This window comes from Puma concolor, chromosome A1 (genome assembly GCF_028749965.1).
Source record: "Puma concolor isolate L17-30 chromosome A1, mPumCon1.1.hap2, whole genome shotgun sequence".
Lineage (NCBI taxonomy): Eukaryota > Metazoa > Chordata > Mammalia > Carnivora > Felidae > Puma > Puma concolor.
The window spans coordinates 43,640,286-43,767,138 of record NC_141667.1 but is presented as its reverse complement, the minus strand read 5'-3'; the positions used below and the strand labels follow the sequence as shown (position 1 = coordinate 43,767,138).

Below are 126,853 nucleotides of genomic sequence, written 5' to 3'. Positions count from 1 at the left end.
CCTCCCGCCCACCACCAGGCAGAGTCCGGTGCAGAGTGGAGGCCTCTGGGCATCTAGGAATAGAGAGGTGGGAGGGAGGCAGGGGCAAGAAACCCTCATCATGTTTCTTTGCGCTGAACCGGTATGCGGGTCCTGTCAGCACTAGGATAACAGGCAGACCCCTTACCCCGTGGACAAGGCCCCGTGGACCCCACAAAAGCCTCAAGCTTCATCACCCCTCCTTCCTCACCACCCTGCCGCCTCCACTCTCCAGGCTAAGACCCTTCGGATGCTGGCAGCCCGTAGCTATCCAGCCCTCTCCTCCAGGCTTTGCCCAGGATTTCACCTGCCTGGAACCCTCTCCTGCCCAACCCTGGCTAGCCAGTCCCCCAAATCCCAGCCAACCGAGCACTCTGTGCACGAGGATGCCCGATCTGCTGCACCGGGCTCCAGGGCATCCCCTCGGGTGTTTCTGGGAGCAGAGCCCTGGGTCCTTGTGGACCTCCTCTGGGATTGGCCCCAAATTCAGAATCTAATCTAGATCTGCAGGGGAAGGAAATGAATCTCCTCGGTTGGAGATGGGATGCCACCTTTTCAGACTGGTTTTCTCTTATCCTTTTCTTTTCTTTATTATTTTGAGAGAGAGTCAGGGAGAGAGAGAGTACATGCACAAGTTGGGGAGGGGCAGAGAGAGAGGGAGGGAGAGAGAGAGACTCCCAAGCTGGCTCTGCAGGGCTGAGCCCGATGCAGGGCTGGAACCCACAAACTGCGAGATCATGACCTGACTTGAGCCAAAGTCAGATGCTCAACCCACTGAGCCACCCGGGCGCCCCTCTTATTCCTTTTCTGACTCAGCCATCTATGGAGTCAAGTGGGCTGCCCTCCTGTGGAGAAAAGGGGGTCATTTGCTGAGCAGTTCATTTCTAGCTCTCAGCCCTTTAGTGGTTCCCTGCGCTCCACTGAGAAACCATTTCTGGAGCACAGTTTAAAAAAATTTTTTTTTCAACGTTTTTTATTTATTTTTGGGACAGAGAGAGACAGAGCATGAACGGGGGAGGGGCAGAGAGAGAGGGAGACACAGAATTGGAAGCAGGCTCCAGGCTCCGAGCCATCAGCCCAGAGCCTGACGCGGGGCTCGAACTCACGGACCGCGAGATCGCGACCTGGCTGAAGTCGGACGCTCAACCGACTGCGCCACCCAGGCGCCCCTGGAGCACAGTTTGAAGAGCAAGACTTTCCTGTTGCTTTCTGTATAGACAGAATATCCATCTCAAGTAGCACCAGCTCAGCCAGGAGCTGGGTGTGCACAGCTCACCGGGTGCCCCCTGGCCACCCTGACGCCCTTGCCCTCTGGTGTGATGGGTCAGTAAGGGCCATTAGAGAAAGCAGCCTTGTAGAAATAACTATGGACAGTCTTCAAGGGTTAAGCCGCATAAATATTCAGCGTGGCTTTGTTTATGGTACTAAAAATCTAACACAATGCACATATTCAACCATCAAATACAGTATGGTACATTCACAAACTGAACCCAATAAGGAGGAATTTTTAATGACACCAGAAGATCGTCATAATTTATCACTAAGAGAAAAAAACAGCAGATTATGAAACATTAATGTGGGAAGAGGGAAACCAGCCTCTGGGCAGATATGTAAAAGCAGCGGGGGAGGGGGGGCACCTGGGTGGCTCAGTTGGGTGAGCATCCGACTCTTGATTTTGGCTCAGGTCACAATCTCAGGGTTTGTGAGTTCGAGCTCTGCATTGGGCTCTGCACTGGCAGTGTGGAGCCTCCTTGGGATTCTCTGTCTCCCACTCTCTCTGCCCCTCCTCCACTCGCTCATTCTCTCTCAAAAATAAGTAAGTAAACATTAAAAAAGAAGAAGAAGGGGCGCCTGGGTGGCGTAGTCGGTTAAGCGTCCGACTTCAGCCAGGTCACGATCTCGCGGTCCGGGAGTTCGAGCCCCGCGTCGGGCTCTGGGCTGATGGCTCAGAGCCTGGAGCCGGTTTCCGATTCTGTGTCTCCCTCTCTCTCTGCCCCTCCCCCGTTCATGCTCTGTCTCTCTCTGTCCCAAAAATAAATAAACGTTGAAAAAAAATTAAAAAAAAAAAAAAAAAAAAAAAAGAAGAAGAAGTAGGGTTGTAGGGTAGGAGTATAGACTTGGAACCTAGAAAGCCTGGGTCCAAGGGCAGACTTGGCCACACTAGAGCCAGGAGACAATGGACAAGTCTCCAAACCTAAACGCTAGACTTGCATCATCTATCAAATAGGAAGGACTCTGGTCCTGTGACGTCTCAGGCACTTAGCACAGTGAGACTAGCACAGATCAAGCATCCAATAAACATTGCAGCTTTTGATTGTATACACCAACATGTGGGCAGTACTTGCTGTGTGGAGTGATTTCAATTGTCTTAGGATTGGCTGGTTTGTATTTTTAAAACTTTCTGAAACAAATGTGAATTCCTTGTATTAATTTCAAACATAGAAACAAGCACGACCCGCACAAGGAAGCAGCTGGTTTCCCACCAGCGTGTTGCTGAGGACATCACTCCCGACGATGCACCGATGAGATTTTTCTGGGAGAAACTGATCTGCTTTTGGTGTCAGGTTTCCCTGAACACCCCGGCTGCCTGGAGGCTTCGAGCCACAGCGGGGTGCCTAACCTCAATGTCCAGTGAGGGGGGATCATTGAAATCCACTGTGACCCAGCGATACAGTGTGTGGAGGACAATGTGTGAAGGAGTCCCACCAAAGAGTTAGAAGTGTGACCCCAGTGACCAGACCAAGAGGACACATGCTTCAGATTCTGTTTACTTCCCTGGTGCTTGCAATTCTTTCAAACAATCTCGTATCACAATAAAAAATGGAAATGACATGATCGGCTACAGTAGAGAAACGCTTAATAACACGTAAAAATGTGGACAACTTGTTACGGTTAGGAAGAGGTTTGAGAAACAGAATGTCAGTGTTTTCTCATTTCTACAAAAACAACTTTACACGTCCGACAGAAGGGCAAAGTCCTGAAACGTGAACTGTGGTTTTCCCCAGTGGTGGGACACATTTTCATTTTCTCATTTGTCTGTATGTTTTCAATTTTCCACAATTGACATCTATAACTTTAGTGATTTAAAAAAAAAAAAGGGGGTACATTCTTAAAAGGAAAGATTTGGCCCAAGATTTGGCCCGAATTTGTAGCCTTTGTCTTGCCTCCACTTTCTCCCCTCCCCCACAGGCCTGTTTTCTCACCTGATTTTAATTGGCGCCATCATGCTGCCCTTTCCGTGTCCCTGAAAGAGGCCCGAAATCCTTGTGGGAGCAAGGCGAGGCAGAAGCCAGGGCCCAGGTCCAGCCCGCTGCTCCCCATCAGTGGTCCCCCAGCACCCCACGCCGCCTCCTGGAGTACTGTTCTAATTAGCGGGGACGCTAAGCAGACCCAAAGGCGGAACTATAAACACCAGAGGCAAAGACCCATAAACAGCTGGGTAACTGACTCCAGCTTGTGCAGATGGGCCTGGCCCTCCTTCACACTAACGGCTGGGTGGGGGCTGGGCTAGCCATTGAGGACTTGCCTCCGCCTCCCCTCCTTAGACCACAAGCTGCTATGAGCCAGGCAGTTAGAATATTGGTGCGTCAGTCTTAGGTGAACTTATATCCACATGGGCAGGGGGTTTGAGGACCAAGGATCTTCAAGGTCCCCTGAGCCCCATTACCTGCCCCGGGGCCTCAACTTACCTATCTGTAAAATGGGGAAGAGAGGAACTAAGAGACTAAATGGGCCTTCTTAGCTCTACCACATCATGCCTAAATGTATATACTGGAACTAAATGCCTATGATATACCTAACTGTAATATAATAAAAATATATACCATGTGATAATATAAACATATGCTACAATAAAATTATCTGCACTGTAACCTAAACATCATATTATATATTATTGCATCATACTCTTCAATCTTGTATTTGTTTTTTTTTAATGACCATCTATGGATATCTGTGATCAGAGAGTATAGAGAGGCAAGCCAGGAAGACTTCCTGTATGAAGAGAGATTTAAGGGCTGTGGATTTGACAGGCAGGAAAAACAAGCCTCCAAAAAAGTCATAATGGAGGGGAAGGGAGAGTCTTGAAAGAGAAGAGATTTACGTACTTTTGCCACATCATCTGGGGCAGGGATGGATCCATGCCTATCTCCTACCCTAGAAGCACACAGCCTGGGGCTGTAGAGAGCAGGAAGAAAATACGCTGGATGGAAATGACCAAGATTTGCTGGTTGTGAGAAATAAGCCCACCGCCCCAATCAATGGGGGGACACGGAGCCTCGGAGCACAGTGAAGCGAGGCTTTAATGAATGTTCCTCTAAGAGCGGGTGTCTGACGAAGAAGCACACTCGGCAGTTACAGCAGGCAATTTATCTCCTAGCGTGCAAGTCCCTCCCCTGATTCCTCATTGGCTGGGCACTACAGAGGTTACAGCCTTACCGGAAGTGGCTTATGCCCATGTAAGGCAACAAGTAGTCTGATTGGAACAAATGAACATTCCTTGAGGTGATGCGAAGACTTCAGTTCTTTGGTGCATGCTCATTGCAAAGCCTGCAAAAAATAACCCCTCGAAATGGAGAAGGGAAGAAGAACCAGGAAATGAAGTGCCTAAGGCTTTGGGACTCCATTGTGTGTGTGTGTGTGTGTGTGATCAGCTGCGGGCGGGGGCAGGGGGGCATTCATGCATATTTCCAATAGGTTGTAAACCTATTGGTAATCAGCACAGTTTTTATTTGGTATTTCTGAAAATGAATCATCTCACTTCTCACACCGGCCTCTGATGACACAACAGAACCCCAGGGGAACTTGGTAGAGCACAGATTCCTGGCCTCTTCCCAGAGCTCCTGAATCAGAATCTGGAGCAGCAGGGCCAGGTGTTTGAATTTCAGGAACCGCTCGGTTGATGCTGAGGCAGGAAGTGTCCCTGTCTGGCACAGGTGGATGTTTGGGAACCCACGGTCCAGAGTTCCTACTGGCTGGGGACCGAATGTGGGGTAGAGGTAGATTCTACCCTGCTCCGTGCCTGAGGTTACACAATAGAGCCCCGTGGGCTTCAGGCTGTGGGGCCTCACAGACCAACAACTCCAGCTGTGTGATCCTGGCAGAGCTACTTAACCTTCCTGAACCTCAGATTCCTCATGTATATAATGGGGATGATGCTAACACTTACCTCCGAGGGCTGCTGCGAGGGTTAAAAGAGGTAGTCCTTAACAAGCAGAGGGCCTGCCTGACACACTGAGAAATGCTTTGTAGTATTCACATAATTTATTGATGTTATTATTTATAATATTATTACCCCACCTCCGTTAACCACCAGCCCAGCCTTCGGTGGAGACATTCCCACACTCTAGCTGTGAGAAGCTGGGGTGAGACTGCCCCTAGGTGGACACAGTCTAGACTGCACCGGATAAACCACCCACTAGAGGGTGAGTCAAACTACAAACTCCATTTCTCCCCCCTTATCTGTAAGTACTTCGGCGTGAACTTCTTGAGAAAAATTACAGACTCTTAACAATAATTAAAATTAGGAAATTTAATACTGATACAATACTACTATCCAATCCACACAGTTCATGTTCACGTTTTGCCACTTGTCCCTACAGGGTCCTTTATAGCTAATTGTTTCCTGGTCTGGGGCCCCTCCAGGGTCACCCATGACATGCGATTGCCAGGTGTCTTTAGTTTCCTTTCATTCTGAACCATTTCTCAGCCTTTATCTTTCACGACCATGACATTTTTAGAGGTCAGGCCAGTTATTTCGCAAATCGTCTCTCAACAGAGATGTATCTGCTGGCTAGATCCGTGTTATGCTTTTGTCAGAAATCTCACAGGTGTTCAGCTGCCTCCGTCTCATACCGTGTCGGGTTGTCCAGGACTGCTGATGTGGGCTCTAACCCCCCCATATGTTAGCATGTGGGCGCTGGGCTCCGAGGGCCAGAGACTGTCGGCAAGTCTCACAGCTGGTCAGGATCCTCCGCTCAGGATCTTGACAGGTGCTCAGGATAGCTGTGGCAAAGCGAGAACTTCCCCCCACTGCCTGGGGCTCTGATGGGGGCCGAACGGCGAACTGCTGGGTCAAGGCCAGCTGTGTGGCCTTCATGGCATCATCCTTACAAGCCCCCTTTCTATGAACCCATTTTCATTCCAAAAATGATACACAAATATCCTGTCTTTATATCTTTATTTATTTTGAGAGAGCAAAAGAGCATGTGCACACGGAAAGGGAAGAGAGAGGGAGACAGAGAGAATCCCAAGCAGGCTCCAGGCCCAGGAAAAATATACACTATGTAGCATTCTTTCCAAAAATGGTCACACTATAGGCCAGTCTCATAGAAATTTTCCTGGCAGGACTTGAAGACGGAGCTAATTATTTTCAACTGCATCATCACGTTCCAGCCTGTGGCGACACTGGGCTACTTAGCTGATCCCCTGTGGATGGACACCTAGGTTGTTTCCAGTATTTTACGATTATGAAACACACTGCTCTATGCACATGACCCAGGGCTTCACTGAGGGAAATGCCTACTTTGGGGAGCCTAGACTGTATCAGATTCCCTGGACTCCTCCTCAATTAGGGGAGGAGAGTCTAATATGCCTTTATTCACCCAACCTATTGGAAATGCAGAATCTTGAGGGGTGCCTGGGTGGCTCCATTGGCTGAGTGTCCAACTCATGATTTCGGCTCAGGTCATGATCCCAGGGTCATGGGATCGAGCCCTGCATTGGGCTCCGTGCTGAGCATGGAGCCTGCCTAAGATTCTCTCTCTCTCTCTCTCTCTCTCTCTCTCTCTCTCTCCCTCTGCCCCTCTCCCCATTTTTAGTATATGTGCTGCCGAAGCGAGCACTCTGCCCCTCTCCCCAACTCATGCTCTCTCTCCATATATATAAAATGAAAAAAATAAATAATAAAGAAATGCAGCATCTTGGGACCTCTGAGGGCAGCTGGGTTGGATTTTCACAATGTGCTTCAAGGAGTTTTAGGGTTCCAAGATAGTATGGGGGACAGAGAGGAGGAATTAGCTGGTGAGAGTCTGGACCCTGACCCCATTCCAACCGGAGCACCCCTGCCTTTACCTGGTTTCCAATTTTCTCTTTTAAAAATTAGTATTAGCTATTTTAAAATTCAAAAACCTCTGATGCAGCCTGACCCCCTTAACTGGCACAGGACTCCTTTCTGTAGCATACCTTCTGGAACTGCTCCCATTAGTGCGGCCTCCAGCCACAAACTGTTGGTGACACCACACGACCTGTACCGAGCTCCCAGCTGACAAACTTCAAGGGTCCCTGCAGGTGCTGCCCTCGTGCCCGGAGGCTGGCATTTTGTTATGTTCCCAGCTGTGCCCTCGTTCGCCCCTCGACAGCCGTCCACGTTCCGGTGGACCTTCTCTGGCTCGCACTCAGTGGCCTGGTTCAGTGTTCCCGAATCTTCCTGTGTATCAGGGGGTTAAAATGCACTTCACTGGGTCCCACTCCCAAAGGTTCTGAAAGAGTGGATTTTGGGGTGCCCGGGAATGTACATTGTTTTAAAGCTTCGCAGGGGGATCTGAGGGAGCAGGTCCAGAGCCCTGTGTTGTAGACGGTGGGCCGGGGCCTCTGTCAAGCTTGGCCCTCAATCAGGCTGGGAGGGCTAGACAGTCATGTGTTTTAACCACAGTTTGGTTGCTCAGACAGTGGGACTCTCCAAATTAATTAGAATCCACAGGACTCATCGATCAAAGACAGGGTTTCCCAAAACGGGGTGCCTCAGGGTGCTGGAGGTTACAATGCAGATGGCTGGGCCCCACTCCACATCTGCCAGAGATGTGCCACTTCTCGGGAAGTGTGGCCTGGGGATCTGCATTTTAAGCCGGTTCTCCAGGAACAGCCAGTGAGCCCAACTTCCTCCATATCCCTCAGAGACGAGGGAGACAGCATCAAAGAGTAAAATGCCTTCTCCCCCCGTCACCATCCACAGGGTGGCCACACTGGCTGTGGTGCAGACCCCCTGGATCTCCACCCCTCCCCTGCAGGCCTTTCAAAAAGTTCAGAGAGACAAGACAGACATGACCAGTGCATACAAATAGAACCCCACTTTATTAGCAGTTAGTTCGAGATTGTACATTAATGGAGGAAGGTTCCCACTTTTAACACAACCCAAAACGGCTGGTTCGAGAGCCCTGATCGGGTGAGCTGGGTAGCATCCCCTCTCCCCCCTCTCCCCACCCCACACAAGGGAAGGAAACCTCTGTCTGCTCCCCTAGTGTGCCCCCCACCCTCTCCAGTCAGCCCTCTCCTCTCCCCAGGAAATGACATGAATTTCATGCACAAATTACAAAAGGAGCCCTCTTGCTTATAATAAAAGCTAGCACAGTCATAGAAAACCCTCTCCTCCTTCATTCTCCTCAAGGGCCAGAGAGAGGAAGGAAAGAGGGAGGGATGAACTCATTAGGATAAAACACAGCCAGAGTCTCCCCAGGCCCTTGACGATGACCCTTCACAAAGCCCGTCCCCTGTGGGAACTAAAAACATCTCTGGCTGTCGGAGCTGGCAAGGGCAAGCCCTGGGGGGGGGGGGGGGGCAGCCAACCCGGGGCTGCAAACCAGGCACCCAGCATTGCCTTGAGGGCGGGGGCCTGGGCCCTCCACCCTCACTTCCCCTAGAGCAGACCCGCTTCCTTCTTTGACATTTGAAAACCCCTGCTTTAGCCCCATCTGCTCATGCTACGAGTGGAGACATTGAGGCCCTGGGAGGAAAACTGTCACGCAGCTACTAAATGTACCCAGTTGGGACGAAATTTCACATCTCCTGCCTCCAGCCCAGTGCTCTTCTCCTCACACCACAGCTTGGGGGAGGCAGTTCCCCAGCTAGGCCCTTCCCTGGTGCATCCCGGGGGCCTGGCTCTGCTCCAGTGCACACAGACCATGGGCCTCTGGGAAGTAAAAACCAGGAGGCCACAAAACAGAGAAAGAGGGAGACAGAGAGAGAGAGAGAGAGACTCTATTTGGTGCCGTGTGGTCCATCGCCAGGATCAGAGCGGGCAGCACAGGGTTTTCTGAGCCAGAGGCATCTCCTTCCCAGAGGGCCCAGCCTCCTCCCCCTAGGGGGCACAGCTGCAATGGCCACCCCCTTGCCCTCCCCTGAGCTCCTGGAACCCCATCCAGCCCTTCTGCCGGTTTGGCACTTGGTACAGGTGACGGCAGAGGGGCATCTCAGGCCGGGATGAAGTTGTCGAGTCAGCACAAAAGGCAAAAATCCATGCGGCCTGAATTCCCCTTGACAAGACAGGGGCTGGAGGAACATATTCTATGACACCATGAAGAAATGATCAGACAGACCCAGCATGTGGGACTCGGACAGGACAGCAGGCCTGCTCTCCTCAGAAATAACGTCATTTAAAAAAAATCAAAGTGAGCGGAGAGAGGATTTTTCAGCATTTCAAGAGACTGAGCGACAACCACAGTTATAAGGTACCATATATGCACCTTGACAGGATCCTGATTCCCAAACCAGGTATGAGTTACCTGGGGGACAAGTGAATATAGACTGAACAGAGGATGTTCTTAGGAAATCACTGCGGTCTTGGTGTGCTACAGGCCAATTATGGAGGACAACGTCCTAACTCTTAGGGGACCCAGGCAGAAGCGTTTTGGTAAAGTCTCATGATATTTGCAGCAACTTACTTTTAAACTAATTCAGAAAAAAAATATACACACACAGAGAGAGAGAGAGAGAGAGAGAGAGAGAAAACAAATGTGACAACGTGTTCATTTGAAATCTAGATGGAGGGTACTGGGTGTTCAAAATAAAAGAATTGGTAAAACATGTTTTCACTTGCTCCTTTACCAACGAACCCATGGGGGACCCCTCCCCACTGAGACCACCAATCTCTGGGGGGTCAGCCTAGTTTTCCTCCACTGGAAACAGACCACTGCTCCCTCATCTGGGCCCCGGAGGTGCTGGCCCTCCGACGCACAGGCTTGGAAGAGGCCCATCTTTAAACTTCAGGCTCACCCTCCGAGCACAAGACGCCTGCACTATGGGCGGCTCTAGAACCCCAGGTGACTCGGGCAGCTGCAGGTGACCATGACACCTGTGCCCTCCCCCAGCAAAGGCTTGTGGAAAAGATGGCAGAATGGATGGTGGAGTCAGCTACATGACTTAAGCTATTTCTCTTTCTCCCTCTCTCTCTCTCTCTCTTTTATTTTTTGGCCAAACACAGTGAATTAGCGAACATTAAAGATGCTGCGATGCTGTACCCATTTGCACCTCTCGTGTGGAGGATCTGTGTGCTCAGTAGCTGAGAGCCCCTAGAGGGATTTATCTGCCCCCCTCCCCAATATCCACAGGTCCTGGCAGTGGGTCCACAAGAAAGATTCATCAGTGGGAAAGGAAGTCGCAGTGACCAGACAGACCTAGAACATGGGGCAGGTCAAGTCCCTAGCCTCCCAGAAGGGCCTGGACAAAATGCTCCAATATTTCCTCTGCTCCCACAGGGTCCCACAGGGTCTCAAAACTGCCCGCTCCTTCCTGGAGCCAGAGGCGGAGAGAAATGGAGCTGCCTGCCCTCCAGGCCTTCTGAGCTCCCGGAGGTGGGAGCAGGCATCCAGACACAGAGGGTACATTTCAACAGGTGGGAGCTGCGAGCTCTTCACAGGCCACGGAGCTCGAAGGTGGGGGACGACGCTGGGGTCTGCACTACGGAAGACCCCGTCCTGCGAGTCTGGGCCGTGGCACCAGCAAGCGTTCACGGGCGTACAAGCAGGCACACCACCCTGTCCTCAGACACTCTGTTCTTCATCCCCGGCGGGGTCGACACTGCCCGGGGTTCCCAGGCTCAAAGGCCCCGAGGAGAAGCATGATGGGAAGGCTTCTCTCGCAGGACAGTGGACCCACACGCAGCTGTTCTGCTGAGTATCCACCCAGGGAAGAACTTGAAAAGAGGGGACGGGTTCAGAGCTCAGCCAGACCTGGCCCCCCCGCACACTGGGGAAGGACCTCTTAGGGAGAGCAAGGCAGGACTGCAAATGCAGATCAGGAACTGAGAAGGCTCAAAGGCACCCTGGCTGGGAAGGAGTGGTTTGTCCCCTATCCTGGAATGACCACGGGTGTGACTGAGGGAGGGACAGGAACCTGGCACAGAGTAGGGTCCCAAGGATGGGCTCAGAGGCAGTGTGGCATTGGAAGAAGAGCACTGGACCCAGAATCAGGAGCCTCAGATTCAGTTCTCAGCTCCGCGTGCACCCAGTTCTGAGACATCGGCCAAGGAGGCCGCCTCCCCTTTCTGGACCTGTTTCCATACCCGTCAAAGGACCCTTCCAGCCCCAAGATGCTAGAGTCTTCCGAACAGGACGAGGCTCTCCAGAAAGGGATTCCTGGAGGTGGGCTGGAAGCTAACCTGGCAGTGGGAGGGGCTGGGGACAGGCGCCCAGCCTTCGTCACTTCACATTGTTAAAGAAGGGGGTAGGAGCAGACCCTAACCAGAAAACAGCCCCGAGATCCCATGGTCTGTGGCGGGGGAGGGGGGCCTGGAGACAGTTCAGTGGGTCCCAGCGGGCAGTCCGGCTCCCAGGGCAGCTCCCAACCTAGCACCATATGATGGGGAGGGGACAGGCTGGCCTTCGGCCCCCCCAGCCTCCCGACCCAGCCCTGCTGTTGCCTTTGGCCAGAATTCCTCCAGGGTCACTGCGCTTCACGAAGCCAGGTTTCCTGGAGGGAGTAGGTCTCTCCTGTTCATCTCACCACCTCGGTTCACCCGCGGTAGCCCCAGGACAACTGCGACACTTGGGGAAGGAACAGAGACCTCTCCAAGGGACACCTCCAAACTGTCTCCTGGAGGCCCGGACATATGAAGACACACGCCCTCCTCCATCCTACCATCCCATTCTCTAGCACTGAGATGTGACACTGGGGCTTGCCACCATTTTGTATGACTGAATTAAAAATAAACCCAACCAAAAAAAATAGAATATATATATATACACATTATATATATATATATATATATATAACACAGTGCGACCCCAGCACCCAGGGTATAAACTCTGGCACCAAGAAAAAAACAAAATATTAAAATACTTTAGCTTCTTAGTATTTGGGAGGGGGTTAAGGGGGTCTCTAGGAGCCCTTGGCCACAGGTAGCTGGGGCAAAGCCATGGACAGCAGTCTCACCCACTCTGCCCAGTGTCTGCCAGGGGCCAAGGTTGGGTGGGCGTGGGGACAGCATATGTACATTGGGACATGTATACTGGCAGACTCCTGAACCGCCTCAGTCTTTTACCACAGGAAACACCACGCGTCATATCCCAGGGTGAGGAACAGGGGTAGGGAGGCCTGGGTCTCTGGGTCCAAATGGCATGGCGGTGCCCCGGGGTCCTGAAGAAGGCCCCAAGGACTGGGTGGATACTGTAGGAATCAGCGATCCTTTACCCAAAAGGGAAGGTGAGATGTGAAAGTATTAACCAGAATGTGTGAGGAGGTCCAGAGTTCTCTTGAGGTGGCCACCCCCACATCCAGCCTAGTGACTCTGGGTCCCCCGCTGACCCCTCTGAAGCGCCTGGCTCAAAACAGTCAGGGAAGCATCCAGTCTCTCTCCCTGGTTTGGCAAAAGGCCCAGCTGGGCTCTTCTCCCTATTGTCTGGAGGACGGGGAAAATAGGGCAGCTAATACTGAGGGGATACCCTGCCCGGGGCAGGGAGTGATGGGATGACGGGGAGGGTGTGGTTGGTAGAACACAGTGAGGGACAGAAAAGAGTCTCACGGACTCCCTCCTACCAGGAAGTGGCCTCCCCCCAACAGGAAGTGGCCTCCCCATGGAAGGCTGTGAACGGAACGGACCCCTGGTGGCTAAGGAGGTCCTGTAGGCCACAGACCCGGCACTGGATGCTCTCAAGTGCCTGCGGACCTGCCTGGTCTCTTCTCCTGGCCCTGCCTGGGCCTCAGCTGAGTATTGCTCATAAGTGCTTGGCCAGCCCAGGCCCAGCTCCCCACTCTGCAGGTCAGTCTGGCTCAGCATGCGGCAGGCCGTCCAGGCCATCGCAAACGTTCAGTGTGGCTGAGGTGGCCGTGGCTACCTGGTGTTCTGGAGGTCCTCCCGCAGCCAGGTGGGCAGTGTCTGGCCCATCTTGTACAGCAGCTTAGAAAGCTCGATGTTGTGGTCCCGATAATAGTCTTTCAGGAAGGCGCGGGACTGGAACGGGAAGGAGAGTTCAGATCTCAGTGACGCGCTGATTCAAGAGGGATCCCTCCCCACCACTCTGTCCGCGTCCACCCATACACCTTTCATTCACAGTCTTTCTGAAAATGGTAGCTTCCAAGAGAAAACTCCTATAGGGCAGGGCGCCAAAATACAATTACACAAGGTAAAAGTTCTCGTGATAGGGAGAAAAGAGAGAATTAATTAAAACCGGGGCAACTGAGAGTCACAGCGTGCAACCTCTCCCCTGCATCCTTTGGACACTCTCCTGCAAGAATAGGGATTCCTCTATGCCCAGGTCCGGTGTCACCCCCGTCCTCACAGGCCCAACCCCAGAGCCCCTCCCCTCCCTTACCCCTCCCCCCGCCCCATCAGCTTCCAGTGGCATCTCCGTGTTCTGAATTCCCACAGTACTTGTGTGCAGCTCCCCTGCTGCGTGAAGCACTTGCTGGCCTGCATCTTATTGGTGTGTGTGACTAGTCTCCCTCCTAGACTAGGAGTCCCTTGAAGGCAAAGCACATGTCTGAATCATCCTCAAAGCCCACAGCACTCAGCCCTTGGCAGAAGGTAATAAATACTCACTTGACTAAGCCATTCCTGACCCACCATGTCCTAGCTTCTATTTCCTCCTTTTAAGAACACCATCCAAGGGGCACCTGGGGGGCTCAGTCGGTTAAGCATCTGATTCTTCATTTTGCCTCAGGTTATGATCTCACGATTTGTGGGACTGAGCCCCGCGTCGGGCTCTAGGCTGACAGTGTGGAGCCTGCTTGGGACACTTTCTCTCCTCTCTCTCTGGCCCTCTCCCCGCTCTCTCCCTCAAAATAAATAAATAAATAAATAAATAAATAAATAAATAAATAAATAAATAAATAAATAAGAGAATACCATCCAAGAAATGCCAAGGCCATTAAGGCGCTGAGCACATGGCAGAGCGCCTGGGTGGCTCAGTCGGTTGAGCATCTGACTTTGGCTCAGGTCATGATCTCACAGTTCATGAGGTCAAGTCCTGCATTGGGCTCTGTGCTGACAGCTCAGAGCCTGGAGCCTGCTTCGGATTCTGTCACCCTCTCTCTCTCTGTCCCTCCCCCACTCACACTCTGTCTCCCTCTCTCAAAAACAAAGTAATAAACATTAAAAATTAAAAAAAGGTGCTGAGTGCATGGTAAAGGGAAGAGGGGATCCCCACCAGTCAGGGACCCCCTCCGGCTATCCAGCTGCCACAGGCAGTGCGTCCACTTACATCCAGGTCCATCTCTGGGTATTTCCGGCCTTTGCTTTTGCCCAGACACTTGGTTTTTCCTCCTTCGAGCAGCTGGCACCAAAATCCTTTCTTTGGATCAAACCTGTGGAGTTGGGGAAAGCCTATGGATGGGAGCTGGCCCAGCCCATCCCCCTCCCACCTTAAGGCAACGTTCACAGACCCCAGGAAGGGCAAAAGCCTAGACTATGAAGCCCACTACCCCAAGCACACTCTGGAACCCACAGAGAGATGTGTGGGGCTGGTGTTTGCATCCTCTGGCCCGAGTTTTGCCCTTGGGCTACACTCAACGCCCCTGCCCCTTCTTCCTAGCAGAAGGCAGCTCGCATGTTCTGAGCCTTCTCTTGTCCTGGTGGAGCAGCGTGAGTCCGTCCCTTCAGCGACCCATAACAGAATCCCAGAGGATCCTGGGAAATCTTTTCTGAGCATTCTCCTACTCAGGGCTGAGCAACTTCTTTCACCCAAGAACCCAACAGGGAAAAAAAAGCTTCGTGGGGGATTTTTGTTGTACTTAAGCATGCTCATCACTGAGAAGTTCTGGCTTTTGGACTAAATTTCAGAAATGGCAAAGCAAGACTGCCTTCAGGATTCGAAGTCATGCTGGGCCTTCGAAGGCTTTTGTGGGGGAGAGATGAGATCTGAAGCTGTCAAGGGGAGGGGAGGAGGCATGCTGGCATCGGAATTCAACCCCAGATCAGGAACCATTAGGAGCTTCTTGGGCATGAGAAGAGCCAGGAAACAGAATTCACATTTGGTGAGGGAGACAGGGATTTCTGGATGGGTCACAGGGTAGGCATAAAGGAGGAAGACGATGATGGAGAGGATTTCTGAGCATCAGTACGTGCCAGGCACTGAGCTATGAGTTCCACACACGTGCTTCGTTCCATACAGTGACCCTTGGGTGGCAGGAATTATCACCTTTGTCTCCAATTTACAGATGAGGAGAGTGAGGTTTGAAGGAGCGAAGACACTTGCCCGAGGTCATACAGCTAAAGAAGCAACAGGTCTGGGATCCTAACCCAGGCATCTCTGATGCCACAGCCCTCCCTTAGCTGCTGTTCCTGTCTGCCTTAAGGTGACCTTCTTTACCTTCAACTTCCAAGAGAGTGAGAAGGAACATTCTTACCACATGACCTTCCCAAAAAGGTAGCCAGGGAAGGTGACTTTATTCCTCCCTCTCTTGAGACCCCCCCCCCCACCTCCATCCAGCCGCATGAGTCATTGGGACATAGCACTAGGAGACACGACTCCCTAGCCCTGAGCTCCTGCAACACAGGCTGGCACCTACTCAATCTGGGGAGGGCATTCTCAGTGCACTTGTGCCAGGTTCTGAGTGAGTGGGATTATGAGCCTTCACCAATACTCATAGTTTCCTTTTCCTGAAATTATAACTAAGTCAAAATCTAATGCTAAGAAACCCTTATGGGGAACTGGGGCTGTTTAATGGTAGTCTAACTTACTTCAGTAAAAGATTCTGAAAATGTTCAGCACAGACTGAAAAGAAAACCCCAGGGTTGGGACTGACCAGAGTAGAACATATTCATCACCTCCTTTTTTTTTTTTGAGTTGATACCTTTATTAATATGACCCAAGTCATATTAATATTAGCTTTTCTGCTAGACAGCTATCAGGGATATGCATGCTTCCTAACACTTGCTAACTCTAACTAATCTGTGTCTCTTCCATAATCATTCAAGCCTTTGGCTTTTTGGTCCAGGTGTCTGCTCAGAAAGTCACCCTATCGAAAAGCCAAGGCAACACTCACGCCAAGGTTTTGTGGTAGTCAATAGTGTTGGTCACCCCAAGGAACTTTTGCACTGTGTCCATCACTTTGGCGGGTTCTGTTCGCAACAGTTTGCCATCCAAGACCAGAATCTGGAAGAAAGAGAAAAAAGAGAAGGATGATATGGGTGTGTGTTTACTCTAGTGGCAAATAGGTTCCCCATCTTCTGGTCAGCAGCCACAGTCACAAATTGGGGACTCTGCACTCTATAGCCTCTACCTTATCTTCCACTTCTGAATGGCAGGTGTCCCCACGCCTCAGTCTTCTACAGTCCAGCTCTCTGCCAGCTTCCCTGGACCAATGTCATCTTCTCCTAGAGATGAAGCTATCACCCAAGCACGGCTTGCCCCTCACAACCCTACCACGCACCTCTCTGCCTCTCTCATTCTCTTGTATAAACCCTCCAAGGGTTTCCCTAAAATGCCTGTGATCTGACCCTGCCTACCTTTCCGACCAGGTTCTCACTACGTCACCATATCCTTCCCCTCCTCCGAGGAGGGCTACCTACCCCAGGGCTTTCAGAGTCCCCTCAGGGACATAGAGCCCATTGTAATGTGACAAGGGCTCAGGGGATTCTCACACATCAGCCTTGGGATAAACAAAAATGAAACCTTGGAAGACCCCGAAGGTCTAGCTCGCCAATGAGGGCATATCTGGCCCTGAGACTGACACGAGATTTGAGGCTCTCTGCCAGCTGCTACAAGCCAGTACTGTGAGTGCCCTCCCAAGGGTCAGGGACAGGCAGCTACCTGGTTGGCGTGAAAGGCGCTGAGCCAGCGCTCAATGTGGGTGGCGTACCAGCCGGGGACCAGGCAGCGGTTCTGGAGGGCACGCAGCTTCACGGACGCGTCAGGCCCAGCCGTGATCACCTCGTGAAAGGTGTACTTCAGGGCCACTGGGTCGTCATGGGCTCGCTGGTGCTGTGTGCAAGGGGAGAGGGTCAGAATGTCACATGAAGGCCACAAAGGAAGAGGCTTTCTTGGGGCGGCAGCCGTGGAGTGGCCAGAACACTCTGGACTAGAACCAGCAGCCATGGGTTCAAGTTCTGGCTCTGCCTCTCACTGCTCTTTGACTTGGGGAAGACATGGCCCTTGGAGCCCTAGCTTTCCCATCTTTGCAAGACGGGAGTTGGACTAGATCAGAGTTTCCAAATGTTGGTCTTCTGCTCACCACCTCTCGGATTTCTGCCATATCCACAAACCGCCTGCGTGTGCCAATGTCAATATACTTTTGATTTACATCGACTCATCTTTCTTATTCACATAAATCTATTTCAATATAAAACTCTCTACTGCCTCCATAAATAGACAACCAGAATCAGTTGTCACATAAAGAAGGTAATCATTCATAAAAGCAATAAAAATAAAGCAGCGTTCTCAAATGCCAGCCAGATACAAATGTCTGCTACAGGCCCTGAGCCCGAAGCTTGTGCTCTCTTTGTTGAAAACAGAGCTTAGCAGTGTGAGAAAGGACTGAAGAGACATTTACCCCAAACTGAGAGTGTCCCCTTTATAGAAATCAGACGGTTTTAGGAACTGAATATGTGTGTCCCCTCCCCCGAATTCATATGTTGAAGCTCTACCCCGTAAATGTTAGTATTTGGAGGTGGGAACTTTGGGAGGTAATTAGGGTTAGATGAGGTCATGAGAGTGGGGCCACCATGATGGGATTAGTGCCCTTATAAGAAGTCACACCAAAGAGCACTCCCTCCGTCCTTCTCTCTCTCTCTCTCTCTCTCTCTCTCCCTCCCTCTCTCTCTCTCCCTCCCTCCCTCCCTCTCCTCCCACCCCTGGCTCTCCTCCCACCCCTCCTGGCTCCATGGACACAGCAAAGCCCCAGAGAGGAAGTGGCTGGCCATTTGAAGAACCCAGACAGACAGGCTCAGAGGGTGGCAGGGAAGTTCCCAAAGTGGCCAGGCCTGAGGAGGCCATCCAGGACCAGCTGGTGGACCAGCTACCCACCCCCCGTACCCTGGCACTGGATCACAATCCCAGGAAGATTAGCAGGCAGGGGAGGAAACCCTCAAAAGGCTCAGGTCTAAGCTTTCCTGTCAGCCTAGTGGAATGGTACTCGAAAAAATTAAGTTAGGTCATCGAAGCTAAAGAAAGTTCTAGTTCTTACATAGTCAAGTAGGAGGTAGGAGTCATACCCTCTCTGGCACAGACAACAGTCCGGGTGAATTCCTTACCTGATCCGGTGTTTGCAGCTTCTGCCATGAATGGGGAGTCCTATGCCTTATCCTTCTCTGAATACCCGCCCCCCCCACCAGTGCCCAGTGAGGAGGCCAGTTAGTATGGTCACTGCTCAGCAAACCTCCATTTCATTAGGGTGGAACCAGCCTCCACGTCTTATTGGTCAGAATCAGAGGCAGGAGCCGCGATGAAGCTGGGAGGGTGGCCAGGTCACTGCCGGCTGGGATGCGTCGTGGATTTCTGCCTGTCTCCTCTACTAGGCTGGAGGCACTGTGGAGGAGGGGCTCCATTCTTACCCACCACCCCGTTCCTAGCTTGGGCCTGACACATAGTAGGTGCTTACTAAATGTCTGTTGAATGAGTGAGCGAGTAGCTGCGTGGTGGACAGAGCCCCGTGCCCCCACCCAGGGCTCCGCCCCAGCCCCAGCTCACCTGGTACCAGGAATAGGCCCGGTCTGCTGGGTTGATGAGGATGGTCAGGACCTTGGCCTTGGGCAACAGAGCGGCTGCCCGCCGGGGCGCCACTTCCGAATCAAAGTAGTTGGCGCTTTTCTCAAAGTAGAAGTCGGAGGTGGTGTTGGAGGGGATGGGGAAGAACTCCATGTACCTGCAGGAAGCCCAGACAGAAGAGCTCACAGGCAAGACTCATGAGGGGGGCATGAGAGAGTGAGGTGAGGGTCACTGGGGGTAGAACTTCGAAAAGCAAGCAGAGCACAGTGATCCCACGGACTCGCTTCTGGTAGGGATTCTGCACACACGGCCACTCGGCAGTCTCCCGTTTTCGAATCCACTCCTTTCCAGGGGGGACCTTGGAGTCAGGAGGATATGAAGACTTACGGAAGTGATATGGCTTGTAAGGCATGGGATGGGGGTCGCGTCTTTGAACCTAAACAAGATGCTCCCAGTTAAACTGACAGGGCCTTAACTCCCATTGCCTCGAGGGGGAGAGCTGGGACACCTCCAACCCCAGAAAGGGCCAGCATGGACTGGAGGAGCACCCTTAGCTGCCCCCAGAGTACAGGGTTTCTTTCCTGACCTAGAACGGCACTTTCTAGGCTGTCACTGTGGACCAGGAGACAAAGAAAGGGGGAGTGTGTCACCTCCTGCCAGCCACACCCTTCCCCGGCCTCACATAGGTCAGCCTCATGGCTTTCCAGATAAACCTCCCGTATCTCACCCAGAGTAACGTCCACGCCAGTCCTTTGGGACCAGCTCTGAGTTGAGGACATCTTGGAAAACTCAACCAACACTCCAGACCCTACCAGGGGCATCTACTCAGGCAAAATAGACGTACAAACACAGGGGTGCCTGGGTGGCTCAGTTGGTTAAGCATCTAACTCTTGATTTGAGCTCAGGTCATGATCTCGTGGTGAGAGCCAGCCCCACGTTGGGCTCTGTGCTGACAGCAGGGAGACTGCTTGGGATTCTCTCTCTCCCTCTCTCTCTGCCCTCCCCTCACCCCCGCTCGAGCACACTCTTAGTCTCTAAATAAATAAACAAACAAATAAATAAACATAAAAAAAAAAAGAAGTACAACTTCAGGGGTTCATGGGAGCCAAAGCCCAAAGACCCACCTTAGGTGAGATTGTAGGATCCCTCCTGTATCCTGTGAGACAGGGTTTCTCCAGGGAGGTCCCAGGGACGCCTTTATCAGAACCTCCTGGGAGCCTGTGAGATTCCTGCACCCCACCCCATACCTACCGACAAAATCAAAATCCTGGGAATGGGGCCGAGGAATAGCTAGCTCCCTCCTATTTCTGAATTTCCTTATTTATTTATTTATTTTTCTTGTTTGTTTTTTTTTTTTTTTTAATTCCAGTTCATTAATATGCAGTGTTATATTAGTTTCAGGTGCATCTCTGAATTTTCTTTATGAAACAGCATCTGTACACCCACCATTGTCTGTAACACCGAAATTGAGAAAGCTCTGAAAACAGAGCCTTCCCACCCCCCGCCGACATTTGTAGCAAAGCCATTTGGCAGCAAAACCTGACTTATTAGTAAATATTCACAGAGTTTGCTAATAGACACATTAACTGATGTATGTGCTGTTGGGGTGCTTGCTAATGGGGTGCCATCCTAGACCTGCTGAAAGCGTTGCTGAATATATGGTGTCGCACCATATTACCTCCCTAAAATCCGAAGAAAGGTGATTTCCAGGGGCTACAATGGGTTTTAGACAAGAGACAGTAGACACATTAGAGATTAGAGGTAGGCACGTAGGTAGGTAGAGAGAGAGAGATGATAGACAAAAGAAAGAGAGAAAAATACAAAAAAACCCATCCCAAACAATGCCCATAATCTCTCCGCCCAGGTAAACCACTGATGTTAGCATAATAAACAAGAGTAATGATACACACGTAGGGTAAGAAAAGGCAAATAGTGGAGAAAGATACACAGTGAAAGACTCAGAGTGTAAGACTCTCCTCACGTAGGCTCCACACCCCGCGGTAACCTTGGGTGACGGGTTCTGGAGGGAAGCTGCAGTTTCAACCACCACCTCTCCAGGCAACCCCCCAAGGGCTAGCAAGCCCCTTTGAAGGGCTCACAAGAACACCGCCCGGCTCCACTGTCAAAACACAGTTGAGAAGGGCCAGCTCTCAGGTCAGAACACTTGGATTTTAGCCCCTGCTCTGTCCTCAACTCTTGGGACCTTGGACAAGTCCCTATCATCCAATGGGACGCAGGATGTTTGTCGGCAAGCAAGGGCGGGGTTGGCGCGGACTTCCAGCAGTCTCTGACCCCAGGCGATAATGTAAAGGGGCAAAGGGCTTCCTCATCAAACGTCCCAGCTGGTGACAAGGCGCCAACATCATGATCCAAGGGTCACTGAGCTTTGTCCCTGTTTACAGGAACTTTGGCTGTGGGTAAGTGCCAGCTGCTTCCTGCTGTGACCAGAGCAGACCTCCTCCCGGGTAGTCTCCGTGACTGCCTGCCCATCCAGCTCTGGAGAGAAAGGGCCACTCACCAGTCGATGCCTTTGTGATAGTTGTGGCCATTAAAAAACTGGATCTCCTCAAAGGTTTCTGAGCTGGGGTAGTTGCTGCTGAGGTCTGGGTGCATGCCCAGGAACAGGTAGAGGGCTGTGGTGCCTGCAGGGATAGAAGGCAGCTGAGACCAGGGCCCAGCCCCAAACACAAGGAAGGAGCCTGGGATCCTAGGTTCTGAATCCAGCTCTCCGTGCCTCACTGGGAGATCCCGGGAAAGTCCCTTTCCTTCTCTGGGGCTTAGTTTCTTCATCTATATGATCAAAGGATTTTATGAAACCCCGGATGGCAAATACAAGGCATGCATGTGGGTATCCCAACTCCTGCATCCACTGTAGACATCAGTAATCCATCACGGCCTTCTAAACACTAAACAGGAACTTGGCCTCAGAATCCTTCCAACCCCTGTACTCCAGCAGCCATGCCCAATCCATTAGTGTCTTCCCATAATCCCAGAACTAGATGGTTTCCAGTTCTGGGCTCTATCCTCTGACACTCGGGAGGAGCTCAGAGTAAAGGGAGCTCCAGACCCTGCAATGTGTTGATGTGAAGAAGTTCTTGAAGGGCTAAGAAATTTGGCTCAAATGCCGTTTCTTCTGGGTGCCCTTCCCTCACTCATACTCTCTTGCCCACTTGACTGTAGAGGACCTACTCCCTCCTTCAGAGAGCTCATTCCTTTCCTGTGTGTGAGTCTATATGGTTTATACGCTAGGAGGAGACATCTTGAAAGAGAAGGAGACTATAGGGTTTCGTTTAGTTAAGAGTAGAAGCTTCGGGGGTCATAGAGGTAAGGATTCAAGACTTGAATCTGTCATTTCCTAACTGAATGTGTCAGGGGAGGGGGGGGTCACTTAGCTTCCCTGAGTCTCAGGTGTTTTGATCTATAACATGGGAGGGCCTATTCATGCCGCAGAGTGTGTTTGTTGGCAAAGACTTAGCAACCATACAGTGCTTCTCCGTCTTGCGCCTCTGGCAGACATGACTAATTGATTCCAGTCCTCTTTGTACTGAACCAGTTTTTCCTGCCATCGCTCAAATTTGCAGAACGGCTGATCTGGGCTTCTCTGCCTAGACTCAGAGACTCCGAGGAAGGTGCAGAGAGAGCTCCCTGAGGCGGTGGTTCAGGACAGGTAGGAAAATTCTACGCCTATCCTCCACCCCCTCCCCACTTCCATACTGACAGGCAGTTCGTGTTCACCCCAACTTCACTCCCACTTCCTGGGAGAGAGGGGGAAGATGGCTTGGGAGTGGACTCAGGGCACGGCGGTCCCCCAAATTCTGTGGCTGAGATAGCAGGCAGTGGGGGACACCGGCCAAGAGGAGAGAAACTTGCCTGTTTTCTGGGGGCCAATGATGAGGAGCTTTGGGAAGCGGTCACATGTCTTCTCCTTGGACCAGATGTCTTTGTGGCGTTTATCCTCACAGGGGTCCTAAAACAACAGTGGAGGGAATGTTAGGGGGGCCCCAAACCCAATGAATGGACTCTCCTTGCACATGGATATGTGGCTGTTACAGTGCTGCCAGGTAGAGTAACTACGCGTGTCCTTGTCACATCCCCAGCTCAGGACACTGAGCTGCGAGCAGGCAGGGACCACTTCTGGTTAGCCCTAGTTCAGCCCAGTGCAGGGCACGTAGCAGGAGCTCATGAGCACTTATTGAATTTAACTGGATGAGCTGTGTCTGAACCAGGGGTCAGCAAACCTTTTCTACAGAGTTTAGTAAATCTATTGGTAAGTGGTTAGTAACTATTTTAACCTTGAGTACTATCTGGTCTCTGTCACAACTACTCAATTCTGTTGCTGCAGCATGAAAGCAGCCATAGGCAGTACTTACGAGAATGGGTGTAGATGGATTTCAATAAAACTTTATTTACAAAAACAGACTTCAGGCCAGATTTGGCCCATGAGTCATGGTTTGTTGACCTCTGGTCTGAACCATGAGACCACCATCAATTCCAGCTTAGCTTCTGTGTCTGGATTTTCACAACCCCCAGCGGCCTACGTCCCCAAGAGGTGCCCCCCCAAAACCTTCCCATCAGTCCCCTTTCCTGTGGTACAGAGCCTATGAGCATGAGAAGGGGCATAAAGGACTATCTAAGAGTCTAAGCAGGACACGGGGCACCTGCTTGGCTCATTTGATAGAGCAGGTGACTCTTGATCTCAGGGTTTTGAGTTCAAGCCCCATACTGGGTGTGGAGATTACTTAAAAGTAAAATGTTAAAAAAAAAAAAGGCTAACTAGGTCAGGCAGTTGCTTTGACCCCCACTTGATCTACACTGTGTTCCTTTACAGTTTTGTAACGCTTTTTCAGAAGGTGTGCATGAGTGTGCATGCACGTGGGTCTGTGTGCGAGATGTGTACACGCGTGTGCGTGAGAGCAAGCAAGCGTGCCCGTGCTGGTGAGCAAGTGTGCGCCTGAGTTGGCACTTGAGAGAGAGTATGAGGGTGTGGGGGCCAAGCCCGTGTCTGGAGTGCGTGCCTGTGAGTGGCGGGCATTCCGTCTCTGCGACAGGACACCTGGGCCACCACCCCGCCCACCTGCCAGAGCGGGTCCTTCTCCTCGGAGAAGATCTGGAAGTACTTCTGTGCCAGCTGCACGGGGGGCAGCGTCTGCAGCCGGAGGTTGGTCCAGGAGTGCAGGAAGCGCACCAGGTGCTTGAAGGTGTACAGGCCCAGGCGGTCATTCCCATAGTTGGACAGGTGCGTCATGAAAATGCTGATCTGCTCCAGGGGAGGGGAGGCGGGAGGCGGGGCTGGTCAGCACCTGAGGCACCTCCACCCCACTTCTGACTCTTCCCGTCTTGCTGCGGCTCAGAGACCGAAGCTGCGACCAGCCCGAGGTGTACTGGCGCCATTAAGAAACTCGCGGTGTGACCTTGGCTGAGGCACAACCAGGTGAATCCAGGTCTGACTGACCACCAACTTCTATAACCCTGAAACGGGAAGCTGACCTACTGCGCAGTCACTGGGTGTTCTTTTATATTTTTTTGTGGAGTGTTCATGGAAAACAAGGAGTACTCGGTTACCCCGTAAAGCCGAATACAACTACCACTTAACATCTACTGAACAGTATTAAAGCACGGATGGTTATTTCCATTTTATAGGTAAGGAAAGAGAGGGCCAGAAAGTTCAGGTGAACAGTTCAAAATATATGTATCAATTTTACATATGTATTTTACATGTGTATTACACACATACGTAGTTTGTAGATTCATGATTGACTGTGTATATTAATATATAACATTCGTGTATTTATACATACAAAGACTGGAAGGAGAACGTAGACAAAAATTCTAACACTATTGCCTCGAAGTACAAGATTATGAAAGGGAAAAAAAAAAAAAAAAAGACAACTCGGATTGCCTTCCCAAGGTCATGCAGCAGAGCAGGGACAGAGCCAGGGTCGCAGAGTGGGTTTCCCGACTCCTGACCCTCATACCTGCTTCCACCCCCTCCTCTCAAGGCCCAGGAAAGCCAGCCTCGGTGGCAGACACGCCATCCGGCAGCTGCTCCCCTCACCACCAGCCAAGGGCTACGGAGCACTCACAGGATTGAGGAGCACGGTGAGAAAGAGCTCGCCCCCGTTGATGATCTTGTCCAGCTCGCTGGAGCCACCAGGGTACTCATTGTAGAAGATGGTGTGCGTGAAGAGGCCGCAGGTCTGCCGCGGGAGGACCTGGGATGGGGAAGGGGAGAGCTATGGCATCTCCAGGCACGGATGGCGGAACGGCCAGGTGTCTCCTCAGAAAAGGCAGCGTCTTGTGTGGCCACACAGCCCCCACTCTTGGGGGTCTTCTCCCCCAAAGGCCACGGGCCTGTGCCATTTTACACACTTCATGCTATTCTCCGTTAACAAAATGAGCAGACCCAAAAGTAACGGAGACAGGCGAGTGAGAACGTCTGTCCAGAGAGGGTCCCCTTCCGGTCACACCTGCAACCCCCCTCAAGAGCACTAGAACCTGCCTGGGAGTGTGCCCTGCCCCGCACTGGTTTCACTGCTGAGTCTCTGTCTCCTCTCATGAAACTGGACTCCAAGGGAGGAGGAAACTCGCCTGTCAGGTGGTCACCACCTCATCCCCAGAGAAAATATGAATGCCTGGTATCCAGAGGTCAGTGAATGGATGGATGGATGGATGGATGGATGGATGGATAGATGGATAAACGGACGGACAGATGGAAGCATGAATCTGGCCTTCCCACATATGCCCCATCTGGACTGTTGACAATTCAGCTTTCCAGCGTCTAGGGCCAAAAACCCCGGAGTCATCCTTGACGCATCTCTCCCTCCCACATCTTACATCCAACCCATTAGCAGATCCTGTTGGCTCTGACTTTCCAAATAAGTCCAGAATCTGATTGCATCCTGACTTTGCACCCTGGTCCGAGCCACCACTATCTCATCTGGAAGACTGCAGTGGTCCCCAAGTGTCTCCCTGCTTTCCACTTTGTCCCCTGAAGTCTCTGCAACTCACAGGGACCAGAACAATGGAAATCTTTTTAAAACAGGAGTCTGATCATAACAGCGCCCCATGCAAACCTTCCCATCTCAGAAAAAAAGCTAATGTCCATCCAATGGCCTTATGTGGCCCTACACAATCGGGCCCATCACCTCTCCGACCTTATCTCCCCCTCACTTGTTCCCCTCCAGCCATACTGGCCTCCTAGTTGGTCCTCAAATACACCCAGCACAAGCCACCCCAGGGCCTTTGCACATTTTTCTCTCCCTTGAATGCTTTTCTTCATATGGCAGCATGGCTCACTCCTAGGAGGGCCCTCCCTAGTCACTTTATTTCAATTAGCTTCTCCTCTCCTCTGGCACTCCCTATCTCTCTTCCCTGCTTGGCTCTTCTCCATGGCCCCATCACCATCTGACCATACATTACCCGTGTTACACACTTATGAGCACACTGTCTACCTCCTGCCACTAGAATGTCAGGTCTACAAGGGCAGGGACTTTTGTTGGCTTTGTACACTTCTGCATCCCCAGTGCCTAGAAAAGGGACAGAGACAGAAGAGTTCATGAAAAATGTTTAAATGAGCAAACAAATGAGGGGCGCCTTGGTGGCTCAGTCGGTTAAGCCTCCGACTTCGGCTCAGGTCATGATCTCCCGGTCTGTGAGTTCGAACCCCGCGTCGGGCTCTGTGCTGACAGCTCGGAGCCTGGAGCCTGCTTCAGATTCTGTGTCTCCCTCTCTCTCTGACCCTCCCCGTTCATGCTATGTCTCTCTCTGTCTCAAGAATAAACAAACATTTGGGGCGCCTGGGTGGCGCAGTCGGTTAAGCGTCCGACTTCAGCCAGGTCACCATCTCGCGGTCTGTGAGTTCGAGCCCCGCGTCGGGCTCTGGGCTGATGGCTCAGAGCCTGGAGCCTGTTTCCAATTCTGTGTCTCCCTCTCTCTCTGCCCCTCCCCCGTTCATGCTCTGTCTCTCTCTGTCCCAAATATAAATTAAAAAAAAAAAACGTTGAAAAAAAATTTAATAAAAAAGAATAAACAAACATTTAAAAAAGTTTTTTTTAAAAATGAGCAAACAAATGAGAGAGGCCTGTTCCCAGTCCTTACCAGAGGTCCCTTTTAAAAATGTTCATCCCCGGGGCGCCTGGGTGGCTCAGTCGGTTAAGTATCCGACTTCGGCTCAGGTCATGATCTTGCGGTTCGTGAGTTCAAGCCCCGCATCGGGCTCTGTGCTGACCGCTCAGAGCCTGGAGCCTGTTTCAGATTCTGTGTCTCCCTCTCTCGCTCTGACCCTCCCCCGTTCATGTTCTGTCTCTCTCTGTCTCAAAAATAAATAAACATTAAAAAAATTAAAAAAAAAAATGTTCATCCCCTGATCCCCTATCACAAAAGCTAAGAAGGAGCTCACGAAAGACCAGACTGGCAGCCTACCTTCCCTGGGATCGAGAGCCTTGGCTACCAGAGGGGGCAGCAGAACCTGGCCTGAAACCCCTAACCAGCGCACTGAAGCCATGCTTCCCTGGACAATGCGTGTGCACCTGCCCCACGGGCCTCCGGGGGCCCACTCACCATGATGCCGTTGTGGATGAAGCCACGGCGGTAGCGGGCCGGCTTCAGGTGGGGGTACTCCTCCGTGCTGGTCACGCGGATACTCCACACCTGCTTCCAGGCCTCGTACAGCTGCACGTGCACAGGATACACGCCCGAGTGGTGGGGCGCCACGGCATAGCCCATGTCCGTGGGGATGCCATGCTCCTGGGGGGGAGGAGGGCCAAGGCAGGGTGAGCATGGGGTTCCTTCCCCACTGGGTCTTATTTTCCCTTTCTAGAATGGGAGAGAGCAATCACAGGCTAGAATGGCAGGGTAGTGGGTCCAAGCCTTTCAAGTACAGATGGGAAAGCTGAGGCTCAGGGAGGAAAGGGATGTGCCCAGAGTCTCGGAGTGAGGGACTGACCAAGCTGGGACCCTTAACTCTCAGCCCAGAGTTCTTGCCCTCCAGCTCCCAGGAGTGAGGAGCAAGGACAAATGCATTTCCTGCCAGTCTTGGCCTCTGACTGGCTGGTGGGCCCAGGCTAAGCCCATACCTGGGCCTTGTTCCCTCTTCCCTGAGCACCAGCTCCAGCTTTCCTGAGCCTTCCACTCTGGCCTGAAGAGCTTGGGCTCAGGAAACAAACAGGCCTGGGTTCAAGTCCTGATGGGACCTCCTCCTAGCTGGTATGTAGCCTCCCTGAGTGTCGGTTTCTAATCTAAAAGTGAGAATATCGAGAACCACCTCTTGGGGTCTCTGTGAGGCTTCAGAAAGACAGTGGCTATAAAGATACTTATAAAATGCTGTCAGACGGAACTGCGCAAGCAGTGAGAGGCCAGCAGTCCAGACCCCCAGCCCAGCCCCTAGCCCGCCCAGCTCCGCCCTGTAGGGAATCTTACTCACGACAGCGAACTTCTTGTTCAGGGCCATCTGCTCGGCCAGCACCGACTGGTTGTGGAAAAGGTGGGGCTGCATGTGACTCCACATGTGGGGGAACCACCAGAACTCCTTCACATACGACAGCAGCAAATCGTCCCCAGCGTCCTCGGCATCAGTACCTAGAGTCAGAACACAGGCAGCTCGGCCCGGCCCACCCCCATAAGGTTCTCCAGCCTGAGCTGGTGCCCGCAGATGGGCGTATGCAGCCCAAGCCAACCCGAGAGGGCTGCTTGGGAGAGTTACCTGAGCTACAGCATGGGAGCAGACAGAGCCCCAGTCCAGGGCCCTGCATTCTAGAGTGTAGACTTCACTCAGTGCGTGACTTTGGCCAAGTCCTTCTCCTCTCGGCGCCCTTGGGCCCCATGTGTGCAATCCATGGTTCACAGGCAATGATTGCGATGGTTTCTCCTAGCTCTGACATGCCTGCTCTGATCCTGTTTTCCTAGCGGGCCATTTGGCATTTGCCTTTTACTTAATGATCGGAGCTCTTTAAACATGTACAGGATGTCTAATCCCGCCTCATGCATATTGCTACAACTACCTCTGATATGTTGAGGGCTGAGAATACGAAAAATGCATACAGACAACCCTATTTGGTTTTGGGACCCTGTTGCACACTCCCCCTGCCCCCTGCCCCCCAGAACTGTGGAGTATTAGGGTTTTTCCTAGAATTCAAGAGAGACTGTCCACACTGCTTCTGCCCAAGCAGAAGACAGCTATAGAAAATATGTACTGCAGTGGACATCTCAGGGGTCTTTCTCTCTTGCCCAGCCCAGAAGGTCAGCGTTTGAGGAACTGGGGGAAGCCCAAAAGAAGAGGGAAGGCATGAATCAGGCAACCTACACCCTCAACCTCAACACTTAAGACTTGAAAATAAAATGCCAAAGGCCATCTTTGGGGTGGGCACAATTATAGGACATTCTCACTTTGTGTACTACATATTTCTGTAATGTTCTTAAAATTCAACCAATTACTTTTTTAAGCAGCCATAGGACAAATAATTTTAAAAGACGGAGGTAAGGGGGAGAGAAGAGGGAGAAGACGTCCCCCAAAGACAGCACAGCCTGAGGGGAAGGGAGGGATGAGTGGGGGCTATTGTATTATTGTTGGCCCCAAATGCCCTCTGCCTGGGGCTGTGACTGCTCTGGGGGCTGCTGGATGGGGGTGGGGGGCACAGGGGTCAAATGTGGCCCCAATGTGGGCATGCCAGCCACCTGCTGCACTCCAAAGACACAGATGCTGAGGGCCCCTGGAAGTTGCTCGTGGGGGCAGAGCCAGGCCCGCTTACCTGTGTGGAAGAATTTCCCTGAGTAGCCCAGGTTGAAGGTGAAGTTTGGGATGTGCGTGCGTAGTTCATTCTGCGTATCAAACAGGGCCTAGGACAGGCAGGGGAGGAAGGAGCGGGTGAGGGGCAAGCCAGGAGTTCTCTCTTCTTTCCCCTGATGGCCCAGAAAGATCCTGCTGTTGCAGGACCGGATGCAAAATTTGGAGGGCCCAGCAAAAAAAAAAAAAAAATCAAAATGTGGGATTCTTGCTCCAAAATTATTTAAAATATCCAGAAGGCAATAGCAGAGCATTGACCTTGTACAGGCCCCTTCTGAGTGTGGGGTCCCACAGCCACAAAGCCAGCCCTGTGCCGGGCCTCTGGCGAGAGAAGACGTGACTCTAGCCTGGCTCTGTTCTGTGTCCTTGAGAAAACTTTGTAACTGCTCCAGGCCTCAGTTTCCCCAAGTGTGAAATGGAGACAATAATATCTTCCTGATGGGGCTCTTGGGATGACTAAGTGACATACTGCGTGTAAGACTGCTGGACGTTTTGGTAAGTGAAGTGGTGGCATCGCCGGGTCTGTGGTCACTGCCACTGTGAGCCTCCTATTTTTGCCTGTCAAACATGGAGGATTTCTCTCAGTAAATGCAAGGCTGATGTCACAGGATCATGACTTCTCCAAAGATGTACTGTGTACCCAGCAATGCCGTGTCCCCATGCATGGCACACCCCACACTTGGCAAGTCAATGAAGGGAAGCTGACGCTGGGGAACAAACACACGCTTGTACTCTGGAGTCAGGACTCCGAAAGTCCCCACCCTGCACAATGCACAAGGCTGTTAAGAAACCCACAAACGCCTGCTGTCAGGATACTTTGCAAACTGGAAGTCCTGGCCCTTCGGCATCCTCCAAGGCCATGCACTACCTAATGGATGTGCCCGCTCTTGCTGTGCGGCCTTGGGCAAGTGACTTCACCTCTCTGAGCCTTAGTGCCCTCCTCTGTAAAATGCGACTCACAATAATACCCACCTCACATGGCTGCTATGAGGATCAGAAGAGGCAATACACAGAGAGAGCTAAGCACAGAGCTTGGCACTTGCCAAACCCTGAATAAGCAGCTGCCGTTGGTATCATTTAAATTGCACTGCACAGCCAGTACAAGTTCATGAGGCGACATTCATGTCTCTAAAAGAAAGGCTTAGTTGTAGCCTGTGCTTGGGATTAAGGGACCGGGGAGGGAGAAAACCTCTGCCTTTTCAGACTCACAAGGATGTTTAAGGCAAATGGGACCCCGGCTGGCGAAGCACTTTGCAGTCCGCCCTGAGCCGAGCCCACAGAAGAGGGTGTCTCTCTTAGTACTCTTCGACAGAAATAGCTCCAAACTGCTATCATCCCTCTCACTGTAAAAATGGGGAAAGTGAGAACCAAGTAGGGCCACTCAGGGCTCATGGGTGACACGGCGAGCCCGGTAGCCTGGTATCCTCAAGGGATCAACCCTGAACCAGTCCCAGGAACTCCCCTGGACAGGCAGCCAAGGCTATGGTTATACCAGGAGAGAGTAGAAGGGCATCCTAAATAGAAAACCACACGATCTACTCTGTTGGAAGTGGGTTATGGCATCGCATGAAACCTCAGAGCTGGAAGGCTCAACAGGAATCATCTTAACACTTTCTTTCAACAGGACCGCCCTTGAAGAAGTGATATCTCAGAAGCAAATGTGCAAAGCAGATCAAAGACTGCCCTGTCCCACGAGATGGGAGCCAGAAAGGCTCTGAGAGCCTGGCCTGTCTGCACATGCCCCTCCGTGAACCCCCCGGGGTGCCAGGAAACAGCCTGACAACCTCCCATCCACCCCTCTTGTCAGTTCACCACCGGGGCCCAGATGCCGGACAGGGCTGCCCAGGTGTGCCAGTCAGTTTAGGGTCAAATTGATCTTGACTCCCCAGACAGCACCAGCTCCCCAACACCATTCGCTGGGTTCTTCTCCTCTGGAGGTGTAAGGAAGAGGAGAGCGTTTGCCTCTGACCCAGGCAGGAGGACCAATGCTCCCCTGGCCTTCCCCCCAGGCCCCTGACCGACCCCAGCGGTGACTGCAAGATGACAGGGAACACAGCGCCCACATGCGGACTCACGCGGAAGGAAAACACTCCTCTGAGGGGTGTCTTTTGCAGTCCTAACATCAAAGGGAAGTCTGGGTTGGTGCTAATCTCGGAAAGGAGGACCGGGTCAGCAGGCAGCAGTATCTCGGTAGAATTTAATCCCCTGGTTTTGTTTTCCTTGGCTCTACTGTTGTGCTTGCCCTCTATTTATGGCAACCGGCACTGATTTCCCCATTTACACTAGGGATCGTTTCCTTTGCAAAGAACTCTGAGTAAAATAGAGAGTGGATGGAAACTGCATTTTAAAGCTAGCTTAATGGTCTTGATTTGGAGGCTTCTCTTTAGTAGTGATGCATGTGTGTAAAATTTCATGGCTTGCAAAATGCTTTTACATACAGTTTTGTTTGGTAAACGCTTTTTGAAATAAACACATGCATTCCACTATTTATACAGACCTCAGTTAAACTATGCCTTGTGTATGATTCAAGCTCTAATTCTTGTTTGAAAAGTTTCGTGGAAGCTCTCGTACTGACATCAACATTTCTGAGAGTGAAAAATCAGATCTGGATTCAAAGGCAGAGAAGCAACCCTGCCCAGCTCCCAGCCCAGTGCTTCAGTGACCAGGTCTCTCCCTGCACAGGTGCACTTCTGAGTTCCACACCCCAGATGCAAAATTCCTCTCTGCCCCATGCTTCAATATAACTTTCAGGGACACTTTCGTCCAGTAAAACAATTAATAAAACCAGCTGGCCGAGGGAGGGGGATCAACAGCACTGGGGGGAGACAGAGACGGCAACATCATGCTGGGGCATCCCAAGGTCCGAAGGCGGCGAGGCCCTGCCCTACGTGTCTGGCACCCCCGGCCATACCTTCACGTCCTCCACCTTCATGCGTGTGCCCTCCTTGCCCACAAAGATGTCGTCGATGTCCACCAGGATGTAGCGGTCCAGAGGCAGGGAGAGGCGCTTGCCGGTGAGGAAGGCCACGGCGTCGACAAAGACGAGCTTGTGCAGCCAGAAGTTGAGGTTGTTGCCAAACAGCACACGCTGGATGCCGTCATGGAGGCCCAGGTCCTGGACCACGGTGGCATGCAGAGCGGCGTGCAGGCCGGCGTCCGCGCCCAGGTGTGGGATGGACTCGGAGGAGCGCGTCTTGGCCAGCAGCACAGGCTCGTAGGTGGAGTGGTTGGACTGGAACACGGTCCAGTCCTCGCCGGGCAGCACGCCCTTCTCCACCTCGCTGGGCCGTGTCACATAGAGCAGCGGGGACTTGGGGTTGATGCTGCAGTCCTTCAGGCCCAGGTTTGAGTGCAGGAACAGGGGGAAACCTTTGAGCTGCGCACTCAGCAGGCTGTTCTCGTTGGCCTGTGGGGGGGGGGGGGGGGCGGGGGGAGAGAGGGGGAGCAGAGCCGTCAGATCCAGAAGCCCCAGGGGCCCGCGGGATCTCAGCTCAGGGATAACAGTAGCGTCAACAGTATTCTCTAACATCCATGAAGGCCTTAGCCTATCCCTGGCCCTGTGCTAACCGAGCTATGCAAACCCGGCTCCACCCATCACAATAATATACTGGCTAACACGCAGGATGTGCTCACCAAAGCCAGGAATCCAGTTCATGCACTTGGCAGGCAGGTGCTGTTAATCCTCATAGTGACCCCACGACGGAGGGGTTGCTGTCGTTTGCATCTTACAGATGAGGAGACTAAGGTTCAGAGGGTCTATGTAACTTGGGCAAAATCACACAGAGAAAAGTCTAGCAGTCGAGAGCCCAGACTCTGCCACCACACGGCCTGGCCGCGGGCAAGTTAGGTAACCTCTCTGTGCCTCCGTGTCCTCTGCTGTAAAGTGTGGCCAGCAACGGTGAGTACCTCATGGAGTGGTCGAGGATGATTCTGGCAAAGTGCTCGGGACAGGGCCAGCAGCATCACCAATTGCTCATTCAGTCCTCATACCAGCCTCAGGAGGCTTTATTATCCCACTTCATGGGTGGGGACACTGAGGCTTCGAGGGGGTGCTGCCCTCAGTCACACAGGGGCAGGAGTTGTCACAATGACCCAACCAGATGATCTGCCCCTGGAGCCCACACACAACTGGCCACCAGACTCCTCTGCCTGGGGTTTCCAAACTGGCTTGTGCCACACAATCCTTCACTCAGGAGAAATCTTGGATTGCCAATGTAGATGAGACCAAAGATGAGGTGTCTGCTGGGGGTGCAGGCGCAAAGACACTCTGCCCCATAGCATTCCCAACCCTCCGTATGCACCTAGCACCTGAGGCCCCCCCTTCACAGGAGTCCAGCTTCTTCTCCCAGGGTCTGGTGCTGCCCAGCTGCCTGGGATCTGCAGACAGTACCCACGGCACCCCCTCTCCTCTTCCCAAGACTCACATGCCATCCCTCCCCTTTCCAGCCACCTGCTTCTGCACATGGTACAGTTCGTCCTTGTCCCTGTGCCAGTTCCATTCGGTATTCTTGGACTGACGAACTCCTGTTCATCCTTCAAAACCCAGTGCAAATGCCCTCTTTGCACTGGCTTCCCTGGAACCAGGTTCGAGCGTCATCTGCAGCACTTTCACCTTGGCTGTTGCATTATCTGTTTAGGGTCTCTGTCTCACCAGCCTGCCCTCTCAAAGGCAGGAGCTACATTATTTCCACCTTTGGATCTCCAGTGCCCAAAACAAGGCTTAATACCCAGTGAGAGCAAACACGTGCTTGAGGAGTTAATTAGATTTTTAAAAAGAATAAAAAGGAGGGGCGCCTGGGTGGCTCAGCTGGTTAGGTGTACAACTCTTGATTTTGGCTCAGGTCTTGACCTCACAGTTAGTGAGTTCGAGGCCCGTGCCAGGCTCTGTGCCGACAGTGTGCAGCCTGCTTGAGATTCTCCCTCTTTCTCTGCCCCTCCACTGCTCTCACTCTCTCTGTCTCTCTGAAAATAAATAAACTTTAATAAACGAGTAAATAGAATAAAAAGGAACAGACAGATCCCTAGTACCTGGCACATGACAGTTTTTCAGTGTGGGTTTCATTTGTTCATTCCATAACTGTTCAGTGTGCCAGACACTATGTTAAGTGAAGGATACAGTGAGGAAAAACAGACATGGCTCTTCGCCCTCACAAACCTTCAAGTCAAGCAGGGAAGAGAGACAGCAACCAAAATCGCAGAAGTAAGGATAAAGCTTCAGTGTGGCACATCCTACATAGAAGTTCATAGTTCTGGAAGAGTCCGTAACTGGCCACAGTCAGCTGGCTCAAGGAAGACTTCCCAGAGAAGGGGCTTTTGAACCGAGGTTTAAAGAATGAGTAACTTTGGGGCGCCTGGGTGGCTCAGTCGGTTAAGCGGCCGACTTTAGCTCAGGTCATGATCTCTCGGTCCGTGAGTTCGAGCCCCGCGTCGGGCTCTGTGCTGACAGCTCAGAGCCTGGAGCCTGTTTCATATTCTGTGTCTCCCTCTCTCTGACCCTCCCCTGTTCATGCTCTGTCTCTCCCTGTCTCAAAAATAAATAAAACGTTAAAAAAAAAAAAAAAGAATAAGTATCAACCAGCGGGAAAGCTGGGGCTACATTCAAAGAACAGCAAGTGCAAAGGCCCTGAGGAAGGAGAGGACTCAAGGAAGAGCAAGAGGCCAGCAGGGTGATCAAGAGGGAGAGGAGGCAATGAGACAGGAAGGTCAGCTGGGGCCAGATCTGAGGACCCTGGAGGCTGGAAGCAGCAGTGGAAGCCATCAAAGACTCTATCAAAGGGTTTCGAACAGAGGGATGACAGGTTCCAATTTGCATTTTAAAAAGATCCATCTGGCTGCTGTGTGGAGAATGAGTGGGGTGGGTGGGGCAAAGCAAAGGGGCACCAAATGAGGCTAGAGAGGAAGGTAGAGCCATAGGGAAGACCACCCAGGAGCGCTGGCCAGGGGAGCACTGTACAGGGATATTCAGCTGAGGACTGAGCCCGTGCCCCAGGTGGAGCTGCCTCTCCCCTGAGGGTTTCTTTTGCTAATATCCACCATGCAGAAGTGCTTTTTTCTAATTCCCAGAAAGGCTCTGCAAGGTTCTGACCTTGTAAAATGCGATAAAGGACCTGCATGCAATTCTCCACATACCAGGAGTACCTGCCCACACCCTGTCCTGAGCCAACCTGGAGTGCTGAGACCCAAAGCAGAGTCCCATCCTGACAGGCCACTCCGCCCAGCCCCAGGTCCCCAGGACCCCTGAGCCAGCACTGGCCAAACTACTTGGGCCATGTGGGAGCAAAGGCAGTGGGGCCCGGTGACATTTCAGGCCCTATCCGTCACCTGCTGTGGCCTGGGAGGCCACACTGGACCACAGGCACTGGGGGATCCCATTTCAAAGCCCCGTTCCTGAGCTGATAGCCAGGCGCTGGCAGCTCAGCCAGCTGCCCAGCTGGGAGACATCGAGGAAGCGAGAAAGCCAAGCTGCTGATCGTCCACCCCAGTGGGCAATGAAAGGAATGGAGAGCAAGCCTCGGCATCACAGGGACTGGCCCATACTGTAGGCCTCCGCCCACCAGAGGGGAACCCCTCCAGTTCCTCAGCACTGAGGACCCGTTCAGGAGACACCAAATCTCCCAGTGGAGTCATCCAGGTAGAGGGAGGAAGGGCCCTGACCTGGGAGTCAGACTCTGATGGTAACTAGCTGGATAACTTTGGGACGCCCAAGGTTCCCAAGGTACCACTTCTGCGCGTCTCTGGTCCTCACATCTGTCGGTCTGTTTGCTCTGACATACTCACCTGTGGCTGGGTGGGAAGGCATGAGTGTGGTTGTCAATCTTGGCCCTGACTTACTTCGCTCTGTTACTTCAGGCAGCCATTTCACTTGCTGAGCCTGTTTCTTACCTGAAAATGAAGTGCCTCCTTCACAGGGTGGTTGTAAGAATTGCACACGGTATAGCCGGCAAAGCAATGAGGTCAGTGTGGCACATAGTAGGTGTGCGATAAAAGAGGCTGGGTAGCCCTTGTCAATCCTCTGCCGGGATGTGGTCAGCCCCAGGGCCCCTGGAGTCATGAGGTTGAGCTATGACAATGGCAGGAACCAGGGCTCCCATCCTCAAGGATCTCCTAGGGGCACAAGTCAGAGCCACAAGACAGACAAAGGTGACCACGAGCTGTGCTTGTTGAACAAGGAGATGGCAAGGCACAGCAGCTGCCACTTGCTGGGTGGCAGACGGTGCCACCCGCTGTCATCTTCGACATGGCCCAGTGACGCGGGTGCCGTGATAGGTCCCGCTTTACAGATGGGTTGAATATCCTGCCTGAGGTCGCTCTGCTTAAAAGTGACAGAAAGATTTGAAGCAGGGTCTGGACTTTCCAGCTCCTACTCTTACACGGACCTGGGAATCCAGCACCAGTGGGAATTAGAAAGGGGGAGTCTCCAGACCTCGGGTCCACAAACCCTCTGGGTTTGCAAACCCAATGCAAACCCACTTGTACTGTGGAAAGAGCCAAAAGATGGAACCTGACCACCAGAGGGCTCCATTTGAGCAGAAAGTCCCAGGCCTCTACCTGAGACCAAGCAGGGGTCTTGTCTTACACAACACGGTAGGAAGAACACGAAGACTGGAATTTCCAGTGACCCCACAGTAAGAATGTGAGCGTGTCCCTGCTCCCCGGGGCCTCATGTTCACCTTCTGTGCAGCAAAGAACTGGGGTTAGACAGCATCCAAGCACTGGCACACCAACTGTGCTCACTGCCTGGTCCCCAGAGACTGTGGGAGTTCTGTGCGCTCATGTAATTTCTACTACATAAATGGCATTTGGGGCCCTGGACCCATCACAGTGTGGTTAAGACTAAAGCCTCTACAGTCAGACTGCCTGGGCTCAAATCCTCGATCTGTACTTATTAGACAGATGAGGGTAGTCACATTTCTTCACCCTTCTTTGCCTCAGTTGCCTTTTCTCTTAAATCAGGATGCTATCCACCCGCCTTAGAGGATCATTTGATGAGTGTTATATGAGTTCATTCACATAAAGCACATGGACAGGGCATGGTTCTGGGTGAGCACTCAATAAATGTCAGCCATCGAGATGTTTTCCAGCCCTGGGGCTCTGAATCAAACTTAATGAAGTTCATGGCAGGGAATGGAAGAGTCCAGGGGAAAAGAAAAATCAGACAATGAAGGGAGCCTGAGGTTATGCCACTGTAAAGCCATAAACCAGGCCAGCGTTTCCTAGAGGCTGCTCTTTGAAATAAAGGGCTTTGTGATCAAGCCAGCTGGGGAACAAATCTCACCAGGTTGTTCTACTGCAGGACTTCTAAGGGCCTTCAATTTCTTGGCCCACAAAACCTTTTATAGTGGCAGAGCATCCTGCTGCATTAATGCATGAAAAGACACACCGGGGGAACCCCTACCCTGGGTCAGGCTCCTCCCTACCCCGAGCACAGGGCCCAGTGCACATGGGTGGCCACGAGTGCCTGGGGACATATGGGCACCCGTCAGCGGCTATGGGCCATTTCTGACCCACTCCTGCTCCTCTCCCAGCTCATGCCAAGCAAGAACCTGCTTCGGGACCTGTCACCTCTGTCTGGAAGGCCCTCTGCACAGAGAGCTATGTGGCTCCTTGCCTCACTTCCTTCCAGTACTTCGTCAAAGACAACCTTCTTGGCCATTCCATCCAAAACAGCATCAACTGCCCATACCCCTCACCCCCTATGCCCTTTCCCGGCTTTATTCCTTCCTGTACTTGTCACCACCTGCCACTTGTTTACTTGTTCGTTGTCTGCCACCCACCCCACCCCACTGCACTGAAATGTCAGCTCAGTGACAGCAATGAGGGACTCTGCACACTCTGATCACCATTATGTCCCCAGTGCCTAGCAAAGGATCTGGACACACAGTGAGTGCTCTGTAAAAATTTGCTGACTAAAGAGATAAATGTCCCCACATACCTCCCTAGGGTCCCTACCACCCATCTTGAAGAGGAGAATTCTCTAGCCAGAGCCCCCGGATCCCCCCATCCAGCTGTTCCCAACTTCCTCCTCCCCACAGACAGCTTCTCCATGGCACATTCAGCAAGGACTCTGATCCCAGCAGTCATTCTCGGTGCCCCACAGAGCCCAGAGTGGTGCACCTGCCCACTGGGATTTCTTTCTCCTCTTTCCCCCAATGCAAAATGGCCCTGTTCCGGAGGCGCATAAAATGCCACAGCCTGCCACAGGCAAGAGGAAAGAGCACAGGATCCAGAGCCCAGAGTGTCTAAGACTGCATTCAAATCCTGGCTCTCCCACTTATAGGCTACCTAGCCTCAGACACATAACCCTCCTGAGCCTCGGTTTGCCCATCTGCAAAATGAGGACACACCCCAAGCCTTGGAAGGACTGCCATGACGTTCAAGGGACCTAGCCTCTCCTACCTCACACCCATTCCCGAGGCTTCCTTTAGGCAAGCGCCTACTGTGTGCCAGGTCCCCGTGCAAGGCAGGCAATCCCCCTGCCATGTGCTCCTAATAAAAGCTAATACTTAAAAAGCATTTATTAGACACCAGGTACTATGTGCTCCAAGTGCTTTACCTGTACTCACCCACTTACCCTTCGTGACCATCCTAGGACGTAGGGGCTACCATTATACCCATTTTACAGATAGGAAAAGTCAGACACTCAGCTATGCAGCGTAGAAATGGGATTCAAACTCAGCCAGCGCTGCTAATGCTTGGGGACCCCAGCCCCTGCGTACCTTGAAGAAGCCGATGATGCCCACACCGTAGGCCACACAGTACTTGTCCAGCAGCTCCCGGTTCCAGGCGTCCAGGTTGACGTACTTGAGGATGTTCTCATAAATGATGAGGGCGAAGCGGCCGCGGCCCTTGTCGGTGAGCGTGGGCATATCACCCTTGCCTGGTGCGATCTCCGTGCGGTACTTGAAGCGGCTGGACTCCAGGATGGCCACGACCTCCTGGCCCAGCTGGGAGTAGAGGCTCTCCACAAACACCAGCACCAGTGGGTCCGTGCGGGAGGGGGCGGCTGCCTGTATGGGCTTGAGTGGCAGCAGGCGGCTGGGGGCCACAGGGGGCGGGTCCCCACAGTCAGGCTCAGGGGCGTCTGCTGAGGGCTCCAGGCCCCGCTTCCAGCCATACAGGTAGTAGGCCGAGACAAAAACGCTGAACAGGCAGAAGATGAACAGCAGGAAAAGGACAGCCTGCGGGGACACGTGCCGACACAGCCTGCGGAGGCGCGCCAGGGCGGGCATCCTGGCCCCCAGACCTCGGCCTCCGGAGGCCCCTCTGCCCCGGCCACCCCCAGGCCCCACGCAGGAGGAGAGAGCAGAGTCGTCCACTGACCAACAAATTCACAGTCACTTAGCAAGCGCGGCCCTCAGTGGGCAGCAGGAGTGGGGGATCCGGGCCCCCGGCCCTTCCTCCCAGCCAGGGGCACAGTCCGCAGGCCGGTTGCGCTCCTTCCTTCCTCCGCGCGCCTTTATGTCACCATGGCAAACCCCCACGTGGTCCTGTGCACAGCAGAAGTGCCCCCAGGGCGTCAGGGCCTTCTGGGGGGGCTGGGCAGCGGGCCGAAGGACACGGGGCAGGCCCGGGGGTGCCGCATGCCGTTCGCTCAGTGGGGCCCACGGGGCCAAGGCTGTGGAGAGGAGAGGAGAGCCAGAGGTGAGAAGGCCGAGTGTGGGCTTTGGGCGTCCGCTGACTGTGGACACACAGGACCTGACCTAGGTGGGTCCAACTCAAGTGCTGCTGCCTAACCCGGCTCTATGATTTCACACAAGCTCTCTCTCGGCCTCAGTTTTCCTCTTTGTGAAACAGGGTTGACAATAGTACCTGCCTCACAAGAGGCTCAGGGATTAGGTCCCTAATCCTAATGTGCATAATGCGCATAAATCACTCAGAGCAATACCAAGCATATGGTGTCCACAAGGGCGGTTGCTATTTATTATAATTGCACGAGCCCAACACTAGAGCTAGCAAACTCCAGATGCAGGAAGGACAGAGTGAAACAAACATGTGCAAGGCCTGGGAGCCAGAGGTGGGGTTCTGAATCATGGCTGAACACCACATCCTCACCCACACAGTGCTTCCCCACCCATTTCTCTGTCTGAATGGGCCTAGCAGCCTTATCAGGCAGCCAGAACTTGGGGTTCCTGGGTCCCCCTCAGACCCATCCCCCGCCCAGAGCCTCCACCTGTATTAATCTCACTGCAGAGTAAATGAAGACCACACACCCACACCCGGTAAACTAAGGCCCCAATTTCCTCATCCCAAACAGCAGCCCCTATACCACGGCCTTCCAGGCTCCCTTAAACATAGTGGAAGCAGCTACTGAAAGCTAGGAGGAGAGAGATGGGGATGGGACAGAGACAGAAGGTGTGAGGGTCTCAGCGGACACAGCCAGGGAGTGAATGTAAGCCTTAGACCTGCCCTAAGGGGTGAAGATCTTAAAAATCCCTCCCAGGCCCAAGATTACACGGTGCCCTGGGGGTGGGTCCAGCATACCAGAGACCAGACAACTGCACTTCTAGGAACTTATCCTAGAGGTTGTAATTTCAGAAGTGTGTAATGATTTCCCCACAAGAAGACAAATCCCAGTGCTATTTACAATAGCAAATGTCCAACAATAGGGGATTGCCCTTAGCAATTACAGTGCAAGCATTAGATAGAAGCCCAGGCAGCCACTTACAACATTTACAATATGTGGAAGAAAGACATTTACTGATGTAGAAATATAGTTACCACACATGTTGTGAAAGCAGAAAACACTTGTAAAACACTATGCATGGTCATATTTCTGTTGAAAATTGTTATGCATAAGCCAGAAACTGGTACTAAATCCATACAAACAAACAAACAAACAAAAAGCCAAAATGTTAACAATGATTATCTCTAAATGATTTTTATTTTCTTCTGTTTCCTAATTTTTTTTATAATAATCACTTACTATTTTTGTGAAAATAAGAAAACAAATGGTTTTATTTTTTTTTTTAATTTTTTAATGTTTATTTTTGAGAGAGAGACAGAGACAGAGAGACAGAGAGACAGAGCATGAGCGGGGATGGGGCAGAGAGAGAGGGAGACACAGAATCTGAAGCAGGCTCTAGGCTCTGAGCTGGCAGCACAGATCCCGAAGCAGGGCTCACACTCGCGAACTGTGAGATCATGACCTGAATCAAAGTTGGACATTTAACCAACTGAGCCACACAGGTGCCCCAGAAAACAAATGTTTTTAAAATATGTGCTCAGGGGTGCCTGGGTGGTCGGTTGAGTGATGGACTCTTGATTTTGGCTCAGGTCATGATCCCAGGGTTGTGGGGTCGAGTGCCATGTGGGGCTGCATGCTGCTTGAGATTCTTTCTCCCTCTCCCTCTGCCCCTCCCACCACTCTCACACACTCATAAATAAATAAATAAATAAATAAATAAATAAATAAATAAATAAATAAAGTGCTCATAAGCAAGAGGCAGGACTATGAAATGAGAACAAGTCTAGGCCACCAGCGTTGCTCCCAGTTCTGCCAATCACATGCTGTGTGACCCAGAGCATACCCTAACCCCTCTCTGGGCTTCCTGCCTGTTAGAGAGGAGCTTGGGCCAGACGTTCTCTGGGGGCTCTTCCACCTCTGATATTCATTCTTTAATTCAGTCCCAGTCCCTACTATATATCAGCACCACGGGGAACCCAAGGCAGCCAAGAAAATAGGTTCCTATAATGCAGGGGGATGAGTGTGATAGTGGGGGAAGGGTGTTCGAGAGAACTCAGGGACACTTAACGCCCCTTGAAGCGGAGGGGGAGGATCAAGGAAGGCTTCCTGGAAGAAGTGGTTCCTGAACTGACCAGAAGAACAAGTACAGTCGACCAGGGGTAGGAATGGGGAGAAACGCATGCCTCCACTTGGAGATAAGGGACTGTGCAAAGCTTTCCAGGGACTCCTTGCAATTCCAGCTAAGAGCAGGGCAAGAAGGAACAGGTCTCCTGGGCGGAGGCTGGAGGGCTGGGGTGACAGTCCTATTTATTTCCAGGTTGCAACTGCATCCCTTTTCCCACTGATAAGGGCAGCTCTCTGCCCTGTGGCCACAGCTAGCCCCACCTCTTGGCTTGGGGCCAGCACAGTGGGTGGGGAGGTACAGCTGCCTGGGTGATGCCCTGCCTGCCTGCCACGCCTGGGGACACCTGCCCACTCCAGCCACCCAACCACACTTCCCCTGCAGGCCTAGGTGCTGTGGTCACTGCCTTGGTCTATTGTGTTAACAGACTTTCAGCGTACGTGTTAATGATGCAACAGTCTCAGGCATCTAGGGGTCATAGACCCCTGTAGGAATCTGACAACATTTTCCCATAAAAAATATGCATAGCTGCTGAAAAATCTTGTAACAGTTTCAAGGAGTCCAGACCCCATGTCCCCAAACCTGTCCCTGGACCTGAAGTCCTATGTTAAGAAAGCCTCATGGTTACACGCAGACTGGAGCTTCATTCACACCCAAGCTCAGTCGCCCAGCAGCTGTGTGATCTCGGGCAAGTTATTTAGCTTCTCCGTGCCCCCACTTTCCTAATCTGTAAAACAGCAAAGTTTAACACGCTCTCATGGTTGTGAAAATTACAGGAATCGATACACTGAAAGCACAGAGACCACGCCTGGCACACGGCACTGAATGAGGGTCAGCAGCTCTTACCAATCACTCCAGTTGCTTCCTCAATGTAGGCACAGTGTCGGTATAACTGAGCCCACAAAGCCTGAACAAGCCAGCTCCAATGCTCTCTCTCCAGTCTCTGACAGCCAGTCCTCAGAATCCCAAACCCCCATTTTCAGAGGCCCTGGCTTTTCCCTCGAGCCAGATGGATGAGCAGGGGCCAGATGGTCAGAGGCCAGGAGGCCAGAGAGAAGGCATGGCAAAGCCCAGGCCCAGGAGAGGGCAAAGGGAGAAAGAGAGGGGGCCAACCAGCCCCTGTCCCCAGAGAGGCCAAATACTCTGGGGTCGGGGTGGGCAGAGGGCTAGACGCTTCGTGAGCCAAGTGCCAGCCACCAGCATACTGGCGAGAGGGGCCTCCAGCACTGTCCCCCACTGCAACCTTCTCAAAGGCCTGGCACCAGCCATTCAAAACCTTCCACACCCACCTGCATTCCAGAGCCCCTGTGGCTCAAGGGATGGAGAACTGGGGGGCTTCTAATCCCCTTGGAGCCACCAAGTCCTTCAGGACAGCTGGGGGCTGAGGCCTCAACGCTCCCCCTGCTGCCCAGGGCCTGCTTGGGTCTTGCGGACATCACCAGCAGTTTTCCTAAACTCCAGCCTCGCCCAACCAGTCACCAATCTTGGTCATGCATCTAGGCCTTTGCTAATGAAGTTCCCATTGCTGGAATGCCTCCCCCTCCCCCTTGGGACACTTACTCATCCTTCAAGACCCCGGTTCCAATGTCATCACTTCTCTTAAGTCATCCCTATCCACCACCCCCTTTCCTGCTCCCAAGTCCCATTCCTCAGGCTTTCACAGGCCCCATCCCCCTCCATAGTGCCGCACAGGAAAACCAGGACCCTCGGGCCAAGACAGGATGCAAATGTGCATTGTTTGGCTTGCACAGCTTTTTACTTAAATTTGAGATCAGTTATCAACATTTTAATATCACGAGACTTCACATAAAAGTTAGGACTTTTAACTTCTCTTTAAAAAGAACATGTCCAGGGGCACCTAGATGGCTCAGTCAGTTAAGTGTCCAACTTCGGCTCAGACAGGTCAGAGCCTGGAACCTGCTTCGGATTCTGTCTCCCTCCCTCTCTGCCCCTCTCCCACCTGTGCTCTCTCTCTCTCTCTCTCAAAAGTAAATAAATAAACTTAAAAAAAAAAAGGGGGGAATGTTCAGGGGACCTGGGTGGCTGTCATTAAGCATCTGACTTCCGCTCAGGTCATGATCTCATGGTTGGTGAGTTCAAGTCCCACATCAGGTGAGCACGAGCTCTGCTTTGGGTGAGTCCTGCTTCTGTCTGTCTGTCTGTCTCTCTCCCTGCATCTCTCTCTCTTTGCTCCTCCAGGGATTCTCTCTGCCCCTCACTCACTTGCACCCTCTATAAATGAATGAATGAATGAATGAATGAATGAATAAATAAATAAATAATTAAATAGTAAAAATAAAAAGAGCACGTTTGGCTGACACTGGGCACGCATCCCCAGAGGCCACCATCAGCTGAGGTACGCATTCTCCAGTTAACACAGTCCCATAGTCGACCTCCTTCCTTCATTTGGCTTCCCGCCCAGTCCCTGGGTGCACCTGAGTGTGAGGTCCACGCAGAGGAGACTCCAGGTATTTCTATACACAACTCTGCACCCTGTAGGCTCCAGAACCCAGGGCAGGAGCAGGACTGACTGACCTCTGCAGGGGCAGAGGCCCTTCCTGACACCTGGCACATAGGCCCTCCACAAATACTAATTTCATTCCTTCTCCTTCCCCACATGCCTGGGTGCCCCAAAGGGCAGGGACAAGTCTGATTCATTGTGGAAGCCCCCACCACTCTCCCCAGGCCTAGGTTCTAATTGAATACTCAAGATATGAATGACTCATAATGACCTGTTGTTACTCCTAATGTACAGATAAGGAGACTGAGGCTTCAAAGTGAAATGACTTGCCCCAGTCACATAGGAAACCACTAAATCTTGACTCAAATGGGTTTCCTCCCTAACTTCAAATTTGGCCTTTCATTCCTCCATGAAACCCAGGGGCTTCTATAATAAAAATAATAACAACAATGATACCATTATAATTATCGCCATTGTTATTTTTACTGCTACCACATTTCAAACGTTTACCACAAGCCTGGCTGGTACTGTGTTTAGCACTTTTACATACCATATCTCATTTAAGCCTTAAACTACTGTCATTATTTACATTTACAGTTGAGGGAAATGAGGCTCAGAGAGGTTAAGTCACTTGCTCAAAATCACCCAGCTAGTTCGTGGCAGAGCTGAAATTTGAAGCCAGACCCCAGGAGACAGAGGTGGCTCCAGAGCCTGCAGGGACATGTTAGCTGGGATGGGGAGAGCAGGAGGGGGCCTCGGCCACTGAGGCCTCTAGCTCTTAGCCAGGCTCCCACTGTGCTCTCTCAGCCCCAGACCCAGCTCTCCCTGCCAAGGTGCTAGGGATAATGAATGAGATGCTCTGGTTGTCATGGTGATACCATGGCAACGCTGCACTTTCGGGAAATACCACGGTAACTGTGGCCACTGCTCTGGAGTTGAAAGTCACTCCCTACCCCACCCACCCCCCCTTACTCCAAAATGCTCTGGTTCCCCCACAATCCTGTGTAGGACCTGGAGAGAAAGGAGGCAAAGGCCAAGGGCCTTCCAGAAACCAAGGTGTTTAGAATCAGGACTGGGGAGAGGGTCCGTCTCTGCCCTGGATGGGCAGGTCAACACCAGGAGTAGGACCAAGAACTCTCGGAGGCTGAGCGTCCTGTGCCTTTCATGGTGAAGCACACCTAATGACCAGCCCTCACGTTTACCTGGCGCCTACTGTGTGCAGCAGACCTCCTGTGAAGGGCGGCACGTGTCATTCTGTGAGATGGCCATGCACCAGCTGCTAGCATTACAGTTAAGGGCTTAGACTAGAACCAGCCTGCCTGAGCTTGAATCTTGCGTCCATTATTTACTAGCCTTGTGATCTTTGAGCAAATCCCTCAACCTCTCTGAGACTTGGTTTCCCCAAGTGTAAAACAGGCTTTATATATTCGCAGGGCTGCTGCCCAGACTAAAAGAGATGACGTGTGCAAAATAGCACAGGGCCCGGCACACGGCGATATAGGCTAGTAAAATGATTAGCCATTTAACAGATTTGGAAACTGAGGCTCAGGAAGCAACTGGCCCAGGGCCACCTACCAAATTCACAGTGGATCCAGAAGGAGAAGAAACGGCGTCAGGTTTGGGAGGACATTGGAAGTGGGGCACAAGCAGATGGCCCATTCCCTGTCCCCTCATTGTACTTACAGAGCACCACTAGGCACCGAGAATGGCACCGGGCACTGGGAAGTAGGCTTTACCAAACCCCAAGGTTTTAGGTTTCTGGTGTGAAGCTGCTGCGGGGTAAAATGCAGGAAGGTCCCTGCAGCCCCGGGTGCTCACCTAGCCCAGCTTTTATTTCCCGCCTGGGTCATTCCTGACAACCTCCCCAGATGCCCCATACTCCTATGCATATAGACACACGGGCAAACTCACACGGTGCCGACACGTTCAAATGGTGTCGTCACAGCCATCTGGGCCACAGGCACAAGTACGGGGTGGGGAGCTGAAGGAGGTGCAGGAAGAGCCCCGCAAACAGCCTCAGAAGTATGTGAATGGGCACCCGGGCCTGGGGGAGGAGGGCTGGCTGCAGGCCCGGGCAGTGGCAGCCCCACAGGCAATCCCAGGGCCACTCCCCACAGCTGACCCAGCCCCTCCCGGCCTGTCCCACCCCCAGCACAATCACACCCACCACCCGGCCACACCCCGAAGCCGCCCAGCTCCACCAGCCACCCGGCCTCAGCCTGCCCCACCCACCACGCACAGTGCAGCACAGAAAATCCTCCACATTTGCTTCCCAGCTGTGCAGGAGTTTCTCCAGCCCAATTACACCCCTGGGAGGCTCAACCAGAAGCAAATCCCTTCCTCTGCTGGAATTCGCTGCACACCCCATCCCCCACAGACCCGCAGTGCCGCCTGGCCGAGGGCCCAGCCACTGCCCATCAGTCACCCCGGAGTCCGGAGTCCAGGGCCGCCACCAAGGGACTGTCGGCAGTCTGGCTCAGAGCCTCGGGGCTGCAGTGTGGAGTCCACCCCGCGGTGAGCACATGGGGACACTGAGATCCCAAGAGAGAGGGGGGGGGGGGAGAGAGAGAGAGAGAGAGAGAGAGAGAGAGAGAGAGAGAGAGAAAAGGATCCCCTGCCCCCACGCCCACCTACCTTGACCCATTTTCTTGTCCACTAAAAGCCTGCCCATCCTCCTCCAAGGCCAGCTGTGGCTTTCAAAATCCTAGATGAGCTCTCCTGCTCTGTGTCCCATCATGCAGCGCTGGATGCGTGCCGCCAGATGCCAGGGCCTCTCGGGACTGGAACACTGGTCCCCCAACCTCACCAAAAGCTCTCCAAAGCAGACATGGTCTCCTACCCATGGTAAGTGCTCAAGAGAGATGTGCCCTTGCCAATTACCTTCCCCTTTGGGGATCCGAGCTAAATGCATCAATGCTAGGAACTCTCATTTATTGGACACAATATGCTGGTATGACACGCTCATTTAACCCTTACCGCAGCACTGTGACCTATCTTCCCCTCATTTTACAGATGGGGGCAGTGAGGCCCAGAGGGGGCGTGCGACTTGCCCCAGCCCACAGAGCTAACGAGTGGGTGACAAGGATCTCGCACAGGCCACCAGCTCCAGAGCCTGTGATCCTCAGCTGTCAGCAACACGGGTCCCCTGTGTTCGCCCGGGACGGCTACCACACTCTACCGCTCTGGACATCCTATTCTCTGCTCCCTTTGAATGGTGCTCTGTCTTTGTTTTCATCCATTTTATGCATGTTTTAACATCAAAAGCAGCCTCTCACGATCTGTCTTGGAGGAAGACTCACAAATCAGCCATCAATCAACAAGCAAACAAAGCATTCCCTGCTGGTTCACTCCCAGGTTCCTAACCTGGGATTTGTTCTGGGTTCCCCAGCAGGGAATGCTCAACAAAAAAACCTCAGGAACTTAGACCCTACTTGTTGAGAAGCTGTCTTTCCTCCAACAGGCCCGGAGTTGAGAGTTTACCTATGCACTAGCTCTGAAGAAAGGGTTTAGCAAGCAAACAAACAAGACAGCCTGTGGGGAGGGGCGGAGTCAGGAACAAGACAGGTCAGGACCAGCTGCCCCCCAGTCCCACCAAAGCTCCTAACAGACCAAGACGGGGAGGCCCATCACAGGGCATGCTCTTCACTAGCCCATGAAGCTTCCCCAAATAGGGCTCTCTCCACCCAACCCCCAAATCCATCGATGACAGAGTCGAATCCATTCCTATTTTTCTTAGGCTCAGATCATAGGCATTCAAAAGGAATGGAATGATAGTTCCCTGCAAATCTCATAACCTCCCTGCCGGACGGCAGCCAGCACTGGCTGAGCTCCTGATAACTCACCAGCTCCACACTGGGTCAGTGCTGAGAGCCTGCTCTGATCTGTCACACCCAATCCTCACACCCAGAGAGGTGGGGTCACTGATATGTGCACTTTACAGATGAGGAAACCTAGGCTCAGAGAGGGTAAGCAACCGACTGAAAGTCACCCAGCTAGGCAGAGGCAGAGCTTAGGATGACCCTGGGCCAGTCCTCCAAGGTGGGCTATTTGTAACCCATAGACAGTCCTTATGCTCAGCATTCCACACCATTCTTGAGTGAGGTCTGTGGCCTAGAGCATGTCCAGAGAGAGGTTTCCTGCTGATGACCCATCCCAGCTGCCTAAACACAGGCTGACCCAATTTCTTCAGGAATGGGAAAGTCTTCACTGGCAGAGTAGGACACCGCAGGTTCCCAGAAAGGCAAGACCTCAGCCAGAGGGTCCTCACCTTCCCCTGCCCCAGGGGCCTCAGTCATCTCTGACAAGCAGGTGTCCATGTTAGAAAGGGGGCTGCCTCCATGGCCCAGGCAGCAGCCTCAAGTGAAGGAAGAAGAGACGAAGGAGTGAGGGTAAGAAGAAGCAGGACATCTCAACTTCGAGGGCCAACTCGAAGGAAAATGGTGACCAGCATGCCTCACGGGTCTGTGGCACACCAGGTACTACCATGACCCCATTTATTTGTCATTTTTTCCCAGTGACGTAGAAACAAGTTTATCATGCCCTGAACCTCCCCACCCCCATCTGCCACCCCTGCAGAGGAGCCAGGCAAGGCTGGTCAGTCCCAGCGCCTGTCCTTCCACGGGTCCACCCCAGGTCACCAGATGCCCCCCGAGAGATTCCATAAAGCAGGTGTACTGTTAGGCGGTGGGGAGAGCTCCATCTCATGGGTACAGAAGCCAAAACCCATGTGGGCCTGGGGTCCACATCAGCATCCCAGCCCCACCACTCGCTCCCTAGGTGCCCCTGGGCAAGACCCTTCCCTTCTCCTCACCTCTGTTTCCTCCACTAGACAACGAGGGGTGTGCACTAGATCGGAAGTTTGTGACCTCCTGGGTTACAGAACCCTTCCAGAATCTAGGAAAGCTGTTAGAGGGCTCTCCCCAGACAGATACTGCATTCCAAACAAATGCAGTGTGGCTGTGACTGCTCCCCCATCCCACCCCACCCCACCCCCCCACCCCCCCGACACACGCACGACAAATAAGAACAGGGGAACTGTCCTGGAGTCCTGGCTTTGACATGTTGTGGCTTTCACAAGTGTAGACAAGACTGAGGCCATGAATGTGACCTCTCAGCGCCCTGGGACCTCGCCATTCCTGCTCCCCACCAATGGCCCTGCAGTAATCTTTAACTCTTGGACCTGTTGGCTTCCGTGGGTTCACAGGATCGCCGAGCTATCAAGAGAAATAGCCCTTCCTTCCTACCCCTCGGCCACTACCTCCTTCTCCTCCAACAGGAATCTGCCAGGTCAGCCCCGAGCCATCTCTCTGGGGCTGCCCCAGGGGCTGAGACACTTCAGGAACCCGCTCCTGGTCCTAAATGCAGACAGGACCCAGGGCCAGGCTTGGGGCCAGGCTGTCCCACTCCCTGCACACCCGGGCCCCTCCTGCATGGCTGTGAACATGCCCACACTACTGGTGCACACACATCCAGACAGACCTGGGAGGACTGGACAGAAGGGAGGGGCCTAGGGGCTGTGGTCAGAGGGTAAGGGAAGGCCGGGGAGAGAATGACAAGACCCACCAGACCTCCAGGCAGCAGCGCTGGGCTCGGCTTCCCTTCACTGCGTCCTCTTAATGGCTGCACACTCCTCACTTGACGAGGCCGCACCTAATCCCAGAGCTAGGACAAATGGCATTACTCTCAGCCAGTCCCCTCCCTGGGAGGGAGGGAGGAAAAGAGGGAGGGAGTGGTGGCTCTAGGGCACCCTGAGCCACCAACCATGTTCCGGAAGCCACCAGGCCCCTCACCACCAGGTTCCTTGCCAGAGGCCACCGGCCCCTCCCTCCTGGACCTCAGGAAGAGGATGTCCTGCTTGCTTCTGCCCCACACTCAGGGGCCCCACAACAGGCAGAGGCCCCAGCCAGGAGGCACCTTCCATGGAGGAGGAGAAAGCACGTCCCTGGCCCTCATGCTGATGGGCGCTCCAGACACTCTCATGAAAGGTGCAGCCGGCAGTGGAGGAACCCGCGCTGGCCGCAAGGAAATCTGCACTATGGCTACAACTCCACCTGACTTCCTATGTGAAGCAAGAGCCTTCCCCCTCCAGACCTGCTTCCCCACCTGTCCTGAAAAGAACAGGAAGTAGGCCCGATATGATGACATGATATCTGCTCAGCTATCTAGGCCCGCGGGTGGCGACACTGGCTTCTGGGCCCTGCCCCCATCCCGACTCAGCTGCGGGGTCCTTCCCACTGTCCGCCCAGCAGAGGAGGAAGAAGGGTAACTGCCAGAGTGTAGAAGGCATAGAATCCAGGCCAGCGTGTTGAGGTGTTAGGTGAAAGGGCCTTACGTAGCCCAGAGAGGAGAAGCAACATGGCCACGGTCACACAGGCAGCTGGAAAAGGGCCAGGCTAGCCTGGCTTTACTCTTCAGCAGTAAACACGTAGGACTGTCCACATGCAGGAGTATCTGCCTTTTTAGAGGACGTCAAGGAGAGCACAAGGCAACTTGCTAACGGCAGAATTCCAGGCCCTGAGAGTCAGGGTAGGAAAAAAAAAAGATGGAGTTTTTGTATGCGTGGGCCCAGGGACAGAGACTGGGCTAATTGTCCAAGTCCCCTCATGTCACGTCATAAGGGTGGCCCAGGACCACCTTCCGGGGCCTGGATAAATCCTAAGAACTCCTGCAGGGATTAGCGGCCTTGGCTACCTCTTAACAGCCACCTGAGGACTAGCCGACAGGCCCACTGGTGGTGATGGGGCCACTGGCCCAGATGGATGTCCCAAGACTAGGCTGCCCACAAGACAGGAAAGCCTTAGGGAGACTGAAAAAGTTCCAGGCCCTGTGGCCAGCGCAGAGGGAAGCCAGATGCGCTGGGAGCAACAAAGAGGAAGGGTAAGCTTCGAGTCACTTAGAGCCACAGAAGCTCCCTAATCTCCTGGAGGCCTGGTGGGCACAGCACGGGCCTGCTGAGACCCAGGAGGCTTTCCTCAAGGCACGCATGAAAGTGGCCTCATCTCTCTAGATGTGCTGGGGCTTGTCGCCACGACAGGGGCCCGCCACCAACACGCATCGAGTGTGAGGGCCTCAACATGCTTACATGGAGGCACAGCTGGCAGGGGAAGGGGTAGGAGGTGGTGGGAGGCAGGGAGGAGGGCCTCACTTTCTCTGGAACACAGAAACTAGAGAGCATAGAGTGAAAAGTATCCGGTGACCTACTTATGGCAGATTCCTTTTAAAGGGGCCCGAGGGGCCTCTGTGAGACTCTTGGAAGGTGCCTCACAGGTGTCCCTGCACTCCCAAGGCTGGTGGCTCAGTTCCTGGGGTCAGGAGACTGGAGTTCTAGTCCCAGACCTGGCTGGGGGCAGGCAAGTGAGGCAGCAGGCACAAACGGTAAGGAGGCGCCCACTCTCAGATGCTGCTGTGCGCACTTGCCCGATGCTGAGAGGGAGCACCATCTCCCAGTAGCACCCGAGAGTGAGGGGCTCCTTCAAGTTCACCCCAGGCCCAGCCCTCCCCTAACCCGACAGTGACCTCGGCCAAGCACCTGCTCTTCTCCAGGACTAGCTTTGGTCACCGGCAAAGCGAGCAGTGCCAGATAACTCCGAAGGCCCTGCTGCTTCCAAGCTGGGCGTTTCTGACCTACAGCTCATCCCCAGAAATGGGCACAATGGTTCCCTCTCCCATCAGTCCTCAAACTCCAGGCAGAAAACACATTATACCACCGTCCTACATAACCACGCGTGACGCCCTTTGCCGAATGCTTGGCCTCCACTTCATCAGGGCTTCATCTTACAAGTATGGAAGCTAAGGCCCCCAGTTGGGAAGTGCTTAGCTGAGATTCGAACCAGTGTCTGGCTATAATCCTACATTCCATGGCATTAGCCACAGATAACCCAAAATCCACCAGGGCCTGGAAGATGCCACTGGGTCTTTGCACCTCCCACACCTTCGAGTGTGCGGTGGTGAGGCTGATGTGAAAGGCAGGCTGGTGGAGGGTGGGAGCAGGCAGGCAGGCATGGGAAGCCCGTGTGGGCGCTGAGCATTTGCAGACTGACCAGACTGCAGCCAAGCCAGTTGTCCACCCCTGTGGCTACAATGTCCTCATCGCCATCAGCACACCGCAGCCACTGCCGTGCCATTTTTAAATCATTACACAGATGCAAAGCTTTTTCACAGACATTGCTTTAGCATCACATGACAGCCTTACAAGAACAGAGCAGGGATTTCTTCCACCCTTCTCGAATGAGGAAAGTGGGGTTCCCAGAGGAGGAGTGATGTCCCCAAATGCACACAGTGAGGCAGTATTTGAGAGTGAACTCGGAGCGCCCATCTTCTGCCTCCCAGTCTAAAGCTTTGTTGACTCCTCTGTGCCCTCGACCTTCAGTTCAGTCAGCGTTTATAACAATGACCATTTTTGAGAGCTCAGTCCTTGCAGGTATAATATCCTTCACACATGATCTCATTTAAACACCCCCCTCCCCCCATTAATTAAGTACTACACTGTTTGCCTTTCACAGAGACACTGAGGCTCTGAAATTGTGGCTACCTCGCCCCAGGTCACCATGCTAGGAAGGGACACAGCTGGCTCAGAACCTCTGTGCTGTGCTGCTCAGTCTGGGACCGGAAGGGAGACCAGACATGCTCAAGCAGCACGTGTGCCTGGCAGGTCAGGCAAGAGTATGATAATAGGAAGACAAACAAAGCTCTCAGAGAGCCCACAAGACAGAGGCTGTTACAAACATCCGGGCAGGAGGCCAGGAGTCTAAGCAAAGGACATGGGAACAAAGGGAGGTGACAGATAGTAGGGAGGTGGCCTTGTGAGACCTTGGTCAAGTGCCTTGCTCTCTCTGGATCTCAATTTACCCAGCTATTAAGAGAAGTCCCTGGAATATCTCCAGAGCCCCTCCATCTCTAAAAACGCTTGGACCCTGGGAAAACAAGCAATGCCTAATGACAGCTTGGCTGTGAGCCCTGGGGGCTCCGAAATGTCCTTTGCCATCCTGGCATGGCTCAACTGAGGAGAAACAGGCTTGCGAAAGCCCAGGGCTCAGCCGGCATGCCTGGGCACCAGTGAAGTGTGGGTCTTGAGGGGGCCACATTCCTCCGCCCGTCGTCAACCTCTCCACGGCTCCAGTGCAGCAAGCACCACCCAGCCTGGACCAAGACCAGGAACCGAGGGCACAGTCAAGTGCCCAGTGGAATGCCACTCCGGGCCTGCCCCGCCCCCCCCCCCCCGGCCCTGTCCAGAGCCCTTCATGTAACTCAAGTCCCCTCAATGTCACCCACCCCTCAAAGCCGCACATTTACATTCCCTAAGGTCAGTCACTGGCATGTACAGCCCAAGAGGCCTGTAGGAGAACTTAAGGGAAAGAATCACTCCATCCCCGAGGGACCTGTGCAAGGCAGAGGCTGCTCATGCCAGGTCAGTGAAGACCCCCACCTGAGGAAGGCAGGAGAACCCAGTAGGGCCAGCCTCCAGTTCTCACTCTGGCGGGTAGAAGGGGTCAGGGACTTACCAAGAGGACTCAGGCCAAGTCCCCACACTCGCAGCTGCTCTCACATCACATGTGCAACACACTCCTACTTAGTAACCTTCCATGGCTCCCACTGCCCCCAGGCAAAACCCCTTCCCCTGACCCACCACACAGGTCACTGATACTAACAGCCTGAGTTAACAGAGAATGGGATGTGCCAGGGCCTTTGCTACGTGTTTTGTGCAAATTTTCTCATTTAACTCCCACTGCAACTCGGACACAGGTACCATGGTTGGCCCATTTTCACAGATGAGAAAATTAAGGCTCAGAGACGTTATGTTCCTGGCCCAGAGTCTCACAGCCAAGCAGCAGGGCAAAGATACACACCCATACCTGGACTCCGAAGCCCAGGTTCTTAACCACCGTGCTATGCGGCCGCCTCAAGCATAACCTTCCACCCTCAGAACCCTGGGGCAAGCTCAGCACTTCTGTGTACAAGAGGGGAAACCAAGGCCCGGAGTGATAGCTCTCTCTATTGGTAGCAGAGCCAAGACAAGGCCTGAGGCCTCCAGGGCTCGCCTCCAGCCTGCCCCCTCCACCCACCCCCCCCCGACCAAAGAGCCATGCCAGGTAGAAAGGCTGGGACCACCATGACAGTGAGCCATCGGAATCTGCCTTTTTCCTCCGAAGGGAAAAGCAGTAGGAGGCTGTCAAAGAGAGAAAAGAACATGAAGGGCCCAGGAAACATTTGTTCTTAGAGAACAGAGTCTCAGAGTTCGGGAGGGCAGCCCTCACACCCACACAGGAATTGCCCCTTCAGCAGCAGGAATACAAGGCCCAGGACAAATCTCTACCCATGTGCCCTCCACTCCAGCCAATGCTCCGGTGTAACGCATCTGACCTGAAATCTCCATTTCTCTCCCCAAACCTGCTCGTCATGCAGCCTTCCCTGTCTCAGTAAATGACAACGCTGTCCTTCCAGTGCTGCAGGCCAGAATCCTTGCTGTGGACAGCCGCTTCTTCTCACACCCCACACCCAATCCATCAGCTCATCCAGTGAAATTGATCCAGAATCCGACCTCTGGCTGCCTCCCGCACAGTGGTCACACTGAGCCCTCCATCTGAGTGCCTACGGGGGCTTTCCACCCTGCCGTCACTTCTCGGGTGGTAGTCCACTCAGTCCTTCCCAAGTGTGTGCTGGAACAAGGGCGGCCTCTGCCCCCCCTCAGCAGCTTCACCTTTACTCACACTAAACAGCAAAGTCCTCTTGCGTCTGCCCTCCCTCCGGTCCCATCCCCGACAAGGGTGACTCTTCTTTCTGTCCCAGCCACACCAGCCTCCTGGCTGTCCCTCAGATACACCCCACACCCTCCTGCCTCAAAGCCTTTGCGGTGCTGTTTCCTCTGCCTGAAATGCTCTTCCCCAGACAGCCTGTGGCTCCCGCCGCCTCCCTCGTGGAGCCTGCCGGCCCTCTTACCAGAGGCTTTCCACCACTGCCCAACACAGGAGGGCCATTTGCTCAAGTCACTCTTTCTACCCCCAACCAAGCTTTATTTTTCTTCCAGGCACCTCTTGCCACCTGAAAAACAGCCAGTATCGAACTGGTATTCGCTGCTTTGTTGATCTTGCCCCACCGCTAGAATGTCAGCCCCAAGTCCAAAACAGGGACACGGTCTGTTTTGCCCACCGCTGTGTCCCAGGGCAAGGAAAAGCGCCCAAACAAGGCAAATGCTTGACAAAAAAAGCATTTTTTTGAACACATCTTTTGGTTTCTGCCGCTCCTGGAGACCAGTGTCGCTTGGAGGCTGATCACCTGTGCCAGCTGCAACCCCGAGGGTTGTCACATGAACAGTTCCTGGCCAAATCCCCAACCTGTCCTGGGACAACTGACTGCTTGCACCAGAACAGGGCTTTTCCTGGCCCCTGTCTGAAGCCTTTACCACCCTTTTGGCCACTGCAGGAGAACTTCTGGGTCTGACAGCTGGCTCCACAGGGCGGCTCCAGCCACTGGCAGGAGCAGAGACTGGGCTGCGGCTGCCAGCTCTCCCAGCCCCCCAGTGCTGCCGGGTCCCGGGTCCAGCATCTGACAAAGGTTGCCCCACGCTCCCAGCAAGAGGAGGCGGAGGAGGCCGGCCCGGTGCCACGCCTGCCCTTTTCCTGTTGGAGCACTGAGGGCCATCAGAAGGAAGCTTTGTCTCCAGAATAAAGAGCATGAAGCCCAGTGCCAGGGAGAGACGGGCACCGAGGGGGCTGGCCCATCAGACAGTTTAAGGAAAAACAAAAAAAAAAAATGGGATAGAGAATGTTTGAAGGCTAATTTGCACACCCAACCGGTCTCATGCCTCCAGGGTGACGGTGTAACTTCACTTTTCCAGGCCCTAGCCTGGAGGTCAACACAGACAATCAGATGATTGTCCCAGCTGGGTCAACTGGCACTGACCCTGCACAGAGGGAGGTGGGGACAGAGGAGTGTAGTCTTACCTGAGAGTCAGATGACCTGAATCTAGGCCTGACTTTCCATGCACTTGTGTGTGACCTGTCTGTACCTCAGTTTACCCATCTGTAAACGGCTTGTCCAGGCCTGCACTTTGAAGCCTCAGGTTGCCTGCCATTGGATCACACAGTGCGGCACCTCTCAGCCTGTGGCCAGGTCACTGGGCCACACAGGCGAGACTCCAACTTCGCTGGGCTCAGGTCCTCTCTGTGGGGCCTGATACCCAGGCCATAGCCCCTGCCCACTCTGACAGGCTTATAGCCTCCCTCCTCCCATGATGACCTGACAAACGTGAAACCTCTCTGGGCCTGGCTCAGTGACAGGTAGCCTCACCCCACCCAGACACTGGCACCTGCACTGATCCCCTCTGTCATCCTCTCCAAGGATGGCTCACAAGGCCCCTTCAGCCACAACCACAGAAAGGAACCTACACAGAGGGCAAAAGAGAAGCCCAGAGAGGGAAAAGGGCATATTGATGTCACACAGCCGACTGCCACCCACGGGTCCTCCCTAGCAGCCCTGGGCTTCATGAGTTAAGACAGGGTCCTCAAAACCTGTCTACAGAGCCCCATGTCTGAACCTTCCGGGGAGGGGGTGCTACACCGTAGACTGAAGGAACCAAAGATGGGGGACAGAAATCTGCGTGTAGTTTTTACAAGCTTCCCAGCTTTTTCTTACACCCAGAACAACTGCAACCTCTCAGCCACGACCTCTTTCAGGAGGAGCACAGCTTAGCTGGCCTCAAGGGATGTGCAGGATTTCAGCGGAAAGAGTGAAATAAACCTTGGACAGACATCTGGACAGAGGAGTCAATGGATAAAGCACGTATTCTAGGAGCAGAGTAAAGCAGAGAAAGGCTCAAAAGAGGGGAAGCCCATTCCAGTAAACACCTGAGCTGATGCCCCCCTTTCCCTCTGTACCCCCAGGACGCAGAAGTCTGGACTTGGTGCCATCTGAGGGCTGCTGACCCCAGCCTCTCTCTCTCCCCAAACTCCTCCAAACCCCCTGGGAGAGTGAAACGTGGGACTGTCACAGGTCAGATGCTCCTCTCTGTGGTTATACGGCAGCATGGGGACGACACTTTCAGTGACTGTGTACCCGCAGCTTAAGAAGCTGCCTGGGTCAGTGGCTAAGCAGTCAGAGCTTATCTGGGAGGAGGATTCAAGGGCCACAGGGCAGGAGGATCCAGAGGCCTCTATTAAATGGAACCTTTGCAGCCGGCGGCGGGGAGCAGCACTGCCACACCTTCATTCATAAAGGAGATATTTAATTTGCTCCTGCTGTGCACACAGCCCTGAGCCTGAGCACCATGCTTTGAGCAGAGATGAGCCAGCCCCCTACCCTCCACCATTCTTTTTTTTTTTTAATGTTTTATTTTATTTTTGAGAGACAAGAGAGAGACGGAGCATGAGTGGGGGAGGAGCAGAGAGAGAGGGAGACATAGAATCTGAAGCAGGCTCCAGGCTCGGAGCTGTCAGCTCAGAGCCCGACGCGGGGCTGGAACCCACAAACTGAGATCATAACCTGAGCCAAGTCAGACGCCTAACCGACTGAGCCACCCAGGCGCCCCCCTCCATCATTCTTAAAGAGCTCACAAAGCAGACGAGGAACAACACTATATAACACAAGAAAGAAAGTAGTTCATGACTCCAGGATAGGGTTACAAACTCAAATACCTGGAGGGCCAGAAAAAACAGGTAAGTGTGTGTTAAGAATGCAGGCTCAGGGGGTGGGAGGGAGAGGAAGGTGGGTGATGGGCACTGAGGAGGGCACCTGTTGGGATGAGCACTGGGTGTTGTATGGGAACTAATTTGACAATAAATTTCATATTAAAAAAAACAATAAATAAATAAATAAATAAATAAATAAATAAATAAATAAATAAAAATAAAAGAACGTAGGCTCAAGGTCTTCCGATCTTCCAATTTGTGAAGTAAAGCCAGAAATAGGGATTTTTAGGTGAAATCTCCTCTTGGCAATTAGCTCAATTTTTGGCATGGGTTAAGTAGGATGTGCCCATGGGGCAGATGTGGCCTGCCAGTTTGTGGCCTCTGTTTTCCTGAAAGGGACACAGAATGTGCCATGGAGCTCAGCGGAAGCCAACTCCCCTGCAGCTGAGCTCCCCGGAAGGCTTCCTGGGAGAGAACTGGTGTGGGCTGCCAGATGGTGGGGCTTCACTCCTGGGAGGGAATCCTGGGGAGGGGTACGCACACCCACTGGAACCACAGGGGTCATGGGTCAAAGGCCCCCTAGCCTATGGCCTGTCTTTCCTCTTAAAGAAGAGTCCTTGTCTCCGTCCCCAAAGCAGGCACAGAGGCATCATCTCTGAACATCCCCAGGAGGTAGGAGGGGCCACCTTCCCAGCAAACCTCCTGATTACATCACTTGGCGGCAGGATAGCACAGGTTAATTTCATCCCTGGAGCTTGAGGAACAGATCAACTAATGCAATAGCTCCATCAGAGGTAGAGACAATGGAGGACAAAACGAGGTTAAGAATCGTGTCCTGCCTGGCCAGGCCTGGTTGGTTACATAAGCCTGCCTCAGGACAAAGCCACGTTCAAGGCACCAGGGAGGGCCTGGGCTAGAGAGGCCCAGAAATACAGAGAGGGTTCTCCCTCCCTCCCTGTCTACCCCTACTCTCCAACCTTGCCTTGCAGCGCCTGGAAAGCCCAACAGAGTACAGAGCTAAAGGTGGAGACTAAGACCCCAAGATAAGGCACTTAAGAGGACTGCAGAGCTGGAACTAATACTAATAGCAAACTTTTACTGAGTAATGACTTTGTAGCAGGCACTGGGATAAGTCCTTTCATGGATTCTCTTATTTAAAAGTCAGTAACACCATGAGATGACAATTATTATTCCCATTTTACAGACTGGGAAACTGAAGCACAGACACAGCAACCTATCCAAAGTCACAGGCCTTCTAACTGAAGGGTGTGGCTTAGACCCCAATACTAGCCTCTGAGACCACACTCTGCACCACCTGCTGCCACCAGGCTACTTTCTGCTAGAACACTGGAACCACCCCGCCCCTTCAGCAACTCCTCGCGGCAGGCAGTACATGCATGTGGGCCCCTGTCCTCCTGTCAGCACTTGGCGGGGAGGCGGGGGGGAGGGGGGGGTGCGGCAGGGAGTCGAGTCCTCTGAAAACCTGATGAAACCTACAGACTCTCTCTGCAGGAAAAAATGCATAGGAATCCCCACGAAATGTTGTGCGTGATTTCAGGGGCACGCAGACTCCGGCACTGGTGACAATGGATGAGTCAAGATCATAGGATACGTAGGATCAAGAGATAGGAGGTGGCAGAGAAAGAGGATTCCCCCGAGCCCTTTGGGATGCCTCATATCTATAAACACGGGGCCCAAACTCACAGCTGCTTAAGTTCATAGGCGTGGGCACGAACCAGGGCTCAGGGTCTAGTCATCCCTTCGGGGCTAGGAGAACAGGATAAATCACGACGTACAATAGCCCTTGCCTTTGCACCCACTGGGTGTGAGTCACAGCTCCCAGCTGCTGGGCAGACAGGGAACAGCTGGGCCCCGGCATCTGGACGGGGGTGGCATCACCAAGCACACCATCCCAGCCTCCCGCCCACCACACAACTCAACATCCAGTGAGCCCACCTCACTACAGACCAGCCCTGGCCTTGCCCTACCTCCACAGCTTTGAGTGTTTCCCAGGGGGACCCCTCCATGGCCCCTGCCCAGCTCCCATGCCAGCCACGGCCCTGGGAGGAATGGGTCAAGACAACAGCCCCTTGCAAGGCCCCAGAAGACCCAGGCTCCAGTGCCAAGTCTCCCGCTGTCTCACTGCGTGACCTCAGGTAGGCTCGTCCTGCCTCTCAGAGCCTCAGTTCCACCAATTGTCAAATGTGGAGACCACCCTATCCAGTCCTTCCCAGCTCAAAGCCTAGTGTATAAACAGTGGCATCTGACAAACTTTGTGCCGCCCTGGGACCCTGCTTTCAGGAAGTTACATAAACATCCTTCAGAGAAACAAAAGTCCAACCTAAAGACGACTTTTTTTTTTAAAGGATATCAAGAAGCCCTTTTTATAGTCCAACTTCCCCCATCCTACTTCCATTGTTCCAAATATCCTCTCAGGACCTAGAAAATACACTGGGTTTCCGTCTGGGGTTTGGGCTTCTGAGTGTTCTTCCCTCGGAGGCGGCCCCGCCTCTCCTTGGCAGCTTTCTCCCCAGGACACTCCCGTCTCGGCCCCCAGCACTGCCCTGGGCTACCCCGAGGGCTATGATGGCCAAAGATGGGGTGGGGTGCAGGGGCAGTTTTTGGGAAACAAAGCCTTCCCTGGTCATAACAGAGACAGCGCCGGGTTCGGGTCCCCATCATGACGCCATGTGTGGCCCTGTGTGGGCAAGTCCCTGTTCCTTGGTTCACCACTGAGAAACGAAGGGGTTCCCACTGTGTCGGGAAAGCCCTCCAGTTCCTCAGCGGTACCTTGGTGACACTGAGGCAGAAAAGGACAGCACTGGACAGTGGGCTCTGATCCTGACCCCCACTACCTACCCCTCCTCCTACAACCAGAAAAGGGTTCTTTTCTTTCTCTGATTTTATCTCCTGTCCTAGCTGTGGGACCTTGAACTCAGCACTGAGTGAGTCTCTGTGTACCTCAAATGGCCATCCATAAGATAGAAAGAATGGGGGCACCTGGGTGGCTCAGTCTGTTAAACGGTCGACTTTGGCTCAGGTCATGATCTCACAGTTCGTGAGTTCGAGCCCCACATCGGGCTCTGTGCTGACAGCCTGGAACCTGCTTCAGATTCTGTGTGTGTGTCTCTCTCTCTGCCCTTCCCCCACTCTTGCTCTCTCTCTCTCTCTCTCTCTCTCTCTCTCTCTCAAAAATAAACATTAAAGGGGCGCCTGGGTGGCTCAGTCAGTTAAGCATCCAACTTCGGCTCAGGTCATGATCTCACAGTTTGTGAGTTCGAGCCCCGCGTCGGGCTCTGTGCTGACAGCTCAGAGCCTGGAGCCTGCTTCGGATTCTGTGTCTCCCTCTCTCTCTGTCCCTTCCCTGCTCATGCTCTGTCTCTCTCTGTCTCAAAAATAAATAAACATTAAAAATAAAATAAAATAAAATAAACATTAAAAAAAATTAAAAAAAAAAAAAAAGAAAGAATGACAGTGTCCAGCAGAGGCCCCAACATGGAGGCTTCAGCCCTAATCATCCCAACACAATCCCATCACCCCGCCCAAACCTAATTCACTCATTTGATATTTGACATATTTTTGCATCTTTAAAAAACCAATCCAAGTGGGGCCTGCTACATAAACATTCCAAGACAATCTCCTACTTCCCTTCTTCCAAAGAGATCGTGTTTCCAAGCACCTCTATAGAATTCTACAGAATTCCTAGATCTATCACCTTATGGCTGTATGGCCTCAGTATTTTCATCTATAAAATGGGGACAATAATAGTGCCTACTTTATAGGATTATGCCGAGTAAGCAGATAAGGTCTCAAAAAATGTTGAGTGAAAATGATATGATCATCTTCATTAAAAGTATTGACATAGTTGGGGGGCCTGGGTGGCTCAGTCAGTTGAGTATCTGACTCTTGGTTTCAGCTCAGGTCATGATCCCAGAGTCATGAGATCGAGCCCTGTGCCAGGCTTCTTGGGATTCTCTTCCCCTGCCCCCTGCGCCTCTCCCCCACTCACATGCACTCTCTCAATAAAATAAAAATAAATAAAAATGAAAATATGAGATGTTTAAAACCACTGGACTGGTGACAGCTAAGGTCCCTTAACCCTCTCAAGTCACATCTGACCACTGTGATCACACACACACATGCGCAAACACACACGCACACCCTTCTCTGGAGCAGGATCCACACTCTCTGCCTGGCCCCAGCCCCAGAACACAGCTGGTTTGTTCCTGGAACCCACCCTTGCCTCCCACAAAGTCCCCCACCCTTCAAGTCCCCTCATCCTCCCTTCCTTAAGGGGCCCCCACCACTGTCTCCTATAATTGTCTTGGGGTTCCACTGAACCTTGTTATTGTGTCACAAGAGTGTCTCCTGGAGATGTGACAAGATGATGGATCCTTGACAACAGGGTAGAGAAAAACTGGGCTTTTCTCTGGGTCTTCAACATTTGCTGGGTGTCTGAATATGCTGAGAGCCCAAGGAGGGAAGTGTGTTGTTGTTTTTTTAATTATCTAGCCAAGTGTTTTCTTTTCTTTTCTTTTCTTTTCTTTTTTCTTTTCTTTTCTTTTCTTTTCGAGAGAGACAGAGCATGAGCAGGAGAGGGGCAGAGAGAGAGGGAGACACAGAATCTGAAACAGGCTGTCAGCCCAGAGCCTGATGCAGGGCTCGAACCCATGAACCATGAGATCATGACCTGAGCTCAAGTTGGTCACTCAACCGACTGAGCCACCCAGGTGCCCCTCTAACCAAGTTTTGCTTCAACTTTAGCATGCACCTACATTACTTGGACACTTCTTTTTCTTTTTTTTTTTTTTTAATGTTTATTTTTTGAGGCAAAGAGAGACAGACAGACAGAGAGTGAGCAGAGGAGGGGCAGAGAGAGAGAGGGAGACACAGAATCTAAAGCAAGCTCCAGGCTCCTAGCTGTTATGACAGCACAGAGTCTGACGCGGGGCTTGAACCCACAGACCGTGAGATCATGACCTGAGCCGAAGTCGGACGCTCAACCAACTGAGCCACCCAGGTGCCCCATTACTTGGCGGCTTCTTAAAACAGACTGCTGGACCCCTCCTTCCCCCCTCATCCCAGTTTCTGATTCAGTAGGTCTGGGGTGGGGTCAGATAATTTGCATTTTTAGCGACTTCCCAGGTAATACCCAGGCAATGCTACTAGTCCAGAAGACAACCCTGAGAACCACGGACTCAACCTGCAGGTGAATAAGGAAGAGCCTCCATGAGCATGTGACGTTAACCCTCCTGTAAAAGCGTGAGCAGGAGCTGCCGTGGTCTAAGAAGAGGAGGAAGGGAATCTGGACAGACAGTGATGCATAAGTGAAGGCCCTGTGATGACGACATTCATATCTCCTCACCTGGCCTCTGCCTGGACAGGTAGTGTAGACCAGAAGTGGCTGCCACTGAACAATGATTACGGCAGACCTCCGCCGACCGCCACCCCAGACCTGCCCAGACAGGCCGATCCATGGCCGGCCTAGGGGTGATGAGAATCCACACCCTGCCTCGTTCAGCCAGACCTCAGGTGCGAACAAGGCCAGAGTCTCCACCACATCTCAACCATGTGAGCGCTGGGATTCTGCCCCACACCTCCCCACACAACCCCTTCCGTCTTGGCTAGCTCTGAGCATGCTTACGTTTCCTCATTTCCGGTGCCTTACAGAGTAAGTCTGCTCTGTCTGGCCAGAGCAGCCCCTCAGAAACCAGCAGCCCGTAATGGTAATCCCTTGAGCCTGAAACACCCCCCCCCCCCCCCCCCCCCCCCGCCGCCAAGGCTGAGCCTTCCACTTCGCTAAGCCTTAGTGGCCACACCTGCTACCAAGAGGGGTGACACAAGTGCCTATTTCCTCCTGCTCTCGGAGGATGGAATGAGCTCCCTGTTCAATAACAACATCACCAGCTACAACAATAATCATAACTCACATGGACTCAGCTTATAGTTAAGCATCTTTCCTGCATTATCTTTCTAAATGTTGTGAGATGGGGACCGTTACTATCCCCTTTGAACGGAGGAAGGCACTGAAGAGCTTCCCAAGGTGCCACAAGTAGGAAATGACCCAGCAAGGCCATCTGGGTCCAGAGCCTAGCTCCCAGCCTCTGCCCTGCCTGTGTTCTAGTGACCTACCCCAAGATCTACACCAGGCCACCTCTCCCTGACATCATCCCGTCCCCCTTCCCAGGGCACAGGGAGGCTCGGTGGGAGGCCTCTGGAGGTGCCAGCCCACAGTGTGCACAGTCTAGGGCATGGTGCCCTCGTCTCAAGGACAGCCACAGGACCTACCAGCCAGGCCAACTTATCTGGCGTAAGTTTTAGATACCATTCAACATGGCCACTAGGGAGGACACGGGCCCTTATGGAACTTGAGCACCTTAACCTTGATGGAAAGGACAAAAGAGGAAAACAGGTGTAACAGAAGAAATCCTGTCCGGCCTCCTGGATAAGACTGGCAGCTCCCACACCCCGTGCAAATTGCCCAGTCTCTCTGGGCCTCAGTTTCCTCTTCCAAATAAACATTCCCAGGCTATGAGACAGAATGTTCAGGAACTCAAACCCTAAGGATTCTTCCTTCCATCTCGGAAAAGACAGACCACCCCCTAGGTATAAACAATATTAATACCCATTGTTATCTTTGAAGAGCTACTTACTGGGCTCTTACTCTGGGTGAGGCACTGATCTGTTCAACTCTCCTAGCAAAACAGGACTATTTACTATCCTCATTGGTTAAAGCCTAGAGGGATTTAAGATTTAGGTAATTTTCTCTAGATCCCACAGCTAATGATGACAGAGCTGGGACTTGAACCCATGACTTTTGACGCCACTCTGCAATGCTCCCCCCTGGTGAAATGGGCCACACACAGCCCCTGCCTCCAAAGCCTGGAGCCTAGAAGAAATGAGATATGTCCCTAAGAAACCAGAATTCAAAGCCAGGTGTGCGAAGGGCCCCATGACAGGGCCATATAGTAGGCTCTTCCCATGCAAAAGCAGGGAGCAGGCAATGTCCAATGGCATTAGGAATAACTGTAGGGAAGTGGTAACACCGGAGCTGGGCCTCGGTGGGGGACTATTGGGCAGTGAGGGCAAGTGACTGGGGTTCAGCATCCTCGCCATGAGCAGAGACGGGCAGGTTCTGCTGAGGCTTGTGGGGGAATGGGAGATGGGGCACTGGTCACATAGTGGGCTACCTCCCATACCTTACCCTCCAAATAAGCTAATGCTCATTTACAATGCATATGTTTAACATTAGATTAATCCAGTCTGAATCAAGAAACAAGACAGGTAGAAATAAAAAGGGCTAGGAGGCAGCTTAATGTAAACTCTCCTCCATCTAGGGAAGAGATTTGGTCCCCTCTGTGACTCCTTTGGTGGCAGACTATCTCTACCCCGGAGGCCATACAGTTCCAGACATTCACATCCACACCTTCTATCAAGCTCCAAACCTCCGAGTTGAAGCTGATGGGCAGAACTTTGTACCAGCCCCACAGGCAGGAGAAAGCGCCTCTACTGGTGACCTTTCAGGACCAGGAGACCCTGCGTTAACCATTGCTGAAGGGCAGGCGGGGGACAGCCCTGCCTCCACCCCTCCCGCTCCTCACTTTCAAACCCACTGGCCCTTCCCTTCAACTCCTACTGGTTCAGACTGATTCATGATTCAGCTTTCTTTCCACACATTTGAGGAAAGAGAGACTGAACCCATTTCACAGACGGGGAAATAGAAGCCTAAGGTTCCAGCCCCCTGAAACCACAGTCCCGGCAGCTCTGGCAGCTGGTCCAGACATCCCGAGGGGCCCCTGGAAGGTCAGCTGTGCTGAGTGTGTTCCACAGGGTAAGGACTCTCCCAGGCAGAGCACTGCAGGCCAGGCCAGCATGGGGAACTTCCCAAGAAGCACAGGAAGGGGCAGCTCTGAAGAGCTATGAGAAAAACAGGGGGTGGAAATGGGCCGAGCACTACCCCAACTGCTGAGATTCTCGGAAGAAAAGGGAACTGAAAGAGGTCACCCAGGTCTGACCCTCCCAGCACACGCCTTCGGCATCCTTTCCCTCTCTCCAGGGTCACTGTTTACCTTTAGCAATGGAGACCTCGCCTCTCCCGAGGCATCGTATTCCCGTTAGCCTCCTGTCACTCTTGCTGCTGTGTCTGCCCTCAGGAGGCACGGGACAAGACTATGCCCTCTGCCCACAGAGAGCCCTGCCAGGGGTTGGAAGCAGTGACGCTGTCACTTAAGGGTCCTTCCCCAAACCTCAGGTCACCTGTGATGAGCCCGAGCCCCAAAGCAGCTACAAAGTCCTTCAGCCTCCTCCTCCTCCTTTCCTCAGTCCCACCGCCTGAGTCAGACTCTGCTCAGCTCTCTGCTGGACCCCAACTCGCATCATCTCTGAGCTGGTCTCAACACAACCAGTCTCACCACCATCTTTGGCCAAATGACCTCTGAGAGGAACAGCACACTAGGGCAAAAGCAGTTCTGGCCTGCGTTCCAATACCGCTCTGTAAGTGACTCAAGGCCTCTGAGCCTCCATTTCCCCATCTGAAAATGGGGCAGGGGTGGGGATTACCGGCGGCAGCAGCTACTCGGCAGGGGTATTGTGAGATTTCAGTGGAGCGTCTGTAAGGAGCCTGGCACGAGACATGGCCACAGGCATCGACTCAACGAGCTGCTTACCACCCTCTGTCCTCTCCACCGGCTACAGAATAAAATCCAAACTCCTGAGCAGGATGCTGCAAAGTCCCTAGAACCCAATCTTGCCTTCCACTGCCCCCCTTCCCACAGCCTGCATCCTCACAAACACTTCCTCTCCCAGGAAGCCCTGCCGACGTTAACAACCAGAAGAGCTTTTCCTCTCTACTGACCTTCCAAAGCCCATCTATCACTGACCACGTCCTGCCTCTCCACCATCACTGAGCCTCGTCTTCCCTCCCCCATCAGACCAGCAGCCTCTCCACTCAGAAACAAGCAGCACCTCACCCTCACCCCATTTCGTTTCCCCATCACCCCACCCCGCAGACAGTTTCCATACATATTTAACAAATTACCCTAATGTTCCATTTCATGTAAAGTATGTCCAAGTCCTCCAAACAGTCCAGATATTTCAAGCCATACCCAAACCAAATTCCAAGCCAGCAGAAGTCTGCCCAGTCTCTAGGGACTTGCAGGCCTGGCTTTGGTCCCAAAGTATGGAAGACGGACGGGTCGAGCAGGCCCAAAGCCCAGAGCAGAGGGAGCTCGGAGCTGCTGAGACCAGAGCCCGTTTCTACGTGTCACAGATGCAGTTTCTCAGTTGGCTCCTGGGCCAACCCTCAGCCTATGATTTCACACTCGACCACATCCTCAACTTGTGAATTAAAACTGTTTCTTGCATGCCCCTTATTGACAGGAGGCTCACTATCCATTTTTTCTTCCTTGCTGGCTCCTTCCCTCACCTGTTGATTCTCCCAGAGGCCTCTCTTTCTGCTCTGATCACAAGGACAAGGACAGTCTGGCCGCATGCCAAAGGGTCACCCCCATCCCTCAGGGCTCCTTTCACCCACCCAGCCCCTCCACTCATCGCCCCGCATTTCTGAGTCCCCTCAAAGTCCAGCTAGTAGTGGAATTTCCACTCTTGTTCCTAGAAGCTGACAGTGGTCTGTCAGCCCAGGAAGGCCCCTGTTCGTGGAGCCTACCAAAAACCTACAGACCCTGCAAATCCCAGACGCAGTGCTGGCACAGCCCTCGGAGCATCTAGGACAGTAATGTGCACGCAAACTTTCATTTCCCAAGAACCTTCATTCTCTACCCCACTCCATTGTTTTAAGATGTCATTTACTAACTAGAAATTTGTTTTCCATGTTTAAAGAAATTACTCAAGGCCCCCAATAAGAGCCTGATGAGCAGTCATGAGATGGTACCCTCACCAAAAGACTGGGCCAGCACAGAGCACTGAAACCGGTGGAAGTCTGGGTCCATGCATATTCACTCAGAGTATTTACTGAGGGTCTACACTGTGCCCCAGGTTCAGAAACCCAGTACACACAAGCATTTTCCATTAGGATTCTGTAATCCTGACCGTGGCTCAAAGTCCACCCCCCATTACTGTCCTCAGGGACCTTTGGGGCTGCAGCACCTAGGGCAGGCCATTAGTTTAGCAATAAGGACCCTGCTGATGAGTCACACAAGTGGACACCTGTGATATAAATCCTTTGGCCTTCTGTCTCTCCTCGCCCCCAAGGGCTCGGCTTCTTGGCCCTACCTCTGTCCCCTGCTGATCTAAAAGTGACCTGGTCTGAATGGAGATGAAAGGTTCTGCCTTCTCCTGGGTGCCGGGGACAGGCCTGTTGACAAAGCCACCAGCTGTCCCTAGCTGGAGCCAGGGAGACCAGCTCCTCCTGCACCACCCTCACTGGGAGAGCATTCCTGCCATGGACCCAGCCAGCAACAGAAGCCGGACCACCATAGAGGTCCGGGCCCAGGCTCCACTGGACTTCCCTCCTGGTCCAGCTGCCCACAGTAACAAGAGCCAGGGCACAAGACCTCAACCTGCACCAGTACCAGGCAGAAGGAGCAGCACCTGGGGGTGAGGGTGATGGGGAGAGGGGACAAGTGTCCTCATAATTTCAACTGAAAATGACACCATGAGCTCAGTCACAGCAGGACTTTATAGAGACCTGTAGGTGAGACTCAGGCTAGGGGAGGAGAGTCAAATCCAAGTTCCACCACTTCTCACCTGCACAGCCTTTACCATCCTGTGCCTCAGTTTCCCCCTCGGTGAAATGTGGTTCATAGTAAAGCGGGAGAACTGAAGAAAATTATATATATAAAACAGTTAGCCCAGGGGCGCCTGGGTGGTTCAGTTGGTTAAGCGTCTCACTTCGGCTCAGGTCATGATCTCCCTGTTCGAGGGTTCGAGCCCCACATTAGGCTCTGTGCTGACAGCTCAGACCCTGGAGCCTGCTTGGGATTCTGTGTCTCCCTCTCTGCCCCTCCGCTGCTTGTACTCTGTCTCTCTCTCAAAAATAAGTAAACATTAAAAAACAAAGCAAAGCAATTAGCCCAGTGCCTGGCACATAGTAAACATGCAATAAATACTTGTTGAATATAAACATGCCACAGTTTACTGAGGTACCACAGATTTTCATCTCATCCTTATTCTAGAATATACTATATTTTTCCCATTTTACAGGTGAGGAAACTGAGGTGAGGGGAAGGTAAGGAACCAGCCCAAGGTCACAGAGCTGGGAAGTGACAGACATCCAGGTCAGTCTGCACCTCAAGACCAGGGGCAGGACTGCCTGAGGCCATTCTCAATGACTGGGGGAGGAGGGGGGCCGGAGTACAGCCTGGGGCTAGACAGGGGTAGACAGGGGTGGGGTCCTGAATCCCCTGGGCCTAGCATGGCTCCTGGCTGACCCCTGTGCTCAATCCAGTTAAGAGCCAGGAGGCCAGTCCCCAGATTCCCATCCTGTCCCAGTGCCCCCTCCTCACCCCGTCCCAGGGTGTTAAAGAGCAGCGTTCAAAGCGGAGGCTCCACGCTCCGAGAACCAGAGAGAGGAAAGAGAGTTAGAGACCAGGCCGCTCTCGCAGCCCCGAGAAAACCGGTCCGGCCGCCTCACCCTGCCCCAAGCGGGGACCCGGCCTCTAACCCCCTCCCTCGCCAGACAAAAGTTTCCCCTGTTCGGGAGTAGGGGAGGGGGAGGGGGCATTCCTCGTGAGTGACATTATCCGTGACCTACAGCTGCCGCGCTGCCCTCGCCCGCACCCCGGCCTGCCCCCAGCCCCAGCGCGGCCCCCCACCCCTTTGTCCTCCCACCCCCGTGCGCGGGGCCCGGCAGACTCGGCTCGCCCGCCCGGCGCCCGCCCGCACTAAACTTGCGCCGGCGGCCGCTTGGGCCCCGCGCGGCCTGCACGCCCGGCTCGGGCCCCGCCGGCCCGGCGACAGGGGACTGGCTGGCCCCGGCCCTCCCAGCCTCTTACCTGCCACGGCTGGGGCGCCCCCCGGGGGGAGGAGGCGCTCCCGGCGAGCCGCGGGACGCCTGGGTTTCCCCCCCCGGCCGTGCGGGCGCCGCCGGGCTCTGGCCCCGGCCAGGGTTAACCCCTCGCCGGCCGCCTCCCGCCGCTCCCACCCCCGCTCCACGCCGCAGCCGCCGCCACCGCCCGCTCCGCCTCCCGCCCGCTGTCCCCCTCCCCCTCCCCCGCCCGGTGCCCAGCCCCCAGTCCCGGCCCCCGGCACCGCGCTGGGGCAGCTCGCAGTCCCCACCCCCCACCCCCACCCCCCAGCCCCGCGGTCCCGCGGCGGGGAGGTGGGGGTCTCCCCGAGAGCTGGAAGTTGGGGCGCGCTGCCCCCGCACCCCGCAGGCCGGCGGCGCACAGAGGGGCGAGCCCGCGCGCCCAGGGCCCCCAGCCCGTCTCCCCTTCCCCTCGCCGGCCGCGGCGCCTACCTCCCCGAATCGCGGCCGTGGGAGCGGGGTTCGATCCCGTGATGGAGCGTGGGTGCCGGCCCGAGATCGGCTCCGGAGGCCCCGGCGGCCGGCGGGCGTGCGGCGAGCGCCCCGGGGCGGGGGCCGGGGCGGGACCGGGAGCTGCTATCGGGGCTGGATTTCTCGGCTTCCACCCGGATTCTCCCTCGGCTCTCCCGGCCGATTCGGTGCTGCTCGGCGACCACGTGACGCGGGCTGCCTTTGACCCCTGTCTCCGAGCGGGTAGGGGGCGGGGGCCGGAGGGGGTGTCAGATGCGGGACCCACGAGGGCCCCGGGCGGCTGCCGGGCGTCCTGGAGGCGGTGACCCCGGGGAAACAAAGCCCGGGGGAAGCCCACAAGTTATTCGGGGTCAAAGAGGGAACAGCGCTGGGGGTCGGAGAGGCTTCAGAGAAAACTAGGGAGACAAAGACCCGCGCCCGCCGCGCCTCCGGGGGCCCTGGGAGCGCCCTGGCCGGGCCCGAGGGGCCCTCCCGGCTCTGCCGCCGCTGGGCTTATGACAACTGTCCAGGGCCTCCCCGGACGGCTCCCCGACAACCAGGACTCTCTGCCGGAGTGACCCCTCCTGGGCAGGCCTTCCCCACCCCACCCCACCCCACCTTTGCCCTGACTCTTGAAAACCCCTTTATTTCCTTTATCGTGATTATCTGGTTCATTTACTGGTCTCATTGTTTACTAGAATGTCATCTCCCCCAACAAGTTGTTCCCAGCTGAATCCCTAGCGCCTAGCACGTAACAGGCAGCTGAAGAGGTGGATGACCTTGTGCAGATTTCTTCTCCCACTGAGCCTCGGGTTCCCATCCCCAGTGTCATTTCAACCCTCTCAAGGACCCTGCAAGTTAGGCCAGACTACAGTGGCCTTCCTCATGAAACAGATGGGGACAGTGAGGCCCAGAGACATGGGATGATTTCTCAGAGGCTCATAGAGAGCTGAATGGAGGCTGCTCAGATCTGACTGACTAGGTAGGGGCTTTTTGGCGTCCATGAACCATCCAGAACCAGGAGGGATGCGGCGGAGGGGGAGGGGTGAATTCGATTAGTGAGCCTTGAGGAGCTTGCTAATGATGTATGTAACTAGGCCCCTCCCCTGGCGGTCCTGACTCTGTGGACCTGGGGTGGGGCTGGGGCAAATTTGGAAAACAGTAGATTGGTAGTTTCTTAAGAACCTTCTGAGGCTCAAGATTAACTGTAGGAACAAAGCTCAAAAAGCGTACGAGCAGCGGGGCCTGGGTGGCTCAGTTGGTTGAGCATCCACTCTTGATGTCCACTCAGGTCATGATCTCATGGTTGTGAGATCGAAGCCCACGTCCAGCTCACTGTGAGCTCGAACCTGCTTCAGATTCTCTCTCTCTCCCTCTCTCTCTCTCTCTGCCCCTCCCCTGCTTGTTCTCTCTCTCTCTCTCTCTCAAAATAAATAAATAAACTGAAAAAAAAAAAGTATATGAACAACCAGAGCAGAGCCAAGAGAGGTAGAAAAGCCAAACCTGACATGTGAGAGTAGGATAGACTCACCCCAATCCCCCTAAAAACTAACTTTATGCTGGGGGGAAGAGGTTTTCAGCCAGCCCATGCATGTTTCACAGGGGAAAGATCCTAAGCCCCACAAGGTGCTGGGGGATGGGACTGGGTTCCTGACTCCTAGCTGTGCCCAAGTGACAGCTTTGGGCGGAGTATCATCAGACAGGAAGGAGCCTAATCGTGGTGGTCACAGGCCCAAATTGCAGGCCCCATTCAAAGATGGGCTTGTGACTTCTTAGTGCATACTCCAGCCCTGCCACTCGTAAATCAGCATCTACCAGCAAATTATCCTGTATCATCTATGTTCCTGTGGTCAATGATCTAAAAGTCCTTGAATATGCTCTGAGTCTTAGGCAGGTTAAATAAGCCCCCCTAGAATCTTACTCATGCTAATCTCTGCTTTAGAAGGCCACTTCCAGGGCACTTGGTTCAGCATCTGACTTTGGCTCAGCTCACGATCTCATGGGTTGTGAGTTCAAGCCCCGCATCGAGCTCTGTGTGCTGACAGCTTGGAGCCTAGAGCCTGTTTTGGATTCTGTGTCTCCCTCTCTCTCGGCCTCCCATCCCCCACCCCCCCGCCCTGTCCCGTCATGCTCTCTCTCTCTCTCCCTCCAAAATAAATAAACATTAAAAATTTTTTTTTCAATGTTTATTTCTTTTTGGGAGACAGTGAGAGACAGAGCATGAGTGGGGGAGGGGCATGGAGAGAGGGAGACACAGAATCCAAACCAGGCTCCAGGCTCTGAGCTGTCAGCACAGAACACGACACAGGGCCTGACCTCATGAACTGTGAGATCATGACCTGAGCCGAAGTCAGACGCTTAACTGACTGTGCCACCCAGGTGCCCCAAATATTAAAAAACAATGTTAGAAGACGATTTCCACCCACCTGAGGTCCTGTGAACATCTTCACTGTGCCAGGCACTGAGCTCCTGTACCGGTAAGGGAGAAGCAGGGGTGAAAGACACATGGGTCTGCAGTCAAGTGGACGAGCATGTTCAGAGACAATCTGCATGTCCCTCCTGTGTCCAGGAGGGATTGCCTGCTAGGGAGGACCAGGGCAAGGGCTATGGCCCATAGTAAGAGGGGAATAGAATGAGGGAGCTTTGGGGAGAGGCAGCCTGGGAGCAGGAGCAGGATGAACGGGTAGGATTGGGGTGGGCAGAAGGACACATTCAGCACGAGGAACAACCCGTGCAAAGGCCACATAGACCGTGCTCAGGAAAAGCTGAGTGTTGCCTGGGCAGGAGGCAGGGGGCAGGAAGAGAAGGCGGAGGAAGCAAGAAGGAAGAAATGAGCAAGAAAACTGGAGAGGTGGGTTAGGAGCAAATGATAGGTGACCTCTTGGGGGAAGCTCCACGGATCAGACATTATCTTGAGGACCTGGTGGAGAAGACGGCTGTAAGCAGGTGGAAGAGGTGATAAGAGCCATGCTGTGGGAGGGTTGAGGGGAAGGGTGACCAGTCAGGTCACAAAGCCATCCTCCTGACCAAGCTGATGGAGATCTGGCATCTCATCATTGGAGCTGCAGGTCCAAAGCGTTTGGGGGGCAGCAGTGAGCTGGGGTAACTCCCCATCATGGGTAGCTACCTCTTCCGACGCTTCCCAAGTCTTCAGAGTTGCTGTTCACCAAGCTGGCCCCAAGGCCCTCCAACTCACCCAGAAAGCCTCCCAGGAGGCAAGGCCCAGGACCCACCCAGAAGATTTGCCTCCATGGAACTGGGTGAAGCTGAGGACCTGCGTTTCCAACCACACCCCAGGAAGTCCTGAGGAAGGCGGTCCAGATACCCTCCTCCTCCATCCCCTCAGGACCCACCCATACCTCCCAGAGCTTTGGGGACTTTCTTTGTGCTGACAATTCCCCCAGACCCAGACCCCCTCCTCCGCCCCAGGTGGCCTCTCCTCTGCCCACTTGACATATCCCTGGGCTGTCTGAAGGTCACCTTTATCCAACTCCGCAAGTCAGAGCCTGGACTCATCATCTTCCACCCAGATCTTCTTCTTCTCCTCCTCCTCTTCCTCCTCTTCCTCCTCCTGTGTCCCCAATTCACATGTCTAGTCCAGAAATCTGACACCAGCCCCTTGTCCCCATAGCCCCTTCACGAGCAAGTCCCATTGGCTCTGCCTCCAGATTTGTTTTTAACCTAACAACCCCATTTCTTCTTCTGCACCACTGCCACCCTAGCCCAAGCAGCTCTTTTGTCCCTACCGTGGTCCATGTTCACAGCCTGTTAATTGCTCTCTCTCTCCCTCCCTCCCTCCTGCTTTGCTCCCTCTGATGCAACCTCATCATGCTAGTTTCTTCCTTGAAATTACCAATGGCTTCCCATGGATCTTAGGATAAATTACCTGCCTTGGTGTCCAGCCTCACCTCTTATCCTAAATAAGCAATGTCCCACCTTCCCCTTTACCTGACTAAGTCCTTGATAACAGTGCGGACTCAGCCAGACTGCCTGGGTTTGAATGCTGGCCTTTCCACTTATAAGCTATGTGGCCTTGGTCCTATTTGTCAACCTTTCTGTGCTCAGTTCCCTCACCTCTAAAATGGGGGCAACAATAGCATTGTGCTTTATAGGGCTGTTGTGAGTTTTAAGTGAGTTAATTACATAATGCCCTCAGGGTGGTGTCTATCACAGGGTGGACATTATTTAAATGTTAACTATTAATTAGGATACTTTAAGTCTCAGGCTAAATTCCATCTCTTGCGGGGCTTCCCTTTGACCCCTAATCCAGACCAGGCTTGCGGGTCTACATGTCTCACCCCCTCTTCATCACCCTTGTAGTTACTTGTCCTCTGCCCATCTCTCCCCCTAGAGTGTGAGCTCTGTGTGGGCAGGCCTTTGTTGGTCTCACGCCCCTCAGAGCCCCACCACCCTGCACAGTGGCAGACGTGGGGTAGGCAGCCCGCACAGAGTCACTAACCAAACAGATGAGCTGAAATTCAGTAGACGCAGGACCACATAGAGAGACTGTCTACCTATGAAAAGTTCATCAACGGCACTTTATTCATTTATTTATTTGACATTTTTAGTACCTCTCCTATAGTCTTCCTCATGCCATCCTTATGGGGGAGGACAGGAGAGGAGGGACACAGAGACGAGCAAGACAGATATGGCCCCTGCCCCTGAGGAATGCATAGTCCACGGCAGAGAGGATGAGTACATGCCTCGGAAGATACAACGCAGGGTAACCATGTGGGTTACACTGGCCTGTAACAATCTTGTTTTGTGGCAGGGGTTACACTGGCCTGTAACAATCTTGTTTTGCGGCAGGTCTTTGGAACAATGAAAGTGAAAAGTAACTGAAAGCAGACACAGTTGCCAGAATCCCCAGTTCCTAGCAAGGTTGTCTTTAGAGCATTCAGGCTCTAAATGTCCTAAGGGCGTTCAGGCCACCTCCTCTTTTTCTGTCTGGAGACCTCCTATTCAGTCTTCAAGGCCCCTTAAGCAACACCTCCTCCGGGAAGTCATCTTGCCTCTGCCAAGGCTCTTTAAGGGCCCCAGTCATGGCTCTAGTGAGTTTTCTTGGACTACAGGGGGATTTGTCAGGACAATCCAAATTTCATGTCATTTGCTTCTTTAAAAAAATACAAGGTGATTCAATGAATGTGTAACTACATGTGATTTCATGTTTGGACTTCAGGGGAGGCAGAAAATAGCCTCTGTCAGGCCACGTGACCTGATTTGTGGTTTGGAGAATACAGTCACCGTAATTACAACACTGACCACATGGTGTAACAGTTTCCTCTCTCTCTCTCTCTCTCTCTCTCTCTCTCTCTCACGCACACACACACACGCGCACACACACGCATGCACACATGCACGCACTTGCATGCACGCACACACACACATACATTGAGTGCTTCCTGGCAGATCTTGATATCTCTCAAATAAATAAAGGAAAAAATCTGTGAAATGGGCAGATTATCCATGCTTCAGATGGACAATGGATATAGAATGTTCTGGGAACCAACCAAAGACTGTCTGTCTGAGATGGGATATAGGAGTAATTAACAGCAATTAATTAATTACTTGCCCTGGTGCGTGCCACCCACTTTCTGTTTGTTACTCAGCAACCCAGACAGCGTGAAGCTCAGAGAGGCGAAGCACCTTCCCCAAGGTCGCCCAGACAGGAGTAGCTGAGGAGAGTTCAAATCCAGGTCCATCCAACTAAAGGACTGTGTTCTTGTCACTCTTCACCCCACCTGGTGCCGAGGGGCCATGAGCCCCCACACTGTCCAAGCCCACCTAGGTTCTGTGCTCCCTTCCCTCACGGCGGGGGGGGGGGGGGGGGGGCTTCTTACCCCTCTCTGTTGTACACCCACTTTCACTGATGCGGCAACTGGTTTCCAAAGCAGTTCCATCTCTGGGGCCAGTTTCCTGTTTTGGGCAGAGACTGAAGATCCATATCGCCCCTTCCCCAGACTGTCCCTCACTCTCAGGAGCCGCCGCTGGCCGCTGGCTCACCCAGCACAATCCCTTTCCAGGGCAGCACTTCTCCTTTGTTTTGGAAAGCATTTTCTCATTCTGGAAACCGAGTGCTGGGCACCACATAGCAGTCCTGAGAGGTAGACACAGTGGAGATTTTTCACTCCCCTTTTGCAGATGAGAAAGTGGAGATGCGGCTAACCTGTAGGAGGTCCCCATGGCTGGCAAAGGAGCGGAGCTGAGGCTAAACGTGATCTTTGGGCCACCTGCCTGCTTTCTTCTTGTGGACCCTGTGGACCCATAGAACAGCTAGAATGGGAAAAATGCGGAAGAGGTAAAGGGTTGCAAACACATGTAAATCGCTTAATTTCTCTTTTTTCTGTGTTCATTGTGATGCACCAATTACAACCTGGTGAAAGAAAAAGCACATGCACACACACACACACACACACACACACACACACACACACAGGTGGTCTCTAAATGATGTTACTGCAAGAGCTCAAAGTCGCCTGAGGGCAGGGCAGGGTCCAGGGTTGAGTTGAAGCCTGGCAAGCGGAGTGGAAGGCTCAGCCGTCAGGGTGGCAGGTGCCAAGGGCCTGGAGGGACTGTTCTTTCCCAAACCTCTTGGCTGCAGCTGCCGGCTGCCGGTCAGAGGTATTCTGCCTGGCCTTGCCCCTTCCCCCAGGCCATTTCTCATCCATTCCTCCACTGTCTGGCCTCCTCATTCTTCAATCCTCTTCAATTGATCCCCTGGAGCTAAATACTTTTAACATCACTCAATCAAAAGATTACACTAATCAGGGGCGCCTGGGTGGCTCCAGTCGGTTAAGCGGCTGACTTTGGCTTAGGTCATGATCTCACGGTTCAGAAGTTCAAGCCCCGTGTCAGGCTCTGTGCTGACACCTGGGAGCCTGGATCCTGCTTTGGATTCTGAGTCTCCCTCTCTCTCTGTCCCTCCCCTGCTCATGCTCTCTCTCTCTCTCTCACACACACACAAACATTTTTTAAACAAGATTACACTAATCAAAGTTGGGAGGGGGGCATTTCTCTATAAGATTTCCAACAATTATCCTAGTTCATTCTCATCACCCCCCACCCTGGGGGTGGGGTTAAGCATTATAATGCCCATTCTTTAGCTAAAGAAACTGAGACTCCGGGCCCCAGTAGAAGTCCACCCCCCCCCCCCCCGCCCCACACATACCCCCCACAAAGCTGGGAGGGATGGTCTAGGTCTAGGTCACCTGGTCTGGAGGCTGCTGTCCCGTTTTCCTTGGTCCCCACCATTTCATACACATGCCCAGTCCACTTCATCATTCGCATTATGGGTCCCCTTGGCATCTTAGTTTATTTCCTGAACTAGTCCTAATCTGCCTCCTTCCAGAAATGGAGAAACTGAGGCCCAGGGAGGGGCAGAGCCCTGCCCCCATCACCTCTGATGTAGCACAGCCAGGACGACCTGAGAGGGCCCTGCCAGGCAGCCGTCCCCAGTGCCCCGCTGCACACGGAGCAGAGGCTGAGGAAGTGGCACTAACTAGCCGGGCAAGAACCCCCAGGACCATGTGTTGACATCATTCCTGGGCCCTTGCGGATGCGCCAGCACGGGGAGCGGGGCAGACCTGACCTGGTGGGAAGCTGGCTCCGTGACGGGCATGATGGTCTGGAGCTATCTGCTCCAACAGGCACAGAAGTTTTATCATTCTGAGGCCCCTCTTCACAGGGACCTGCCTGGGCTGGGTCTGTCCTGAGATGGTGCGGGGCTGGGGGAGGGAAGAGTGAGGGACCCTTTGGAACTCTTTGGAGTTCCCTCTCTCTCTAGCATACACTCCCATCCCCAGAGGCTAACCCACAGGTTGCCCTCAGCCAGCTGCCCCACCCTCACAGCCCTCCCGCCACTGACCCCTCTACTCCAGGCGGCCTGGACCCCTCAGGACCTGAGCACAAACATCCTTTCTGCCCAGGATTCCCTCACCTCCATCTCTTCACAATTCCAATTCCCCACCCCTTCCTTCAAGTCCCACCTCCTGCAGGAAGCCTTCCCTGACTGACCTCTGGTCTTCCGCCTCTGAATTGCTGGGGCCCTCTGAGTCATTGCCACTTAGTCCTGCCTTGGAATTCCTGATTCGGTTGGGGAAAAGGCCTCTTCCTTCTTCCTCTCAGAGTCTCACTTTTCAAGCAGATCTGGGGCACTCTAAATGGATCCCCTGATTCCTGTGCCACACCACGCCCCAGTACCCATGGTCACCCACCCCCCATCTTCCTGGAGCTGAAAACAGGGCAGAGTCGAGACCATGAGGTACAGGCAGTTATCCAGATGGACAGACAGGATAATCTACAAATTAGAGGCTGGAAGGACTCCCCCCCACCTCTGTTATTGGGACCCCAGGAACAGTTCTGAGGGATGGGGAAGCAGAGAGGGTCATCTGGACCTGAAGGTCCCTGCTTGGGGGGTCCTTGAAGCCCATCTTTAGGAACAGTTGTCAAAGTAGTCCCTGCAGCCTGTAGGCCAACAGCCTGGGAAGGGGAGGGACAGGACCCAGAGTCCTTACCTTTCTTGGGGAAGAGGATGCAGACTTGTCTGGAAGGCCCTGGAAGGTGCTCTGGGAACCAATCTCAAAGGTCGAAAAAGCTGCAGGGGGTGGATCCCACCCAACATGGAGAAACTAATCATTCGAGGAGTCCAGCAGCCTTGGCCCCAGGGTGCTTTCTGCCAGGTGATGGGAAAGGGTGGGCAGAACTCATCAGCACTGGTCAGGGTTGAATAGAAGGGTCCCTACTCTGGGTGGGAGAAAGACCAGGAGTCTTCTCCAATTCTTCTAGGCTAGGCTCTGAGAGTTAGTGTCTAAGATTCAAATAAGCGATGTAAAGATCTGGAAATCTGGTTCTAGAATTCTCTCACTTTAAGGTTCTGAAATGCCACAATTTCATGAGTCTGAGATTTTTAAAAAAATTTTTTATTTATTTTTTTTTTTGAGAGACAGAGACAGAGACAGAACGTGAGCAGGGGAGAGGCAAGGAGAGAGGGAGACACAGAATCTGAAGCAGACTCCAGGCTCTGAGCTGTCAGCACAGAGCCTGACATGGGGCTCAAACCCACCAACCGGGAGATCATGACCTGAGCCAAAGTCAGACGCTTAACTTACTGAGCCACCCAGGCACCCCTCATGAATCTGAGATTTTTAAATATTATGATTCTTAGGTTCTGGAACAGTTCTGTCCATTAGAAATATAATGCAAGCCACAAATCAAATTTAAAATTTTCTAGTAGCCACATTTTAAAAAATACAAGGAAACACGTGAACTTAATTTTAGTAATACATCATATAAACTCAATATACCCAAACCATTTACATTTTGACATGCAATTATATAAAGAAACTATTATTGAGATGTTTTAAATTCTTTTGTACTAAATCCCAAATCCACTGGTACTTCACATCTACAAGCACCTCTCAATTCCGACTGGCCATATTTCAAGAGCTCACTAGCCACACGTGGCCAGTGGCTACAGTATTGGACAGCAGTTTAGAGATCTAAAATCTATACCTCGTTTTTCTACAACTCTAGGAGGTGGTGCCTCAGAGATTCTAGAATTCGGCACCATACTCTGGTTCTGTAATGTTATAATGGTGATTCCACCAGATTAAAACTCTTCCCTGAGTCTACCCCAAGTCTGTTTCTGGATTAAGGCTCCCGCCCCACCACAATGTCTTTTGTGTGGGAAGAAATCCAGGCCCCTGCCGAGTCCCAGGGGGGTGGAGGGCAAGGAGCCCTCCCCTCAGCTGCCCCCTCCATCTGGCCCAGCCAGTGGAAGAGGGGTGGGCGTGCCCATGTGCCCAGGGTGCTGGCCTGCCTGTGTGGAGCTGCCGCACCAGCCATCCCTCCAGCTCATCATCTCTCCATCCATGCGCACAAGCCTGGAAGTGAGACTCCTGCCTTTGAATCTTCCTGGGGAGGGGGCGTGCCCCTGCCTCCCTCCCTTGGTTTCTGTCCACCCCAGAGAGAGCATCTGGGGACTGCTGCCACAGACGGAGCTGGGAACTGTGGTTAAAACCCCAGATGGGGTCCGCCGAGGGTGGAACTGGTCTCCATTTGCTGGAGCCTGAAGCCTGGAGCCCCGGAGGAGGGCAGAAGTCAGAAACCTGCCATCTGGGGCTGGAAGACCCCGGGAGGGCTCTCTGAGGTCATGTGATGTATCCCTTGAGTTGTGCAGATGAGGAAACTGAGGCTGGAGAGCAGAAAGGGTTTCCCAATCGAGGCATAAGTGTTGTGCTCTGCCAGAAGGATGCCTTCTGGTTAACCACAGGGTCCCTCTTCCTACTCCCAAATTCCCCCTCCTGTCTCCGCCTGTGGGGAAAGTGAAAGCACAAACCCAGCATGGCGAGACATCGGGAAAGCTGCGGGAAGGCCCCACAGGTGTTTCCTCCAGGTGAATGGCTTCTTGGCTCATGCCAGGCTCAGAGACCCCCGGACTCCAACCTTGCCCCCAGGCTCTCGGGTCCTTCAGAGGGTCTGGGGAATGGGGACTTAGGTACAGGCGGGAGTCTGGGCAAGGCAGAAGCTGGAGCTGGACAGTGAGGGGCTTGGTCAACATCGATCTGCCCCCACTCTGCCCTCCACTTCAAAGTGGTTGTGCAGCCACGGTCCCACTTTATCCTCCTGAGAGTGCAAGAGGAAAGGTGGACAGGACTTGCCAATAGCACATAAACTCCCAGCCCAAATGCCATGCAGAGAGCCTGCTGCTGGAGCTTTGTGACTATTCCGTTTTCTACAGGTGGGGAAACTGAGGCCCAAAGAACCACTATGACCTGTCTCAGGTAACAGAGCCAGAGGGAGTCCCTGGGGGAATGATTGGTTCCACACGCATCCCGGGAGCCTCCCACCTTGCTCCACTCCCAAGCACCCAGACGCTCTGCAGCTGAAGAGACAAACATCAGGAGTCACCCCCAGCCACATTTTCCATGGGCTGCTTTCCAGTCTGGGTTTCCCCTCTGAGGAAAGCCCCAAGGTTGTTCTGCATGGTCAGGAGAACCAGAGAGGAAATGACAAAGATCCTGCTACAGAGGGCAACAGAACACAGCCCAACCTTTGGCCTCTAGGGATGTGGCTGTGCTGAAGTGGGGGCAGGGGCCAGGTGTTGAGGGGAAGGGCAGCAGGAAGGTAGACCCGGAATCTAGATTTGGAAAAGCACACATTTTGGAGGCAGGCGGACCTGGGTTTGAGTCCCAGCGCTGCCACTGAGTTGCTGCGTGCTTTTGTGTCTGTGACTTCACCCAGCCTCCCTCTGCTGTTAGCTGGCTAATAATGCCCATCTCCGGGGTAGTGGGAATCTGCCCAGAGTCGGTGCTGAATAAATGTGAGTTCTCGCTCAAATGCCTTTCCAGGAACCAAGCAGTCCTGGGGTCCCCCATCTGCCACCCTTTGCTGCCATAAATATGCTCCATAAATACTTACTGAGTAAATGAATGAATGAATGATTATTGTCAACCAAAACTATAGCAAAATATAGAGGAGGGCTAGTCTATCAGGACATCTGACAGACCGTCACAGCGTGCTGAGTGGTCTCGTCTTTTAAGGAATATAATAACAGCAAATGTTGTGAAAGCACTCACTGTCTGTCAAGCTTTGCTAAGAACCTTAGAGTGTTTAGTTTTCCCAGCGGCGCTCAGAAGGAGTAACGTGTTCTAGATGAGGAAACTGAGGCACAGAGAGGCTAAATAGTCCTGAGGTCACATTGCTGGTTGTGGCCGTTCCTAGGCATGGATCCAGAGCTCACAGACTTCACTCAGGGATGACAGAGGGCCCTTTCGCTCCCTCTTCCAGGTTCCCCTGGCCAGATCTCCTCTAGGGGGGAGGGGCTCCCCTTCCCAGGCTGGTGCTGCTGCTGCTTAGGGATCCCCATGAGTTTTGGAGGCACCTGCCAATCAGCTGCTGGGAGTGTCCGTGAGAGAGAAGTGGGGGTCTTTCCACGCCAACCCTGTCCCCTGGGACCCTTGGTCACAGACTAATTCTCATAGCTTTCTGGCTGCTTGCTGACCCGAGGGAGGCAGGAAGCAAGGCCACCAGGGATTTGGGCTCCGGCTCCTTTGTCCTCCCTCAGCTCATCCTCTCCCTCCCCTGCTGCAGTTTCTGGACCTTCCTCTTTCTTGCCCAAAAGCAGACCTTGAACTTGAGGTTCGCTCTCGGGGCAGACTTTCCAGCAAGGGTGCAAAATAACTCAGGGCTGGAATCCAGGAACTAGGTTCAATGCGCTGCAATAACCCAAGGGTCCTTTTTTCTCTAGGTGGGCAGATTTGTAGAAAACCTGCCCCCAAATGGTCAGGAGTGTGCCAACAGCTCATGTGCACACATATCAGTTTACAGAGAAGCTTCAGTGATCATGCGGTTTCATCCAGACCACCCCGGTTAGAAATGTGTTAGATTGCTATCACTCCAATTTAAGAGAAGAGGAAACCGAGGCCCAGGAGGGTTAAATGCTGGTTCATGATTATGCAGACATTTAGAGGCAGAAGCGAATGTTTACCCAAGGCTCCAGAGATTGTATGATAATGATAACTATTGTTGCAAATATTTACCAAGCTCTGGCTCAGCCAGGAGTTCTTCTCTTACCTCATTTAATCCCCTCAACAAATTTAAGTGGTGACCCCCATTTTGTAGATGCAGAAACTGAGGTTCAGAGGAGCAAATCACCTACTCAAAGTTCAGTTATTTACATCCACTAGACAGAGTCAGATTAGAACTCAAGTCTGTCTGGCTCCAAAGTCTCAAATCATACAGGCGAGACAGACCTACCTCCGCCTGGGGTGAAGGAGTCCCCCTGTTTCCCAAAGTGGGGCCTGGGATGAGCCTGGCCTCACTCCCTGCATGGTGCTGCTTCAGGCCTGGTACACACAGGTTCTGGAAGCCCCTCAGGCAACAAGCCCTGGGAAATATAGCAGGGGCCGCAGGACTTTGGGGGGTGTTGGTTGGGCATGTGAACCCATGTGAGCCCTCCACACATAACAGCAGCCCCTGGTCTAAGCTAACGTGGCCTGAATGTGATAGCCTCACTGATCAGCTCACACATGTGTGCACATGGCTTCCTTTCTTCCCTCCTTCCCTTCTTCCTTCCTTCCTCCCTTCCCTCCCTCCTTCTTTCCTTCCTTCACCAAACACCAGCCCAGTGGCCCTCGTATTTTTTACACAGACATTCACTTCTTTTGCCGACCTTCCCAGCCAAGAATAGTTATGTACTTTGTGGAGTCCAGTACAAAATAAAGATGCAGAACCCCTTGTTCAAAAATTAAGAATTTCAGGGAGCGCCTGGGTGGCTCAGTGGCTGAGCATCTGACTCTTGATTTGGGCTCAGGTCATGATCTCATGGTTCATGAGTTCGAGCCCTGCTTGGGGCTCCACGCTGATAGTGTGGAGCCTGCTTGGGTTTCTCTCTCTCTCCCTAGCTCTCGGCCGTCCCCCACCCCGGCTACCCCCTCCCCCCACTCTCTATCAAAATATAAATAAACTTAAAGAACATAAAGTTTACTGGTGTCTTTCTAAAAAATTAAGAATTTCAAGACAGTGAGAGCAGAGCACCCTAGTAGGTGTGGGGCTGGTGCACATGCACGGGGTGGGGGAGGGCACGGCCATGCACCAGCTCATCTTGCCCCTTCTCCATCTAGCTCTCCCCTCCCGTCACAGGGCCCCCTTACCCTCCTTTCTCATCCTCCAACATTCTAAGCTTTTTCCCACCTCAGGGCTTTTGTAAAGGCTGTCCTCCCTGCAGACCATTTTCCCATCATTCAGGTCTCCGCCCAAACGCCACCTCCTCGGGGAGGCCTCCCTGGTCCCCCAGGCTAAAGTGGTCCCCCACATGACTCTGTATCATAGCTGCTAATTATCCCTACTTAATGTGCACCTCAGTCTGTGACCTCGCGTGTACTTCTCAGTTTGCTGTTTATTATCCGTCCTCCCCGCTTGGATGTTGGTTCCAAGGGGAGGGCCCGAGTCTGTCTTGCTCAGCATTGAATCCCTGGGGCCCAACCCAATGCTTGGCACCCAGTAGGTGTTCGATAACCATTTGTAAAACAGTGAATGAATGAATGAATGAATGAATGGACATAAACACCCTAATGCACACCCACACCCACACCCACATGTTTTCCTGCCCTCCTTCTGCAACCCAGACAAGGGGTGCTCCCCCAATATCCTGGTGCCCCAGACATCCCAACACAAGGATCTGCTGAGACCCAGACCCATCTGCAGGATGCTGAGGCCTCAAAACAAGGACACACAGAAGTGGCAAGGCATGAGAGGGGGAAGGAGGAAAAGAGGAAGGGAGAGATGGAGACAGAGGAAGGAGAGAAGAGGTAGACAAAGAGGGGAGAACAAGTTAAACTTGGTGATAATCCCGGGTCTTCTCTTTATTAGTGAAACTAATAATTACTATTAATACCTGGCCCCTCCCTGGCCCTTTCATCCAGGCTGGTGGGGAAGTTTTGAAGATGAAAGTCAAGGTGGAAGGGGGGCACCTCTCGGATGCAGTTTCCAGGACTTCACAACCATTAATTAAGCTTGGCGGCCCCCTCCAATTACCCCTCTCCCCCCCCACCATGCGGTACCACCTGATTCAATGTCTTTCCAGGTGGGAAGCTAGCTGAACAGCCCCGCAGTTGGGGAGGAGGGACTGTCAGCAGAGAGCCAGTCATGAGGGAGGTGCCAGAAAGAGGAACCTCACACCAGGTGGCACTGAAACTCAGGAACCCTGCCCCCAGCTAGAATTACAGCCCGTCCCTGGGGCTGGCCTCCCCGCCCCCACCCAGGGTCTTGTCTCCAGGGCCTACCAGATGGCAGTGGGGGAAGTGCCACTGAGAAGGAGAATCTAACCAGACAAAGAGACAGAGTCAGCATCTCCAGCTTGTCCCCAGAGTCCCAGGGCCACCCAGGCTCGGTCTCTGACACCCTCAGAGGCCGTTCCGTTCTTCCACCTCCCTCAAAGAGGCCTCCCCTTTCCAGCAGCCAGACTCCCCTGCCCACCTGCAGTGATGGGGCCCTTGCTACCCTCCATCGTTGAGCCACCTGGACTGTGGGCTGTGTGACCTCCCCCAATCCCTTCATATGAGTACAGTCTAGAGGCTCCTCAAGTTACACCAGCAGCCCCGGCCTGTCCAGTGAGCCTCGACTGCCTGCCCCCTCTGTCTACTGGGATGTCCAAAAGTGACAGGGCCAGAGTGAGCTTTTTTTTTTTTTGAAGTTCATTTATTTTGAGAGAGAGAGAGAGACAGAGACAGCATGAATGGGGGAGGGGAAGAGAGAGAGAGAGAGAGAGAGAGAGGGAGAGAGAATCCCAAGCAAGCCCCACACTATCAGCGTGGAGCCCCAAGCAGGGCTCGAACTGATGAACCGTGAGATCATGACCTGAGCTGAAATCAAGAGTCCAGTGCTTAACTGACGGAGCCACCGAGCTGCCCTCGGGGTGAGCTTTGAAATACACAAATCAGAACGTGCAATGCCCTGCTTATAGCTCCTCACTGCCTTCCCAAGGCACCCTCCTTACCCGGGCTCACCAGGCTCCTGGATTCCTGGATGATCTTACTTCTTTCCCCCTCTTCACTTGCCCCCTCCTCCATGCAGTCCCTCATGCTCTTTTCTGCCTTGGCAGCTCTTGGACTAGCTATTTCCTCTAGCTGTGCCTTCTTACCCTTCAGGTCTCTTCCTCAGAGTCCGGTCCCCACCCCCTTCAAGAGAAGGAGCCCACCCCTCTGGCCTTGTTGGGTCTGCCTGTTTCCTTCACAGCACTTACGACAATCCGTAACGATAAAGTCGTCGGCCAGTTTATTCGTATGTCGTCTGGCCGTCTCCCCTGCTAGATTGTGCCTTCTGGTCTATGCTATATCCATTGCCTTATTGTTCACCAATGCCTAGCACAGTGCCTGGCACATGGCAACACTCAAGGAGTGTGCTGAATGGATAAATGGCCCAGAATCCATATCCTGGTATCACCAACCCATGGGGCTTTGCTCTCCCCTTCAGACTGACCCAGAGCAGGTCCTTTGAAAGCCAGTCCTGCAGCGTGGCAAGGTGCAGAGGCTGAGATCCAGATCTGGGGGACCCGGTGGTAACCTCTATCCACTTACTCCACTCTGAACCAGCCCAGTGACCTTGGGCACATCCCTGACCTTCTCTAGCCTCGGCTTCCCACTCTAGACACTGAGGACAAAAATCCGAGCCTCTGGTGGTATGCTGAGCACGAAGGGAGAATGTATGCCAAGGCCACATCACAACCATGTCCCAGGTGGATTTCCTGACTGAAGTGCAGATTTACACACACAGACTCACACTCACACTCCCCAATCAACTTCTGGGCTCAGAAACTGCAGAGCCCTTCCCTAACACAACAGCAGCCGCCTGTCCTTCCTCCCAGTGTGGAGATCAGGCGCCACCTAGTGGGAAACCTAGGAGGGAGCTGGTACTCTTAGCCCCTCTGTTTCACTCAGGGTGGGGGCAGCAGCTCCCTGGGACCTCCCCCACCCCAACCTTGATCTCCCTCCCTGGGCAGCGCTGGGCCTAGGAGCAAACACAGGGGCTGCCCATCCAGGCACTTAGCCTCTCAGCCCCCAGCCCTGGAGCTCACTTCCCACCATGCCCTCCGCTCCAGCCACACGGGACTTCACAGAACTTCACAAATGATCCTGAGTGATCCACGTTCTCTACGGACTCAAGACCTTCCCACGGGCTAACTTCTCAGCCTGGAAATTCTCCCCAACCCTCTTCTCCCTGTCCTGGCTGATCCCTACTCCCACTCTGGGCATCTACTTGAGTGGCACCTGCCCAGAGGCCCCTGACCAAGCTGAACCTGCCCTCTGTAGCCCCCACGGACACCCCACGTGCCCTGCTCCACATACTCCATGATTTTTGCCTGTATTCCTCCTTCAACAAAGACCTTGACAAAAGCTCTGTAATGCTTCCTTCCGCATGGTAAGTGCTGAGAGGATCCAGCGCCCATGCATTCAGACTGAGGGTGAGTCCTGTGAGCATCAGAAGCAGGCAGGTCACAGCCGATGGAGGATAGAAACTGAGAGTTCCCAGGAAGGACACAGGTACTGCTTTGGGCTGGGCCCCACCTCCAAGGCCTGGTGCCCACGGGGCTAGGAGGCTGTGGGTCTGTGGTGAACTATCTCTTCCTGTCTGGGCCACAGCTTCTTATTCCCACCCTTCCCTTGCTCCCTTTTGCAAAACTAGCCTCCCAGGGGAGCAGAGGATGGAATCCATGAGGAAATTAAAGTATGAACAGTTGCTAAGCATAGGAAGTATGGGGCATTCCAGGCTGGGCTTGAGCGCCCAGCAAAGGGCTGGGTTTGGGTTTCTCAGGCCAATGCCCTGCTCTTCGTTTACCTACTCAACAGATATTTAGAAAACACCTGGATCTGAGATTTAAAATAGCTGGGTTCTTTGGAGCGCCTGGAGCGATTTGGAGTGACTCAGCCGGTTGAACGTCCAACTCTTGATTTCAGCTCAGGTCATGATCCCAGAGTTGTGAGATCAAGCCCCGTGGCATGCTTTGAGCTGAATGCTGAGCATGGGGCCTGCTTGGGATTCTCTCTCTCTCTCTCTCTCTCTCTCTCTCTCTCTCTCTCTTTCTCGCTTTGCCCCTCTCTCAGGCTCGTGCATGCTCTCTCTTTCTAATAAAAATAAATAAAATATCCGGGCTCTGGAGTCCTATTGTGTGGGCTCAGGTTCCCACACCACCACTGATGGCTCTTGATCGCTTGCTTGTTTCCTTCGTTGTAAAATGAGGGGAACAAAACATTTCTACCTCACAGGGTGATTGAAAGGATTCAATGGGATGATACATGCACCTCGCTTAGTAGAGGGTCTGGCATGCTGTAAATCATTAATGTAGGTGGTGTCATTGCTGTTGCTGTCCAACAAGCAGCGGCAATGTTCAGTCACTAGTCTCTGGGGCCTTTATCTGCCCACCCCACACCCAGGGCCTCCCTTGTCTCTGCTCTCTGGTCCCTGTGGGGCCCTGGCAGCCCCTCCTCGGTGCCCCCCATCCCCAACTTCAATTCCCTTTCAGCTCCTCAAAGCCTTCTGCTCCCTTCAGGAATTCCAGACCATCAGCAATGAGATTTCTTCTTTCAGTTTCTTCTCTGGATATTCCCGTCTCGTCCTAGGAAACCTGGCCCTCCCCTGAAGACGCTGCATTTCCCTGCAGGCCCCCCGTGGCCTCCCTGCTATAGAAGTGAGAGAAGGGGGTAGGAACTGCAGGATGTGAGCATGCTGTTCTCCTACTCCTTATTTCCAGGCCATTCTCCTTCCCTCCTCCCTAAAGGACGCCAGTTTTGAATCCTGTCACCGCCCACGTGTAGCCAGGGAGCATTACTCCCTCAGTGCAGACATCTACCAACCCCTGGGGCACATCCTGCCATCCTCAAGGACTTCTTTACTCTGGACTCAGTTTCATTCTCAATCAGGCTATCCCTGTTTTAGTTCTTGGTCGTCTCAGTTTTCACACAGAGGATGCTGCCATCACCCTGGATCCACTCACTCCAAGGAGCTCCTTCCCCGGCCCATCTGGACCACTCACTCCCATGGTCTTACCACTGCCCGCAACTCCTCTTTGAACCAACATCTCAGTCTCATGCCCCTGGGCCCCTGATCGCCAGCCCAAAGTATCGGCTGGTAACTGACTTCAGCTGTCCCTGGCCCCACTGGGACCTCTGACCTGTTGCCCCCACAGCCTTTAGGGTGTCTCTTAGCCCCTTGACATTCTCATGGCCCCAGTCATCCAGCTTCAATGTCATGCTCAGTCATGGTCACTGTTCTGTGCACTCACCCTCCTTCTCCCGCTGGTCTCTCAAGTTCTCGTTTATTCCAAACGCACTGTTTATTCCATGCCTGCATCCGTGCAGCTGGACGTGACTGGAAAAAGATATCAACCACCAACCTCAAGGGGGCCCTTAATGCTGCCTGGGAATCATCCTCTACTGCCCTGGACCTCGGTGATCATTTCAAGTCTTCTATCACCTCCAACCTTCCATATCGCTCTGCCCACCCCCAGCCTCATGCCACTCCCCCAATGAGACTGTTCTCAAGCTCCCACCCCCCACACGTGCTCTGCTCCCTGCAGCACCTTTCTTCTCCCTCATTTGCACAGATGCACCACCCATGCTCCTACCCAAAGCCAATTAATCCCTGCGGGCACTAAAGCCCATCAGATCTCACATGCTCAAGGATGCAGCTCCTTCCTCAAATTTTCACCCCCATCAGTGTACAAATATCTGTTGTGGGTGCAACCTTAAAAAAGAAAGCCCAAAAGAACCTCTTGATCCCGTTTCCTCATTCTCGCATCCTCTGCCTTTTGCACACGTTACCTTCATTCCTTCCTTACATCTACTCCGTTCGCACGTTCCCCTGATACACGTGCATGCTGAAACTGCTCTTGTGGAGGTGCCCAGTGCCCTCCGTGTTGCGGCATCTATGCACATTCTCGGCCTCACCGAGGTAGATACCTCTCGGCTGCCCACTCCCTTCTCCTTGATTCCCTTTCTTCGCTGGGCGTCTCAGACACGCCCTCCCTCTCGGTTTTCCTCCCATCTTCCTGTTCCCTGCTTCTTTTTCCTTGGCTGTCTCTTTCTCTTATCCCCATGCTCTGATGCCCAGTCCCTGAACTCCCCTTCTCTATCTGCACTCAGCCCCTCGGTGGTCATCAACAGTCTCATGATTTCAAATACCATCTAGATGCTGACGACGCCGCTCTTCAATTCCAGACTCATCCATCCCCAAAACTTCCTTGGCATCTCCACTTGGATTGCAGTAAACACCTCAGACTCAGGCCTAAGGTTGAACGTCTCGTCTTCCCCTAAAAACCAACTCCTCCCTCGGCCTTCCCCGTCCTAGCTGATGACCACTCCATCCTTCCAGTTTCTTCTGCCATAAATGTTGGAATCATTTTTAAAAATTTTTTTGCAATGTTTGTTTATTTTTGAGAGGCAGAGACAGAGTGTGAGTGGGGGAGGGGCAGAGAGAGAGGGAGACACAGAATCTGAAGCAGGTTCCAGGCTCCGAGCTGTCAGCACAGAGCCCGATGTGGGGCTTGAACTCATGAACCGTGAGATCATGATCTGAGCCGAGGTCGGACACTTAACCGACTGAGCCACCCAGGCGCCCCGGAATCATTTTTGATAATTCTCTTTCTCTTATGTCTCCTGTCTAAGCTATCAAGAAATCCTGTTGGATCTACTTCAGAAATATAATGGAATTTTAATCACTTCTTTCTGCCCCCACGGACGCCACCTGGGTCTCAGCTACCAGTATCTTTCCCCTCTAAACTGGAACCCCTCCTTCTATGTTACCTCTCACCCCCACCCCTACACCGACCGAGAGTCTATTCTCCACAGAGCATCCTCATGGGTCCTATTAAAACCTAAGTCAGGGGGCACCCGGCTGGCTCAGTCAGTCAGTTAAGTGTCTGACTCTTGATTTTGGCTCAGGTCACGATCTCACGGTTTGTGGGATCGAGCCCCACATCAGGCTCCATGCTGACACCATGGAGCCTGCTTGGGATTCTCTCTCTCCCTCTCTCTCTGCCCCTCCCCACCTCGTGTTCTCTCTTTCTCTCTAAATAAATAAACTTTAAAAAAAAAATTAGTCAGATTCTGTGCCTCCTCTGCTCAAAACCCTCTGATGGCTCCTTACAGGATAAAAACCAACGTCCGTGCAATGACCTGAAGGCCTATATGATGTGCCCATACCATCCATTACCTCCCATCACTGCATCTCATCACTGCACTGTGGCTACACTGGCCTTACTGTTCCTGGACTATGCCATGGGCGCTTCACCTGCGGCCTTTGCACATGCTGTTCCCTCTGCCTGCTGTAATCTTCCCTTAGATACTGGCAACACTTGCTCCTTTTCCTGCCTCCCCCCCTCTGCTCAAATCTCTCAACAAGGCTACCTTGCCCTCTCGATTTGAATCTGCTATGTGCCCCACCCCTTTCGTGAGAACCCCCCCACCCCTGCAATATCCTTTACCTTACTCAGCTTTTTCTTCTTTCCGTGGTAACTGATCACCTTGTAACATCATAGAGAATTTATTTAGATATTATGCCTGCCCTTGCTGCCAGAATATAAACCCCAAGAAGGTAGGGATCGTTGTCTGCTTTGGTCACAAGTGTACCCCAAGCATCTAGAACAGTGCAAGACACATACTAAGTGCCCAATAAGTCTTTTTAAAAAAATTTTTTTTAATGTTTATTTATTTTGGGGGCGCCTGGGTGGCTCAGTCAGTTAAGCGTACGGCTTTGGCTCAGGTCATGATCTCACGGTTTGTGGGTTCGAGCCCCGCATCGGGCTCTGTGCTGACAGCTTAGAGCCTGGAGCCTGCTTCGAATTCTGTGTCTCCCTCTCTCTGCTCCTCCCCTGCTCATGCTCTGTCTCTCTCTCTCCTTCAAAAAATAAAAATAAAAACATTTTTAAAAATGTTTATTTATTTTTGAGAGACAAAGCATGAGCAGGGAGGGGCAGAGAGAGAGAGAGGGAGACACAGAATCCCTCCTAGCAGGCTCTAGGCTCCAAGCTGTCAGCACAGAGCCCGACACGGGGCTTGAACTCACAAACCGTGAGATCATGACCTGAGCCGAAGTCAGACGCTCAACTGACTGAGCCACCCAGGCACCCCTTTAAGTCTTAGCTTAAATGTCAGTATTCTTATATCTCAGAGGTTGGCACAGAGCAAGTACCCAATGAAGACATACGCTTCAAAATACATTTTTAAATACCGTTATTATCCCATTTTACAGATAGAAAACTAAAGCCAAGAAAGGTTACAATTTTTGCCCACAACTAACAACTCTTTGTAGAAACAATACATATGTTGATTAAATAATCAAAGTGGAGTTTGAAAGCGGTGGCTTTGATGATTTGATATGAAGATAAGACTTCCCTGTAAAAGAAATAGGTTCTTCTTTAAAAAAAAAAAAACAAGTATTTGTTTTGTGTTATTTTTTAAAAGTAAGCTCTATGCCCAACTGGGGCTTGAAGTCATGAACCTGAGATCAAAAGTCACATGCTCTACCAACGGAGCCAGCCAGGTGCCCCTAAAAAAAATAAGTTGTGAAGTAACTGTATGGACTGCCTTCAGCCGTAAGATTAAACCATTCTCCCTTCATGATGTTTCCCTCACCAAGGTCTGTTTAGTACAACTCTTATCCAAAGCAACAGCTCACTCCACAATTCTCCAGTCTCTGCTATCATACCTCTTCTAATGAGGAATTTACTACTTGAGAATAAAAAGCCTTCCCTTTTCAGGACTATCAACAGACAATTCACAGAAAATATGCAAATGCTCAAAACAATCCATAAAGAGACATCTCACTGTACCAACCATGGAAGAAATACAATACTAAGAGACATAGTTTCTCAGTTAAGCAGAAGTAGAAATTGACATGAACTTTCTGGAGGGCAATTTAGCAACATGTATCAAAATTTCAAATATATATTCCTTTTGACTTCTGGCAATCTACCCTGAGGAAAGAAAGGCACAAGTATGTTCTTGACAGTTTTGTTTACATTTACAAATTTTGTCCCCACCAACAGAGAACTGGTTAAATAATGGTTTGGCTATACAAAGGAATATCAGGTAGTAGTTAAAAATGATACAATACAGCTATGGGACACCTGGATGGTTCAGACAGTTGGGCGTCCAACTTTGTCTCATGTCGTGATCTCACAGTTTGCGAGTTTGAGTCCAACATCCGGCTCTGTGCTGATAGCTCGGAGCCTGGAGCCTGCTTTGGATTCTGTGTCTCCCTTTCTCTTTGCCCCTCCTCTGCTCGCACTCTGTCTCTCTCTCTCTCTCCCTCAAAAATAAACATTAAATAAAATTAAAAAAAAATAGGGGCACCTGGGTGGTTCAGTCAGTTAAGCGTCCAACTTCAGCTCAGGTCATGATCTCACGGTTTGTGAGTTTGAGCCCCATGATGTGCTCTGTGCTGACAGCTCAGAGCCTGGAGCCTGCTTTGGATTCTGTGTCTCTCTCTCTCTCTGCCCCTCCCTGACTTGTGCTCTCTCTTTCTCTCCCTCTCTCTCAAAAATAAATAAATGTAAAAAAATTTTTTTTCTTAATTAAAAAAGATACAGCTATTCCTGGTTGCTTGCAAGGAAGAGGATAGGGTTGCCGGGGCAGAGATGAGAGGAAATCTTTTTTTTTTTTTTTTTTTGCACACTTTTTCATATCTGTTTATAGTCTCTTTATTCTTGTGAATGCACTTAATATTCAAAATAACAAATAAAATGTTAAGTATTTGTAAAAAAAATGTTGTAGTTCTCTGCTATAGTTATGGGAAGATGTCCACAATGTTGAGGGAAAAAAAGGTTACCAAATGGCATACAGAATATGATTTCATTTACCTAAGACGGTGTGTTTTATGATAAAAATATAGATATAGACAGTTATTTCTGGAATTATGCTCCAATTCAATAATGATAATTTGACAATGGTGGTATCACTAGAAGAAAGAATTTAGACCAGCATTCTCCACAGAGTTAGAACAAATAATCCTAAAATTTGTATGGAACCAGAAAAGACCCAGAATAGCCAAAGCGATCTTGAAAAAGAAAACCAAAGCAGGAGGCATCACAACCCCAGACTTTAAGCTATACTACAAAACTGTAATCATCAAGACAGTATGGTACTGGCACAAGAACAGACACTCAGATCAATGGAACAGAATAGAGAACCCGAAATCGACCCACAAACGTATGGCCAACTAATTTTTGACAAAGCAGGAAAAAATATCCAAAAGAATAAAGACAGCCTCTTCAGCAAGTGGTGCTGGGAAAACTGGACAGCGACATGCAGAAGAATGAACCTGCACCACTTTCTTACACCATACACAAAAATAAACTCAAAATGGATGAAAGACCTAAATATCAGACAGGAAGCCATCAAAATCCTCGAGAAGAAAGCAGGCAAAAACCTCTTTGATCTTGGCCGCAGCAACTTCCTACTCAACACGTCTCTGGAGGCAAGGGAAACAAAAGCAAAAATGAACGCTGGGACCTCATCAAAAGAAAAAGCTTCTGCACAGCGAAGGAAACAATCAGCAAAACTAAAAGGCAACTGACAGAATGGGAGAAGGTATTTGCAAATGACATATCAGATAAAGGGTTAGTATCCAAAATCTATAAAGAACTTATCAAACTCAACACCCAAAAGATAAATAATCCGGTGAACAAATGGGCAAAAGACATGAATAGACACTTCTCCAAAGAAGACAGCCGGATGGCCAACCGACACTTGAAAAAATGCTCAACATCACTCATCATCAGGGAAATACAAAGCAAAACAACAATGAGATACCACCTTACACCTGTCAGAATGGCTAACATTAACAACTCAGGCAACGACAGATGTTGGCGAGGATGAGGAGAAAGAGGATCTATTTTGCATTGTTGGTAGGAATGCAAGCTGGTGCAGCCACTCTGGAAAACAGTATGGAGGTTCGTCAAAAAACTAAAAAGAGAACTACCCTACAACCCAGCAATTGCACTACGAGGCATTTATCCAAGGGATACAGGTGTGCTGTTTCGAAGGGACACATGCACCCCCAAGTTTATAGCAGCACTCGCAACAATAGCCAAAGTATGGAAAGAGCTCAAATGTCCCTCGATGGATGAATGGATAAAGAAAATGTGGTATATATATACACACACACAATGGAGTATTACTCGGCAATCAAAAAGAATGAAATCTTGCCATTTGCAACCATGTGGATGGAACTGGAGGGTATTATGCTAAGTGAAATTAGTCAGTCAGAGAAAGACAAAAATCATATGACTTCACTCATATGAGGACTTTAAGAGACAAACAGATGAACTTAAGGGAAGGGAAACAAAAATAATATAAAAACAGAAGAGACTCATAAATATGGAGAACAAACTGAGGGTTACTGGAGGGGTTGGAGTGGGGATGGTCTAAATGGGTAAGGGGCACTAAGGAATCTACTCCTGAAATCATTGTTGCACCATATGCTAATTTGGATGTAAATTTAAAAAAACAAAAAATAGGGGCGCCTGGGTGGCGCAGTCGGTTAAGCGTCCGACTTCAGCCAGGTCACGATCTCGCGGTCCGTGAGTTCGAGCCCCGCGTCAGGCTCTGGGCTGATGGCTCAGAGCCTGGAGCCTGTTTCTGATTCTGTGTCTCCCTCTCTCTCTGCCCCTCCCCCGTTCATGCTCTCTCTCTCTCTCTCTCTGTCCCAAAAATAAATTAAAAAAAAAAAAACAAATGCCTCTGTTAACTCAGGAGGTCCTTAAAAAAACAAAAAATAAAACAAGTTAATAAAATAAAATAATGTGGTAAATCTATACATGGAATACTACTAAGCAATTAAAAATGAATGAATCGGGGCGCCTGGGTGGCTCAGTCGGTTAAGCGGCTGACTTCCGCTCAGGTCACGATCTCGCGGTCTGTGAGTTCGAGCCCCGTGTCGGGCTCTGTGCTTACAGCTCAGAGCCTGGAGCCTATTTCGGATTCTGTGTCTCCCTCTCTCTGACCCTCCCCCGTTCATGCTCTGTCTCTCTCTGTCTCAAAAATAAATAAACGTTAAAATTTTTTTTTTAAAAAAAGGTAAAAATGAATGAATCTATTGATATATGTAACAACATGGATGTGTCTCAAGAGAATTATGCTAGGTAAAAAAAAAAAAATCTCAGAAGGTCACATACTTGTGATTCCATTTATATAACTTTCTTGAAATAATGAAATTCTGGAGCTGAAAAATAGATCAATGGTTTCCAGAGATTAGGGGTGGTGGTAGAGATGGAGGGGCAGAGAGGTGGATGGGACTCTGAAAAGGCAGCACAAGTAGGTTTTGTGGTAATGGAACAGTTCTGTGTGGTAATTGTGAGGGTAGCTACACAGGTGTACGTGCGTGATACAATTATATAGCACTCTATGCATACATCGCAATCGCTTGTTTCCTGTGATTGTGTTTTATAGTTACGCAAGATGTTACCACTACGGGAAACTGGGTGAAGAGTACATGGGAACTCTCCCTACGTGTTTTTTGTGATTTCCGGTGAATCTGCAATTATTTCAAAATCAAAAGTTAAAAACTATATAGCAACATCCTATAGCATAATGCCAAAAGCAAAATAAAGGTAATATATATATATACACGTGGGTATGTATATGTATTACATGCATACGTATTTAAAGTTGTGAACAGTGTTTGTTTTCGGATGGATACTTGTTTTTCTTTTTACATTCAAGTGACTTCCAAATGAGCATGCATTAATTTAAAAAAAAAAGAAGAAAGAATTTAGAAATGATTTTTACTTTTTTCTATACACTTTATCATGTGGATTGTTTATGAGCACAGATTTTTTTTAGCCATTGGGAAAAAATATTGCAAGGTTATTCTCTTTTCTTTAAAAAAAATGAAGTGCCTCCTGGGTGTTGTATGGAAACCAATTTGACAATAAATTTCATATTAAAAAAAAAAAAGGAAGTGCTTCTGTACATATTTGCATAGATCATGTTTGGAAAGGACGTACACCAAGGTGTTAATTGTGGTGGGTAAGACTGTCACTGGTTTTTTTCTCTTTTGTCTTCCTTGTACTCTCCTTTGAGAATGTTTATATGTTTCTCTTTTATAGGTATTCTGTAATTAATTGCTTTTGTAAAGGGGAAACTTTTTTAAAAAGGAGGTCTTTGCTAAACTGAGTTAAAGCTGTTCAGTGGCACCAACTCTAGTGAAGAAAGGGCTATATGTTACCCTGTATAATCGCTAATTTTGTTCAAAAATTTCATATATATGCAATATATGTAGTCTATTACATGGGCCACACACACACACACACACACGACCTATTTCTTTGCCCTTCCCCACATCTCCATCTATACACCTCCCAACCCTTCAAGGTCCTTCACTATTAGAGGGATACATGGAAGTAGCTATCAAACATACAGTCTTTGAAGTCAGAAATCCAAATCAGCCACAAATGTGTAATCTTGGTTAATATTCTTTATCCGTAAAAGAGAAATAAAAAGTTATCTATTTGATACTTTTGTGAGGATTAAATGAAGCAATGCATATAAATCGCTCAGCCCAAGCTAGTATATAATAAATATTGAATAATTTATCCTTATTTTGTTCAGGACATAGCCAGCCGTCCAGTCTGTGATGAAAGCAGGCAATTGCTGTTATTGCCCTCCGCGCCACGAGAGGCGCTGCCGCCTCCGGGCCGACTAGGCCCGGGGTCAGGATGGAAGAAGTCCGTCTAGGTGCGGCCGCCACCATCTTCGCACAAGGGCCCGCCTCGCTCAGCAGATGTAGCTGCTTCGTGCAGTCTCAGAGGCAGACCCGCTCGCAGCGACACCCTGCCCCTTGCCTCCTTTATTGCTCTTTTAAGTAAACCGCCTTTCCCGAGGGCGAGTCTTCAACTCCTTAGAAACGGGCCACCGGCTTCGCTCCATGACCTCAGACGTACACTTCCGGGAGCGCGAACGTGACCCGTCGCCCCGCCCTCTCTCGCCCTCTCTTTCCGGTGGCGGAGTCTAGCGAAGACGCGCAGGTAGAAGGCTTCAGCGGGTTTAATCGAGTGGCATCCTGAGGCAGGGGGACCCATCGGGGTTCGGGGCGCTGGGCTGGGGTGTTTCCGCGGAAGCCGAGTGAGGTGCCAGGCGAGAGGGGCGCGGCCGGCCGACCCCAGACTCAGGTTCGCGCCTGGTCTCGGAAGCGGCGGTCTTGTCTCAAGGAGGAGCTTGTGAAGGGGAGGGGGTTGAGTGTGGCTGCAGTCCTGAAGGCCCTCGCTCCGCGCTGCCACCACCGTTCCATTTAAGGGGCCGCACAGCATGTTTGGGAAGGACCCGGGACCCTAGTCCTATGTGGCTTCTCTCTACTCCTCCAGCTTCTTGAGCGGTCGTAGGCCGGGCTCCTAATCTGTAGTTTGTTTCCTTGTTTGGGAAGTAGGATTAACTGTCGTCCGGATTCCGTGGGGGTTGTGGTGGGGATTCAGGGACGGAATCAGAAAAAACGGCCTTGTGTTGGGTGCTCCCTGAACCCGGTTGATGGCTAGGTCTGGCACGTCGCAAGTACTGGGCGCGCCTTACAAAGCCAGAAATTAAAGGTAGAGAAGGATGTACGTCAGTGTTGGTTGAGCACCTTTCATGCGTTTATATATTCTGCAAGGACCCGTCTCATCACCACCTCAGGGCGGCATTTGTGGGGTGGCCACTTTAGGAATTCGTATTCATGCTTCCTGATGAATCTGATCTGCTGGTCTTTCTGGGCTTCAGGCAGAACTTAAAACTTTTCCTGTGAGCACTCTTGGCCCCTTCCTTAAAATTCTTACTCCATTGGATGTAATTTGAGCGTAGGAACAGTTACTTTGTACATCTGAGGCCTACACATGTGCTTACTGTGGTCACTCCCCATACCTTGTATAAGGAAGGCACTGGGGAGATCCAGGAATGCAAGAGACATGGACTTTCTCAGGTCTGGAATGGTGGTCCTTCATGGAATAAAAGCATCTTGGAACAGGGTAGAAAGTGCTGGACTGGGAGTCGGGGCACTTGATTTTTAAGCCTGGTTTTGCCACTGTCTTTATGAACCAAGGCAAGGCCAAATTTGTCTTCATTCGAAAGGGTGCAGCCTAAGTCATCTGAGCCCTTCTGATTTCTAGTGTCTTCTGGAAGTGTTAGGGAATTGTTCGGATTGAGTGTCAGGAGGTGCTTTGGGCGGAAAGTAGTCCTCTCTTTGCCTTCCACTTACCCATACTTGCTTTTCCTCCTTTGATGGAATAATTGCACTTCCATTACATGCTATGTCAGATTAGAGTTACTTGACTTCACTGAGTCTTTGGGATGGGGCTTTTCCATTAGCCTTCCAAAAGGATATGTTTTATTGCCTTTAATGCTCGATTCTAGTAAAAGTTTAAGAATTTGGTTCTGAGCACTTGGGTGGCTCAGCTGCTTAAGCGTCCAACTTCGGCTCAGGTCATTGATCTCGTGGTCGTGAGTTTGAGCCCCACGTCTGGCTCTGTGCTGACAGCTCGGAGGGGGGAGCCTGCTTCGGATTCTGTGTGTGTCCCGTTCCCCCCTTCTCTGCTCCTCCTGTACTCATGCTTTGTCTCTGTCTTTTAAAAATAAGCATTTAGAAATGTTTAAAACATTAAAATTAAAAAAAAAAGCATTTGGTTTTAATCAGTAGTGGAAGGATAGCAGGAGATGAATTGTCAGAGGATGGGAGATAGTCCTTGAACTGGCTTTTTGGAGGGATCTGGTACAGGATATAGTAGGAGATGAAACTAGGGAACTATGTGGGTGAGGGACCCTTGAATTCTAAGCATAGGAGTTAGTGCAGAGTTCAGGCAGCAGGTGTCTTCCGTAAAGGGTCTTCAGCTGTCACTAATTCATGGGTAGGTCATTGGTCTTGGCCTTCTACTAATCTTTTTGAATGCAGTCTTTAAAGTCTTTGAGCCTGACCAGTAAATGATACTTGGGGTCCAGGAGACCAGAAGCCCTCCTGGTATTGGAAGTGTTGTGGAGTGTAGACTAGGAATCCCTTAACCTGGTTCTCATCACTGCTCTGCAACTGACTTGTTGTGTCGCTAAACAAATTTTTAAAAATTTCTCAGGATATATATTGTGGGCTTTAAGGCCCAGGAAGAATTGATTACCCGGGTTTGCAGAGCTGTCAGTTGAACTTGGAGGTCTCTAGGGATCTAAGCCAGTGTTTTTCGTGGTTTTGAGGCCGACTTGGTAAAAATTGGAGGGATACTTGTGGTCTTGCTGCTAGAACTCTGGGCTGCTTAGCCAGTGCTATGATCTGTGCTTTAAGTAAATTCAGGGGAAAGGTTATCTCAAGGTACTTTGCTTCTTTAGCCACCAGTTGAACTCTCCTAAGTGCAGAGAGAAGTGAGTTTAGGCAGAGATGAGATTGCACAGATTCCCAGGGTGGAGGGAAAGAGACACAGAGGAGCAAAACTTGGAGATTTCCTTTAATAGCCAGGAAAAGGTTGTGGAAACCTCTTGTCCATTGCTAACTTCGGGGTTTTTTTTTTACTTCCTTTCAGAAATGGCACCTCGGAAGGGGAAAGAAAAGAAAGAAGAACAGGTCATCAGCCTTGGACCTCAGGTAGCTGAAGGAGAAAATGTGTTTGGCGTGTGCCACATCTTTGCATCCTTCAATGACACTTTTGTCCATGTCACCGATCTTTCTGGCAAGTGAGTATCTGGGTGAAGAGGTACAGACCAAACTGGCAAGGGTCTGGGGGAAGAAATTCTCCTGGAATCGGGTGGCAGTTTAAGGGGTTCTCTTGAAAGAATTAAAAAGTTCAGATAAGGAAACGCGTTTAGTCACAAATACCGTGATTTCCCAGGCATTTGAGTTACAAGAAAGACGTTCCCTGCCCTTGTGTCCTTAAAGTGTGGTGATCTGTGAATCCTCAATCTGTTGGTACTTAGTAGGAGCAGTGGTGGACTGGAAGTCAGCTCTACGTACAGGTTCTGGCCACCATTAGCAAGAGTCACTCAAATTCTAAGATTTGGTTTTCTCATAATATATACGGTGAGGTTAACGTCTATGTCATGGAGCAATTGAGAGGATTAAATGTAAAAGTAAATTTATATTGTTAATACAGCGTCCCATTCATTTGGGTCTTTGAACCCCATCAAGGCAGAACCCATGGCCGTCTTGTTAGAAAAGATGCATATTCGAGTTGACCTTCATCTTCTGCCATACCCGAACTGTGGCACTCGTTAGGATGTGCTAAGTACTTAGAATCCTTGTTGCGTGAGCGGAATGACCGTGAGCTTTTGTTCTAGGGAAACCATCTGCCGTGTGACTGGTGGGATGAAGGTGAAGGCTGACCGAGATGAGTCCTCTCCCTACGCTGCCATGTTGGCTGCCCAGGATGTAGCCCAGAGGTGCAAGGAGCTGGGCATCACCGCTCTCCACATCAAACTCCGGGCCACAGGAGGAAATAGGTACATGAGTCGGGGGCCGGGAGGTGAGGTCTCTGGGCATGGATGCCAAAGCACCTGGATTTGAGGCTTGGTTTTTCTCTTGTGACTTTGCACAAGACATCTTAAGTGTGTTCATATTGAGTAGTTGGTTGCTGCACCGCCGCTTCTGCTCCCTCCTCCCCAACTTTGTTTGTTGAGCACTCACTGCATACCAGGTATTGTGTTTGGGGTACTAGAAAAGAATGATGGAAAAGAGTAGCTATCACCTCTCGTCTCCTGTATAGAGGCACCTAGGCCGGTAGGAGAGTCTGACTTTATTTTTTTTTTTTTTATTATTTATTTTTTTTTTCCACGTTTATTTATTTTGGGGACAGAGAGAGACAGCGTGAACGGGGGAGGGGCAGAGAGAGAGGGAGACACAGAATCAGAAACAGGCTCCAGGCTCTGAGCCATCAGCCCAGAGCCCGACGCGGGGCTCGAACTCACAGACCACGAGATCGTGACCTGGCTGAAGTCGGACGCTTAACCGACTGCGCCACCCAGGCGCCCCAGGAGAGTCTGACTTTAAACAACCTAAGCAGGGGCGCCTGTGCTTCCCATTTGTGGCAAGTGCTAGGAAGTAAAGGTATGGTGTCAGGAATGGGAGTTAGTGACAAGGTGTAATTTCAACTAAGACCTAAATGTGCCAGGAAGTGGACCAGTGAAAGAAGGACAGGGAGAAAGTATTCAGCAAGATACAGCTGCAGTGGAAAAGTCTCGAGTGGGAATGGAGTTGGCACATCTGTGGGAAGAGTGTTGTGAATTGTGATCAGAGAGCTAGGCAGGAGCAAGTTCCTGCTGGGTCTTAAAGAAGCAGTAAAGAGCTGGACTTCAGCCAAAGGTGGGGGGAGTAAAAGAACTTTTTAATAGTAATGACCTGATGAGATTGGGCATTTTTAAAGTTTATTTATTTTGAGAGACAGCAAGAGTACTAGCCAGGGAGGGACAGAGAACATCCCAGGCAGGCTCTGTGCTGTTAGCACCCCATGAACCATGAGATCATGACCTAAGCCAAAATCAGGAGTTGGGCACTTAACCAACTGAGCCACCCAGGTGCCCTGAGATTGGACTTTTTTTTTTTTTTTTTTCCCTCTCTGAGAGAGACAGAGCGTGGTGAGGGAGGGGCAGAGAGAGGGGGAGACACAATCTGAAGCAGGCTCCGGGCTCTGAGCTGTCAGCACAGAGCCCGAAGCAGGGTGCGAATTCACAGACCATGGGATCATGACCTGAGCTGAAGTTGTACACTTAAAACGACAAAGCCACCCAGGCACCCCAAGATTGGACATTTTTAAAGATGACTGCTGTGTTGGCACATCTGACTGGCTCCACCAGTAGAGCATGCAACTCTTAATCTCAGGGTCATGAGTTCAAGCCCCACATTGGGCATAGTGCTTGTGTCAAAACAAAAAAACAATGGCTGCTGTGTGGACAGCAGACCAGATGAAGTGGTCCACTGAAAAGATGTTAGGGTCTTCGTTTGGGGCGGGTGGAGCAGTTGGAAATGAACAGGTCACCAAAAAAGAATTATAGCCTGTGGCAAAAAGGGACAGTGCTTTAAATGGGCTGCAGGCAGGGCAGAGCACAAACTATGACCCAGGGGTCAGAAAGTATGCAACAAAAATCATAAGTGGCCCACTAAACCTTCAGTATTTATTGTTTGGGGGTGCCTGGATGGTTCAGTCGATAAGTGTCCATCTCTGATTTCAGCTCAAGTCTTTTAAAAACATTTTTTTTTTAACGTTTTATTTATTTTTGAGACAGAGACAGAGCATGAACAGGGGAGGGTCAGAGAGAGGGAGACATAGAATCTGAAACAGGCTTCAGGCTCTGAGCCCGACGCGGGGCTTGAACTCACGGAGCGCGAGATCATGACCTGAGCCAAAGTCGGCCGCTTAACCGACTGAGCCACCCAGGCGCCCCGATTTCAGCTCAAGTCTTGATCTCAGGTTCATTGAGTTCCACATTGGGCTCTCCACAGTTTGGCCCTTTAAGGAAAGTTGCCGATTCCTTAGCTAGAGGGTTGTGGAATCTCAGAAAGAACCCCTACTGAGTTCGACAAAGCTTTTCTTTTTTTTTTTTTTTTTTTTTTTTTTAATTTTTTTTTTTTTTCCAACGTTTATTTATTTTTGGGACAGAGAGAGACAGAGCATGAACAGGGAAGGGGCAGAGAGAGAGGGAGACACAGAATCGGAAACAGGCTCCAGGCTCTGAGCCATCAGCCCAGAGCCCGACGTGGGGCTCGAACTCACGGACCGCGAGATCGTGACCTGGCTGAAGTCGGACGCTTAATCGACTGCGCCACCCAGGCGCCCCAAAGCTTTTCTTAACATAGATTCTCATTTCCTAGAACCAAGACCCCTGGACCTGGGGCCCAGTCAGCCCTCAGAGCCCTTGCCCGCTCAGGAATGAAGATTGGGCGGATTGGTAAGTGTCCCTCTAGCTAGCGTTTGGATTTACTTTGAAGTATTAACCCCAGAAAGCTTGTGATGTACCCAGTGGATGCAGTGCTTGGTCTGGGGACTGTTGGCAATTAGGGTTGTTAATGGGGGCTGCAAGAGGCACCATGTGACAGAATTTCTCCCTGAACACCCCTATCACCTGTTGTAAATGTCGACCTTCTCTTTTACATTGGACAGTGCAGTTTGATTTCTTCACCCCAGTGCCGCACACTGCCTGGTGTATAGGGTTTGGGACAGTGGCTGGTGGAACTGATAGGAGATGAATTGTCTATCCTTTTATAGTGTCTCTTAAGGGAGTTGGCATTTTGTGTAGTCTGTCTCCTGAATTGTAGGACCATCTGTATCCTTGGTCCTTGCCTACTAAGTATTAAGAGTACACTAGTCATTGTGACCATGAAAACTGAATACAGGGAGTGGCAACTCCTGCAGTGGAGAATCACAGCAAATCCCCTATATCTGTGTAGTGCCTGCCCTCCTCACGCCTGTGATCTCCTGATCTTTCTAGCTCCTGAGAAGGTGTTAGCCTTTTCCTGTTTCTGTGCACATGGTTGCATCATGTACTGATCCCTCGATCTGGTGGTCCAACCTTTTCCTCTTAAGGTTTTATTTTTTTCAGCATATTTTCAACCTTTTACTGACTGGAAAGAAGATAGTGTTAGGTTGCCCTGTTTAGTAGGAGAATCTTTTCACTAGAGAGTCAGTGGGCTGGATGTCAGAAACGTGATTTCTCGCCTGCTTCTGACCTCGTATGTAAGTTGTATGCCTTTTCTGAGCCTCAGTGTTCCCTTCAGAAAAATGAGTTCAGACTACATTGGAAAATTTGAGGAAGCAGCAGATGGGGCAGTCCACATCCGTGTGTTATGTATGAAGGGTTTATGTGGGGAGCAGCAGGATCCACTCACTGTTGGTGTGTTAGGCCACTGGTCTAGGGAGGCCCGGACTCCTTCCCATCCGTCTCTAGGCAATGATATTTTCTCTTCCTCCCCACAGAGGATGTCACCCCCATCCCGTCCGATAGCACCCGCAGGAAGGGGGGTCGCCGTGGTCGCCGTCTGTGAACAGGATTCCTCAAATTAATGTTTTCTGTTAATAAATTGCCTTTGTGTAAGCTATTTCGACTCCAGTCTTCTCTCCTTCGTGTAGAGGCCACCCTTCAGGGATACTTGGTTCTCTCCTCCTGGCTCCATTTGACCAGGGCATAAGACTTCTGGGGATCACAGGTGCAGGATAAAGCAGGAGGCCTTTAACAGATATATTACTGCAGGGGATACGGATGACTTGCCAAACAGGAACACAGAAGATACTGGTTGGGCCCCTGACACTTGACAGGATGAGCCTGTGTTCTGTGAAGTGACTTCCTGGGAGGAGGAGCCTAAGGAGAGGCGAGGTACCTGTGTGCAGTTGGGTGTTTTCCACTCTGCTGGTTGTGGCATTGTTGCCTCCATCATCTAAAGCAGACCAAGACCTTAGAGACCTTGTTTTGAAAAGCAGATGTTGGTTCCAAAAATGGACCAATTCTTAAAGAGCCAGGGCAGAGTGAAAACTGTTGAGCCAAGTGTAGTCTGAGCAGAAGAGGAGCCTTCCAGACTTGAGCCATATATAAACATACGTGGGTGTCTACTCGCCCCCCACACCTTCTGTGCAAAATTGGTAGTGCACTCTGCTGCGTCTTGCTTTTTCTCACTTGGCAGATCTTGGAGATTGTTCCACATCAGTACATAAAGTACATAGAGATTCGGTCACCCCACAAATACACACCAAGCCCTATTTTCATCAGTGATTAAAAAAGTTTTTGCTCTCCGGAAGCTTGCATCCACCTCCGAGGACCCAGTGGTACCAGATGGTACAGAGTGTTCTGCAAGAGATTAGCATAGGGCCCTGTGATGGTAACTGCTCCACTGTTGGGTGGCTAATTAAGCTAGAGAGAAGAAAATGTTACTAAGAACATTATAAGGAAGAGAGAAGACAGTTTTATGCGTATTTATTGAAAAAAATCCACGTGAATTGTCCACGCAGTTCAAACCTATGCTGTTCAATGGTCAACAATACTCTAGATGCAAGATGATGAGAGAACTCTGATACTCTTAAGAAACCTGTAACCCAATTAGAGGACATTCTGCAGAATGCCAGTGCTTGAGTCAAAAGTGATGAAAAACAAGGATAGAAGACCAAAGGAGATTAGACCTAACTAATGCACCATTGGATCCTGAACCGGAAAGGACGTTAGCGTGAAAACTGGTAAAATACGAGTAAGGCCTGAAGTTCAATTAATTTCTTAATTTTGACAAATATTTTGTGGTGATGTAAGATGTTAACATTAGGGGAAAAATTGGATGAGTGGTATGTAGAAAAGTCATACGATCCTTGCAACTTTCTGGTAAATCTAAAATTATTCCAAAGTTAAAAGTGTTAGGGGGGAAAAAAACGGTACTTCCTTACCGGCAGCCTGATTGCTAAGGCAGGATGTGTACAGACCCTCAAGAAGTGAACATGCCTGGACGAAAATACCTAGTTCCCAGCTTCAGACTAACTTTAGGCAAATTACTTAACCGCTTGACCATTTAGTGAAACTTCCTGTGATAATGGCTGCCTCTTAGGGTATCATAAGAATTAAGTAAGATTCAAGTGTTTAGCACAGTGCCTGGCTCTGAAGAAGCTACCACTATTCTTAAGCTTGTTCAGTTCTTATGCCAAGGAGCCTGAATGACAGCTGGCTGGAATCCTGGTGGAAAAATGCTGGCGGTTGCTAGAGCATTCTTTTTATTTCCTGTGATGGGACTTTGCAACTTGTACTGTTGTTTCCTGGTAACCAGAGATGCAGTCAGCCAGGTCTTTGAAAGCTGTTCCTCAGGGTTTTGTTTGCAAGGAGAGCCAGTTTGCACAGCTTAGGTTGAAACAGCAGTCTGTCGGCCACAGACATGCAAGGCAGGACTGGAGGAGCTGTTGCCCGCCTGAGACCACGAACCACGGGAGCACAGCCTTGGCAGGTGAGCCTGATGTCATGGGCTGCAGCTGCAGCCCCAGCCAGGCCCCGAGAAATGGTCCCTCCTGCCCTCCTGGCTTCTTTCTCTGACCTAAGCTTTTGTAAGTCTACTAAAGAAGCCTCCATGCCTAGCCCTAGACCACATGCTTTGTTACCTGGTCCTGCCCATACTTGACGCTCTCACTCTGCCCAAGCCAAACCTAGTCCTTTTGCTTTTCCAATTCTCTGTGCCTTCGGTCTTCTGCTCACATCCCCTCCCAGCTTGGCTTCTTCAGCATCTACTCTCCCCCATGTCACCTCACTGTCTTCTCATCTGTTAGAAGCTGTTCTTCATCCCTCTCTCAGAGTTACTTTCCTGGTTGCCCCTCAAGGCGCTTCCCTATTGAATTCCCACTGCACCCCCCACTTCCCATGTGCCACCACCGTCCCCCTGCATTCTAGCCTATTTTCCCCACTAATGTGTGAGCTCTGAGAAGGTAAAGTGGGTCTTGTCCAGTGCCTCCCGCCCAGCCCTCAGCCCCAGCTTTTGGATAAGTATGGGCTCCATAATGGCTTGTCGAATGAATCACTGAATAGGTGAATGGGCTTTCCCCTACTGTAGACTACATAGATTCTGCAAACTAGATAGTTTAAAAAAGCATTTCTATTTCTAGATCCTTGATAAATTAAACATGCATCCCTGGACTTCAAAGAAATAAAGGAGGAGCACCTGGGTGGCTCAGTGGGTTAAGTGGCCAACTCTCCATGTCACCTCGACTTGGATCTCAGGGTCATGAGCTCAAGCCCTGCGTTGGGCTCCACACTGGGTGTGGAACCTACTTAAAATAATTTTTAAAAATTTTAAAAAAGAAATCCCCAGGGGCATTCAAGAAACGAAAGAAAAGTTCATCAAGTTGAAATGGATTGGGGAATAGCTGTCAGCAAAGAAAGTTGGGGTAGCTCTTAAGGCAAATACCAAGTCAGTGCCAGGAAGTTAAGTTTAGGCTCTGCCCCTCTCCCTATCCTCGGCCCCACGGTGAGGGAGCTGAGCTTGACCTTCACAATAAGCCAGAAATCCTCAGATTTCTGGGCTAATAAGTCCTAAGTAGGACTGTGTCAGGGCTCTTGATAAAAAGCAAAAGCTCCTCTGGACAGAAGCACAATTGAAGCCCAGTGGTTTCTTGCAGATTAGGTTCAACCAAATATGACTCCTGCTCCCTCCACTCCCAAAAAAGATACCAACACATGAAAATAAGCACCCCAAACAGAAACAAAAGATTTATATACCCCCAAAGAGTTCATATTAAAATTATCAAAATGTAAAACTACCTAACAGGGCACTTGGGTGGTTGGTTCAGTTGGTTGTGCATTCCGACTCTTGATATCGGCTCAGGTCATAATCCTGGGGTGGTGGGATTGATCCTCCCATCAGGCTCTGCACTGATTGTGGAGTCTGTTTAAGATTATCTCCCTCTGCCCCTCTCCCCAGCTCACACTCTTCTCTCTGAAATAAAAAAATAACTACAGGGGCACTTGGGTGGCTCAGATGGTTGAGCATCCGACTTTGGCTCAGGTCATGATCTCAAGCCTTGTGACTTCGAGCCCTGTGTTGGGCTCTGTGTCGACAGCCTGGAGCCTGTTTCTGATTCTGTGTCTCCCTCTCTTTCTGCCCCTAACCCACTCGCATTCTGTCTCTGTCTCTCTCAAAAATAAACAAACATTAAAATATATTTAAAAAAATAAAATACATATGAAATGCTTAAATAATGGAATAAAAAAGTAGGCATGATATAATCAGATGTCTTCGAAAAGGAACCAAAGAAAAATACATACAGTTATTGAAATTAAATACTCAGTGGATGGGTTCAATGGCAGATTAGAGCCAACAGAAGGAAGAATTTCTGAACTACAAAATAAACCTGAAGAAATACAAAAGTCCAATGAGACTGGAACTCCAATTCCTGCTTGGCTTCCTTCACATTCTGCTTGAGGTAGAGCACTAGACTTCCACTTCATCTTCACGGACCTGGGTGATGATGTGGCTCCCTGTCATCCATGAGGTTACTGTCAAGGTCATTTTTAATCTCTTAATGCCGGATCAGGAAAACCCTTCCCAAGGGGGGAAGCCATTGACCTTAGGTGGTTCAAAGAGAAGATGTATAGGGGACTTAAAATAGGTAAATTCTCCCTTGGGGAAGAGGGAGCAAACAGTCTTGTTCCGTGTAGTCCCACGGTGGTAGGAATTACAGAGAGGTAGACTTGAGTTATCAAAGAGTTTTCTAAAAGAGCTGCTCAAAGAGGGGATAAAATTTTCATGAGATAGGGATCCCCCATCATTGGAGGCATACAAGTATAAACCAGACTCCCAAAGACTGGTTACATCAGAATCTCTTAGTATGGCAGAAACCATTGTTCACCAAAATGCTTTTTCTTCATTTTCTATTGTAAATAGGACTCTCAGTTTTTAGCTGGATATATGGTTTATCAGAATAAAGACTCCTCGGGTGGTTAGGTGTGGTCCATCTGACTAAGTTGTGGCCAATAGGATATAAGTAGAATGTATGCAGTTTGCAGGAAGTCTTTTTTTTTTTTTTTTTTTAATAATTAACTATCCCCAGGACTTATTATAAATATAGGATGTGTTTTGAAGGGGAAATGGCATATCCTTCTAACCTTTCCTCTAGATAATTGCTTTCAGATGTCTGCTGGAACTTGTCACCTTATCAGGTAGGCTCTCCCTGACCCTCACAGATCAATTAGTGTTCCCCACCTAACCCCCGCCCCCGGCCATTATTCTCAAGATATTTAGCCATTTATTTGCCATATTCATATCACTTAACCCCACCTGATATATGATCTACGTGTCCAAGTCTAGTGGTTCTCAACCTTGAGCATGTGTCAGATTCAGAATCAGTAGATCTGGGATGGAGGCCTGAAGATTTGCATTTCTAACAAGTTTTCAGGTGCTGCTGCTCTCAGTGGTCTAAAGGGCACACTGAGAACCATGGGCTTGTCTTTTTAGGTTCACTGCTATATCCCAGTACCAGGAACAGTGCATAAGTGGTGGTGCTTTGTAGATATTTGTTGACTCAAATTTAATAACTTTGAGGTAAGCGCTATTATTACCCACATTTTACGTATGGGGAAACCAAGGATCAGAGATAAGTGGCTTTTGCAGGGCCTCATAGCTAGGAGGAGTAGAGTTGGGATTTAATCCTTCACTTGTCTGTAATCACAGATAGTGCCCTTAATCACTACACTTTCATACCCCTGGCAAGCTGGGGCTCTGTGCAGTCAGACTGGAAGGAGGTTGGAGGAGGGTCCTTCCTGTTCTAGCTTCTGCAGAGGACAGGGAAGTAGATGGCAGCTGAGAGTCCTGCTCCTGAGGGAGCCTAGCTGCCGCCCTGGCTTGTGACGCTCATCTATGGGTGACCACCAGGTGGCAGCATTATTCTGACCTGAAGCCGCTTGCTGGGATGGGGAAGGTATCTGGGTTCTGATTTGAGTTCTGCTATCATTAATTCTCTGGCCGTAGGCATATCCCATGGGCCTCTGGGTAGGCCTCAGTTCCCCCATCTTTAGAGAAGATTGGCCTACTTAATCTCCAAAGAGCCTTTGCAGCTCAAATACCATCTATAAGAGACAGATACAGCCACTAAAATTCGAATACCTCAAAACCACTTACACTGTTCCCCCCTGCCACACTGGAAAACAAAAAAAAATACAACCACCCCCACCGTCGCCCACCTGAAACGACAGAAGCCCCACCATCGTAGTACTGTCCAAAAATATAATGTAAGCGACAAAACTGAGCCACATGTAATTCTAAATTTTCTAGAAGACCTATTAATAGAAAAAATAACATGAATTATAATATATTTTATTAATACAATATAGCCAAAATGTTTTCATTTCAACATATAAGCAATATAAAAAGTTATTGGGGCGCCTGGGTGGCTCAGTTGGTTGGACGTCCGACTTCGGCTCAGGTCATGATCTCGCGGTCCGTGAGTTCGAGCCCCGCGTCGGGCTCTGTGCTGACAGCTCAGAGCCTGAAGCCTGTTTCGGATTCTGTGTCTCCCTCTCTCTGACCCTGCCCCGTTCATGCTCTGTCTCTCTCTGTCTCAAAAATAAATAAACGTTAAAAAAATTAAAAAAAAAAAAAAAAAGTTATCAAAGGATTTTACATTCTTTCCTTATACTAAGTCTTTGAAATCCAGTGTGTATTCTGTGCTTAACAGCACATCTCAGTTCAGACTAGCCACGTTTAAGGCTTCAACTGCCACATATAGAGAGCTAGTGACTGCTCTATTAGATGGCATAGCCCTAGAACATTCATGGCAAATGTTTATTGAGGTAAGAACTGTGCTGAGCATTTTATATACATTATCTTAATCCTCATAGCACCTGATAAAGTAAACAAGGGTAGTATCATCTCATTTTTGCAGATGAAGAAACTGAGGCTCAGGAACACTGAGTGTCTTGGCCAAGATGACATGTTGCAAGTAAGCAGAAGAATCTGGATTTGAACTTGGCTCTGTCTCCAGAATCTGGGCTCTCCGTCATGACATAATCTTGCCCCGATGGTAGATATGCAGTCACGTGGGCCCGCTCGCAGGGTTCCAAATCCAGGGAGCGCAAAAGCCTGGGAGCCGACAAGTGGGCTTGTGAGGGTAGGAGGTGAGGCCTTAAGCTGTCATTCTCCAAGCCTAGTTATGTGCTTGGTACTGTTGTGCTTGCCTGGCAAACAACCAGTGACTCTTTCAAGGAGAAATCATGATCTTAGGAAAATCACGTTTGCGTGATAAATGACTGAGCTTACGAAAAAAAAAAAAAAACCACCCAAAAAACCAAACCTGGCGTCAGGAGAAAATAAAAATTGAGGACTGCAGAACAACAGGATTAAACTGCAGGTGAATGAAGAAGAGGGTAGAATTCCAAGGGCCTGACGAGTGGAGGTTGCAGTAAAGTGAGTTGTAGCTTGCCCTCAGGAAACATGATGATGATGCTCATAAGTGAAATTTATGATGTACTTCCCAGGCCATTTAAATGTAGCATCTGATTAATCCTCGTAATCACACTAGGAAGTAGGCACTTCTATCATTACCATTTTGCAGATGAGGAAACAGGCACAGGATACTAGTTGAGATTCAGCCAAAGCATCTGGGGTCGGAGTCTGTTTTTGGATTGCTCTGCTATCCTCCTGCCTAGAACAGGCTGCTCGTGGATGTAGTAATATGCTCTCTGTCTCTGAAGGCATGCAAACAGATTCTCAGGGATGTGAGGAAATGTTCAGAAAGGGTCATTCCTGGGCAGGACAGAAGCCTGGTGAACTGGTACTTGGCTTGTCTGGAGAGTAATTGTAGAAATTGCCCCCCTGAAACACAGATGGGGAGAGAATCCCATCTGCCTTTCAAACCCATCCCATGGGAACAGGAGTACAGGAGGCGTCGCCTTCACCAAGACTGGCCAAAAGGCGTGAGAGGTCTGTGGAGGCAGCATGGGACGGTAGTTAGAATGGGCTCTGCAGACAGCCTAGATGTGTGTTCAAGTCCCAGCTTCGCCACTTACAAGCCGTGCGCTTAGCTGTACTTGTACATCTCCTAAATCCCCCTGAGGCTCGCAGGGCTGTTGTGATAATACAATGAGCAACCATGTGGGAATAGGTTGCACTCAAAGAGGTGAGACCCTAGGAGGGAATGAAAGCCAGGAACAAAGGCCTTGGTATACTTCCGGAAGTTTCACTCAAATCCAGTGGATGGTGCTGGTGGTGGCAGCACTGGGGGAATGAGCTGCCCTGCTGAGGCAGGAGGTCCGGGTGGTGAGGAGGAGAAGAAGAAAGGCCGTGGAGGGGAGGTGCTTTGAGTGCCGTGGAGGGGAGGCGCTGCGGAGGAGGCTGGATGGCAGAGCGGCCTTTCTTGGAGGGGCAGCTTGTGCAGAAGCACCTCAGGACGCCCCGCGCAGGAGCTGGGCAGGCCCCTCCTCCTCAGCACCATTAAGCCCCTGCCCCCTTCCCTCATCTTTCCCATCCACAAAACATGCTCGAGAGCCGTGACCTGAGTCCTCTTCCAGCTGCTGGCCCCCAACTCCCTGCCCCCGCCCTTTCATGCTGGTATCACTTCCTCCCCTCCCATTCACCTCCTGACCCAATTTGCCGACCTGCTCTTGTCTCCATCTCCCGTGGCCCCCACGTGGTCGAGCCCATGGGGCTTCTTCTCCGCCTGGTTCTCTGAGCAGCATCGGGCGCAGTAAACCCTCCCCCCCCCCACTCCCTTATTGGGGTCTATGAGTGAACCCTCTCCTGGTTTTCCTTCTCCTCCCTGACGACTTCTCCACACTGGTCAGGGCTGCTCCTCCATCCAGTCTCTAAATGTTGAGGGTCCCCAGGGCTCAGCCCTAGTCCCATGGCTTTAAATACCATCTGCGAGTTAACCATTTACAAATGTCCGTGTTCACTTTTTTTAAGTGTCAGTCTGGTACCTTCAACCATCTACCTGATGTCTACATGTGGATGTCACACAGAATATAGCCAGAGCCGAACTCTGGAGTCTGCCTATCCCAGAATGTGCTCTCCCATCTTCCCCATCTTGATGAATGGCACCATCCATTGTACACCCCAAACCCAGGCACTGCCTTTGATCTCATGCCCACACCTGACATCTCTCCCTTCAAAACAGCTATGGAATCCATCCACTTCTCCCTGTCTCCACCACCACCGGAAAACACCATCTCTCGCCTAAGCTACTTCATCCTAACTGGTCTCCAGGCTCCCACTCCTGCCCCCCTTAAATCTATATGCCACAAATGATTTTAAAACATCAACCAAGCACAGTCCCTCACTGCCTGACACCCTCTGCTAGCTTCCCATTGTTTTGGAATACTACCCACTAAGACCCAAGTCTGTATGATCTGGCCCCTGCCCGTCTCGGCAACAGTATTTGAAACCGCACCCCCCCTTGCATCACTATGCTCAGACGTATGGCGTTTCTTTCTGTTCCTCAGATGTGCCAAGGACTTCCTGTTTCTGTGAATGACGTCATCTCTGTCACCCAAGTAGGAATGCTCAGCAGCATCTTGGTCCCACCCCTTTCTTCATAGCCAGTCTCCCCCAAGTCCTGTGGACTTTCCTCCTGACGTTTTTACTCTTCGTTCCCTTTCCTCATGCTCCCCGCCACAGGCTCCACCAGGCCTTGCCTCTCCAGCTTGGCTTTTTACCATAGCCTCCTGACTGGTCTCTGCCTCCAGCCTCATGCTGATTCCAGCCATGGACTGACCCCCGACCCCTAAGCTTACCCCCAGCCACTGGTGGCCTGGTCTCTGACTGATATCTGACTCCTGCTCCATCAAAGACTGGGGCTCAGCCCTCACCAGGTGTCTTCGATTGCCCCTATATCCTAATGCCGGGTGGAGAACTTGTGCTTAATACATATTTGCTGGATGAACGAATCATGGGGGAGAACCACTCAGTCGGTCCTGTTCAGATGCACTCACTGAGACCACAAGTCCAAAAGCTATTTACCTACCTGCCAGATGGCACCTGGGAGAAGAGTCCGGGAGTTCCAGATGCTAAATTGATTGTAGAGCATCTGACCTTGGGCAAGTCAAATCCTTTCCTTACTCGATTGTCTCTTGGATAAGATGGGAAGAAGCAGAACAGCTAGTCTCTTTTCCCCAGAGCATTGTACTGTATTCAGGGCTTTTTGTTACAAAGTGTTTTCCATCCAGGCTCTCCTTAGACCTTCACAGCAGTCCAATGAGATTCTCAAAGCAGCAGCCCAAGCCACCCTTTTAAAACACAATCAGAGGGGCACCTGGGTGGCTGGGTTGATTAAACATCCGGCTTTGGCTCAGGCCATGATCTCATGGTTCATGGGTTCACACCCCATGTTTGGCTCTATGCTGACAGCTCAGAGCCTGGGATCTACTTCGGATTCTGTGTCTCTGTTTGCCTTCTCCCTCCTTCCCTCCTTTCCTCCCTCCCTCCCTCTTTCTCTTTCTCTCTCTCAAAAATAAACATTAAAACAAAGCATTCTTAAAAAAAAAAAAAGCCAAACACAATCATAACAGCATTCCTCTGTTCAAAGGCTTCCCATGGCTCCTGATTTCACTCAGAGTAAAAGTCAAAGTCATGAAGATGGCCACACCAGACCATGAAGAGGGCCTGGCACCAGACATCACTGACCTCGTGCACTTGCTCTCCATCTCAGAGGCTCCACTCCAGCCACACTAGCCTCCTTGCCATTCTTCAACCATGCCAAGCACATCCCCACCATGGGACCTTTTCTCTGGCTTTCTTTTGCCGAGGACACTCTTCCCCCAGACGTGGGCGTAGTAGACAACCTCACCTTCAAGCCTATGTTCAAATCTGGCCTTGCCAGTGAGGTGCATTCCAACACCCTATAAAGTACTGCACCCTACCCCTATCCACCTGCCCCAGCAATACCTTCCCTTTTGCCCAGCTTGCTCATCTAACAAACAGTATAGTTTACTTGCTTATCTCCCACTAGAATGTAAATTCCATAAGGGCAGAGATGGTTGTCTGCTTTGTTCATTGATGTAGCCCAAGTACCCAGGACGGTGCCTGGCACCAAGAAGATGTGCAATAAATAAGTGTTGAATGAGTGAATGGATAAGTAACTTGCCTGGGGCAGGTATAGCAGATGTGGGACTGGAGCCCAGACCTGTTCCTTCCCCACAAAGGGCCCCTTTCCTGGCTCTGTGTTCACAGCCCAAGTGTACCAGAGTCCTTGGAGACCTCCCACCAAAAGAATGGCCAGGCCATGCGGGGTGGTGGGCAGGGCTGGATACGCACTGCCGGCCTGCTACCTGGGGCGGCTCCGCCCTCTCAGAGACTTGGGGACTGAGGAGGAGAACAGGATGGGCCTGAGGTCCTGAGAGAGTCCACCTCCTGGCTCACCCAAATGAACTGGCAGGAACTCACATCTCTGGAGCCTAGAGTGTCCGCACCAAGGGAGAGCAGGCATTTCAACTGACTAGCTTGAAGGGTACACCTCGAGACTCCCAGGAAGTTCCCTGGTGGGAGGATACACATGCTCAGACAAACATACCTGCTGCTCCCTTTCCTTGAGTGGCTCCAAATCTCTGTACACAGGCAGGGTCCCTAATTCAGACGTGGCAAGTTTGCAGGGAAATCATATCACCGAACTACCTAAATTCTGCACACTTAGTCTCTATGGCAGGCATGTGTGTGTTGACTCCTTCAATTCTCCCAGCAACCCAATAAGATAGGTTCTATTAGCATGCCCATTTGAGGAAACTGAGGCAAAAGGGAGTTAAGTAATTGGCCTAAAATCACCCATCTAGTAAGTGGTAGAGCTGGAATTTTTTCCTATAAAAAAACCCCAAAAAACCTTTTGAATAGTTATTGAGAAAGTCCAATAAAGATTACGATGCACATGTGCCTGTGCTGAAAAAGAGCCCGCTGCCCCGACAAGTGTCAAGGTAACAGTGATGGCAACATAGTGTCTTCTTAGTACCCAACACGGTTCCTGTGTAGGCTTTGAAAACCATTCCGCCAACCATATATTATGCAAGATTTTAAACATACAGAAAAGTTTATCATTCCTATACCCACCATCTATGATCAACCGTTGTTAGTTAATTTTACCTGTTATCTATCTGTATCTTTTTTTCTGAACCGTTTGAAAATAAGTTGCAAACATCAAGTCATGTCACCTCCAAGTATTTCATTCAGTCTTCAGCTCCTGAAAACATAATCACTTAACAGCCAAAAATTCCACTTTCACACTTATTGCTAAGACAAGCAGTAACAATTTCGAAATATCCTCTAATATTCAATCCAGATTCACATTTCCTTGGCCTCTCAAAAATATCTTTTGTAGCTTTTTTTTTCCAAACCAGAATCTTGCCAAGATTTATAAATTGCACCTGGTTATTAAATTTTGTAAATCTTTTATTTTTTTAAAGATTTTGATTTTTAATGTTTATTTATTTTTAAGAGACAGAATGAGAGTGGGGGAGGGGCAGAGAGAGAGGGAGACACAGAGTCTGAAACAGGCTCCAGGCTCTGAGCTGTCAGCACAGAGCCTGACGTGGGGCTCAAACTCACAGACTGTGAGATCGTGACCTGAGCTGAAGTCAGATGCTTAACCAACTGAGCCACCCAGGCGCCCCTAAAGATTTTATTTTTAAGTAATCTCTATACCCAACGTGGGGTTCGAACTCACAACCCTGAGGTCAAGAGTTACATGCTCCCTTGATTGAGCCAGCTAGGTGTCCCTACATTTCTTTCTCTTTTTTATTTCTTAAATCTTTTAAAATATAGAACCCTGTCCACACACACACTTTCTCATGGCATTGACTCTTTGATGGTAACAGTCATTGTCTTGTGGACTGTCCTTGGATTTGTCTTTTTCCTTCTGGTGTCATTTCACTTGTTCTTCTATTCTTCTAATTACTGTAAACTGAAACTTAGGTCTAAAGGGAGATTCAGGTTGGAATGCCTGAGTGGCTCAGTTGGTTAGGCATCCAGCTATTGGTTTCGGCTCAGGTCTTGATCTCACGGTTTGTGGGTTTGAGCCCTGCGTCAGACTTCATGCTGATAGCATGGGGCCTGCCTGGGATTCTCTCCCCCCCACCTCTCAGCACCTCCCCAGTTCTCTCTCTTTTAGATAAATAAACTTATTTAAAAAAAAGGTAGATTCAGGTTAATGATGTTTTAGCAAAGATATTTCCCAGTTGATACTCAGTGTTATATCCCATTAGGAAACCTGTTGTCAGGCTGTCCCACGATTGGTGATGCTAAGTTTGATCACTTGGTGCTGATAGCAGGATTACACCCTCGTAAAGTGCCTTTTCCTCTCTGCAACCAGTGAGGACCTTTGGGATGCTGCTTCAGTGCATGATATCCTTTCCTTCTCCAACCTTTCATCTCATGGCTTTGGCATCCATTGGTGGCCCTTACCTGAACCAGCTATTGCACTGGGTGTTATTAAAAGGTGATTTTCCAATTCTATCTTTTCTTTTATGTTGGTTTTCTTGTATTCTTCTGTAAAGAAGAATTTTTCTTTGAGGCGCCTGGGTGGCTCAGTTGGTTGAACGTCCAACTTCAGCTCAGGTCATGATCTCAACGTTCTGTGAGTTCCAGCCTGCGTTAGGTTCTCTGCTGTCAGCACAGAGCTCACTTCTGATCCTCTGTCTCCTTCTTTCTCTGCTCCTCCCTGGCTCACACACTCTGTCTCTCTCTCTCAAAATAAATAAACATTTGAAAAAAAAGAAGAATATTGGGAGCATTATGTGGCTCAGTCTGTTAAGCATCTGACTTCAGCTCAGGTCATGAACTTGCGTTTCGTGAGTTTGAGCCCCGCACTGGACTCTGTGCTGAGAGCTCAGAGCCTGGTGCCTGCTTCAGATTCTGCGTCTCCCTCTCTCTCTGCCCCTCCCCATTCACACTCTGTCTCTGTCTCTCAAAAATAAAGATTAAAAAAAAATTTTTTTTAAGAAGAATTTTTCTTTATCACCTGGGATTGAACTATAGTTTCTTCTAAAGAGCAGATAAATTATTCTAATTGATTCTAGAAATGTCCCATGTTTCACTGACAGCTGCCCATTCCATTTGGATCCTGGATCCTTCTGACAAATCCTAGTAGTCTTTGAACATTTCCTTGGTTTCTCTTGATGTCTCCAACACACCTACCTTGTATTTTCGTTTTCTCTGCCCTGTGATCCAACCACTAGAACTTGGACGTGAATACAGGAAGTCTGCCGCAGACTGGCTCTTGGCTCTTTTGTTTAACTGCAGGGGCCAGACCCAGCGTTTTGTGACCTCGCTGTATGGCCTTGGGCCAGTTCCTTTCCCCTTTCTGAGCCAGACTTTCCCCATCTGAACAACGGGGTCGTTGAATCCTGCCTTAACCTTAAGGATGTGTTAGATACCAAGTCTTCCTGCTCCTCACCACTTTGTCTCCTTCCCAATGCAGGGAGAGGGGTGGCATAGGGCTCCTTCAGTAGGCAGTGGGGCCTAGAGCCCTCTCTCACCCACCCTGGAGAAACTCAGTCTTGGGGTCCACCCTCCTGGCTGGAATTAGTCTCCAGTCCCCTGCACGCAAGAGCAGGTTGACTTTTGGGGTCATTTTTGGCCTTAGCCTAAAGTTGCTTCACAAGGAAAAGGTTTGGGCCTGCCATTTTGTTTTCACAGTCAGCTTACAATCAATTGAATTTGATGTATTTTTTCATTATTTAAAAAAAATTTTTTTTAATGTTTATTTATTTTTGAGAGAAAGAGAGACAGGGTGCAAGCAGGGGAGGGGCAGAGAGAGAGGGAGACACAGAATTGAAGCAGGCTCCAGGCTCGGAGCTGTCAGCACAGAGCCCGACATGGGGCTCAAACCCACAAACCGCGAGATCATGACCTGAGCTGAAGTCGGAGGCTTCAACCGGCTGAGCCACCCAGGTGCCCCTTTTTTCATTATTTTTAAATTTAGTTTTCCTTTGTATCAAAGTTACAAAAATTTACATATTCAAAGAATCAAATACTTCTGTAAGGCTTACTGTGAAAAATAGCATTTCCTCATCTTCCTCTTTATACCACTTAAACTTTTTTAGCTGATTCTTTTGGTATCTATCTCTGTATCTCTAAATAACTTCTGATTTTACTTCCTGATTTTTCAATTTTAAACATTATCTGGTTGGTTTTTCACAGTGGAAGATGAGGATTTAGCCCTCTTTCCTCTTCTGTCCTTCTATGTCACTGTTTCTTGTCCTTTCCTCCTCCCTTATACCTCTATTATATGTTTGGTTATTTATGATTAGCATTCAATGTTTACCATATTATGACAATGTGTATGACATTCAAGTTGAGTTACATAGTATACTAGGATTATTATTGATTTCATATATAACTTCTGTTTTCCCAAGACTTAATAGTTGTCTTGGTTTTTCATTTGCTTAATTTTCTTTCTTTCTTTCTTTCTTTCTTTCTTTCTTTCTTTCTTTCTTTCTTTCGAGAGCATGTGAGCAGGGGACGGGTAGAGAGACAGGGAGAGAGAATCTTAAGCAGGCTCCACATCTAGTATGGAGCTTGACTTGGGGCCCAATCCCGTGACCACGAGATCATGATCTGAGCTGAAATCAAGAGTCGGCTGCTTAACTGACTGAGCCACTCAGGCGCCCCTGTTTTCTTTTATTTTTTATTCAAAAAATTTTTAAGGTTATTTATTTATTTTGTGAGAGAGAGAGAATGTGCATATGAGCAGGGGAGGCACAGAGAGAGAGAGGGAGAGAGAGAAAATCCCAAGCAGGCTCCGGACCATCAGCACGGAGACCCATGTGGGGTTCAAACCCATGAACCTTGAGATCATGACTTGAGCTGAAACCAAAAGTTGGTTACTCAACTGACTGAATCACCAAGGCACCCCTTTTTAAATCTTTTTATTTAAATTTTATTATTATTATTATTTTTTTTTTTTTTTTGAGAGAGAGAGAGAGAGAGCAGGAGTCAGGGAGGGGCAGAGGGAGAGAGAATCTTAAGCAGTCTCCACATTCAGTGTGAGCTCGACTTAGGGCTTGCTTCCACAACCCTGGAATCATTACCTGAGCTGAAATCAAGAGTGGGTTGCTCAATGGACTGAGCCACCCAACAGCCCTTCTTTTTTGTTGTTTTTTTAAATTAAGTTTTTAATTTTAATTCCAGTACAGTTAACATACAGTGTTATATTACTCAGGGCTCATCATTACTCAGGGCTCATTACTCAGGGCTCATCATGATAAGCGTGTTCTTTAATTCCCCCATCACCTTTTTTACCCATCCCTCCACCCACCTCCCCTCCAGTAACCATCAGTTCTCTACAGTTACGAATCTGTTTCTTGGTTTGTCTTTCTCTCTCTTTTTTCTTTTCCCTTGTTTTCTTGTTTCTTAAATTCCACATATAAGTGAAATCATACGATATATGTCTTTCTCTGACATTTTGCTTAAGATTCTGCTCTCTGCTTCTATCCATGTTGTTGCAAATGGCAAGATTTCATTCTCTTTAATGACTGAATAATATTCCATTGTGTATATGTGCCACATCTTCTTTATCGGTTCATCTGTCGATGGACACTTAGGCTGCTTCCATAATTTGGCTGTTGTAAATAATACTGCAATAAACATAGGGGTGCTGTATCCCTTTGAATTAGTGTTTTTGCATTTTGGGGGTAAATATCCAGTAGTGCAATTACCGGATCATGAGGTACTTCTATTTTTAACTTTTTGAGGAACCTCCATAGTGTCTTCCAGAGTGGCTGCACCAGTTTGCATCCCACCAACAGTGTATGAATGTTCCTTCACTTACTTAATTTTCAGTGAAATTATCATAATTTAATTTTATACTCTCCAAAAACTACCTAAATTGCCTCTCAGTACATATCATATATCTATCAGACATATCAGATATGTATCAATTTTGTCACATTGAGATGTCTTTCAGAGCCTTTGGGCCTGATCCAATGTAGATGTTTTCGTTTTACTCCTAGAATTTCTGTGCACCACCCTCTTGGGGATCCCTATTCTGTCTCACAAGTGGAATTTCAGTTTCCTGTGTCTCAGGTCTCCTTGTATTTTTAGTGAACGCCTTCATTTTGGTGGAGCATACCTTCCTGAAGCTTTCTGAGAAAGGAAAAATTTTGAGATCTTGAATGTCTGAGAATATCTTCATGACACCCTCACATATTTGATAATTTGGCTCAGAGAAGATGCCAGGGTGGAAATAACTTTCCCGTAGAATTTTGAGGACATTGTTCCATTATCTTCTGGTTTGCAGGGTTGCTGTTAAGAAGTCCAAAGTCATTGTGATTCCTGGTGTTTTGTATATGTTTTGTTTTTTCCTTTTTGGAAATTTGGAATTTGCGGAATCTTTTCTTTGTCTCTATTTTTCTGAAGCCTCGCCGTAATGTGCCTTGGTTTGAGACTATTTTCATGCTTTTTCCTTGGTCTTCCCTGGGCCCTTTCAGTTTGGAAATTTATGCCCTTGAATTCTGGAAATTGTACTGACTTATTTCACTGATGATTTCTTCCCCTTGATTTTCTCTGTTCTCTATTTCTGGAACTCTGATATTTGGCTGTTGGGCTTCCCAAACTGGTCTTTAATTCTCTTTTCTTTTCTTTCCAGTTTTTCTTTTTGTCTTTGTGGGAAATTTATCTTTCTGAGAAACGAAAAAAAAACCTTTATCTTCCATCTACCAATTGTTTAATATCTGCCCTTGTGCTTTTAATCTTCAATAGCTGTGTTTTTCTTCTTTTTTTTTTCAGCTGTGTTTTTCTTCTAAGGGCATCTATTCTTGTTCATGGGTATAGTATCATATTTTATGTCTCTAATGCTAATCATGGCCATTTTGTTCCTCCGTGGTGCTTTTTGGGGGTTTGGTTATTTGTTTTGTTCATTCTCTTTTATGTTAGAGGCTTTCTTCAGATATTCTATAACCCTTGATTATCTAAAAAACCAAGTAGAAGCTGTGATCCATGAGTAGGGCTTATCCACTGAGAGCTCCCCTATAGCATTATCCGTTTCATTGAGGAACCCCCAATGTCAGAATTTTTAGGTCATTTCTCCTGGGATGGTCATGTTCCCCAAAGAAGGATCTTCTCATGTACTGCCTGGAGGGACAGGCCTGCCTTCTAGCATTTGGGGAACCGGGAGTGGGGAGAAGGCTGGGACTCTTAGCTTTAGTACCAGCCCATGTCCTATGCTGTGCCAGAGGATAAACTTCCAGTCTTCCCTGAGAGAGGGAGGAGGAACTTATGGCAGGAAAGGAAGTGGGTATCCAACTGTTTGGTAAGCAGACTTCCAACCAATCCTCCTCTTCTTAGCCCCACCTTTACTCCTACCCAGTTGCCTAATATCCCAGTTCCTGAGTAGATTTACATCTGCCATGTAAATAGGTGGCTTGTCAGCTTTTCTAGCTGCAGGTTTAGGATTTAGCTTTCTGGATCTGCTACAGGAGTTACCTCTAGTGTATATGCTCGCCAGCTTCCAAAATTCTGCTGCTGCTTTCTCTTCTGTCCTCCTTGTCCTTATAGTTTAAATTAAAAAAATGTCATTTGAGAGAGGAAGTGAAGCTATATGTGTGTTCGAGCCATCATTACCAAGAAATCTTTTTTTAAATTGAGCTATAATTCACATAACACAGTATTCAAGCTTTTAAAATTGTACAACTCAGTGGTTTTCCATATATCCACAAAGTCGTGTAACCATCACCACTATCTAATTCTAGAATATATTCATCACCCAAAAGGAAACCTCCTACCCATTAGCAATCATTCTCTATCCTCCCCTCCCCACCCAGCCCCCGGCGACCACTGATCTACTTTCTCTCTCTATGGATTTCTCTCTCTATGGAAATCCAGACATTTCACAGAAATAGATCATACAGTATGTAGCCTTTTGTGTCTGGTTTATTTCATTTAGCATGATGTTTTCCAAATTCAAACATTTAGTGGCATGAATCAGTACTTCATTGTTTCTGAAAAAAAAAAACAAAAAACCAGTTCTGTTGATATAGTACCTTCTCTTTATGGCTAAATAATATTCTATTGTATGGATATGCCACATTTTATTCAGTCATCAGTTGATGGACATTTGGGTTGTTTTCACTTTAGGGGTATGAAGAACAATGGTGCCAAGAACATCTGTGTGCGGGTTTTTGTGTGGGGGTATGCTTTCATTTCTCTTGTGCCAGATCTAGGAGCAGAGTTACTGGCTCATATGGTAACCCTGTTTAATTTTTTGAGGAGTTGTCAAATTGTTTTTCAAAGTAGTGGTACCATGTTTTAATTTTTTTTTTTAATTTTTTAAAGTTTATTTTGAGAAAGAGAGAGCAAGTGGGGAGGAGCAGAGGGAGAGGGAAGGAGAGAATCTAACAACCATGAGATCATGACCTGCGCTGAAACCAAGAGTCACTCTTAACCAGTTGAGCCACCCAGGTGCCCCTTATTTTATTTTTTATTTAAAAAAAATTTTTTTTAACGTTTATTTATTTTTGAGACAGAGAGAGACAGAGCATGAATGGGGGAGGGGCAGAGATAGAGGGAGACACAGAATGGGAAGCAGGCTCCAGGCTCTGAGCCATCAGCCCAGAGCCCGACGCGGGGCTCGAACTCACGGACCGCGAGATCGTGACCTGAGCTGAAGTCGGCCACTTAACCGACTGAGCCACCCAGGCGCCCCCCTTATTTTATTTTTTAAAAAGTAAACTCTACCCCCAATGTTGGGCTCAAACTTAGGACCTTGAGATCAAGAGTGGCCATTCTCTGTGGCTGAGCCAGCCAGGCGCCCCAGCTGTACTATTTTACATTCCCACCAGAAATATGGCATTTTCATTTTTTCCACATCTTTGTCAACACTCGTTATTGTCTGTCTTTTCGGTTACAGCCACCATAGTGGGTGTGAGGTGGCACCTCATTGTGGCTGTGATTTGCATTTCCTTAATAACTCATAATGTGGAGCATCTTTTCATGTGCTTATTGGCCATTTGTACATCTTTGGAGAAAGATGTGCTTAAGTCCTTTGCCCGTTTGAAATTAGGTTGTCTTTTGACTATTGAGTTCTAATACCTCTTTATATAATCTGGACATTAGACCCTTATCAGATGTATAATTTGTAAGTATTTTCTCTTATTTGGGGGCTGACTTTTTACTTTCTTTATAGTGACTTTTGAAGTACAACACACTGTTTTTCTTTGTCGCTTGTGTTTTAAGAAATGTTCTTAAAAGGGACTCCTGGGTGGCTCAGTCAGTTAAGCATCCTACTCTTGGTTTCAGCTTAGAAACCACATGGTTTGTGAATTTGAGCCCTATTTGGAGCCTGCTTGGGATTCTCTCTCCCTCTCTCTACCCCTCTCCTGCTTGCTTTCTCTCTCAAAATAAATAAATAAACTTAAAAAAAAAAGGAATGTTTTTTAAAAGTCTTATTTTATTAAAAAAAATTTTTTAAATGTTTTTATTTATTTTTGAAGGAGAGAGAGACAGAGCATGAGCAGGGGAGGGTCAGAGAGAGAGGGAGACACTGAATCTGAAGCAGGTTCCAGGCTCTGAGCTGTCAGCACAGAGCCTGATGCGGGGCTCGAACTCACCAATGATGAGATCATGACCTGAGCCGAAGTCGGACACTTAACTGACTGAGCCACCCAGGTGCCCCCAAAAGTCTTATTTTAAAAATAGCTTTATTGAGGTATGATTGATACATAATAAATTTTGTGTATTTAAAGTGTACAATTTGGTAAGCTTTGACATGTGCATACATCATGAATAAAGCTCTGCAATCAAGATAGTGCCCCCAAAGTTTCTTTGTGCCACTTTGTCATCCCTCCTTCTTGTCCCTTCCTGCACCACACCCCCTCAATCCTTTTTTTTCATTAAAAAAATTTTTTTTAATATTTATTTATTTTTGAGAGAGACACCGTGTGAGCAGGAGAGGGGCAGATGGAATCTGAAGTGAGCTCCAGGCTCTGAGCTGTCAGCACAGAGACCGACGTGGGGCTTCAACTCACAAACCACGAGATCATGACCTGAGCTGAAGTTGGACGCTTGACCTACTGAGCCACCCAGGCACCCGTACAGCCCCTCAATCCTTAGGTAACTACTCATTTCTTTGCTATCACTGTAAGTTAGTTTGCATTTCCTAGAACTTTATCTAAATGGAATCATACAGTATATACTCTTTTGTTCTGGTTTCTTTCATATAGTATACTTATTTTGAGATTCATCCAGATTGTATATGTATCAATAGTTCATTCCTTTTTTTGCAAGTAGTATCCATTGTATGGGTGAACCACAATTTGTTTATCTAGTGACTTTGGGTTTGGGTTATTTCCACTTAAGGGCTATTATGAACATTTGTGTTCAAGTTTGTATGGATACATAATTTCATTTGTCTTGATTATCCAGAAAATATCTTAACTAGTAAATATCTGAGTAACAGTTTCATTTCTTGAGCATCTCCTATGGCTACCAGGCTCTGTGCTAAATGCTTATTTACTCTTACAACTTAGCAAGTTTAGTATTATTGTCCTTCCTTTACAAAGGAGAAAAACAATTCAGAAAGGTCAAGGCACTGGCTCAGGTCATGGGCTAGGTCTTCCTGACTTGGAATTTGAACTCCGGTCTGGTGCATTGAAGGCCATGTCTGCTCTTCTCCGTCTCCTCAAAATACATATACTATCTCCCTTGACTTTTGAAATCTTAGACTCATTGAATCTTCAAACCACAAAGCCTATTTTGTTTTTATTTTTAACAGGTTTTATGGGTTTTTTTACTTTATTTATTTGTTTTGAGAAAGAGAGAGAGAGAGAGAGAGAGAGAGAAAGAACATGAGCAGGGGAGGGGCAGAGAGAGAGGGAAAGGATCCCAAGCAGGCTCTGTGCTAATAGCACAGAGCCTGATGTCGGGCTCAAAGTCACAAACTATGAGATCATGACCTGAGCTGAAACCAAGAGTTGGGCACTTAACTGACTGAGCCACGCAGACACCCCAAACCACAAAGTCTTTAAAA

The 126,853-nt window shown here is 50.7% G+C and overlaps 2 protein-coding genes across 5 annotated transcripts; one reads left to right on the top strand and one right to left on the bottom strand.

Moving 5' to 3' along the window:
* Window positions 1-12,060: 12,060 nt before the first annotated feature.
* On the bottom strand, window positions 12,061-71,153 carry NDST1 (N-deacetylase and N-sulfotransferase 1). 4 transcript variants are annotated; one of them, XM_086717220.1, is made up of 15 exons: window positions 70,957-71,153; window positions 39,369-40,267; window positions 32,564-33,058; window positions 29,618-29,705; window positions 28,294-28,448; window positions 27,432-27,617; window positions 24,956-25,084; window positions 23,947-24,129; window positions 22,743-22,839; window positions 21,391-21,514; window positions 18,855-19,029; window positions 16,980-17,150; window positions 16,213-16,322; window positions 14,430-14,532; window positions 12,061-13,180 (listed from the first exon to the last, which is right to left on the bottom strand). In XM_086717220.1, exons 2-15 carry the CDS (start codon window positions 39,879-39,881, stop codon window positions 13,061-13,063), a joined length of 2,649 nt encoding a protein of 882 aa, XP_086573346.1. In that variant the 5' UTR covers window positions 39,882-40,267; window positions 70,957-71,153; the 3' UTR covers window positions 12,061-13,060. The 4 variants fall into 4 exon arrangements, with proteins under 4 accessions (XP_086573346.1, XP_086573927.1, XP_086575187.1 ...); XM_086717801.1 differs by lacking the exon at window positions 70,957-71,153 and adding an exon at window positions 70,493-70,650; XM_086719061.1 differs by lacking the exon at window positions 70,957-71,153 and adding an exon at window positions 69,246-69,317.
* Window positions 71,154-98,339: 27,186 nt separating this feature from the next.
* On the top strand, window positions 98,340-105,498 carry RPS14 (ribosomal protein S14). Its single transcript, XM_025923551.2, has 5 exons — window positions 98,340-98,494; window positions 100,997-101,147; window positions 101,748-101,909; window positions 104,275-104,351; window positions 105,377-105,498. Exons 2-5 carry the CDS (start codon window positions 100,999-101,001, stop codon window positions 105,442-105,444), a joined length of 456 nt encoding a protein of 151 aa, XP_025779336.1. The 5' UTR covers window positions 98,340-98,494; window positions 100,997-100,998; the 3' UTR covers window positions 105,445-105,498.
* The last annotated feature ends 21,355 nt before the right edge of the window (window positions 105,499-126,853 follow it).

Bases quoted from the DNA above. Each gene is read 5' to 3' on its own strand.
- NDST1 (XM_086717220.1), bottom strand. From the start codon at position 39,881: ATGCCCGCCCTGGCGCGCCTCCGCAGGCTGTGTCGGCACGTGTCCCCG. The intron at 14,533-16,212 runs GTGAGTGTTGCC...CCAACTCCACAG, and splicing joins GACTACCACAAAACCTTGGC to GTTTGATCCAAAGAAAGGAT. The intron at 13,181-14,429 runs GTAAGTGGACGC...TTCCCGTTCCAG, and splicing joins ACCCAGAGATGGACCTGGAT to TCCCGCGCCTTCCTGAAAGA.
- RPS14 (XM_025923551.2), top strand. From the start codon at position 100,999: ATGGCACCTCGGAAGGGGAAAGAAAAGAAAGAAGAACAGGTCATCAGC. The intron at 101,148-101,747 runs GTGAGTATCTGG...CTTTTGTTCTAG, and splicing joins GTCACCGATCTTTCTGGCAA to GGAAACCATCTGCCGTGTGA. The intron at 101,910-104,274 runs GTACATGAGTCG...CTCATTTCCTAG, and splicing joins CGGGCCACAGGAGGAAATAG to AACCAAGACCCCTGGACCTG.